Below are 144,179 nucleotides of genomic sequence, written 5' to 3' on the forward strand. Positions count from 1 at the left end.
CAAATGGTTCAAGAGGCAAAGGAATTGAAAGTGAGGAATCCTTCAATCTGTAATAAAGAGAAATATGAACAAGTCATAGAATTCCAACGAGAAGTTTTGCTTAAATGAGCAAAATTTAATATATATCAAAGACGATGGGTATAGGAGCCATTTTATGGCAAAATCCGTTGGAATAATTGGTACAATTACAGATCAAAATGGGTCGTGGTTTAAAAACCCTAGACAGGTTGCGTCAGTCATTGTTACATATTATAAAGAACGTCACAAATATCTATTTCTCATGGAAAATTGTTGCATTTTCGAAGAAGGTGAGTCTGGGAATACTAAATAGGAAAATGACTTCAGTGAGGGTAGCTGTGATCTCTGCCCTCTCCAAGTAGCCTAAATTGTTCAGTTTTTAATGAAACACATCATGATTAGAGATGAGCGAACACTATTCGAAACAGCCGTTTCGAATAGCACGCTCCCATAGAAATGAATGGACGTAGCCGGCACGCGTAGCCAGCAAAGTCTGCGTGCTACTTCCATTCATTTCTATGGGAGCGTGCTATTCGAAACGGCTGTTTCGAATAGTGTTCGCTCATCTCTAATCATGATGTCATGACACCTGGTGTGTTCATATCATCATTGACACCCAATCACCGCGAGGACGCAAACACAGATCACTGAAAGCTGCGAGACGGACCAAAAGAGGTAACAGAATGTAAATATAAATGTTATTTTTGTCACCTCCCCTGGGACTCCAGCTATTATACACTGGGCTCTGAAGAGACCTCAGAATATAATGATTGCCTTTCCAGTTCTATCCAAACAAATTCAGACTGAACCAAATCAGGGGATGCTTCGTCCGAACACAAACTTTGGGATAAGCCTGACTTTATATGAAGGATAAAATTAATTTATTGAGAGCATTTGACCATGGTTAGTGTATGGGGCTTGAACCCGCCTTCTTCAGCTTGAAAGTAGAATTGATTCAGGAGAGGAGCAGCAGAGCCAAACTTGTGAAAAGAGGAGAATCAGCGCCAGAGTTGGTGATATGGCAGTAGAATTGGTGTTTCAGTAGTAGAAAAGCCAAACTTGGCGGTGTCTGAGTATTAGAGCCAGATTTAACAAAGCAAGAGGAGCAGAACCATAGTTGCTGATGCAGTGGTAGCTGAGACGGATTTGGAGATACAGAACTTGCAGAGGTAGACTTGGCAACTCAGGAGTAGCAGAGCCAGATTTAGCAACAAAGGAGTAGTAAACCTGGATTTGGTGAATAATGAGTAGCAGTGATGTATGTGGTGATGCAGGAAAAGAAGAGCAATAACAGGGACAGGTGACACAGGATATGCTGAGACAAACTTGGTGACCCAGAAGTAGCAGACCTAGATTTGTTGATGCTGAAGTGCAAACCAGGAATAGCAGAGCTAGATTGCTTAGCGATGTAAGGGCTAGTTCACACGTGGGCAAAGGGGCGGATTTTGACAGCGGATTTCGCTTCAAAATCTGCCCCTTTACAATGGTGGTCTATGTAGACCGCCGGGCTCTTTTTTTCCGCTAGCGGCGGGCTGCCGCTAGCGGAGAAAAGAAACGACCTGCCCTATCTTCAGGCGGAAGCCGCGCGGGCTCAGCTGCGCGGCTTCCGCCCCCGGCAGCTCCCTCCTATGTCGGCTCATTCATTTAAGCCGACAGCGGAGGGGAAAGCCGCGACCGCGATGGTCGCGGCAGGCGGGTTTTGACAAGAGAGAGACGCGGCTCGCCGCGTCTCTCTCGGTGTCAAAACCCGCGCGGGCATTTCACGTGTGAACTGACCCTAAGAGTAGGTGAGTCGGATTTGCAGACACAGGACTAGCAGAGGCAAAAGTAGTAGAGCTGTACTTACCGATGCAGAGATAGATGAGCCTGATTTGGAGTTGCAGGCGTGGCAGAGCTGGCGAAACAACTATAGTAGAGCTAAACTTGGTGAAACGTGAGTAGAAGAGCTAAACCTTCTGAGGCTAAGGCCCCACGGGCCGTAATCGCAGCGCTAAAGCGCTGTGGAAAGAACCGTGGTGTGAACGCTTTCCACTGACTTTCTGTTACAATTATATCTATGGGAAAGCCGCCGGTGTTTCTGTAGATATAATTGACATGCTGCGATTTGCAAAGCTGCAATGACTTTGTAAATCGCAGCGTGTCCGCACTGCGTTTTTTTCCGCAAAGTTGGCATGGGATTTGCATGAATCCCATCCCCTTTGCTTACACTGTAAAATGTCACGATTTTTCCCGCAGCATCTCCGCTGCGTGCAAATCGCGGCGTTTACGTCCCGTGGGGCCCCGGCCTAAGAAGGACAAACTGTGATATTCTTAACAGTAACAGCCAGATTTACCAATGCAGATACAGCGTAGCAGAACCAGATCTACCAATACAAGAGAAGCAGAGTTGATTTGGTAATATTGGGGTAACAAAATCAAAATTGATGTCACAGAAATAGGTGAGATAGAAGAGGTAGTGCAAAATCTATTGATGTACAATGGACGTGCAACAAGTGGTGTTTTTTTGGTACCAATTGACAAATGTCTTTGTGTACTGCAATTTGACGCCTTGTCCTCTTTTCTATAAAAGGATGGTTTTCCAGTGTCTTCTGGTCTACCATCCACTCCTCAATTGCTACCATTTTACGTTCCATTCAGGCAGTGCAAATCTGGAGCCAAGTTTTTGCATATGAAAGCTAATATGGTGACTCTGTTAAGAGCCTGAGAACCAGTTACGATGAATATCGGTGCAAATCCCTATGACAACTGGACAATTTCTGTGTGTGTGCCACGTGACCTCTGTTCTGATGCTGAATAAGACGACCTATGTTATGCTAACCTCATCTAATGCAGGTGACAATGCACTTGTGTGAGTCTACTATATTTCTTGGCTGCGACACTAGTACACTCAATAGGCTTACACAATCCTTGGGTAGGTCAGAGTAGGGAGTGGTGTGCATGGCTTGGTGCAACACGTAGTTGGCATAGTTGGATCCGAGCCGTGGACGCCTACAAGTTCAGTTCTCTATTAGTGAGTTTACCTTTCAATCATCTTGTGTAACACTAGGTTCACAGAAGTGCCAGGCTGTCCATCATTTGGGTCCATTGGGGACCCGAGCGACCAAGAGGTGAACCACTAAAATGGCAGTTAGGGGTTTACTAGGACTTTTCTCTCCATCAAATTTTGGTTTCCGCGATGGAGTACCCAATGGAGACTACAGCACAGATGTGAACCAAACCTTCAACAGTTGTTGCATCAAGAGAAACCGTTCTCATATACTCTATGAACAGGGAACTTTAGAGACAAAGATCCCCTCTCTATGAATGGAAAGTCACTGCAGGCCATAAGCATGGCTGACTGGCTGCCCAGATCAATTCCGAAATGTGCCATTTATGGATTACTGGCCTTGTTATTCCCTCTGCTATGGCTTCCCTAATGCAGCTTATATTTCTCATCTCAGAGGAGGCATAGTCTTATCACACTGTACTTGCAAGGGACAGATCAGTGACATAGAACTATTTACTTGGTCCCTATATGTTGTAGCTTCAGCTTGTCTCCGCTGCCTCTTGATTGTAATAGGTTTTTGCCTGTGAATTATTAAAAATAGGAAGAAGCTACAATTTATAGGATATCATTTCTATGGAGATTCTGCACAACAGGATTTTATAACTCTGCAGCAATTTATTTTAGGGTCTTTCCAATTACATCACTACATCCCTAGTCCCTTAGGGCAGAATTGATATATTGAGCAGCATTTTATGCATGGGACGAGGGATTTGATAGATGATGGAATACTGTAGTTCACTACACATCAACTACAGAGGAGCAACTGAGCTCTTGTCTATACATGTCCCAGCTGCCCATAATAAAAGGGATGTCTAGGGCCCATAGTGGTATTAATTCTAGGGGCCCACCCTATTTCCACTCTCGTGCAAGCCATAAAAGTCGATACACTTTCCTGGCCCCTTCAGATCAACATTTACGCCAGGTCCCTCCTTACAAAATGTGCACTGCTGCAGTACCTAAACCCACCACTACACATTGTATGGCGAACAAGCACTTGGCTCTTCGAAATGTTACCATTACTGATATGCTGTGCTGTCCATGAAAAGCTGATCTGCAGGGGTCACAGCTGTTGGACCCCACCAGATATAATATTGATGGCCTATCCTAGGGTCCTGCTTATGCAACCAGATTGCAAAAGTGGTGAGAACAGGCTGCATTCACTTACCAATCTTTTTTCCTGTCCAGAGTCTTTTCAGCTTCCTCTTCACCCTTCATGGGGCCCTGTGTGTTGAACATGATGCTCTGATGCAATGATGTAATATGGGGCACAAGGGGGCTCTCTGGAGGCTGAAGAGGATGTGGAGGAGGCCGTGGGTCACATTAGGGAATTCAACAATACCCTAATAAGCCAGTCCAAGCCTGATAAAAGGGGGATGCAACTAAACTGCAAAGAAATGGCACCACTAGAATATTACTGGTGCTACTAAGTGTTTTAGACACTTTCTAACAGGTGGAGCTTATAAGGAAAGTTGTGGACTTGTCAAAGGGGCGGGGCATGCCATGTATCACATAATCTACTTTTCTGTCCACATGTTCCGTGCGGACACCACGCGGAGAGCACATGGACCCCATTACAGTCTATGGGGTCTGTGTGCTTTTACTGCACACCACTTGCCAATGCGTTTGGTATTCCGTTCAGGAGGGTCCCCATTCGGACTTCCCGAATGGATTACCAAACACAGATGCGAACTAACCCTTAGTGATGCAGGAGCTACAGAGTCAGACTTACTGGCACAGGATTTGCAGATCCAGACTTTTCAACATAGGAGATACAGAGCCAGACTTGATGATAGGCGAAGGTCTATGTGTCCTGTTCACATTGTACAATATCAGATAAAATCCGGTCAGATCCTGCTGTTCTCCTATGCAAACTCTTTCTCTGAAAAATGACGCCCTGTGACTGTAGTTTTGATTCTTGTAGATGGTATTACTGGGTCTGGGTGGAGCTCCAAAAGATTCCTTTATAAACTGACTAGCATATGCCCGCGACTTCGTCTGCAAGTTGGTGTTGGCGCTGAGCCACTTATATTTAGCCAATTGCTGTTGTGGATGATCCACCTGCTCCCGCATCTCGGCTCTGCTACATCACAGCATATGTGCAGTATACTCAGTTGTATGTACATCTCTGCATATGGAGAGTGTACTGAGTTGTGCTACAGCGCTGCTTAAGCTCTGCTACATCTGGCCATTTGGATTATAGGGGTGTTTTAATGTCAGTGTGTGAGCAGCTTCTGTGTTACAAAGGGATGAATGGATGTTGCTGAAATGTGCCAAGGTTCGATCAGCCTGCTCTCGCGTCTTGGCTCTGCTACATCGCTGCATATGCGTAGGATACCCAGCTGTATGTACATATTTGCACATTCCCCGTCTTACTCACTGAAACTCTACACCTGATATACTCCTCTTGCCCACACACAGACTGCATATTCTGTACTCTCCTGATCTTCCATGAGATTCCATTTTCATCAGCTCTCACACTGTCCAGCTTTGTAAAAGAAAAAATATCCTTGTACCGTGTTAGCCAGTGGATATGAAATGAAAAAATTTTTTGAGAGAAGTCCTCAGTAGTTGATACCTTTTTTAATGGCTAACTTAAAAAATTTTTGGTGACATATTTCGAGCTTTTGGGACTACTAGTTCCCTTCATCAGGATGGTATAACACAATTTCTGAAGGTAGGCATATATATACAGGAATGGAGTGTTAGATGCAAAATAGATGGAAAACAGAGCAGTGGAAAAAAAACCCATAACTCTGGGCCATTCATCACACCTCCCCCTTTTTGAGCATGCTGGGAGGAAGGAGGACCCTACATTCCTCCTCCTCCTCACACACCTCCGCAGCCTCACCGAGACGGGACAGACCGTCGGCATTGTCATGGGCTCGGCCGGGCTTGTGGCGGATGTCATAGTTATATTGCTGGAGCTCTGCTAGCAGGGGGTTCATCTGGGCCTCCCCGAGGGACTCCCCTCCCCTAAAATGAGCAAGTAAGTCAACACGGCCATCCTCCTCCCCCTCCTCTAGCAGACTGTACACCGGAAAGGCACTGGCTTCCCGGTCATGATGATCCGTCATCATGTTGACAGATAAGACCTTGCACCTGTTCTGGTCTGGATCAATCGTGACCAGATATCTGACGTGGTTGACTTGTTGGTGCACGACGTATGGACCAGCTCACTTTGCCTGAAGCTTGTCAGGGGACTCTGGGGCTAGGGCCCATACTTTCTGCCCCAGCTGGTAAGTTTTCTCGCGGACATTCTGATCATACCAGCACTTCTGGTTAGCCTGGGCCTGGACCAGGTGGTCATGCACCAGTTGCGCCATAGTCTGCATTTGGTCGCGGAATCGCAGACCATACTCCATGACTGGCACACCTGGGATGGCTGAGTCTCCTTCCTACAACTCTAGCAGACTGCACACCGGAAAGGCACTGGCTTCCCGGTACAACCTGCCTTGCTCCCAGAACACGCGTTCCTTGTCCGTTTCCAAAGGAGGTCGTGCAGCACCCTCCTTCAATGCATCCAGACTGGGGTCAGCCTGGACCGCATCCCTGAACTCCTGACTGGAACTAGACAGAAGGGACAAGCATGTTTCATACCTGCCAGACTCATCCGGCCCTAGGGTGCTAGGGTTAGCCACAGCGGTCTCAGTACCATCTCCGGGCGGTGGAAGGAGCGGGCCCCGGAGCTGGGGTATCTTCGACCTTTTTAGCCTGCTGGCTGCGGGTGACCACCACAACGTCTGCAGTTGGTCCCAGACCCGGAGTGTCCCTGAGACCTCCATGACTCGCTCGGCCACCTGGTACATCAACAACAGTTGCAGGAAACACATCAAAATTGACATTGGCATTGATAGCATTATACTTAGCGTCATCAACATTAGCAGGCAGCGTATCACAACCATTTTGAGCAACTTCCACCCCATAATAGGATACCAAGTCGGTCCCCAACAGTACATTAACAGGCAGGTCAGGCATCACCCCCACCTCCCGCATTCCTTTTCCCGCACCACAGTCCAGATGGACCCAAGCCATGGACACGGTGAGACGTTCTTGTCCAATACTCCTCAGGGTCAGAGTTTTCCCAGGGATGATACTGTCCAGAGGGGCCACATCAGGTTGCACCAGGGTAACATCCACCCCAGTGTCCCGAAATCCCATGACCACTTTATCCCCCACAGTAACTGATTGATGATTAGCATTGGATGGAGCTCCCAAACCCCCAACCAAATACACAGAAGGGCCAGCTGCGGTAAACCGGGGAACAGGGGGGTCCTTAGGATGGTTGGGGCACTCCTGCCTGATATGTCCTGGCTGGTTACAGGCATAACACCACCGGACCTCTCCTTGGGGCTTAGAGGAAGTCGCCAGGGTCCCCATAGTTTTTGGGGCAGGGGAAGTAGGGGGACCCCTCTGGGCCGAGTTTGTCTTACCCCCCTCCAGCCATTGCTGGCAGGCTTCCGAGACATCTGGTTGGCGACACAATGATCTGCCAATGCTGCAGCAGCACGAACATCCTTGGGTTCCCGGTCCAAGATGTACTATTGCACCTATTCGGGACACATATTCAACAACTGTTCCTGGAGCATAATGTCGGCGAGTTCCGCCTTGGTGGTGACGGTTTTGCCATCCGTGCATTGCTGCAACCACACGCACATCTGGGCCGTTGCATCCGCAAAACTCTCCGTAGATTTCTTCTGTATACCCCGGAACTTTAGGCGATACGCCTCTAGTGTGAGCTGGTATCTCTCGATCAGCGCCGCTTTGACAGACTTATAGTCTTGGTCCCTCTCGGCTGGTACACTCACGTATGCATCCAGAGCTTTACCCCTCAGCCGAGGAGTCAAGTAACGGACCCATTCTGCTTCTGGGAGTTGATGCTGTTTGCACACCTTTTGAAATCCCTGCAAGAACCTGTCCAAGTCTCCATTTGGCTCCAAGACTGGAAAGTCCTCTTGGCGAGGCCTCTGTTCACGGCCATCTTGGCCTTGAGAAGGGTTGTTAGACCTCTGCAGCTGGGCCATTTCTAACTGATGTGCCCTCACAGCTGCCGCCTCTTCTCTTTCCGCCTGATGCTCTGCTGCGGCTCTCGCAACCCTTTGATATTCAAAGATCAACTATAGGCGAGCATTAGCGTCACTGGGGCCCAACTGTTGTAGGGCCAGTTGCAAAGAAAAGTCCATCCCTTCCATAGACCTGGGACTACTGGGTCCATTAGGAGAATTAGTCCTAGGCACGAGGAGTTCTGCTGTGCTCTCCTCCATATCTTGCACAGTGGCTTCTGTCTGCTCCCCAGCCATCTGCTCAGTGCCATTGGACTCAAGTTGTTGCCACTCCCTGGTTCTGCTCCTCAGACTGCTAGCCATCCGCAGGACGGTCTTACAGAACAGAAGATAGGATAGACAAAGAGAAAGGAGGAAACAGCACTGAATCACACTTTCACCATATATACAGCTTGTTCTAGCACCGAGCTCGAATCATAGGATTGCCGCAACAATCCCCAATGCTTGAGTTATACAGAACCCACAACACTGTTATTCTATATCCCACCACGCTGCCACCAATGTGAAGGATCACGCCTAGCCACAGCCACTTTTACCCAGCCTCTGGCCTACCTGGCCTTGCCACGGGCAAAACTGCGATCAACTTCTTACCTTTACCGTCCACTCTCGCCCTGAGAGAAGGACCGGGTCTTATAGGATAATATGAGACGAGCTTTCTAAAGTTTTATATTTATTAACCCAACAGGGTCGATACTAGACAACCAACATACATAGAGATATATGCTAGCGGATACAAGCTTATATGGTTACAGAAAGGTATGTTACAGTGCAGTAAGATAAAAAGAATAAAACATTAGAAATAGAATTATAATACCCAGTTGGGTCTCCGGAGTTCACCTCATGAAATCCAGGGCACAGTCCTTTAGAGTCCATAAGTAGTTAGCGTTATAAGTAACCCTTAGGTGGTAAGCGTTTGACTCCCCATTAGCAGAGTAGTCCAGGGTGCATGGTGTCTCCATAGGCAATAGAGACCTTAGTCCAAGGGATTAGCTTCCACAGCATCACAGCACTTTGTGACACATCCCAGCAGTCCAGGAAGAACAAGAACCCAGGGTCTTGTTATGTGTGACAATATATCTCCACTCAGCGCCCTCCCACGATGAGGTCAGCAAGGTGGGCAGCTCTCCCCCTCATCTTGTACCAGTCTGACTGAATATATACGGTCATAACTCTTTGAAAGTCTCCTATGGAGTCAGCTTGTCTGCTAAAAGGTGATAGAAAGGCTCTCAATCCACTGATCCCAGACACCCCCTGCTAAGAATAATGAAGTTAGCACAATCATGACAATGCTGTGCCCAGGTTGCGACAAAGGGATGAGCCAAGCTACCTCCAGGGAGGAATCAGGCGACAATTGGACACTATCTCTGACATCTTGCTAATCAGGTCGAGTAAATTAACAGGGCAAAAGGGAAATATATCTGAGAAGGCAGTGAAAAAACCCCATAACTCTGGGCCATTCATCACACTCAGCATCGGAGGTTATCACTGAACGGTGCAGCAGGGCCTCGGAGGCTATCACACTATCACAGAGCAGTGCAGCAGGGACCGCATATCTAGGACATTGTTGTGTGCAGCCAAAGAGGTGCTGGAGGCAGATGTAGAAACACTTGGCTTCCAACATCAAAGTGGTGCTATGACGTTTCATTTGCAGGCCTCACTGTTCAAAGGGAACTTGCAAACGAAACGTCACAAATGGTCAAGTGACTTGAATGTAAATGATATAAACAGAGCTGAATTTTAACATGATGCATATTAGAAAGTTGTTCATATTGAAGAATCCTATTATATGATCATTCATTTAATAATCTGGATAAGTATGTGGTGTTTGCAGCTATTTTTTATAGTACATTAGAAAAAGGATAAGAGAAAAAAAATGTCATAAATAAGAACCATAGCCATTTTATTACAGAACATATGACACGTATCCAGGATGATTTTTGCCCAGATTGCTGGCAATGTACACATTGTTGTAATGGGTGTCCTATCGCTGCTTCACAAGACTAGTTCTGTGCCGAGACGCACTGTGGAAAAATAATTCTGAGGACAGAGTCTACTTCTTTTCGGTTTGTAGAGTGAATAATATGCGGATGGATTGATGGTTTTCGCTCCGTGCGAGGAGCTGACATGAAGATCCTCCGGTATAATTCAATAATCACAAGTCATTTATTTCATTGTAAGTGTCTTCTATGCAGCTTCTACTTTCTTTTACTAATGACTCCAGAAACTGATCTATGTATTGTGACAAAGCGGATGACATTGATTTAATATCGGAGATGATCTGTGTTCTCGCTGATGATTTGAGGGATTTATGTTTCTATAGTCAGGAAGCTTCTTGGCATTCTTAAGAAAAATTGATACCGAGGTGCTTTCACTTTTTTTGTAGCCTCTTTTCTATTTCTCCTACCCAACCCCAGCAATCTCTAAGGAGCGAGTGATATGTAGGGCATTCCTTGAGAATTTCCCACAAATCTGTGTTTCTTTTTTCAGACCATCCCTAACATTTGCGGGACAGAACCATAATGACAAGATATCACACAGTTACTAGATATTTAATATTACGTTGGCGGGAAGGGTTAATGACTTTTTGGCCTGGTAATGAATGGACTTGCCATCTCCGAAACACGATTAACCAAGTAGAAGTAACAAAAAAAAAGCCCATCTGCTAGCAAAATAATAAAGAATAGAGAAGCGCTTATATAAAGCATACAGTACTAATGGATACTGTACTGGTGTATTTGTCATACTGAGGGTCCTTATGGAGAGCTTTGGTGTCCTGGGCTGGACCTTGCTACCATCCACCTGCCTCTCGCTGCCAGTTACAGCGCATGTTCCTTCGATCACACTTCTACCCAATGAACAGCTATAGGCTGCATTCACACGGAGTAAACGCTGGCGTTTTTTGTGTGTTTTTTGCACATAGCGCCGCGTTTACGCCGCGTAGCGTCGCGTTAACGCCGCGTATACGCCGCGCTATTTAGCGGTGGCGTTGCCCGGCGTTAACGCGGCGTATACGCGGCGTTAACGCGACGCTACGCGGCGTAAACGCGGCGCTATGTGCAAAAAACACACAAAAAACGCCAGCGTTTACTCCGTGTGAATGCAGCCATATTGTGACATCAATGTGTGAAAGGTCCTGGAAGGGCTGTAGAGAAGCTTCTCCTAGGCAGATGGCTGCTCTATATGTCTCTACAATGTACCTACTGGCCATTAAATCTTGTGCTATATCAGAAACTGTATAGGATATTGTATAAAATACTGTAGTATGGGGTATATAAACATACAATATATACTAGTGGCATGTAGAATACCACCCAATAATGCTTTGTGGCAATGAATTTTACAAACTCTATTCAAGTACAAATCTATATTAAAATGTTTAGCCTATGAAATGGGGGGGGGGGATATTTTACAAAATTAAATTTTTTGTAAAGTGATTATATTTATGGTTTGGTCATATCATATATATAATATATCTATCTCAATAAATATATATATATATATATATATATATATATATATATATATATATAAAATTCTTATTATTAATAACCTTTTTTATCGTAATGTCCAGCCTATATCCTATCTCTAGTATTCCGGAAAGCAGATTGACAGTCATGTATAGTCATTTGCTGACCTATATACGCTATTATTTATAAAGCAATACAGACAACGGGCTGTAGAGGGCATCAGTAAGACGCTGTTTGCATGTGTATTATCAGACTACATCTGACACTAAAGGGAATGATACCACAAATAATACATTGTGCGATTGTAGAATTTGTGTATAGGTGGCAGATTTATAATGTTTTCCAGGTAAATGTAAACCAAAGCATTGCTGGTAGATCTTTAGCACCTCTCGGAATAGTAACTTTGTTATACAGTACCTTCTAGACAAAATCCATATATTTTAACAGATAAATATCTCAATGCCATCTTTTAACAAACACAATGACATTTCCAAATTATATATATTTCATTTTTTTTAAAGAATTTCTGTTCCTATGCATTGACTTCTTGGATAACAAGCAGGACAAGGACCAACCATGTCATAAAGTCAACAATGCAGGGGAATTGCTTACAATAAGTTAACATTAGCTTATTACAAATACTGTTGTCTTCCAGGTAGTTTCCATTGACAGGGAATACGATTATATTTAGCTTCTAAGACAATCAGCTTGGTCGTATACACATAACACAAACTATTAAAGCCAGAGCTACAACTCCCCCATGTTTTATTAACATGCAGAGCTAAGTATCAGAGAGGCGAGTGCTCAGGGTCACGTGTCTGAGCCTCTAACATTTAGAACTACATGTATGATGAACCCCAGCAGAGTCCCAACGTATAGAAAGTCCATTGGTTCAAGACATTCTGTGCAGCTGAAGATTTTAGGTCCATCCACAAGGCCTGTCACACACAAATGTTGAGTATCACGTCCCTAGTTGTTTAATAGTCTTATATATTAGATGGTCTGTAACACGTCAATAGTCATAATACTTATCAATTCTTTAGATAGCCTGGTCGTCTTAAAAGATGTCCTTGGTGTCATCCTACTGGAACCTTGCTGTGCAAAGAATAAGCAACATAAGATTAAGGGACCAAAACTACAAAGAATGATACTAGATAAATTAGAAATTCATGGTGTCTGCCGTGTCCAAAAGCAGCTGGTCCCCTTAAAAAAACATGACGATATCATTTGATGCCACCTATGGTCTGGCAGTGTCTAACCACCTACAAGGAGTCTTTGTGTTTAATGTTGAGAACCGTGTGGTCCACAAAATGTTCCAGTGTCCTTACTTCATGGATCAAGTCCATGCAATGTTATGGTAATAGGAATTCAAGTTGCTTGGAGAAGCTCCCACTGCTGGCTTGTAAGGTCTGACTGGCAAGGGTTAATCAGGACCCTGGAGGAATGGGTATCCAAACACATGGCGCTGCTCAGGTGCTGCAAGAAGTGTCCTTTCAACTTCCATTTCTGCAAAATATATGATATTAAAGTCAAGTCTATATACCAATAGCGATACCAAATCACATAAGACATAAAGAAGTTTAAGAGTATATAATGTCCGATATTTTACAACACTTCACACAATATGAAGCGAGTAAGAAAGGACAAAAGACATCGTATACATTGTATAAGGCTACTGACAACATTTCGGATGCACTCTTGAAAAACACAATTTAGTCCCAACTACCCTCTTTTTAGGGTCATGGGAATTAAAGAAATGGAATCTGACTAGGTACATGAAGTGCCATATTGCTGACCTACTAGCTTATGTTTAGTGGCAATGGTGTTGTCCAGGACTAAATATCCATGACATATCCTTATTGTAGAATATCAATATGAGATCAGTGGGGGTCTGAGACTCAGCACCCCTACGATCAGCTAATATCCGCGCAGTATATGAAGATGGATATATATAGCCCCAAACAGTGTGTGTCGTGCCAATGTAGTGCTACTAAGCTACAATTTAAGTGAATGGGAGCCAAGCTGCAATATCATAAGGGGTCGTTCACACGTAGGAATTTGACGCTGATTTTGAAAAAAATGGGGGGCAGAGATTGGCGCAGGACGCTGCATTGTATCAGCATTCTGCCGTGAGTAGCCAGCAGCCGGAAAATTAAGAGGAATACCTACCTCCTCATTTTCCAAGTGTGAACGTCCCCGTACACAGCAACTACACAGTGTACAGAGCCAGAAGTAGACGGTTCCATACACTGTGCAAATGGATGATCATCAGCTGATGATAGTGGGTGTAGGACCTCCACCAAGTCTATACTTATAAGGACAGGCCATCAATATGTAGTCCCGGAGTCTCTGACACCAAATGTTACTAATGGTGTCTGAGAGGTTAGCCATAATATCCGGCCATTGTAGGGTGGCTTAGAGGTTAATACATTTTAACCTTCTAACTTTTTGACCTCAAGCACATATTATGGTCTGTGGCATCTGTTAACCCCTCATCACCCTAGGCCACAGGGGATACATATTACTACATGGCCACTATTCAGATGAATGACCATTCATGTAATACAAGTCACCCAGAATAGGAGCTGCTTGTACAGAGTGGTTCTCTGTTTTGGCTTACAGAGGGGGGTCCAGAGCGCAATCCTTATATGAGAGACATATGTCCTATTGTCTTCTTGAGACAATTACTTTTATTGGTTAAAGGGTTAATGGTAATAGAGCTGGAGACAGAGCTCTTGGTCCCTTGAAGAGTTAAAATGGTTATATGACTGTATTCACTGTAGTAACAGAGTTTTCTGAAGCAATAGCCTGACCTTTACAGCAGCCGCCTGGCACTAATATAGGAGTTTCACAAACACAATTAGGAGTTGTTATTCAGAATCATTGGCAGATGAAGAGATGTCAGCGTGTCCTACACACCGAGCGATGGACACATCAGAGCGCCAAGCGTCTGTCATCTAAGTCTGCCTCACCATCTTCAGTTATCCAGGCGGATAGAGGAGTCACGTATGTGGCACAGAGACCATAAGGCAGATGGAGAATTCCTTAGACGTGCCATGGGATGTACGTTTGCAATGTCATATGAACTCTCTGAATAGAGATAAGCCTCCAATGAGCCAAGTGTCAACGTTTCACAGACATTTCCCTGGGCAGACAACACATCACATGTGCTATGTGGAGAAATCGAGACTTATCAAGTAGTGCAGTACATCTGCTCATCCTGACTGACCACAGGAGGCGCCAAATGCTCATTTACAGTATATTAAAAGAAAATAATTGTATGTACACAGATATTACTATGTTGTACAACCATAGAAAATAGATGGTAAGTCCTATGTATAAGCCTGAGTACTGTGATATGTCTATTTACAACTAGTTACCTGTCTGCTGTCTTTCTGGTTGCACGGTTCAAGCATGACCAAGGCTCCCGTAGAAAAGGATGTGATGGACAGGCATTTATCTTGTTGCCGGATTAAAGTGTCACTAAGTACCCATTCCTGAAATATAAGCAGACCAGAAATGAATAAAAATACTACACTGCTAACACATCTTATGTACATAGAGGTGCCACTCTCACCAGCACCAACATTTAGGGTGAACAAAAAGTGACTGTATGGACTATGCCTCCATGTTTCTATGCATTGCACTGATGTAAGCTGATAGGACGATTGTATTTTTCCATAAGCGTTGTGGAATATGTTGGCGCTATACAAGTAAACAAATAAAATAATAAGTAGCAGGAGTATAGCTGTACCTAGGATAGTGGCCATGGAGAATACTATGACCATTATATATCCACTACAGCCTAGTTATGAGAGCAGAAGATAACCATACTCATCTACTGACCTGATGGGAATATGGAGGTACCATCTTGAGGAGTGTAATACATTCAGTGTCAATTACCTGTGTGGCCGGCGCGGTATTTGCTGTGCCCTTGCAAGTTCCAACCCCGGCCAGAGTGTTTCCTGCTGTGTCTGGTCCCTGAGATTCCAAACAGTTTCCTCCCTGCTTAATGATCCCTGTGATCACTTCCTTCTCGGGGATCCTGTAATGCATAATACAGAATTTATATATAACAATACATTAATGAAACAAGGTAATATCTATATTTTAATAAACTGCTGAACATGTTTGTCTACGTATTGTACTGCTCAGCAATCTAAGGCCTCGTTCACACGGTGAAACGTGCCGCGTGATGTGGCACGTGTACACCGTGGGACCCTTTGTGTGCCGTACACGCTCCCATTGATTTCAATGGGAGCGGGGATCGTATGCGCCGTGCTAGTTTGCACGACCGCAAACTAGCGCGGCGCATACGATCCCCGCTCCCATTGAAATAAATGGGAGCGCGTACGGCACGCAAAGGGTCCCGCAGCGTACACGTGCAACATCACGTGGCACGTTACACCGTGTGAACGAGGCCTAAGACTATGGTTTGGTCTAGTACTTACATTGTACCAAAGTAATGTCTGTATAATAAATACATAGAATAGGAATTGGAGAGAATGTGTTATCTTTTGCCATGCTCCATGTACTGAGATATTCTCCGTTAGAAGCAATGTTTCCTTGTACCTTCTTACATGTACAGTCTGATGGAGCATGTCACAATTTTTTAGACACATACACCTCAAGGGAGTCATCCTATGTGAATAAACCTCAAGGCCAGTGCCCGACTTTGTGAAAACAGCGTATTGCCCATGAGGGAAATGCTGCGGCAAAAAACACTGTGTCTTACATTACCTGCAAGGACGCAAGCATTTTTGCAAATCGCAGCATGTCAATTATATCTACGGAAACGCTGCCGTTTTCCGTATAGGTATAATAGGAGCAGAAAGTCCGCAGACAAAAAATATGCAGGCTTTCTGTGAAAAATGCTACTTAAAACTTGTGATGCGTTTCTGCCACGGTCTTTTCCGCAGTGTTTTTTTGCAGCGATTTGCCTTAGCTTAACACAGATCTTCTGGGCCTTGTACCGCTAACTTACTTCAGTTCAGGGTAGACGTTCTGCAGGTACCACTGGAATGTCTTACAGCTCAACTTCTTTCTTAGTTCAATTCTGTCAGACACACTACATGGAAAGAGACAAATACTGATGGTTAGATTACAGGTTATAATCCCAATACACAATAATAATCTCAATACACTATTATCTCAATATACAGATGTAGTTGTGAAATCTACAGTAAGTGAATTTAAGCATGCCTGGGATAAAAACATCCATCCTTAGAATAAAAAATATTTCTTCAGCTCCAGTGCCAACAGACAAGCTGTAGGAAAGCATTAAGCAGGCCTAGACTAATCTAAAGTGGCCATACACATTATATGATTATTTCAGCTTTGCATTTCAGCTGCCGGATCCTTTTTGTTCTCTGAGAGATAAGCTGCTCCCACAGGTGTCTGTCAGCAGCTTTCTCTTCTACCCAGTCACAATACATGGCCGCTCGGCTGACCTTGCATGTGTTTGGCAGGGATCGCATGAGATAGCTGTCTTCCAAATGAGTTTTTAGCTAAAAGATTCCTTCTGAGTATGGCCACCAACAACATGTTGTCGAACGAGGTCTGCATTGTAACCAGGAATATCTGGTCTTAGAAGTTACGGCACATACAGGGCTCAGCATAAATGCGTACACCCCCTGGGAAAAGTAAGATTTTAATCTATTTCTCACTAAACACAAGAATGAGTTGTTGACACATTGTAACATCTATTTTATTCCGGTCTTCAAGAACTCTCTCTTTTAGAGCCTTGATTCCCATTCCAGATGATAGAGTCAAAGTAGTCTTCAGTAGAGATGAGCGAACACTAAAATGTTCGAGGTTCGAAATTCGATTCGAACAGCCGCTCACTGTTCGAGTGTTCGAATGGGTTTCGAACCCCATTATAGTCTATGGGGAACATAAACTCGTTAAGGGGGAAACCCAAATTCGTGTCTGGAGGGTCACCAAGTCCACTATGACACCCCAGGAAATGATACCAACACCCTGGAATGACACTGGGACAGCAGGGGAAGCATGTCTGGGGGCATAAAAGTCACTTTATTTCATGGAAATCCCTGTCAGTTTGCGATTTTCGCAAGCTAACTTTTCCCCATAGAAATGCATTGGCCAGTGCTGATTGGCCAGAGTACGGAACTCGACCAATCAGCGCTGGCTCTGCTGGAGGAGGCGGAGTCTAAGATCGCTCCACACCAGTCTCCATTCAGGTCCGACCTTAGACTCCGCCTCCTCCGGCAGAGCCAGCGCTGATTGGCCGAAGGCTGGCCAATGCATTCCTATGCGAATGCAGACTTAGCAGTGCTGAGTCAGTTTTGCTCAACTACACATCTGATGCACACTCGGCACTGCTACATCAGATGTAGCAATCTGATGTAGCAGAGCCGAGGGTGCACTAGAACCCCTGTGCAAACTCAGTTCACGCTAATAGAATGCATTGGCCAGCGCTGATTGGCCAATGCATTCTATTAGCCCGATGAAGTAGAGCTGAATGTGTGTGCTAAGCACACACATTCAGCACTGCTTCATCACGCCAATACAATGCATTAGCCAGTGCTGATTGGCCAGAGTACGGAATTCGGCCAATCAGCGCTGGCTCTGCTGGAGGAGGCGGAGTCTAAGGTCGGACCTGAATGGAGACTGGTGTGGAGCGATCTTAGACTCCGCCTCCTCCAGCAGAGCCAGCGCTGATTGGCCGAATTCCGTACTCTGGCCAATCAGCACTGGCTAATGCATTGTATTGGCGTGATGAAGCAGTGCTGAATGTGTGTGCTTAGCACACACATTCAGCTCTACTTCATCGGGCTAATAGAATGCATTGGCCAGCGCTGATTGGCCGAATTCCGTACTCTGGCCAATCAGTGCTGGCCAATGCATTCTATTAGCTTGATGAAGCAGAGTGTGCACAAGGGTTCAAGCGCACCCTCGGCTCTGATGTAGCAGAGCCGAGGCTGCACAAGGGTTCAAGCGCACCCTCGGCTCTCCTACATCAGAGCCGAGGGTGCGCTTGAACCCTTGTGCAGCCTCGGCTCTGCTACATCAGAGCCGAGGGTGCGCTTGAACCCTTGTGCACACTCTGCTTCATCAAGCTAATAGAATGCATTGGCCAGCGCTGATTGGCCAATGTATTCTATTAGCCTGATGAAGTAGAGCTGAATGTGTGTGCTAAGCACACACATTCAGCTCTACTTCATCGGGCTAATAGAATGCATTGGCCAATCAGCGCTGGCCAATGCATTCTATTAGCGTGAACTGAGTTTGCACAGGGGTTCTAGTGCACCCTCGGCTCTGCTACATCAGATTGCTACATCTGATGTAGCAGTGCCGAGTGTGCATCAGATGTGTAGTTGAGCAAAACTGACTCAGCACTGCTAAGTCTCTGCATTCGCATAGGAATGCATTGGCCAGCCTTCGGCCAATCAGCGCTGGCTCTGCCGGAGGAGGCGGAGTCTAAGGTCGGACCTGAATGGAGACTGGTGTGGAGCGATCTTAGACTCCGCCTCCTCCAGCAGAGCCAGCGCTGATTGGTCGAGTTCCGTACTCTGGCCAATCAGCGCTGGCCAATGCATTCTATTAGCCCGATGAAGTAGAGCTGAATGTGTGTGCTTAGCACACACATTCAGCTCTACTTCATCAGGCTAATAGAATACATTGGCCAATCAGCGCTGGCCAATGCATTCTATTAGCTTGATGAAGCAGAGTGTGCACAAGGGTTCAAGTGCACCCTCGGCTCTCCTACATCAGAGCCGAGGGTGCGCTTGAACCCTTGTGCAGCCTCGGCTCTGCTACATCAGAGCCGAGGGTGCGCTTGAACCCTTGTGCACACTCTGCTTCATCAAGCTAATAGAATGCATTGGCCAGCACTGATTGGCCAGAGTACGGAATTCGGCCAATCAGCGCTGGCCAATGCATCCCTATGGGAAAAAGTTTATCTCACAAAAATCACAATTACACACCCGATAGAGTCCCAAAAAGTTATTTTTAATAACATTCCCCCCTAAATAAAGGTTATCCCTAGCTATCCCTGCCTGTACAGCTATCCCTGTCTCATAGTCACAAAGTTCACATTCTCATATGACCCGGATTTGAAATCCACTATTCGTCTAAAATGGAGGTCACCTGATTTCGGCAGCCAATGACTTTTTCCAATTTTTTTCAATGCCCCCGGTGTCGTAGTTCCTGTCCCACCTCCCCTGCGCTGTTATTGGTGCAAAAAAGGCGCCAGGGAAGGTGGGAGGGGAATCGAATTTTGGCGCACTTTACCACGTGGTGTTCGATTCGATTCGAACATGGCGAACACCCTGATATCCGATCGAACATGAGTTCGATAGAACACTGTTCGCTCATCTCTAGTCTTCAGCAAAGAGTCCTAGTGTGGGTCTTGGCAAAGTGTGGGCAGGCTTTTTTGTGGATGGCCTTTAGGAGAGGCTTCCTTTGTGGACAACATCTATGCATGTCATTCATCTGAAGTGTACACTGCATTGGGTCACAAGCAGAGGTGTAACTAAAGTCTTGAGGACCCCAGTGCAATCTTTTGTCCAGGCCCCCTACCTCATCCCTACAGTGAATTCTTTATAGTGATAGTTACGGGTGCTAAAGAGTTTAATCCACCTTAGTATGGTTAGGATAATCTGTGGGTCTTCTTGGTTTATGGGCCAGATGGAAGCTGCAATCTCAATACTGATGTCAGTGCTTATGGGTCCCCTAAGGCTCCTGGGCCTCGATGTGACTGCACTCTCTCAAGTTACACCCTTGGTCACAAGAAACAATGGACCCCAGTTTTGCATTCTACTTCTTTATCTCACTGCAGCAATTTTTTTCAATCCTACTCATCAGAAGATGCTTTAGGTGTTAACTTCCGTGGATGGCCAGGACGTTTCTGTGACATGGTTGCAATTTTCATACCAGTTTTGCTCCAGTATTCTGATATTCTGGTAGCCTTTACCTTTCTTGTGTGAAGAAATTATTTTCTTACTCAGGTCTTAAGGTTTAAGCCTGAGGCCCCACGTTGCAGGAACGCAGCTTTTTTTGTTGCAGATTTTGCTACGTTTTATTTTTAGCCAAAGCAAAGAATGGTTGCAAAAGGAATGAGAAATATATAGGACGTTCTTATACTTCTACCTTCTGCTCAGTCCACGCCGAATGAAGAATTCTTGTTATTTGGAATTGTGTAGTCTACACTTTAGCTCTCCTCCTAGGACTTCCAGTGGGGTGTGCTCATTTTTGCACCATGGTCCTGAATTAATTTGTTAGAAAAATTACTTTTTTCGTGTGAGCAAATTAACAAATCTTGTTTGCATTTACTGGCCCACCTTTGTGGGACTATTTTATGGTTTCCCTTAGGAAACTAAGGGTAATCTGACAAATCTGTTGGGTGCACTCATTTATGCTGCGGAGCACTGTACATCTGGGTTTGTGGTAAAACACAACATGAAAAATGCATGTAAGTGCATGTAGCCTTTCCAGGGTGCCATATTGGTGAATATGTCACTATCATTGTGCCCTGAGCTCTCCCCTCTTGTCATCTGAGCAGGCCCCCACTTCCTCAGAAGCACATGTACCCCCCCCCCCAAAATAAGTTTCTTAAAAAAAGAATCCAGTAAGCAGAAAACTTCAGCTGTAGGATCACCTGTAGTGAGTGAAATTGTATATTAAGATACTACATGTAATGAACCTATGTTTTGAGAATATAATTAAACTCCTTGAAATAGTCCTCAAGAACCTGAACATGTGTACTGAAAACAGTGGGACAACTCAGATAAGAGATTAGTGGGTAAAGAAATTTCTATGCACTGAGGCCAACTATGGTTTAGCAGTTGTGAGCTCTATTACTTATACCAGCGGTGTATAACCGCCTATATTGGGCCCTAGATGTGGTTCTTGAATCCATGCATTAGATTCAATGTATCAAGTACAAGTCATCCCGAAATGGCCGAGCTCCATGCCCCCCAAAAAACATGACAGCCATATGCTCCCCAATAAATAGTGCAGTCTTATGCCCCTAAAGATTCCTCAATGTACAGAGGAATCTTTACTGTATGATGACGCCCCTTGCTGGCCATAGTAAATTTGTTCTTAAATATAGGATGGATAACAATGAAGGCTAGGCTCACGTCTGCATCACAGTCTGCAGGAGATTCCACCAAAAATCAGCAGAGAGAAAAGTCCTGCACGGAGGGCTTTGCTGCTCTCCACCAGTTTCTGTACCAAAATGGCAGAAACCTAGTGGTCACCCAGCGGACCTCATTATAGGGAGTATATGGGGACCAAAGGTATCCGCTGTTTTAATCGGCAGACCCAAACGAAGGAGAGCCCAGCACAAATGTGAACCTAGCGAAGCTTGCCACATTAAGTATCTGGGACCACCAAAGAGGGGCCATCTGCAATCTGCAAGCTAGCTGTTTAATATGGGGAGGCTTTACTTTTGTTTGATAGTGACCAGATAGTAGGGAACAGGCCAAACAGCAACCTCTAAGTGTAAGCAAGCAAATATGGCAGCACTCCCATCCTCCATAGCAAGTACATTAGTGGTTGCCACTGAAATCTCACCCAAGATCTGCTCATTTTCAGGATGTGCTGACAAATGGCAATTTTATCTACGAGTCAATATGAACTGCTTACCTTCCAAAGGATTTCCCTATGGCAGAGGGTCTAGCCTGGTAATAATACTGCTTGTATTCATCCATCCAAACCTCTGCTGTGCGCTTAGTGTTCCTGAAGAGGTGAGAAAATGCATTTTTATAACGGTCAAAATGTATCATAACATGTTATCCTGTACAGAATGCTAGGCCTGGCAATACCATGACACCATCAGTTAAAGGGAGACTCCAGAAAAAATACTACTTTGTGCTCTGCTTATTGTACAGTAGGGCCTGAGGGGAAGGGGTTATGTACCGCTACTTCAGGCCCTGCACTAAGCACAGTACAGTACCAGTGTTACCTGGAATATCTCTTTAAGCCTTATTTACAAAAACGAGTTTCTTATTCTGAGTTCTATACATTTATTAACAAAGTTTTCAGGTCTAGAGATTCTAGAGATTCCACACCCAGCACCCCCACTGATCAGTTGTTCTCAGAAGCTGATACACTTAAGAATGGAGCAGGAAGCAGACAGCGCCGTCCCTGAGCAGTGGCTGAACTAAGTCACTGCAGCTTAGGTCCAATTTAAATGAATGGGAGCTGATCTGCAGTACCTGGTCTGGCCACTACACAGAGAACGGAGCCTGATCTATGTACAGTATCAGCTGCTGATATCGGCTGATCAATAGGGGTGTCAGGCACCCACTAATCTGATATTGATGACCCAATATTAGGATAGATCAAAAATACATTGCACACTTTCACAAAGAGCACACATACAAGTCTTTGCTTTCACGTATCCATTTTTTTTAACAGATCCATGTGTCTGTTTTCTGTATCAGACGAGACCATTCAAGTTTATGGGAGCGTGGAAAAGGCATAAGCATGACATCTAAAGCCTTAAGCCGACCATACACATGAGATATTGTTTCACACGTATTTTAATACACACAATCATTTGCTATCGGGGAGATAAGCAGCTGCCAGATGCCTCTTTTCCCCTTCTCCCCCTTGAAATAACCATGCGCACTTGGCTAATACAATAGATCTTTTATAAAAGGTAAATGGAATGGGGAAAACAAGTGAAATGGTTAAAAGACCGACACAGTAACCGGATACGGCTTCCAGCTTGTAAGCGATTGTTGCCATTTCTTGGAACAGACTCTCATTGCAATGCAGATTTTCCAGGCTACATTAAAATATTTATTGCTAAGACATAAGTCAGATTCAATTGATCAGCAAATGGTCTGCAGATTTTGGCATCTGGATCTGCTAATGTTCTTGTTGCCATCAGCATAACCATTAATAATATTGGATTACATGGTTTATGGATTTTTCCATCTAGTTTTCGTAAAACAGACATTTGTTTAACCGACAATTCTTTTATATTTGTGCCATCACTTGTAACAATTGTGTTAATCTGATCAATAGTCTACTAAGGTCAGAATATTCTCCTGTATACAGAGCACTCGTCATATAACATCATCCTCATTGTATACCATGCACAGGTTACTAGCAAGATGTAGGCGCAATTTTTGGCAACTTCATGGCTGGACGATTTTGAAAGTAATATCTTATCGTCATCTACAGACTTTCTGCTTCCATTATACTGATAGGGAAACCGCCAGCGTTTCCATAGGTACAATTGACATGCTGCGATTTCCAAAAATGCAACAGTTTTGCATATTTTTCTTCAATGTGTGGATGGGATTCACTTGTTCACTTTGCAGGGACTGTAAGACACCCGTTTTTTTTTACTCCATGGCGCCCAAACCACAGCGTTTACGTCACTTGGGGCCCTGGCCTAGATGGTCGCTAACTTTTCAACAAACTTTGCAGAAATTAATAGTACAGGCAATGTAATATAACTAATTAGAATAAAATTACTCTCTCCCCTTCCCCAGATAAACTGAGTTTGGCGCTACAAATACCTGCTCTATCCATCTCAAAACTGACTGCAGATATGACTACGGAGAGGGTAGAGGGAATAGGTGAGCACAAGGAAAGAGAAAAACACAGGCTCAGGGCCCATTCACATGGAGTAACGTGCCGCGTGACCTGGCACGTATATGCCGTGTGAGATTTTTCGGGCCATATAAATGGGAGCGTATACGGCCCGAAAAATCTCACACGGCGTACACGTGCCAGGTCACGCGGCACGTTACTCCGTGTGAATGGGCCCTTAGTCTGATGCTGGAGATAAATAGGAACTTTCTATCACAACTGAATCACAGTATATGTCAGTATTTCACTGTATATGTCCTGCCAACTCTACCAACTAGTTCAGAGAGAACTGCAAACTACAGATGGGGAAAAATGATAAAAATTGCTAAATGTTCAGAAATAATGTTACTATATATACTACAGAGTTATGCAAAAAGTTGCTTGAAAGGATAAGTCAAGACACTTATAGTAAAATGCTATATACTCTGCTATTAATAATTGTCACAGTTACGGTATATCACCATAGTCACTACTCTGCACATTTATACAATGTCCTCACAATTCCACATATATCATTTTTTCTCGCCCTTTTGTCTTGCATGAACATGTTTAATACACCCTCAAAAACCATTTGTTCCCACGTACTTGATATAGGTCAGGGCATTGCCATCAGGAAATTCATAGGGGTGGCGCTTTCTAAACACATGACCAACGCGGCTGCAGGGAACGATTTCTAAGCTACCTCCGCACATCCAAACCCGGAAGGAGAGCTCTGTAAGACAACAGGTCAATAAAACGCAAAGGTTGGACATGATTCCTTTAGACAGCAAAACATGACATTTGACATTTCTGTTCATTATTTTCCATCCAATGTATTAGCAGAGGACAATGCAAACAATATAGACAGTGCCAATATGGGATGGATGCGCACAGACTTCCTATCAAATTGGAGTTGGGAGTTTTCCAGATTTTAGATATTGACAGGATAGGTCATGAATATCTGTAGGGGTCGGACACCGGGAACCCCATCGATCGGCTCTACACACTAGACCATGTGTGTCCATGCCTGGTTATTACAAGGCAGCTCCTTTGAATGTAGCCTAAGGATAGATCTTCAATATCCAAATCCCAGAAAACCACTTTAAAGCAAGAGCATCATTTCACAAACTGACACAGTAACATTAGGCTGTCTGTAGTTCTGGTCTGTTGAAGAACAATGGACAGACAGACTGCTAATACAGTAGACACATACGAAGTCCAATGGAGCTATTTGACTATAATGGGGTTCATTGGGTGTCCATTGTTTTTCAACTTAAAGTGCCGGACAAAAATTCATCAATGCAGAATTTTCTTTTAGGCCACTGATTTTTGTGACGGAGACCCTGATGCAGATGTGCATGTATCCCTGTTATTAATACTGACAAAGTGACAACTGATGCATAATTTTTAAAAGACATGGGTTCATTTCCTCTATAAGTGATATTAATCCTGTCACTTTTTAAAGACACACTCCAACAGAATCCTTCTTTTCTTTCATGTATATTGCACTCCGATCCCTGCAGACCAGCTTCTCTTCAGCTCCTGATCAGACAACATCTTGGCTTTTATATTTTTAATTCTCTGGGCTCTGCTATCAATCCCAGTACAGTATTACATGGACAGCTAGAGACAGTGCTATATCTACCTGATGGTGCTCAGTGAAATTAACCTTTGCTCTATTTTCTCCTAATCTAAAAGACTATATGTATATAGTTATGGAGGCTGAGCTGTAAGAGCCTTCACTATAACTATGTGATAGCAACTGCCTGCCATCAGTAGTTATGGGAAGAATATACAAATATGTTTCCCAGGATGTAAATAGAGAAACACTGCCTCTGTATGCTGCCCTCTATTGGAAGCAGCTCCCTTGAACATCATGCCCGACTTTCCAACAAGCCTTTAATTGCAATGATGCGGGATTTTGCCAAGTCCACAGTTGGGATGATACTGACTTGACAAAATCCCGCATCATTGCGATTAAAGGCTTGTTGGAAAGTCGGGCATGATGTTCAAGGGAGCTGCTTCCAATAGAGGCAGCATACTAGGCAGTGTTTCCCTATTTACATCCTGGGAAACAAATTTGCATATTCTTCCCATAATCCCCCACAGTGGAGCGAAAATGGCTTTATAAGACTCCACACACCTACATGGTGATCTCTCCCTAAGGAGTGATAATATCCCCATCATCAGTAGATAGTGAGAGAAGTTTCGATCTCCCCAGTGGAGAGATTAGGTGGTACAGTCCAGAATGCAGGAAGTCAGGGAACTGTGCATTAACTTCTATACATTTTATCAGGTCAGACTGAGAGTGACAGGACCTAGGAAAGTAATAACTAAAGTCATAAAGTAACACTGGCTGAATTATACTGAGAGAATAGGTACATAATGAAATAATATAAAATAACTGGAGGGCTTCTTTAAAAGTAGGCACCATAGAAAATTGCCAGGGCAACTGAATAAAAAAATTACAGATTATTCAATATTCATCTTTAGGGATATGAAAGATGAGACTCCCAACAATTGCTAGAGCAAGTGCCTGCAGAGCTTATGTAAATGCAATACTCCTTAACATTTTAGCCGGGGTGTAACTACTGGGGTAGCAGCGCTCGCGGCTGCCACAGGGCCCAAGACAGTAGGGGTCCCAGTGACAGCCACTACCGCTGCAGATTTTTTTTTCTTTTTTTAATAGGCTGTTACCTGCTGGAGTAACTCTATTTACTTACTAATCCTGGCTCCAGCTCACAGCCACCGGTGCTTCGCCTTCTGCGGAGGTGGCTGTGAGCAGGAGCCGGGATCGGTAAGTAAGGCCGCGGGCCTGCAAACCACGCAGACACTATCATTATACCCAGGGGGTCTTCTCAGATCCCCGGGGTATAATGATCGGAGGCCCAGGGGATGGGAGGGTAACATAAAAAATACTGTTACTTACCTCTCTTGGCTCTGGAAGGCTTCAGGCCTACTTGTGTGATGTCCCAGACAGGTCTGAAAAGACCCCAGAGTACAATAATTGTTCATGAGTGATCCACAATGGGGCATAATGCTGTGTGCAAGGGCTACTATGGGGCATAATACTGTGTGCAGATGCCACTATGGAGAATTATATAGCATGCAGGAATGCGGGGGGGGGGGGGGGATTTGGTCAGTTGAGCTCTTTGGGAGGGGGGTCGGTCTGGGAGGTTGGGCTCGATTTCAAAAGGTCGGAGCCCTGGCATTCCTAGTTACACCACTGCATTTTGGTTTAGAAATTTCAATGCCCCAGGCGATCTCTGCGCTACATGTTAATCGTGTTCTCATTGTGCCCACTGAAATCAACGTATTTTCCTTGGGTGGAGACATACCATTCTCCAGAAAGAGAACAAAGGGCCCCAACCAACTGGGAATCTCCTTCCTACCCAAAGAGAACCTATCCACAAAGATCAGGGTTCCATAGTTTTAACCACCTTAAAAATCCAAGGCGCAAACTACCATTTAGTGGGGTAGTTACGGTAAGAATGATAGAAATCTCTTTCCACCCCATAACAAGCTTTGCAGAAGTAGGACTGGAAAGAGGGGTTCTTCAGGAATGACAAATGGTTCCCCGAGGTAATAAGACTAGAAATAACCGGCATAGACACTTGAAGCATGGCCAAGATGCTTCGAACAGTCAGAGCTCATTTCACCTACAGACTCCATATTTCTGCTGCAGGAAATGAATAGACGAGGCCTTGGTGGCCATGGCAACCAGAGTTTATATTTCAAAGGCATTTTTGATAGACGAGGAGCACGACGGGTTAACTGGCAGTCTGCTTTTATAGCCTATCATCTATGTAAACTGTGCACATTTACTATTCCGCAGTATATGGAGCTTCAAATCTATCTTTTTGCCAAGTTAATAAAGTCTCATAAAAATCACAGACATACGCAGGAGGCAGCGGCTTCACCCACACACTTGCTGCAAATCATAAGATTTATGGGGAGAGTCACGCAGATAAATAGCTGGAAGAATGATTCATCCTTATTTTATGGTGCAAGAGATAAATGGGTCCAAACTGGCAAATTTAAACAGAGTTTACTTTTACACCATTGCGGCTTTACACATTACTCACCAGTGCCTAGTACAGCAGATTGGGACAAATATATGCTAATGATAATTTACTCTTCATCTCTTATAGTCACGAGAACAACCAACGCTTAATGCACAGAGAAAACAGCAGGCAAGAAAAACAGCAGATGTATTCATTGCATATTAAGACTTAAGGGGGTTTTCTAAGGTCATGATGATGATGGTCTAGATGGTCTACTCATCCCCCCGCCAGGGCGAGTGCTGCATAATTTTACAGCAGATTGTCATACATTAAGTGGCGACTATGCAGGATACTGCTGCTAAGTCTCAAGTGAATGGGGCAAAGATGTAATACCCAGAACAGCCACTAGTAAGTGTATGGAGTATTACTATAAAAGACCAGTTGCTGTCTGTCTGCTGTCTCTAACATCCTGTTCTCTATCCAAAACTTAATCTTTCCAAAACTGACATACTGCTGTTTCCACCATCTACAACCAACCTAAGGGTAGATGGTTTCCGCCGTGCAAACTTTCGCGCGACTATTTGCGACGGTATGCCGATGCAGTGCAGCAGCATTCCGTCACGGCATCCCACTCCTGATTAGGCCGGAATGAATGGGCCTAAACAGGAGCGTGTCTCAAGCTGCAGATTCCACGGCAAGTTAGGGCATCTTGCTTCTTTTTTCCACTACTAGCTAGTAGAAAAAAAAAAGCGAGCGGCTCCCATTGAAGTCAATGGGAGCCATTCTTGCAGGCGGATTTTGAGGCGGATTCCGTGTCAAAATCTGCAGGCAAAAAACTCCAAGTGAACAGACCCTAACCCTGAAACACTTCAAAATCTAGCCTTTCCTTACAATGCAAACTTCAAAAACCTTTATTGTCGCCCTGATTCACTCTTGACCTGACTACTGTAACGCTCTACTAGTCAGACTATCCTTAATAAACTCCCATTTCTACAATCTATCATGAATGTGGTTATCCAGGCTCATCTATATAAATGTTATTGATGCTCTGAGCTGTGCCAGTCTCTGCACTGTTTGCCTGTCCTCTATACAATATAATTTAAGCTTATCACCCTCATCAAACAAAACTCTCCAAAGCCCTGTACCTCCCTACATTTCCTCCCTCATTTTTGTCTACTACCCTACATGTGCTCTTCATTCTACCAGTGATCTAAGACTAACATTCTCCATAATCCAAAACTCCCACTCCCATATCCAAGACTTCTCCTGAATTGCACCTATTCTCTGGAATGCGCTACCTGCCATCAATTAGAGTTTACAAACATTACCTAAAATACATCTTTGAACTGACTTATCACATTCCCTAATCTCACTCTTATACGCTTGCTAAAATAACTCTTCCCTTCTACATTATTCCTTAGATCCAGTTGTCCTCATTTAAAGGGGTTGTCCAGTTTTTGCAAATAAATGTTATGATTAACCAATTTTCCAGTATACTTTCTGCATCATTTTAGCAGGTCTTATGTCTGCTGCCCTGGTACTGATGTCCAGGGCATAAATGCCATCAGTGCAGAGCAATAAAAAAGGTAGTCACCTAGAACAAAGCCAAGGCCTTGGCATCTGCCATTTTTTTCCACCAAACCTGAAGACATATTCGGCATAATTTAGGCAGTGGGGTAAAAAGGAATCCAAGTGCATTGCATGATTGATGGGGTAAAGACCAAATTCTTACCAATTTCGAGAAGCCTAAAGTGAACCTGTCAGGGTGATTTGCCGTAGTCCTGCTAGCTATGGCATCCACTTCTTAGCTGAATACTGGACTAGCTATGTATGTGACCACTATTGTAGTGGTCCACGTAGTCCAACAATGGACCAAAATAATGGGAAGGCTGGCGCTATTGTGAACCTAGTATCAGAATCAGAAACAATGCATATAATGCAAACAAATCATAGACAGTGGTAGGGAAAGTGAGTCAAAAAATATCCCCACTCTCATCTTTTACTTCCCCTTTTCAGTTTCTCTATTTATTTCTCTGCGTCTGCTCCAGTTTGGTATAATGTGACTGGAATATCATTTAGTTATCTTTTCACTATTTCTAGAATTTCATGGATTGTGGCCTAGAGTTCCTGTAAGCTGATCTAGGTATGGAAAGTGCAAACCCCCCGTCTGTGCGACAAAGCCATCTAATATATATTCAGACTTTATTTTGAGAAAAACAAACGCCAGCTTGTAACTTTATTCATGCACATTATTTTAGTAGCACGAGTATATAGCGATTATTATTTTAAACAGGTTGTCCAGTTTCAGATCAATATTGAGAGATAAATATTATTTTTTGTATAACGAAAAGTTGTACAATTTTCCAATATACTTTGTGTATCTAATACTCACAGTTTTCTAGATCTCTGTTTTGCTGTCATACATTCTGTTTACTTCCAGTGGATAAAAATCAGTCCATGGTCGTATGATATACAGTGCATGGTCATGTGATATACGGTCCATGGTCATGTCATATATATGGTCCATGGTCATGTGATATATGGTCCATGGTAATGTGATATACGGTCCATGGTCATGTGACATACGGTCCATGGTCATGTGATATACAGTCCATGGTCATGTGATATACGGTCCATGGTCATGTGATATACGGTCCATGGTCATGTGATATACGGTCCATGGTCATGTGATATACGGTCCATGGTCATGTGATATACGGTCCATGGTCATGTGATATACGGTCCATGGTCATGTGGTATACGGTCCATGGTAACGTGATGATCAGTCTGTGGTGATGTGATATACAGTCAATGGTAATGTGATATACAGTCCATGGTCATGTGATCATCAGTCCATGGTCATGTGATATACAGTCCATGGTCATGTGATATACAGTCCATGATCATGTGATATACAGTCCATGGTCATGTGATATACAGTCCATGGTCATGTGATGGACACACAGGTGCACAGCTCATTACCAGGCAGATCTCTGATTATTGTGCTGTGACTGTAATGAGTAGGGCACCTGTGTGGCCATCACATGACCATGGACTGATTTTTATCCACTCAAAGTAAACAGAATGAACAACAGCAAGCAGAGATCTAGAAAACCGTGAGGAATTGATACAGAATGTATATTGGAAAACTGTACAATTATTCATTATACATACAATAATATTTGTCTCTCAATATTAGTATGAAACTGGACAACCCCTTTAAGCCTTGTCAGGGGCAAAATTAAGATTTTGCGTCATTTTGGAACATCTTGTAGAACATAACATCACTATTTCAACAAAGCACAATGACTCCTGTTGTATGTCAAGTTTATTTCAATTATCAGTTGAGTATGGAAAGACATTAGTATACATTCCTAGGCAGTCAGGTTTGTCACATACTGATAAAATAGTCTCTTTCTACTCGCAGGGGAATACAAAGTGATCTATCCTTTTTTTTTTTTGCTTTCATTTGATGTAATGCCCAGTTAAGAATCTCATTAGTGTCTGCGGAAGATGAATCCTGATGTAGAGCTCGGAAAATGTCGCTTGTTCGGTCTCTTAATGTAACAAAACATCTCAAGATAAAAATAAATCACTTATGACACTTTATTACAAGGCTTAGTTCAGCAATGATACTTCTACGCCTACACTACTGTGGTTGCACAAATACCCAGCTGCACAAATTCGCTTACGCTGCCAAGCAACTTCACACCTACTGCTGCAGTCCCTTCTGTAGAATTTGTTCCCTCCGGTAGACACAAAGCAAAATACAGAATAAATGAAAATAAAAGTAAAAAACTTACCGAAGTTCTCTCCTCCCCAGATGTCCATCTGAGTATCGTACTTTCCCAGCTGGTTGAACCAAGACTTGTCAATCACAAATATACCACCAGCTATTACAGGAGTCCTAAAACAATAAGAAAAGAAACCAAGTACAAAGACAAGGTTATGGTCATAGGAAAAGGCAGTAGAGAATTTTCCTACACATTTAGTGCCATATAAATCCCACTTTATTGTTCATTTTCACTGAGAGATTGTCGTGAGGATCGCTGAGAAGGTAGGAGCTGTAACATTGGCTGATAGGAATGAGAGAGATACTGAGTCTCTGGATATATAGTTTTCTATCATTTCAGTAATTTTTTGTGTACCATATAGAATATGTCTATATATCGATTGTGGGGAAGGTGTACGGTAGAGGCAATGGTGCGGACCCAAACAGTCACGACAGGGACACAAAATATACAGCAGACAGGTTTATGTAGAAAAGCAGGAAAATAAATAAACCTTGACTTCAGGCACAAATGAGCAAAACTAAAAATACATCCTTAACTGCAGGCAAAAATAAAACAAATTCCTGCTCGTCCGAGCGACTAAGTAAACAGAAGTCATAACCTAACTATACGTGTGGCTTACTACCAGTCACACGAAGAAACAAGCACAATTTGGTCTCACCACACTCAGGGTTACAAGACAGACCCAGACTCCTCCTCTCACTCCCTGGATCTGCCCTGAAGTGCAGGCTCTGAAACCTTTCATGGGCCAGTAATGAGTCTCAGGACCCAGACCACACTGGACTACACATATCTGGGGCTCATATAGCAGGACTCCAGCACTCTGCCTGTCACCTTCTCACACGATATATAAAAACTTATTTTGTACATATATATATATATATATATATATATATATATATATATATATAGCCATGCTTTCCCAATAGCTGTGTACACAGCGCTCAATGAGCACTGTATGCACCGCTATGGGCATGTTCATGATGCGGATGGGAGTCACATGATCCATCGGGATCTGAGCCTGTTAGAGCTGCTGGATCCTAAATATGGAAAAAGCCACTGAGCATTAATGAACAAATGACCCTGCATCATTAAAGGGTTAATCTGAACTTTTGATATTGATTAAACTGCTGAAGTGTAATATTGTATCACAGAAAATAGCAAAAAACAATGAAAAGTTATTGAAAAATGTATATTCTGTGTTATTTTTCTGTATATTCTGTGTGGTGGGACAGAACTTTCTCTGTGAGTCCCCATTATAACAACTTTTAATATGAAAATACTGAATGAAATCAAAGAAAAATAATATATCTCTATCATACGCTTCCCACAGCATAGCAGACCTGATAGGGACACTTAAGTTTAAAGAGGAACCTTCATCACCTGGGGCACATGCAGTTTTATATACCGCTAGAAAGCAGGCAGCATACTATTGGCTTTCCCGTTCTGTGCCCCCGGTGAAGAGCGTGCCGGTACCTTAGCTCTTCACTGTCAGAATGCCCTGCCTCACAATAGCGTCTATTGCGCTGTACTGAGAGGGGGCTTTCTAGCGATGTATTACACCTCATGTGCTCTAGGAGGTGAAAGGTCCTCTTTAAGCTCAATTTAACACATATCCAAAGAATTACAAAAAGTAAGAAATTTATGAAAAACAAATTAAAAAAAAAAAAACATTACTCACCTCACTGATACCCAGCTGCCACCATTCTGATACTTGTCGGGTGCTCAGAAAATACTGATCAGGCGCAGGCACACACCCAAAAGAAGTCAGAATGACAGCAGCAAGGAATTGGTAATATTAGAAAAGCTTCTTTTTGGAACCAATTCTGACTCTTTTCTTAAAATATGTTATTAGCTGGGCAACCCATTTAATATTTTAATGACATTAAACATGTATCCTGCCAGAAAGGAGGCCAAGCTCACCGTATTGAAGTGGTTGGATCTGTGCGAGACATCTTCTGTTCTATGGGAATCTGCTCCCACTTGAAGTGAAGACTCCAGTCAAAACCTAAGAAAATAAGACAGAACTATATTAATCCGGTATTTGTAAACAGACTACGTAGCACTTAGCACTTTTATAATACAGCCTGCAACATATATACCATTGTTTTCCTTTTATAGTCTTAGATGTTGCGGGAAAGCAGTTTTTTTTTTGTTGTAGATTTTGCTGCAATTTTTTCAGCCAAAGCTAGAAGTGGATTCAGCAGAAGGCAGAAATATAAGAACTTCCTATATATTCTCCATTTCTATTGTAGCCACCCTTGGCTTTGGCTTAATAAACTACAGCAAAATCTGCAACAAAAAAAGCAGTTTTTCCGTAACACGGGGCCTTAAAGGGACACATTTCACATGTTATCTATCAAAAAATTCCATATGTATCTCATCTATTGTTTTACTTGTTGCTTTAAATTAGTTTATTTAATAGAATATGGAAATAAGTATGTTTACACTGGTCCTCCAGCAGGCAGAGATGGTACTAGCTATAGCTGCCTATGTGATGCTGAGCAAAGCACAAAGGAAGAGAATGTAAGGGACAACAAACAAAGCACAGAGGAGGCCGCACTGCAAGGAGTAAGCACAGTATACATAAAAGAAGTGCAGAGTGTAATAGGGGGTGCAGTGATGGAAAGTTGTGCTTCCACTTGAGGTCTTCTTTAAATATCTGAGCAATGCCATATAAGATTTAACATTCTTTCCTTCTAAATATCACTTGTGGTCTGAGATCAGAGCATTCACCAATGTGACCGACTAACATGAATGAAAGACGTCCCTACACTTTGACTATATTTTCTCTTTAAGAAGCTTACCCTTTCTAAGGAACATATAGCGAGACATTCTTGAGGATTCAGATTTTCTAGGTTACAAAGTAGTATGGCTGTTTTCAATTCTAAACATTAATCTGAATATAGTGTCTGCCCCTCCTGTAGTATTGAAGAGATTACAAGGTCTTTAAGCTCATATTCTTAAATGTTCCAAGAAAGTAAAACCTATCAAAAAACCATGTGAAGCCTAAATACCATAAATACCATTAGAATGGACTCGTTCCTTTGAACCCTTATCAGACCTCAACCAATACAGCATGAAATGACACTTCACAGTAAGGCTCTGTGTACATGGTTATAATAGGGCTCAGTGCAGGAGCCTTGACTGTAGTGTGAAGGATGGATTTCACAAAGTTTGGCATCTGTGAGCTGATGGAAGGCACAAAGCCGCATCAAACATACACTACCAATATGCAGCAAGTAATAATACTACATCGAGCAATACAGCTGTAATATGAATAACTGCAAAGGAATACAACAACTATACTAAATGCAATGTTTAGAGCAGAAAATAAAACATTAAAAAAAAAAAAAAATCACCAAGTTATTAAAACTCAGACACTGTGGCATGAAATATTACAGAAATAGAAATCTTACTCACCACCCCTGAGATCTGCTGAGGCCGCCAGATAAGCAAAGTTATCCAAACTAATGACATCAATGATTGGACTAACAACTCGGGTGTGATCCTATGAAATATAACAGCAAATATAGTCCAGAACCGTCTGCTACAGGAACACTGCAAGATAAATCTACTAGAGCCAAGATGGTGTAGGGACTTACCTCCTTGACTCTTTGGAGCAGAGGCTGAAGCCACTCATTGTTGACCTCGCAATGGCTATCCAAAAAAGTGAGAACTCCAGCAACAGCAGCTTCAGCTCCTCGAACCCGAGAGCGGATCAGTCCTGAAAGTCAAAAAGTGAAGATTTTCACCTTCCTCGTCCTTATCTTGCACTGATAAAGGCTTGCCATATGAAAATTGTAATAAATGGTTCTGCACATAACTGTATCTTGCGGGGAACCATAACAGATCCTATTGTAGTGTCGCTGCTATTCTAATGAACAGTGCCTTGACTGTACTTCCATAAGTCTCCAATTTCACATTGATGGATACTGAAGTTTTTTGGCATGCTTCATAGGGTCCCATATGTATGAATAAATGCCAGTATAGCTGAATGGCGTTATCCTAGAGAGTCATGTACATGGGCATTGAGGTTGTATCTTTGCTATATTCCACTGGTTCTGGATATATGGCAGTCATTTTAGAGGTAATCTGGTAGGTTTATGCTAACCTATCTGAGGACAGCATAAAGTAGTGACAAAGCCAATGATTATAGCACAGTATCTTGTAGTAGTTTTTATAAAATAATAAGATAAAATAAGATAATCCTTTAATATTCCCACCATGGGTAAATCCGGTACTTTATCAACTACAACAGGAGCCGACTGCTGAATGTTCTCGCCCATCTGTGTGCACTATTAAGTGCTTGATATTCATGAGCTGCTGGCTTCACCTACCAGCTGCTGATTGACAGCATTTTCCCTATGCACAGTATAGGGAGAATTCTGCTAAGCGTTGCAAGCCTATTGCTCAGAAATACTTAGCACCTGACAAACTGTGATTCTATAAAAACTACTGTACTGTACTGGAAAGTACTGTAAGATATAACGCTTGAATCAAGGTCTCTGACACTATTTTGGTGACAGAAAGTATAGATTATAATACATAATAGACTTTGTAGAGCCTGTAACCTTTAACCTCTCATAGTAAAACCACTAAGAGTGGGTTCACACCTGCGCCCGGTCTCCACTTTTAGGTTTCCGTCTTCTGCCTGAAAAACTGGACAGGAGACGGAAACTGGCAGCAAAGTGTCTGCCAGTGAGCGTCTTCTGTTCTCCGTAGCTAAACCATTTTTTTTTTAACCGGACACAAAGTTGGACCTGCAGAACTTTTATATCCGGTTAAAAAAAAAACGGTTTCGCTGCGGAGACCACAAAACGCTCACAGGTGCTCACGGGCGGACACTGACTACTGGGTTTCCGTCTTCTGCCGAAAGGAGACCAGACGCAGGTGTGAACGCGCCCTTAGAAATAATAATCCTATGATATTGTTGCCTATAGTTAGTGGTTGAACAAAGACTTATATCCATCAGGTTCAACCAAGGGATGGGAAACAAGACATCTAAGCCATTTGTATAGCTGTCAACTGTTGTTGTTGCGGCCAGCTCCTGGGGTAGGCTATTCCGCAGATTTAGGCTGCATTCACACGGAGTAACGCCAGGCGTTTTTTGTGTGTTTTTTGCACATAGCGCCGCGTTTACGCCGCGTAGCGCCGCGTTAACGCCGCGTATATGCCGCGTTAACGCCACGCTATTTAGCGGTGGCGTTGCCCGGCGTTAACGCAGCGTATACGCGGCGTTAACGCGGCGCTACGCGGCGTAAACGCGGCGCTATGTGCAAAAAACACACAAAAAACGCCTGGCGTTACTCTGTGTGAATACAGCCTTACAGTCCTCACATAAATTCTCACCATCCAGGAAATATTGAGAAATGTTCTACTCAGAAATATCGACCCGACAACAGATCAAATCATGAAAACTAACAAACTACAGTGAGAACACATTGTCTACGTCGGGAGCGTCGCCCTATTAGCACTTTGCTGGGATGTATATATTTTCCATGCACAGAAGATGGTATTCAAGCTTCATATATAGAAGATGCAAGTGGTTCTTATACTTTATGCTTCATCACACAAAATATATTAGACGGTATTTTCACAGAACACTGAGTCAATGCAAATGCAAGAAAGATTCTATTAAAATGCAATCATCTCGGGAGACTGGAGCAATTACTATAAAGTAAAAGATTCAGCTTTGCTCCCAGTAAGTCCTATTCAGCAACAAGCCTAGACGATGTCTGCGTGCGCTACATGTATATTGTTATACCCAGGTTGTGGGTAATTGACATTTCTAGATCTTAAATGCCCAGAGGAACATTTTTATGTATATTTGAAGGCAAACATCCCTTTTCTACATGTCCTTGGCATAACCCTCTGATGAGCTAAATACAGAAAACCCCATCAATATGTAGCTCGTGGCGCTAGAGGATTAGTCCATCAAGATATAACATCACAGGTCCACAGTCCTCCATTGCTTTACCTCTGTATTACCTTCCTCGTCTTTTTCAAAGGAAACAACCATCATGGTAATGTGACTGCAGCGACTGCTTCCCAGAAGGACTATAGAAGGGACATTAACCCTAAACTTTCACTTTCAAAAGCTCGAATGACTTGTTGGATCCCTAGATACAATACATACAGATCTGTTGGGTGAATGCTTGTTCGGCCAACAGCTATTGCCCCCGACCCTATAAACATGCACACTTGTGAGCATGCATTTTCAAAGGAGAGAAGGGAGTATGGTACTGTCAAAAAACTCCTGAGGTAAGAAAGAATTGGATATGATAAAACGTAACATTCCCGATCCTTCCTTCTCCATCATTATCTGTCAGGAGACAGTTGGGAGGTCCTTATACTGATAAGATAGTTGGCGGGTTCGGGTCACTTTTCTATTTTGTTGATGATCATTACTTTTATGTCACATCTACAGTTCCCCTTATATACCGTACATTAGTAAGAATGATAATATAACATCTCTTCTTCGACCCACAATGGGTCTCTTTTCCTGTTAGAGGAGATATTCTGGTTTATAATCCCAGATTATATGACTAGGTTTTTAGAAAACCAAGCATTGACCTACAGGAAGCTACCATCCAAAAGGTGGTGCTAGAGCAAGTTTTCCTTTTCCACCAAGGACTATTCATTTGCATATTCTTTTCCCAGAATTCTTAGCAGAATATATATGGTCTGTAAGACTCTGCATGCTGAAAGATGGCCTTCAAAAGCAGTCACGTTCAGGTGACCTAGTACCCCTCTCGACAACCCCTGCACCAATGCCATATGCCTAGCACCCTTTCTAGCAATCTAGGGAGGGCCAATGCCAAGACTAATCCTTCACGATCATCTGATCTCCATTTAGAGAAGGTGGAGTAACTTCATAAGATAGGACTCTTTGACAAAACTGGTCCATGTTTGTTCATGATATGACACAAAAATGGAAAAGAATTTTGACCCTTGAAACCAAACTTCTCGATAAGTCTCTAAATACCGAGCCTCACATTGCTTTTTATACCGCACCTTCTCTCCGGCTGTTTCTCAAGCATTTAACTTTGGGTATTTTTGTGAGTTGCTGGCAGTCATCGGCTGTGGAAAGAAGACAAGAAACAAATAATTGGCACATAGTTTTTTTGAGGTGAATCATAATGACAAAGTCCCAGGAGTGTTTCCATAGGAAGAATCTGCTTTCACTTATTATCGTATTAATCAGACTGACAGCGCTAATCCTCTCAGCTAAAGTGCACTCATGCTCATCTGCTCAGATAGAAACCACTTCACAGAGCGGGCGCCTTCATCTCTCCTCATCAGGCCCATTCACGCAGAAACCACACTCAATTACAGCTCCATCTAATGCACAACGTGTCTGCAAACAGATCTGGGCACCAAGCGGCTACAAATAGATGCCATCCTCTGAACATTACACGTCGCAGGATGGTGTATTATTAATATTAATCGCAAAGAACGGAATTTGATGTATTTATTTTGTCATTTTTGAAGTCGAAACTAAAAATACACAATTTTACAATGACACCATGCTGGTTTCAAGACATAATAGAGCCTTGTTTTCTAGGCAGAGTAGATAGATGGAAGATTGACAGAAGAAAAAGACCACATGGTCCATCTAGTCTGCCTTTATATCATTATTATTAATCTTAGGATAGATGGATTTAGCCCAGGCATGCTTATACTCACTATTACCCAACTATATCTGCTTGAAGTTTGTTCCAAGGCTCAGCTACTCAAAGTGAAATAGTATTTCCTTATATTGCTTCGGATCTTCCCCCCAACTAATCTCAGAATATACCCCCTTGTTCTTGTGTCTACTTTATTAAAACACTTCCTTCTTCTAAGTTTAATGGTCCTTTCACATGGAGGAAAATGGTGAGGAATTTGGTGTAGAATTTCAGCGCTGAAAAAAAGCCAAATTCCTCACTATTTTTCTCCATGTCAATGGACCCTCATATATACAAAGGTTTCAATCATGTCCCCCCCCCTTTCCCTTCTTTCCCTGACACTATACAGATTAAGTTCTTTAAGCCTGTCCTGATATATTTATATTTCAGACCTTCCACCATTTTTGTAGCCTGTCCTTGCTATTGTTCTATTTTATCTATGTCTTTATAGTCTAGATGTGGTCTCGCCAGCGCCTATACAGCGGGATCACAGTCTCTCTTTTCCTACAGGCTATTTCTATAGCTATACAGCTGAGCATCCTACTTGCCTTCCCTGCTGCCTGGATGCATTGTGCATTCATTTTCCGGTTGTCTGCTATACATTGATCTTGTATATAGACTCATCACTACTTTTCGTTACAACTGCTGTAAGGAAATGACTGTGCATCTATGAACACGCCACTACATACGTGAACTCAACTTAGTGTTCTTGCAAGTGCAAGTTTTCTATAGAGCACCGGCATCTGAACAGAGCCATTAGGACAACTCCTGTCCATTAGCCCTAAAAGGTATTCCCCTCTAGACGTCAAAGCGCAGACAGCTATTCTTTAGAATGGCTACAATATAATCCACCATTTATAGGCACACAAGGGAAATTTATGGCTACATTCACATCCGCGTTGGAGACTCCATTCAGAGTCTGTCTAAAATCATGAAGAAAAGTCCTTAAAGTCTGACTTTTGCCTCCCGCAATGTCAGAGAGAAAACAATGGATGTCTGACAGGCCCTATTATAGCCAAGTCGATGTCTTTAATGGGGTTTGTGCAGCAGGTAAATTTGTAACATAACGCTCAAAATCTCAGTTTCTCGTCTCCCCTCATTTTTGTCCCAGCAAACCTAAGGGTGCATTCAGCCCCAACTGCGCCAAAACTGTATCAAGAGAATTGGCATGCAGTGTTTGGTGTGGTTTCTTAATTTTATAAGTTGAAAGACCGTCACCTGCGAGATAAGAAACTGCACCAAAAAGTTGTACAAAACTGCACAGTTTTTTCCAATGCAGTATGTGTGCACGCAACCCGAGCTGGCCATAAGTATTATGTTTAGCTGATAGATATCTTTCTAAACCCCAGCATAGACTAGCAAGCCTGAATCAGTCAAGCATACATATTTATATCAATGGGTGGAAGAGAATACGTCACTCAAACTGACCCATATATATGCGTGCTTTATGCTCTGAATGAGGAGAGTGGAGTAAGGCCTCGTTCACATCTGCGTTTGTATTCCGTCAGGGGGAGTCCGCATGAGGACTCTCCCCCTGAATGGAATACGGAACAAAATTGCAAGCAGTGTGGCAGTGAAAGCACATGGACCCTATAGATTATAATGGGGTTTGTGTGCTTGCCGCCAGATCTCCGCAGGGATTATGTGGACAGGAAAGTAGTTCACATACTACTTTCCTCCCCACGATTCATGCGGGCAGCACGCGGCAAGCACACGGACCACATTATAGTCTATGGGGTCCGTGTGCTTTTACTGCACGGCGCTTGCAATTGCATTTTGTATTCCATTTGGGGGCGTCCCATATGGACTCCCCCAGACGGAATATCAAAGCAGATGTGAACCAAGCATAAGCTGCTGTCTGTGGCCCCAGCAGCGGCTTATCTACCCAAGAAGAAAAGGATTAGCCATGTTCATATCTAAGTGCCCATTCCTTCCCTCCCTGAACATCTGAAGCCTTGGAAGAGTTGGGAGGCCCCAATGTGCAGTTTGGCCAATATTAATCTCCGCAGCTAAAAAATGCTACAGAAAAAAACACAAGCGATTTTTCTGCAGTGTTTTTGTTGAGTTTTTCTGTGTAGATTTTTTTTTTTTATGTAGATTGTGAGCCCCATATAGGGATCACAATGTACATTTTTTTTCCTATCTTTGTAGAATGGGAGGAAATCCATGTAAACACGGGGAGAACATACAAACTCCTTGCAGATGTTGTTCCTGGTGGGATTTGAACCCAGGACTCCAGTGCTGCAAGGCTGCAGTGCTAACCAGTGAGCCACCGTGTTGCCCCTCTCAGTGGATTTTCTTCCTTTATTAAACCTATACGGAAAATATGAGCATTTGCACCAGGAGAATTGACATGCTATGGTTTTCAAAAACATGGCATTTTTGAAAACGCAGGTGGATTTTTTTCTGCAATGTGAGGAAGTGATTTGCCATATCTCATTCACTTTGCAGGTACATAAAACACAGCATTTTTGTCGTTGTGGACATGGGGCATCAACCTAGAGTGGTTTTCCGAGTCCCTGAGCAATTTTCATACTGATGGGGGTCGGAAACCCGGAACTTGCACTGATCAGCTGTTAACATCAATAGAAGAAGGGTAGCAGTAATGAGGCAAGACCACTATACAGTGCCTTCTGCTTCCAGCGCCATCTCCAGTATAGCTTTCAATACATGGATGGAGCTGGAAAAGCTGATCAGGGCAGGGTCCGGGGTGTCAGACATCCACTAATCAGATACTAATGACCTTTCTTGAAGAAAGGTCAATGGTATGGTAATTTCCTCTTGAGTGAATTCTGCATATTGAAATCCAAAATGTACATCCTCCTTTAGTCTAATATCTACTATTGGCTGGTGGTATACACACATTAGATCGCAGCTGGTCCTGCTGGAATAAACAGGTTTACCCAACTTTAGGCCAGGGCCCCACAGGCTGGAAACGGTGTGATTTGCCCTTCGTGGAAGCGCTGCGAGAAAAATCGCTGCGTTTTAAAGTACCGTAACTGCAAAGTGGATGGGATTCATGCAAATTAAAACTGCAACATGGACACGCTGCGATTTCCAAAACCGCTGCAGTTTTGGAATTCGCAGCATGTCAATTTTATTTACGGAAACGCCAGCGGCTTTCCCGTAGATACAATGTTAACAGAAAGTCCGCAGAGGAATACTTTGCCATACTTTGGGGCCTTAGCCTCAAAGTGTATTGCATACGGCCAACCACAGACAAACTGTGAGCCCAAAAGTCATTATATCAGGATTGATCGCCATCTAGTCCTGGCATGTCTGCTTTAGAAATACGGATTCGGGTGGGCCACCTCCATAAACAAAAACCTGTAGGTGATTTTCCATTTTTATGACAGAATTCAGATGACGGTGTATATAGACAGAAAACATCTCATTTCCTAGGAAAGCCATTCTTCAGACAATAAATAGCAAGTAGGATATTAGATTTTAGCCTGTGCTGCGCAGATCTTCGGTATTTGTCATTCGCCTTTTCTCTCCAGTTAGCTTTATAACGTAGCCTGATATATGACTTTATATGAAAGTACTTTTTTGGCAGAAAATTTGTGGCTTTACTAACTGAAATAATAATTCTATGTCATCTGATGGAGCAATTCTTCCCATCTAGTGGACGCGATAACCAAGGAATTTCAATAAAGTGACATCAATTAATTTTACTGCCTTTAAATGCATCTATCATAAGACATCGAAATGCACGTTGCGTCTAGATATTACATAAAGGGATCAAACAATGCGGCAGAACACAAAAATGAGATGTCCGCTTTTTTTGAAGGAATATTTAATCTATAATACATCTGGCACAAACTCATCTCAAGATGAAATCGTGGATCTATTGGTGTGAGATATTTTGCCCATGTAGGTGCCGGTTATAAATGCACCATATAATGTTATTCCAGATAAACCGTACCCACTTTCCCATCCAAAGTGACAAGCCTTGTATAAATGTCATGAAAATGTCACGAGAAAGAAATCCTGTATACACAGCATAACGGATTAAAAGGAGGACAAGATAAGAAGAAAAAGATGCTAGGGTCTTGATAAATTCAAGTACGGAATGACCAATATTACTGTCAATGCTTCCCTATAGGGACCATAAGGCTGTGTGTTTGATATTGATATTGAAACACCTGTATACAATATATACTGTAGGCGGGGTGTCCCCATACTGTATATCATATCGTAAGATATTCTGGCAGAAATACCAAGGCTACAGTACGCCGTACCACTAACCCAATGCTGCGATCCTAATAAAGCATACGCAATAGCAGCCCAGTGTGTAACAAAAGTTGGCATTTAGCTTGGATCTGAAATAATATAGGATTACTGGAGAACAAAGTAAAGAGAAAGGACCCATGGAAAGTATTCCTAGGCTTCACGTCATCTCACAACATGATCAGAGGAATATTACAATAGGCCTAAGATTAGTAATAGGGCATCACCGGTTTGCCAAATGCCCAAACAGTAACAGACTGTGTTCATCATCTGATGTGGCCCCCCTACAGAACAGACAAAGGCTACTGTCCTGGATATAGACACAGTTGGAGTCTGCATAGGATTGAAACTCTAAAGTCTACAAAAGCCATAAATAGATGCCATCTGCCTTACAGAATAACACCTTCTGTACCCACACGGCAGAATTAGATCATCTCACTCACACTGTACTATACATCATTATAGGAGGAAGCTTCAGAATAGAAAACATCCCAAATACACTTTATAGAAGTACTCACGGTCAGTGCTGTAGTCATCCACTAATATAATCTCTTGTATTAAATTCGGAGGGCTTCGGATTAAAACACTGCCAGAGAAAGGTAATAAAAGCCTCATGAAATATGTATTGCATCAAAGAGGGTGCACAGACAGTCTATCATGTACGCCGTACCAAAGCGACCCTCCAGGCAGCCACTTACCCAGGATCAGTCCCATGTTTTCCTGAATTTTAGAATCATTCTGTCCTTGCTGTAACGTAAATCATATTTGGGGATTCTATTCTGGAATTCTCTGTTTATACACAGCAGCCAATTAGAAGAGGCAGAGTGAAAGGGGAGGGGACAGATCAGAAGTCTGAACCAATGAGAAGACAGGGGGTGTGTCTCAGACTACTCTCAACTCTGCCCTTGTGGAGCTAATAGTAGTCAGTGAACACGCATTGAAGAAAACAAGTTTATCTTTCACATTATACTGCTACGCTGAGGATGTGCCAACACATTGGAAGTGATCACTATTTTATTGGGGGGGGGGGGGGTATTATTATTTTACGCAAAAAATGAACCAAATTGTTTATATGAATGACCAATGGTGATTTTTCTTTTTGTGAATTATTGCCATTATATTAGAAATGAAGTGACTTGAAACAATGCTAAAAGGTAGGCAATGTCTTGCAACTGTTTTTTCTACATTTGTGTCCAAACTAAATATAAATGAAGATGCAGTTGCAAATAATCCTGATAAAGAAAAATCCTTACAGGTCGTGGATAGTGTCATACAAATGTAATAAGGTAATAGCAAAACCTCTGAAATGAATAGTACAGATGAACGTAAGAAACTTTGCAATATACCATATCTGTGCCCTTCTCCACTTATAAGCTGCTATCCTCTTCTTTATCTTCACTCTGACTTTTTTCTTAGAAATGATCTGCATGAATTTCCATCTCACACATAGAAGTCTATGGAGCTGGGAGGGGTGGAGTAGGAGGCTGCTGACAACTAGTTCATTGATTTTTTTTCCCCCTCATTCTGTACAGTGCTAGGATGTTACCTTGAAAGATACAGTAGTGTTAAAAGAGCTCCCTGACTCTCAGTGTAGTAGAGTGTAGTAGCAGCAGTTATTTGTGTGTCTTTTTCAGCAGACTCCTCCTCCCCCTCCCCGCTCGATAGGCTTCTATGTAAAAAGTAACTAAAAAAAAAATAAAAAATACATATTTCTGTGGTGCAAATACAATTACCTAATATTCACCTGTACTATTAATTTACAAAAAGTTATTTTTATAATTGGGGGTACATATGACCTTGCTACTGACCGAGTCAAGTTAAATTTTGCTACATCTACATGTCTCAATTAGAGCAGTGGCATAACTAGGAATGGTGGGGCCCCATGGCGACCTTTTGACATGGGCCTCCCCCCAGACCCCCGGGTATAATGATATCAGTGATTGTGGGGTCCGCGGCCTCACTTACAGATCCCGGCTCCTGCTCACGCCGCCTGCGCTTCCCCTTCTGCGGAGGCAACTGGAGCCAGGATAAGTAAGTAAATAGGGCCCGTTACCTGCTGGAGTTACTCTAGCAGGTAACAGTCTATTAAAAAAAAAATCTGCAGTGGTAGTGGCTGCCGCTGGGGCCCCTCAATGTCCCGGGCCCTGTGGCAGTTGCTACCGCTGCTACCCCGATAGTTACGCGCCTGAAATAGAGGTATAGTTATGGGGGATGCTGAGTTAGCAATCACTATCAGGCCCTGGAGCCTGAGGCAGCCCAAAAACCTCTTTACTAGAGATGAGCGAGTACTGTTGGGATCAGCCGATCCGAACAGCACGCTCGCATAGAAATGAATGGACGTGGTCGGCACACGGGGGGTTAAGCGGCCGGCCACCGTCAAAGCGGAAGTACCAGGTGCATCCATTCATTTCTATGGAGCGTGCTGTTCGGATTGGCTGATCCCAACAGTACTCGCTCATCTCTACTCTTTACAACATAAGAAGATACCAGTAATATAGATAGCCAATGGTAAGTGGAGGAGCCATCTCAGATTCTACATTGGGGCCCAGAAGCCTCAAGGTACGTCTCTGCTCTGAACGCAAAGAAAAATTTGATCCTGTAGTCAATTGCTACTCCTTTTCACCTGAACCCCTGCATTTTGCTAACCTGAAGACTACATACAAGGGTTGTTTACAGACTGTAGCCTGGAAGACGCATAGATCTGTGCAGGAGCTGTGAACACAATACGGTAGGATATTTAGAATTTTGCTTCGAAAGGGGCGTTTACACTACCATTGTGAACCATCAGCAGTGTCCGTAACTATTGTCCGTTACATGATTTTAGTAACGGACACTAGCTGAACCATCAATAATCCGTGAAAATTTACATTCATTTAATTGGGATTTTATCTTTTCGTTAGTGTCCATTTGTGTCCATTTACTCTCAATCCATCCGAAGTCCGTTTTTTCCCTGCGGACAGAAAATCCTACATGCAGGACTTTTGTGTCCATTTGAAAAAAACCTGATTCTTGAAAGATGGCAAGTGTCCATTATTTTATTAACATTGAAGTCTATGGGTAACGGGCTTATTTTATGTCCGTTATTTTGTGTCCGTTGTTTTCTGCGCATGCTCAGAAAAAAAAAACAGACAGTATTAAAAAAAAAAAAAACGGGCACTAACTAACACTAACTAACGGATCAGTTAAAAAACCAGTTAATGTCTGTTATGATAGGTGTCCGTTTTTTGTTTTTTTTAACGGACACCTTCACAACGGTATCCAACGGTATTGTGAACACTGCCTTACATTAAATGCAGAGGACAATGGTTGCAGAAGAGTGTGTAGCTTTTGAAGAACTGTAAATTTTGCAGTAAATGAGAAACAAAACCCTGGCCTAAGCACTGCAGGGCAGTTATTATTAAAGTGCAGAATGTTCTTAACACAATGTCATTTCTGTCCAGGAATCCAAATAATCACCCTGAAGTCATTCTCTGCACGGACATGGTACAATAGCTAGCACTTGGCTACACACTCCGGTGCAGAGATTTGTAAATATTAGAGTGCCCCATACCACTAATGATTTTTTTGTACAGGAAAGCAAGACTACTGAGGTTAAAGGGCTTTACACTAAATGTGCCAGAGGTGGGGAACAAGGGCCACAGTGTTATTCTGAAATGTCTGGCACATAAGCTTTCCTTATCTTAAAGCCAATAAGTTGAAGATAGAAGTGGTATTTTTGCCATGCAGACATGAGCTAATCCACAGGAAAGGAATGTGAACGGAAACCAAGCCAAACATTTCAGAGATTTCAGCTCATTTATACTTTACTTGTCACATTTCCAACATTGCAGAGCCCGTGCTAAAATTAAAGGGCATCATTGGAAGGAGATTAAAGGGGTGTGGAAACACATATCCAAATATCTTTTTATCAACTTAAAAGGAGAAAGGGGGCTCTTGCTTAGGACCCTCGTCTATCAAAGTGGAAAGAGGCGGGAACAAACTGGATGGCCATTGATTCCTATGAGAACTATCAATGCTTTATTTCCCTTGTGGTGATGCCACAGGGGAACTGAATGCTTAGTGACAGATATCCCAAGCCATCGGATGTAATCTGAGGCTATGTGTCTATATGGGATGGAAAATTCATCGCATATTCCAGTAACAGCAAAGGGGATGCGAAACAAATTTCATCTACATACAGCGGAAAATAAAATCATGGCATGTTAATTTATGCTGCAATTTTTCACAGCAGATTTCACTCTTTGCAATGCATTGTGTGAACTGCACTGGAATCCATAGTCTAATATGTAACAAATGTGCTTGTAGCAATAAATTCAGTGATATGGAATCCCAGCAAAATCCAATTGGCCATCTAAAAGTGGTGTCCTTATTAATAGATATGATTGTTTAGTACAAATACACCAGATAAAAATCTGGTATGTAAATTCAAAGAAATTTGAGGCAAAATTGCAAAGCTGACCCTTAAATTTCTGCTGTGGTTTAGCAGATTGAACTGTTGTGGCCCCTCACCCAGATGTAGCCCATACAATGGGACTAAGCTTCATATGGCCACCCACCACTATCTCTGCACTGAAACTATTACAAGAATTGATATGATGTTTTATTTCCCACAATGAGGAATTCAATTCCATTCTTGGGAAAATCTTTGCTGTATGAAGAAGAGTGTGATTTCCCACCAGACTCTATGGAAGAAGGTAGACTGAAGCAGCTGGCAAGGATTTTTTTCACACTGATTCCAACATGGAAATCATTCTGAAATAAGAATCAAAAAACTCCATGTGAACATCCCCTAACCTGCATTCACACAACCAAGTTTAAGCTCTAAAACTCAGTCCGTGCATTGGCCAGATTTACCAGCCTGAACAGTAAACCTGGAGAAGGACTCCTAGCAGTATAGTTATCTAAAGTGCTAAGAGTCCCTGCCTTCCAGAGACATACTGCCCTGTACTATATTCACTATGGGACAGTATGTCTCTGAGATGCAGGGACTCCTTACATAATATACTGCTAGGAGTCCGTCTCTCAGCATACTATTCAGGCTGGTAAATACGGCCAACACATGGACCAAGCTTCACGGATGAAACTCAGTCGTGTGAATGTGAGGTTAGGCTCCTAACTATAAGACGCACTTGTCAGTTCATGATCCAAAAAAATAAACTTTTTAATCATTTTATTTAGAAAAGTTACAATTTTGCTTTTATTGGGCCGGTCGGAAACAGAGTACTGTACTTGGCTGCCCTGGTAAATAGAGTGGTAATGTGTCTACACCACCAGTTGGTTCATGAGCAGTGGTGGTACAAGCAAACAGACGTCCACCGATCCTGTATAAACTTGCTCTATCCCCTTTAATAATTTTATGGACACGTATTCTATACATTTTGTGTGTTTCCCTACTATCATTTCCAGACCTACTTCTGCTGTATAATAAAGAAGTTGTCATCTATAGAGAATACTTCTCAATTTGGCCTAATAGGAGCTACTGAGCCAAGTGAAGCCTCTCTGCTCTAGATAACCATCCGTGTCCAATAAAATTGATGGTTGCCCATGACTTTAGTCAATGCATATCTGCAACAGCCACCATCCCCCAATTCTCCATCTCTGGAAGATCTGGTTATAGTATAACACATCGAAATTCAATGTTCAGGCATTGTCACATGGGGTTCCAAAGCTCAACCCTTCCTGATCACCAGTGAAAAGCAAATGATTAATTGCCACTTTTTCATCACTTTAATTCATTGCATAATAAAATAGTCATCAGTCAAACACAAGCTGTAGAGCGGAGAATATATCATTCATCACACAGTATATTAGAGAGAAGTATATTATCTAGAATAGGTACCAACCTCTTAATGGTTCGGAGCAGAGTAGAACGGGCTTCATTATGAAAGGTAATAATAACACTAGTCGATGGGAGGTCGTTGTCGTAATGTACAGACGCACATCTGGTAAGAACAATTAGAAGATAATATTAATGATCTTTAATGTGTTTCACCTAGTTATGGGATTAGATGCAAATATAAATTACAGGAACCAGAATGTTGATGGCTTGTTATTTGACAGATCTTCAATATCAGATTAGTGGAGGTATGATACTGGGAACAGCAACTTACCAGCCCTCAGCCAAGCACTGCCGCCTCTTCAGGTATGGCATCTATTTATTAGCTATGGTACAAGTTACTGCAGCTTCTTTCTATTCACTTGCATGAGACAAAGCTGCGATATACTGTGCCATTGGTACAAAGCATGTAGGAATATGGACTAACTAGCTATACCCGCGACTTCGTCCGCGAACCCCCCTTCCTTGCGCAAACCATGTGCAGCGCGGCCCGTTGGCCCCCCCACGGCCCTTTTCTTGTGGCCACCACGGTCCCCTCCCACACCCTGGTGTGGCGGGACCCCACAGCCCTGCTGCTCTGGCCCCGGCTCCCCACCTAGCACCCACTCGCGCCCCCTGCTCTCCCCTTATCTCCCACCCGTGCCCCCTCCCCCCTTTAGAGCCTACAGTCACCTTCCACATCTCCCCCCCTGCCCCCACCACCACCAACCACCCGTGACCCCAGTCACCCGCCCACCTCCCCCTTTAACCTGTGCAATCAGCCTCCCTCCTACTCACCCTCGACCCTCTGGTCCCAACCCCCCCACCAAAAAACCCCTCCAGGCCCCCTCCCTAACTCCCAGCACCTCCCCTAAACAGCCAACCCCACCCCCCCTCTTTCTCCTACCCAGCGCCTCTTTCCCCCCCACGCCCCCTACACACCAACTCTTGTAAAACCCCCACCACCACCACTAAGGAAACTGGCGATCACGGAACCTCCAGCACTCACCTTGCATATGCTGGGGATGTCTGTGTGTAGTGACCGTGACATGAGAGTGAGTGCAGTCTGTGCTATCTGTTCCCGGCCACACAGTACGCGGGTACGGGCGGCTGTGGGATTGAGGCCTGGTCGTGCTGATGTATGTAATGCCAGCATTAAGCGATATGTGGCTGGCCGGCATGTGATCAGCGTTGGGAACATGCAGGGAGCCACCATGTTCAGGCAAGTGTCCTCGCGCGCTGGCCACGCCCACATTTCGGCGCTAACCTATGGGGCCGCTGTGCTGTCTCCCTATCCCGCCCCCGCACCGCCATGCACCAATCGGAGCTGCGTGTCACTACCTGCGCTGAGCTCAGGGCCGACAGTGGAGCCGGAGCCAAATTTTGAGGATCTTGGTGGCGATTTGGGGTGAGTGAGACACGTTTAAAGTAGCCTATGTATCCTTCGTGGCCGATATGTAGATGTGTGTGAAATTTCAAAGCAATCCATTCAGCCGTTTGGGTGTGATTGAGGAACAAACATCCAAACATCCAAAATTAGTAGGATGTTCACGATGAAAAGGGGACAGTACTCAGCCAAGTGCTGCCACCACCTAAAACAGCCAACTGCAGGAATCGGGCCACCACTAATCTGATACTAATGGACTATCCTAAAGATAAACCATTAAAAGCCCCTTGAAAGTTACACATAGTTGTTCTTGCGGTGGTCAAACAAACACAGCATTTCTATGCAGATGAAAAGGTAGCTCCCATATGAGATCTTTATGTCATATAAATGCTTAACTTCATAAACTGGCTTAGAAGATTGTTTAGGAGAACGGAGAGGGGCCGAGGACAGCCAGTCTGATGAATGGTCTAGTGAATGGCATTTTGGAGTTGGCTACACACTGGGAACCATACAAGCTGCAGAAGCAATTTTAGCCCTAAACATATGCAATTAAATAAAAAAAATATCTAAAGGTGTCCACAGTATTTAAAGGGACCCTGTCATATACTGATATGATCCTAAACCATCCTCAGGTCCTTATGGACTGTTGGTTTATTGTCCCATATAGCTGTAGTTCTAACACTGCCTGTGGTTGAAATTTTATAAAACTCCTTTATACTCATCTCTGGTGCTCCCGAGAACACCTCGCCATTACTGTGCATGTTATGGACCTTGGATGTACTGGAGTATCTGGATTTGGGAAGATTAGACTTTTTTTTTTTGAGTTGTGCCCATGGACAGCATTAGGATAGGACTACTCAAGACACTAAGCGACCGATCCATAGGAACCTGTACAGTGGGGGGAAAAAGTATTTAGTCAGTCACCAATTGTACAAGTTCTCCCGCTTAAAAAGATGAGGTCGGCTTGTAATTGACATCATAGGTAGACCTCAACTATGTTTCTCTGCAAAGGGACCAGGACGACTGATCCGTGCATATGAAAGAATGAATGGGGCCATGTATCGTGAGATTTTGAGTGCAAACCTCCTTCCATCAGGAAGGGCATGGAAGATAAAACGTGACTGGGTCTTTCGGTATGACAATGATCCCAAGCACACCGCCAGGGCAACCAAGGAGTGGCCTAGCCAGTCTCTAGATCTCAACGCTATAGAAAACCTTTGGAGGGAGTTGAAAGTCCGTGTTGCCCAATGACAGCCCCAAAACATCACTACTCTAGAGGAGATCCGCCTGAAGCAACGGGCCATCATGCCAGCAACAGTGTGTGCCAACCTTGTGAAGACTTACAGAAAACGTTTGACCTCTGTCATTGCCAACAAAGGATATATAACAAAGTATTGAGATGAACTTTTGTTATTGACCAAATACTTATTTTCCACCATAATTTGCAAATAAATTCTTTCCAAATCAGACAATGTGATTTGATGGATTTCTTTTCTCATTTTGTCTCTCATAGTTGAGTTCTGCCTATGATGTCAATTACAGGCCGACCTCATCTTTTTAAAGGGATTCTACCATTAAAAACTTTTTTTTTTGTAGATAAGACATCGGAATAGCCTTTAGAAAGGCTATTCGTCTCTTACCTTTAGATGTGATCTCCACCGTGCTGTTCCTTAGAAATACCGGTTTTTACCGGTATGCAAATTGGTTCTCTCGCAGCGATGGGGGCGGGCCCCAGCGCCGAAAATGCAATGGGGGCATCCCCACTGCTGCTTGAAAACAGACTCCAGCGATGCCTCTATCTACTGCTGGATCCTCCCCTTCTTATTTCGTCTTTCTTCGGCGTCACCTCCGATGCCTGCGCAGTTGGCTCTGCCAGTGAGACACTAGTAGAGCTGACTGCGCATGCACACAATTGCGGCATCGGAACTATGTCCGCAGTCGGCTCTACTAGTGTCTCACTGGCAGAGCCAAGTGCGCAGGCGCTGGAGGTGACGCCGAAGAAAGACGAAGAAAGAAGGGGAGGATCCAGCAGAAGATAGAGGCGTCGCTGGAGCCTGTTTTCAAGCAGCAGTGGGGACGCCCCCATCGCATTTCCAGCACTAGGGCCCACCCCCATTGCTGCGAGAGAACCAATTTGCATACCAGTAAAAAAATGGTATTTCTAAGGAACGGTGCAGTGGAGATCACATCTAAAGGTAAGAGACGAATAGCCTTTCTAAAGGCTATTCCGACGTCTTATCTACAAAAGAAAAGTTTTTAATGATAGAATCCCTTTAAGTGGGAGAACTTGCACAATTGGTCGCTGTCTAAAAACTATTTTCCCCACTGTCAGTGTTTTAGTGTCCCAAGAATAGGTTCCCTTTAATACAAAGATTAAAGCTTACGTGGCTTGTACTAAAACCAGTACAAAAGAAAACGTATGACATAATTTTCCTTACAGCTGGATAAAAACCCCTTGATTTTTAGATGAATATCAAGATGAATCAGCTCCACAAAACCTGGCAAGACATGTGTGGTCTTCATACAGTATATGAATCATGACCCACGGTCCGGCTATTCATGGCGAGCTCCTCACTACAACAGCTCAGACATTGTTCATGACTCACATATGAAGGTGAAGACCACTCATGTCTTGTTATACCAATAACCCTACATTACTAGTGAAGAATCCAGTACTGTTATCTCTATCCACTCAAGGATATGTGTTATGTGTATTGAACATTCCCTAACATTTAACCGGCTCCAAAAAAAAAAACCCCAAAAAAACACACAATGGTTTTTGCAACTATATCCAGGGTTTGTAAGGCCACGAATATAATCCGCACAGCTGTTTGACACGCAGCCAGACACAGAGTCCAGCCATACCCCGATCTTTCCTTTCTTCCTTTAAAACATCTTATTTGACTAACTTTCCAGACATCTATACTACCTGTAATGTCTTGTGTCCCGAATGGGCCGGTCACTGCTCAGCTTGTCGCTTTCCAGCTGGTTGAAGGCATGCTGTCGGTAAGGATCTTCTCCAGCCTTTAGAAACTTTGAGGATAGATACAGCTTCTCATCAAAGCCATTCAGCTTCCCCTTCTCTGTCTGCAAGGCTGACGTCACCTGGAACAAAACCCATTTCATGAAACGTGCTCTGACTACATTGTGATCTGCAAATCCCTATACGATTCTCCAAACGCTTGAATATTTTTGGCAGATAGAAAAGGTGGAAGCAACAAGAGTGAGAAAGTTTGTTCAGCACTGACTGTGACATAATCTTAAAGAGACTTGTGTAACACATCGCATTCAGAGACACTATCTGCGGATTTATTACTTTATATCCAATCGTACATTTGCACCTATATCTGTCACCAAACAATATCTGTTATCGCTGTAGTCTGCAGGAATCAATGCTCAACATTTCCTACACAAGAAAACAGCACAACCATATATTGGTGTAAAGACAATTCATCTTTATTGGAATATTCATGTCAGATAATACACATATAAATATACCTATCACATAAAAATGATGGGGTCATGACAATCAACTTGTTGGAAAATGGCTTCATATACAAATACACCTTGCAATTCATACATATACACCCTATACAAATACATAGCAAACCCACTGCCAAAATGTAATACTGTATTCTGCTTACACCAAGTGAAAAAATCGAGCATAGGCAGTAGTGTGCAGAGGAAGATTATAGACATATAAAGTGCTAGTGCAACAAATATATATTAAATGGATTGTCCCATCTCAAGGATCCTATTTATACTGGTAGCTTATGCAAATTGAAGACTTTTCTTAAATATATTACTTTAGAAATGCTTTGTTTGCCTGCTATGTGAACTTATTCCTCCCATTGCTTACACAGAGTTGTTATAACCATAGACCTGTAGGACAAGTGATGTCGCTTACTGCTCTGCCGACAGGACAATCGTTCAGCTAATTGCAGTTTTCTGATAAAGCTGAGTCTGTTATTTCTCTATGTAAAGACACAGATAACACTGAGTCCTTTCTGTACAAGCATCTGTGTATTATCTGATCTGCTATAAGGATTGTGATACTCCAGTGTTTTGTTCAGCAAACTGGGGAGGGGGGATACAGTAAGTTAGAAGAAGAGACAACAGGAAAACTGCTGAAATGCTGAGATGGAAGAAACCCTTTAAGATCTCATGAACATGACTGCACTTTGTATCCACAATTGCAGATAATAGTACAGATCCATACATTTCATGGGCCCGATACACACACCAGTAGTTTTTGCAGCTGCATGTTCAGGCTGAATTGAAGAGCTGCTAAATATAGAGCAGGGCCTATACTTGTCCATATTTGGAGCTCTGCTCATTGGTTTCAATGTATGAGTCAGTGATAACCATGGATGACACATGGATACCAATTCATCCGCTCCATTTTTACTGACCCGCAGATTACACAGTCATACGCATGTAGCCTTAAAACAAATTCATACATGACTGGTATAAAAAACCACAAAGAGCCAGAGTCATCAGGTATGAGCTACTGGACACACATTTTGGAAACTAAACCCTTTATCAGGGCACGTGTATGCCTGGAGGTTCAGGTTCCTTGCATTGTATATCCCATTGGTGATGCTTTTGACCATCTAGTAATAAGAAGAATCATCCTCTCCACACATATAATTTGTATTAAAGACAACACATTATTCTCCCAAACAAGACAGGATCACAATCTGATGTCTGGTAAATACTGGTTGTATTCGAGATCCTCAATATAAGAAGAGGTAAATTATATAGTACAACATCCAATGACTGAGTGCCCTTGTACAGCCGGTCAGACATTTGTACCCATCATGACAATTACAGACCGGCCACAGTTTTGCATTTAATAGCACTTCATGTACATTTGCAAAGCAAAAAAAAAAAAATCACTAGTGACCTTATTCTACTGCGATATTGCTAGAATTTTACTCGTTAGCTCACAGATTTTTTTTTTTTTAGCAAAACCATACAACCAAAAGCAGTTATTAGAGTGACACTACAAAATATCTATACTGTCAAATGGATAAGGGCAGGTTCACACTGTTGTTATTTCATGTCCGTTGCAGTCATCTGTCACAGGATGAGAACAACAGAGTTTAATTGACAGATACGGACAAAGCCCCCTCTGTCGGGTGTTCCTCTGCATTCACCTCAATGTTAGAAATATGACAGAAGCTGCATGGGTATGGTCATTAATAACAGTGGTGTGAAGGTGGCCTAAGACTTTTGGTGATTTCTTAGACTTTTAAATTGTGTAAGCTGAAGTTTACAACTAGCACTCCAATCATGGACAAATATAATTGCACTAAAAAGAAAAAAAAAAGTCTACCGATGTGGACACAGATCAATGCAAAGCAAATACCTAGGGAGCTTGTACAGAGAAAAGTCACCAAAAAAGCCAACAGCCAACAGGGCACAAAAACAGGAACTGTTCATCTTGTCTTAGGGTCAGTGCACACAGAGTATGTTTGGCGCTGATTTTGACACTGAATCCGTCTCAAAATCAGCCTCCCAATAGGAGTTTTTTTAAATTTATTTGCATACCTTTCAACCGTCCCAGATATAGGAGGACAGTCCTGGATTCCAGGTGCTGTCCCATTCGGCAAGTTCCAACTTCAATTCATCTGTGTCCTCTGGGAACCTGGGAGTATTAGTTTTTTTTTTTTTTTTTGTTTTTTTTTTATTTTATTTGATCCATTATACTATGGGGGCAGCTAGAGGGGAAGTTTATACTGTGGAGGCAGCTGAAGGGGAACTTATATTGGGGTGGCCACTGGAAGAGGGAATTAAACAGTGGGGGCAGCTGAAGAGGGAATTTATACTGTGGGGGTAACTAGAGGGGAGCATTATACTGTGGGACCAGTAGGAACGTGATTTTATTCTGTGGGGGCATGTGGTGGGAGATTTTATACTGTGGAGCAGCTAGAGAGGGACATTATAATGTGGGAGCATACACTGTCAGGGCCACTATAGGGAAATTATACAGTGTGGGGGCGTAAAGAGAAACGAATGGAAATTGCGAGCGTTAAAGAGGACCTTTCACGTCCTTGGGCACATGCAGTGTAATACAACGCTAGAAAGCCGACAGTGCGCTGAATTCAGTGCACTATCAGCTTTCCCGTTCTGTGCTCCCGCTGAAGAGCTATCGGTGCCATTACGAGTACTATCAGGAGTAGGGGAGGCGATCCTCAACGCTTAGCGTCATGGCTGGGCAGTAAGGAACACCCCCTCTCACAATAGACATTACCTTAAGGAGGGGCATTCCTGACTGTGCAGAGATAGGTGTCAGTCACTAATAGGATCCCCTCCTGGACATCTTAACATAGATAGAGAGATTTCAATGGTTATACCGAATCTTTTGCACAAAGCTATATATCAGTCTGCTCAGCTTCCTCTTCTCTATTACACATGCTACCTGCAGATCGGACGGCATTTTTCATGTGGCAGGCTCTAGTGACTCCACTCCACCACGTTTCAGTAGATCCTAAATGGCTTGTGCTGTTATGGACACGTCCCCTATCCAAAGGACAAGTGATGTGTCCAATTGCAGAGGGCCCAAATGCTGGGTGCTCCAGTGATCAGGAGGATGGGGGAGCAAATACTCTTCAGGGTGCTGCTAGAGATTACTGTCATGTAAATAGGGAATAAAGGTCCTAACGCCAAAACCCCTTATTTCTGAATGTGACAGTGCCTAAAGAATTCACGAAACCAAGGCTGTGTGGTAATGACTTCTGGCCTTGTTACCTGACATAATGGAGGCCTGGCCAGTAGGTAACCCAAAGTCACTTCAATACAGGTGAAGTGCGAGAATAAGTGAACATTTCAGCAAGACTATAGTATGCATTATAATACCATGTAGTCATGGAGATGTCATATGGAGCTTGCTGACTAGTAGGGATTGCTCAGCTTTGCAATTCAGACTACCGAACAGTCACAACACTCGCTAAAAATAGGAGACGTTTCCTTCTAATATTATTAATTGTGTTTAGACAATGTTTTTTTAGTCTTACAATAAAAAATTTTAACATGGCAAACAATTATGGCACAATACCATTTTATCTCAGTGCTATTTTTTTGACATTATCTGTCCAATAAGTCTCTGTGACCATATACATTACTGTAGATCGCTGTAGGTTAATGGTAGCGATGGGTCAAACTCACAAGATTTGGTTCGGGTTCGGGGTGCTTGGGTTCCTGATTCTTTTCGAGTTGAACAAGTTCAGTGTGAACTGGAAATGACATTATTATGTTCTGGGGTCTCTTCAGATCCCAGAGTATAAAATGGGGAGGTGTGAAAAATAAAAAAGATTCATACTCGCCTTCCCTAATATCTTTCAAACCTCTTCATATGTCCAACACTTTTATCTTGGTCTCCTCGGGGCGTCATGTGCTCAGGGTCACCACTGAGGTTTGTGATTAGGCCTCAGAGGTGACATGACCACATGGAGCACCATGATGTCCGACATGCTCATGTGACCCTGGGCACATGACGTTACCAGGACAGTGCCGGGCACCAAAAGGAGGGATAAAGAAGTGAGGGAAGGTAAGTATAAATGTTTATCAATTTTTTTTCACCTTCCCCGGGACTCCGATTTTAATAATTTACTGTAATGCATGTTGCTGTGCCATTTTAGTAAAAAAATTAACAATTAGGGATATTCAGGTTAAACTTGGCTGGTGCCAAAGCAGTTCGCCCATCTCTAGTTGATGGTAGAAGAACTGCTGAATGAACAATCTGGTGATCGATACCACATTGTGGTCCATAATGGCTCTTACAGTCATTCAGACTGGTTGTACATGTTCAATGACAGTGGGAGAATGGCGAACAATCTCTTTGTGAACATACTATCAAGGAAAGATCTTTGTGAACAAAAGGTCTTTTTTAAGATCAAAAGATCTTTTATCCAACATCAGATGAAAATTTCAAACACAGCCGATCTATCCTGGATGATGATGTGTCATCGCTGGCTACAGCTATGCATTATTAAATTTAGGCTGCTTTCACACTACTGGGTCTTGGACTGTAGCTTATGCCAGGAGAGGGACTCATAGTTATGTATAGTCACATACTGACCTATCGTGGGTAAAGTATTGGACAGTATATCTCCCGGTGATGTGAAAGCCAGACACATGAAAAACAGCCAACTATTATAGAGTATATTCACACATTCAGGTTGCATCAGATGTTTGCAGTCAAAATTAGGTGTTGATGAGAAGAGAAGATAAGCTATAGAGCAGTGGCATAATTAGGAATGGCGGGGCCCTAAGGTGAACATTTGACAGCCCCCTGACGCCCCCAAACCCCTTGCCCACACAAACCACATTCCTGCACACATTATTATGCCCCATAGTGCCCCTACCCACAAGCTATTATGCGCAACAGTGGCCCCTGCACACACTATTATGCCCCATAGTGGTCACTGCACACAGTTTTATGCCTCATAGCGGCCCCTGCACACAGTATTATTCCCCATTGTGGACCACCCATGAACAATTACTATATTTTCAGACCCCAGAGTATAATGAACGGAGACTCAGGGGAAGATACAAACATAAAAACTTTACCTCTCCTGGGCTCCGCTGCTCTGTCCGCAGATCTTTTAAATGTTGGACCAAATGTCACCTGACACAAGCCAGTGCTGCGACGCATAATGACGCTGGCCTGGACCACGTGACGTTTATGACATCACCAAACAGGCCCACACAGCGCAGGAGAAGTAAATAACACTTTTTTCTATGCTCCCTCACCTCCCCTGGCCCAATGATCTTTATATTCCAGGGTCTGAAAAGAGTGAAATGATAGCAGTGTTTGTGGGGTTTGCGGGCCCGCGGCCTCACTTACCAATTGCTGGTCCTGTTCACAACCGAATCCACAGAAGGGGAACCACAGGCGGCCATGAGCCGGAGTGGGGAACGGTAGGTAAATAGGGCCTGTTACCCGCTGGGGTTACTCCAGCAGGTAATGGCCTATTAAAAAAAAAAAAAAAATCAGGGGCTCACCGGACCCCCTAATGTCCTGGGCCATGTGGCAGCCGCTACTACTGCTACCCCAGTAGTTATGCCCCTGCTATAGAGGACACACGCTGCTTCTCTCTATTTCAAATCCACTCCAAAATTGCATTTAAACCTGAATGTGTGAATATACCTTTATTGAAGCACCTGCCCATTCATGATTGGAGTTTCCCTGTATGGAAATTGACAGAAAGCAGTGTAAAGTCAAGTGAGCAATTTTCAGTGGATCAATTTTAAATCTGAATCCACATTTGGGCTTAGATCCCACAAAGCGCACGCAGCAAACAAGCCACACAAAAATTTTCAGATGTGAATGTAGCCTTGGAGTGTACAAAGCTGGAAACAATTTTTCAACAAAAGAGATCAATGGAAGATGTTGAGAACTGTCCTATAGTGTTTGGTAGAATGTTTTCTTGGCACATCTTGTGTAGGATACCTGTATATGCCATGATATATTTCTGTGGGAGCCCAAAAGACGTCCAATGCGCTACTAAAGGAGTGTTTCAAAGGAAGTGCCCATTTAGTGTATGTTGTGAGGAAGGTCAGTCAGAGACAGGGACACAAATGTCTGGTGCAAACAGCTTTATTTGGAAAAACAGCAAAATAAATAAACCTTCACTTATGGTACAGAATAAGCAAAATAAAATAAGACCTTAACATCAGATAAAAACGTCAAACAAAACCCTGCTCGTCCGAGCACTAATTAAACAGTATAACGCTAACTATACATGTAGCTTACTACCAAGCACATGAACAAATAAAATAACACAGTACAGTCTCACCAGACTCTCAGTATGTCAGGACAAACCAAGGTGGCTCCTTTCACTCCCAGGATCTGCCCTGTAGTGCAGGCTCTGCAGCCTTTTATGGCCCAGTAAGAGCCCAGTACCCACACCTGGGCTGAGGCCTACTCAAGACCTGCCTTGGACCACTCATAAGTCAAACCTGTGGGAGGTATACCATGACTCCAGCACTCTGCCTGTCACCAACTCACATTGTATACATATTATTTTAATCTTGCTCGTGGATATCGGGCAATGGGTACTCTAATGTATCAACCCTGTTCCTGGTCATAAACTCTCTTTATATGCATCATTCCACCTGACTGTAGTTGTATGTCATTGTAACTTATTGAATAATGTTGCAGAAGATGCTGGTTCTTAAGCTATTTATCATCGGAATGTCAAATCCATTTTGGAGCACAATGTGCACACACAGCACAGTTCCCTCGGTCCTGGCACGTTCAGTACATTATGAAGAGTCTTTTTAGATCTTTCTTGGTCATGACACTTGGATATAATTGCACAACATGAAAAGTTATGGTTGTACCGTCACAAGATAATTAAAACACATCTCTCATTTCTCTTCTGGCCAAATAGTTTCTTGGTTATATCACAGTGGGCCGGGCCATTATTCTTACAAGCAGATGTTCATGTGTGGGGTGGCTGGGCTTGCAGCTGTGTTACAACCCGTCCACTCCAAAAATTACTAAGAAAAGCCTGCAGAAACATAGCACGGATTTCAGCGGTAGGCAACACCCATATAACTGGCCAAAGAGATGGCCAAACAGATAACGGCTGCCTATTAAGAAGAATTGGCACGTAAAGAAATGTGTGACCTACTGACAAAAGGAAAGCCAAGGTTGGACGTAACAAATATTTATTGCGCAATTTATTTCTTAGCAGCTACAGCCACGTTTACAAGTAGAAAATAAGCCTTGCGTAATGCATCCGAAAGCTGTCTCCGAATTGTAGCGAGCTTTAATTTAATGGAAAGCAACTTGTGATGTGATAATAATGGGAAACTTGAGAAATTACATACTGTGACTTACCCAAACTTACATTGAAATGTGGTCTTCTAAGGGAATGGTCATCACACAAGAAGAGACCAGTATTCACTATATACAGTGGATCTCAAAATCTATCATAAGAAATCAAGTCTGAATAAGGGGACAGTCTTTTCAAAAGAAATGGCCATTTAGGCCGGGGCCCCACGGGACATAAATGTCAGGGAAAATCACGGCGTTTGATAGTCAGGGCAAAGTGGATGGGATTCTAGGGAATCCCATGTCCACTTCACTGTAAAAATCGCGGTGCGGACACGCCACAATTTCCAAAACCAGCGCGGTTTTGGTAATCGCAGCATGTCAATTATACCTATAGAAACGCCAGCAGTTTCCCCATAGCTATAATTGAAACAGAAAGTCTGCAGAGAAAACATGTGCAAACCTTCTGTCTAAAGGGCTACAGGAAGAACCACAATTGCCGCTGTGGTTTTTCCCGCATCGCTTTTTTGTTTCGGTACGTCCCATGGGGCCTTAGCCTGAGAGAGGTTTCACTGTAGATATATAACCAACATATACATTACTATATCTAGATAGTAGCGATAGTAATATATAATATAGTCCTAATAAATCTAATGTCCATCTATGAACAATTTACAATAAGCTTATTTGAGTCTGTCATCACAAACCAGCTGATCAACCAGCTGATAGACAGACAAGGGTCACCTAAATATAACAGTGTTTTCTCTTTGTGAATTGGTGCCCTCACCGCCAAGATATCACTGTTCTTGAGGCAAATGAGCTCTTTGGAGCAATAATCATTGCTTACTTCTTTGGAGCAACAGCAATGCCCTCAATACTCCAAAGATCTGATTTGCATATTGACAAAAGCAGCAATATCTTGACCCAAGAGGCCCGGATTCACAAGGGTAAAGCACTGTTTGATTGAGGTGACTATAACATTCCTGTCTGTGGAACAGGGGCATAACTACCATAGAGGCAGCAGAGGCAGCTGCCACAGGGCCCGGGACATTAGGGGGCCCGGTGACAGCCGCTACTGCTGTGGGGTTTTTTTTGGTCCTTTACCGTTACCGTTACCCGTTAGCCGTTACCAGCTGAAGTTACTAAGGGACATACTACTGTGTGCAGGGGCCACTAAGGGAAACAATACTGTGTGCAGGGGCCACTAAGGGACACAATAGAGCGCGCAGGAATGCGGAGGAGGGGTCGGTCGAAGTCTTCAGCGTCGGGGAGGGGGGGGGGCATGTCAAAAGCTTGCCACGGGGCCCCGCCATTCCTAGTTACGCTACTGCTGTGGAGCTGGGTATATTTAAAGACCCTTTTTTTTTTCATTCATTCTTGGCAAATCTGCAGTAATTTTTTTTTACATTTTTTAATTTTAACTTTTTTTTACAAAGCTCAAATATTAAATGTCACTTTGTGATTTGTGGGGGACTGACTTCTGAGAAAGATGGAAGAAATGGGTCACAGCATTCATTCTCTTCACCCATACAAAGGTGCTCCCAATCAGAGTAGTGGTGCTCCCATTCACTTCCGCGGGTCTTTGCTTCACATTTGGGTGCATCGATATTTTCAATTATACAAAATCTAAAATCTATATTTTGTTCTTTGCTATGTAGCTGAATGCAGTATTCTGCAAATACATCAGACCTTTCAGAGGCTAACTATAGTGGTCTCCTATGGGAGCAAGGGGAAAGGTCAAGAATAATGGCTGCCCTTATAATCACTACTCACATATCTTCTGATATCCTCCAGACATTTTTCCGTACACGTATGTGAATAATATTAGCAGCGGTTTTAATAAGCCTTACTTGTACAAGCCTTGTCATTTAGGTGCAGCGCCCCATAATATTCTTATAAACAGTAAAGATTTTCTTGAGGTTTCCTTATTAGAGGTGTGTAGGAATGCCTATTCAGTGGTGTAAGGGAACCATAAAACGTTCAGACTCCCATCCATGAGCTACACAGGATCGGCATATATTTTTCATGGCCGCTCTTATACTCCTTCTGAATACAGAGTTCATATTGCCCTGAATAGATCATTGTTCGGTAAGAGCGCACGTCTTATGGAAACTAAGACACACCTGTAATTTTTCTCACATTACAAATTGAGGTTCCATAGGTCCCTTTCCTGTTACATGGGAGAGATTGAGAATCCAAAGCCGTAATGGAGATGCCACTGTGCTGGCTTTTAGAGTGAATGAATTATACATGTTATACAAGATATGTTCAGACTTACTAAGCAGTTTGCCCAGATAAAGTTTACGTTAAATGGCTTCTCTGGGACTAGTTATATAGAATTTGACAAGCACTGAATCTGCACAAATTTTGCAAAATAGTTTGCATTTTGATTTACTCTCCTTTCTGTCTCGAGACCCATGGTTACCTGACTGTCAGCATGTCAAGAGAGGGTGACTGCATACATTGGAATATATGTGCACTTCCCCCATCCACATGCCAAAAATATATCACTTAAGCTATGGCCTCTATGTTTGGTGCCTGACAGACTAATAGTATTTTATACAACAGTCCATAAAGTGCCTTAATGAATCCCCCACCATGTGATGATCTAGAGATGGCTGTACAATCGATCAATAAGCTGTTTCTCCTTATTGCCCAATACACATACAAAATGAAAACTAACTACCCCAATATTATATGGTCAGCTAGTCGGAACGCTGTGCGGAGGCGGATGGACCTCTCTCCTCTGCGCTCCCGAGTCCCTGTTTCCAGGTCTCGGGAAGCAGGCCGGAACCTCCACAGCGATGTACGGGGGTTGCCAGTCTCCTACCGAGCCATATGGGGGACTTCCGGTTTCAGCCTAGCGGCGGGCTGGAGCCTATTTAAGGAGGGCTCTGGCTCCAGACCGCCGCTGGATATTCAGTTGCACTTCATTGTCCTGGTAGTAAGCATTCCTCCAATTCTGATTACTTGCGTTTCTGACCCTTTTGCCTTGACCTCTGACCTTGCCTCTGCCTCCTGATTTTGTACTATGCCTGTTCTTGTTAATGACCCCAGCTTTCCTATAGACCTCGGCTCCCTGAACTCTGCTTTGTACTTTACTGCCGCTCCTGTTACCGACTCGGCCTGCCTGATGTTCCATTTGGATTTCCCACTGTACTGCGCTGCCCTCTTGCTGACGATCCAGACTGTACAACTACGATTTACTCTCTGCCACCACCTATTGACCACCTGCTTCAGCCTTCTGGACACCTGGACCTGCACCGCAACCACAAAACATCTTCTGGTAAGAGATCTCAGTGTCTGGTTTACCGTGATTTGTGGTGTGCTGTGTGTTTGGCGTTTCCCAACCTGTGCCACTCCTCCCAGCAGTGCAGCCAAGTTCATCCCCACCATCTGGGGCTCTGGTGAACACAACTGTGGGGTTGGAGTTGGTTCGGCCTGGGGGAGTATTGGACACACAGCGCCATATTTACCATTCTGATCAGAGTGTCTAGTTCTGGTTCTCACTTTCACTCTGAACTGTATCTGCTGTCCTAACAGTATGACCAGCTATAGGCTACGTTCACTTATAAATAGAAGCCACAGCAGTGCCAGTTACGTCACACAACTGACCCAACTGACTTAAAACAAGGTTTGTTGGGCTCCATCAAGATCTCTGACATTTTGTAGAGAGCTTTGCATACAGAGCTGTAATATTCCTCCCATGGGACATAATATACATAGCTCCTAGGAAATATATTGATAATATGGAGACACATGGAATGCATTCACACGTCTCTGCCATGTATAGAAGTCCTATAAGGGACAGATTTTTGTTTTGTTTTTACCTAGTTCAGATTGAAAAAAGACAGTGTAATAAGTACACAAAGCCCCCAACAATTCAGCGTTACAGAATACATGGTATTAGGCCAAGTTAAGGAAAGATGTATACCAAGAGGGTCCAAAGATATCTATGGATACAAATTTGCAGATACATCAGAAATTTTTCCCGGCAGTTATGCCTAGCAGTGTGAACATAATCTAACACTGCAGAATTGCTATACCGTTATATAATTTATGTGATCAGCCCTTTTTCATTTCCACTGAATAATGGATACTGGTTTAGTCCGAACCCAAAGTAAGAACTAAAAGCTGTACACAGCATTGTATGTGGTTTTACATGTTTTTATATATTTTTATGTATGCAAATTAAAGAATTTTTCATATATTATTTCTATACATACTGGATTGGGTGCCTCTTTAGACTGGGCCCCACCTGGTGAATCCCATACATATATTGCAGAAAAATATACACAGCGGACGTGCTGCAAATTTCAAAGCTGTTGGAGATTTGGAAATCGTAGAATGTCAATTATACCTATGGAAACGTTGGCGGTTTCCCTATAGATACAAACTCTGCAGACTTTCTGTGAAAAGTGCTGCAGGAAAAAATGTGATGCATTGCTGCCACAGTTTTTCCCGAAACGTTTTTTTGCTGCAGCCTACGTGGGACCATAGCCTTAGGCCAGTTGCAGATAACTGTGGCCGCGGTCAGTGTGTATCTGCGTATTTCACGGATAGCACACCGATCCATTCTTTTCTATAGGCCCATACACAGGACCGTGACCGACAGTCTGGGCCGCATCAGATAGGACAGGTCCTATTCTTGCCCTATTTTGCAGCCCTGCTTCGGTGGCTCCTATTCTTTAATGAAAGGAGCCACGGAAGAACAGCCCGTGCACGGGTGGCACATGGAGAATATCCCCGTGTCCCCCTTGTGCCACTCGTGATTTTATTTCATGGCCAGCATGGTTTTCTGCAACCGGTCTTAATGCACAACTTTTTACTTCGTTCTCGAACTCAAAGTGAGAGACACATATTGCATGCTATAACAGTAGAGGGGAACGTAACCCTCAGCAGACTATCCCTGGGGGCATTGTTACGTCTCGCAGAAGGTCAGAATCCCACAATCCTGCACTAATGTCAGTTTCAGATGGTCTTTCCCTAGTTCATGGGGAACTCATATGAAGATGATCACATAGCGTGGGTGGAAAATATAAAGATTTTTTTTTTCCCCAATGTTTAAATGCAGGAGGAGGGGGAGGGAGGAAAACGCTGGTGGAGAACTCAAGCTGCTTTTATAACTTCACATCTGATTTGAGGGTGTAAAACATAATTGGTTAAATGACTCCAGATCTGTGACTGGCAGCTCCAGCACAATAAACCTCTGGGATACTAGCACTACACATTGCAGATGGCGGCCGTGCCTGTACCGCATGGATGAAATAATTTCTATCTTACGTGATCTTTTTACTGTAGCGCTGCCGATAAGAAATAAATTCGGCTATCACATGTGTCCTTTATTATTTATTGGCGGATTATCAGGGAAATAAAATGTGGAAGAAAGTACACATTTCATAGTGTGGACAGTCACATATGTTACCCTACTATTCCAAGTATCTTGCACATCACCTTGTGTACTGTATACAATGTTATAGTCTAAGGTAATGACTCCCAAATTTCTATCTATGGAGATTTATTTCCCATCATACTACCTGAAAGAAATGCAGTGTGAAGCGGACAAAGTCTTCTGTAACTCCCAGCTAAAGTTATATTCAGGCCAAGATCCGTCTGTCTAATGCCAAGTGTCTTTTAGCAAGCCAAGGTCAACTTGCCTTTTCGTATTGGGAAAGTGACATGATTTGCCACAGTTGTTTTCCATTAAAGGGATTTTCCAGCTAATTAAAAGTATATTTATCAGGTAGATCGATCCCCGAGCAAGTCTGGTTTTAATGCTGCCCAAGTCTGAGCTGGTCTGGTCCTCCTGGAGTCTCTCAACCCACAGGAAATACGTACAACTGCTCATTCATTTAGCTGTGGCAGTGACCTCCTCACCCAGCCGTTTCCAGGTATTGCCCGTGTGTATGGCTACACTAGAAAGTACAAACCAGCATGGATAAGGATAGGGTAAAAAAGAGCCTGGTGCCCGCATCTAATAAGTGTATCATATTTTTATGTTAGGACCCACATTTTGAGAACATTTCACCACCTTTGCATCATGTAATTTTGGAATTTTCTCTCCACCCTCCACCATTCCTGAACAATAATAAGTGCTGTTAGTTTTGGTGCTTCATATGCTATTTAGGCTCTGTACTATCAGGAGGTCAGGAGCAGGAAAGGGTGTGTGATTCTAAGCTCTGATACTGGCTGCCTATGATTGGAGCTTCAAATAATGCCCTTGTCTGTTCCTGCCTGACACCGCTCACTTGACAGTACAGAACCTAAGAACTATATCAGGCACCAAAACTAACAATACCAATTGCTCGGGAATAGCGGGGGCTAGAGAAAAAAAATCCAACTGTGCTGAAATCAGTGGAGCAGCAACTATTAAAAGATGCTAAGAAATGGAGTTGGTGGAAAAGATTAAAAATCCTCTTCATATATATTTTTAATTAGCCGTGTGCCCCTGACCATTGAGCATTGGGTTAGAAACACTGGTCTATTACACCACCGAACCACTGCACTTACATATATATTATTAAATTAAATTATTTACTGAATTAGTGATCAAAGTTGACATCATTTCTAAACTTTCAATAGTGGAGGGGGGAAGTGAAAAAGAAATGAATCTCATTATTTATCATAGGCGGCCTGAAAAATATAACCTGGAACCGAGCAGATTACTGTGAGTACTGGAGTATCTACTAATATCCATTGGAGCCATATAGGACCCAAAGGTTATGGGGACCCCCTCTCAGCTGCAAGAACATTGTATCTTTATTTGGAGAAAATAAGAAGTTGGTGGAATTTTGCTATTTTTAACACTACTATGTGAGTTCTTTGATATACGGAGGTGCTAGCCATAACTCTAGAGGGTACCTATCCTATTAACAACTTTTTGACATGTCACAGTAATATGACAGAAGTTTTGATCGGTGGGGGTCCTGGTGATAAGATCCCACCGACTATTAAAATGAGGTGGCATAGTTGTTCATCCTAGCATTGTACTTCTTCATTCGGCTCTGCTGGGCTCTATGAGCTGTGTACAAGTTCATAGAAAGTCCATAGGTTGTCTATAAATCCATACATTACTCGTTCCACTCTCCGAGCAGAGCAGGGCTGGACAGAAATGAAGGGGCACATCACTACGGTAAGAGCTTCTGCCCTTCCTTTCAGAACCTCAGAACTGGACCCCAATGACTAAAACATTTGACATCATCGTGATATTGCATCTAATCTAAATTATCCACATACGGTCCCTAAAACTAACCCTTCTCTGTTCACGTGCCCCTTTGATCCCACAGGACATGATGCCTTATTGCACTGCAACCTATGGCCATGCACTCTGGATTGGCGCAGGGCACCAGTTGATGGCTCATACAGCTTTATATGTGCAATTAAATTAACCTTTACCATAAAGATGTCCGCCCCACTATATAAGCACTTCTACCGCTTGTGTCATCCCCTTTCTATAGATTGTGAGTTCTTGTGAACAAGGTCCTCACCCTTATTGTGGGAACTGACTTATTACACTGTAATGTCTCATTTTGTCTGTACTTTAACCCTCCAATATGTAAGGTGCTGTGGAAGATGCTGGCGCTATATCAATAAAATGTATTATTATTATTTATTATTACTAATAATAGTATGAATAGGTATTGATGTTTATTCTGCCATTCCCGTTTCATGTCATTAAAGGGGTTTCCAGGTGAAAATATTAATCACCTATCCCAGAGGTGTAACTTGAAGATCTTGGGCCCCTGATGCAAAATCTGTAATAGGGCCCCGCCTTCCTTTTGTTATTTAGACTATTGTTAGATTTTATGTGGCAGAAGGAACTTTGGAGCCCCTTCACAATCCAGAATCCTGGTAGCGCCTCCTACCATTGCACCCCTTATAGCTATGTCCCTGACCTAGCCTAAGAATAGGTCATCAACATCAGGCCAGTGCTGCTCCAACCCACGGTACCCCTGTTATTCTCACCGGCTGATGCACTGAGATACATCACCTAGCACCTCTACTGATTAGTGGTTCTCAGCAGCTGATATACAGAAGGTAGAGCAGGAAGCAGACAGAGAACAAAGCTTCCTGCCCTATCTTCTGTGTATCAGCTGCTGAAAACAACTGATCAGTAGGGGTGCCAGGTGATGGACCCATACCAATTTGACATTGAAGATCTATCCTTTGGGTTTATTTTAGCTTGTATAACCCCTTTAACAAGTTGTGGTCCATTTCATTTTGCTATAGGGCCCTATGAATACTATTTACACCCCAGGCTTTGTGCATCTTCTCTATTTTTCGCTTCCATTAACTCTGGTAAATGACTTAATGTTCCCAAACTGATTATTTTCTTAATCACCACTTGGATTAGAAGATAGAAATAAGGATTCTCTCTTTCATGCTACAAAACCCAAACTGTCAAAACAGTTATTATCCTTTGCATACACCTAGCAAAGTAAAAGCAAGTGAAGATCCGAGGATCCTCCAGACTCACTACCTGCTGCCACGAGAGGTAAGGAGTTGATTCATCAAAGTGCAAGCCCATACATTGGGCTTCAAACACCTCAGCAACTGCTTTAATGATCGAGGTGTTCCAGGGTTATATCCAGTTTTAAAATAGAATAAAAAAAACTTTCGGCGAGAAGAATTAACTCCTTATATGCCATAGTCAATAGTGGCTGCAGCATTTAAAGGGAATGTGCCATCAGAAAGTGACTCGATATGTTAAACATGTGTTTGAGTGTTTTTTTTTTTATTCTTTATGTTAATAGCTCTAGTTACAAAAAAACCCTGCAGTTTTTATAAAGGTCACTAAGTCTAGTAATAGTCTCCCGCTTCTGTGTTTTGGAGATCTCTTTGCAGCAGTCAACTCATTTTCGTCACAGGAAGGATTACAATAAAAGATAACACCTCTAAACACTGTAGATAAAACAGGAACTTAATGATAATTATTAGAGATGAGCGAGTAGTATTCAATCGAGTAGGTATTCGATCGAATACTACGGTATTTGAAATACTCGTACTCGATCGAGTACCACTCGCTATTCGAATGGAAAAGTTCGATGCAGAACCAGCATTGATTGGCCGAATGCTATACAGTCGGCCAATCAACGCTGGTTCTTCTCCTACCTTTAGAAGTCTTCTCCGTGCAGCTTCCCCCGGCGTCTTCCGGCTCTGAATTCACTCTGCCAGGGACCGGGCCTGGGCAGAGCCGACTGCGCATGCCCACTTGTAGTGCGGGCATGCGCAGTTGGCTCTACCCAGGCCCGATGTCTGGCAGAGTGAATTCAGAGCCGGAAGATGCCGCGGGGACGCTGCACGGAGAAGACTTCTCGGAGGATCCAGCCTGACCCTCACTCGTTGACTTGGTAAGTATAATTTCATCGAATGTTGCCTACCCCTGAAATGAGCATTTTCCCCCCCATAGACTATAATAGGGTTCGATATTCAATTCGAGTAGTCGAATATTGAGGGGCTACTCGAAACGAATATCGAACCTCTGACATTTTACTGTTCGCTCATCTCTAATAATTTATAACATATATATATATATATATATATTATAATATTATTATAATACTATTATATTATAATAGGCGATGGTCACAACTTCACAGCTTGCCATCTCTCCCTCCATGCATAGTGACATAGTGGCACAGTGACGCTCAGGTCACAGAGCGTGCCTAGAAACTATCCCAAATTGGCCAATGGTCCCAGTGGCTGCTCAATAACATATCACTCAATGATGTTATCATACCATGTCGGCCCAGTTGGCTGCCCCAAAATCATGTATGGAAACCTGAATTTAAAAAAAAATCTACAAAAATCTAAATATTTTAAGAGTATGATTCAAGGTATGTATCAAGGGCCTTCGGCCATATCACAGATCAGATGACTCGGATCAGCCAATAGAAGCTCACGGGTCTGTCATTCCTAGTCTTAGACCAAGTGTGCAAGCTGAGGGGGGGGGCGCAATTTTTTTTTAGCATAATGCACTTGGATGACATCCAAGTGTCTTCCATCCCATATTGATTTCAATGGGGAGTTTCCTGTCCATTCTTTCTTCGGAGTTCCCCCTTGAAAGAGCCTCGGGCTGCATAATCGGTTGTGTACATGAGGCCTTACTGACACAATTGTAGACCAGGTTTCCATAACAACCCAGACATATATAATATGTTATATCAGTAACAAAATGACTACACACACAAACACACTAAATAGACATGTGCGTAGCAGGGTAATACTGCTAGTATATACCTAGTATATACCATATATCTGTGTGTGGGTAATCGAAACAACCCATATCATAAAATCTTGTTGGATCCTCCCCTTCTTTCTTCGTCTTTTTTCGGTGGCTTCACCTCTGTCGGCTCTGACACTAGTAGAGCTGAATGCGCATGCGCAGCCATAGTTCCGAGGCCGCAATTGCGCGCATTCGCATTCGGCTCTACTAGTGTCAGCCGACAGAGGTGAAGCCACCGAAGAAAGAAGGGGAGGATCCAGCAGAAGATAGAGGCTGCGCAGGATCCTGTTCTCGGGCAGCGGTGGGGACGCCCTCATTGCATTTTCAGCGCTGGGTCCCGCCCCCATCGCTGCCAGAGAACTAATTTACATACCGGTAAAAAAACGGTATTACTAAGGAACGGCGCGGCGGAGATCCCATCTAAAGGTAAGAGACGAATAGCCTTTCTAAAGGCTATTCCGACGTGTTAGCCACAGAAAAAAGATTTTTAATGGTAGAATCCCTTTTAAAATGGTCACTCTAGTTAAAGGCCATATGCAGGAAAAGTTTCCCTCAATCTGCAAAATTTGTTTCTATACTGGTCTTTAAGATGAGTCTATAAGATCCTTTCTAACTATTAAACTACACATGGCCATGTAGCGGACTGAAACAGATGTACAAACATCCCATTGTGACCATCAGGAGAGGTCTAAATTGGAAACACAGAACATGTTTTTATTATATGTGTAAATATGGACACAGGTTCTTCATGGGTGGTCCTAAGTCTGGCAAGTGCTGGGGCTCTCCTCAGTAAGTCCTGCCCTACACCTCGCCCATGGACGTGAGCATTGTCCTACATTACTGTCGGAGGTACTGAAATCTCCTGCCTCATGCCATGAAAGTCTTGCCTCCACTGTACTAGGTCTTCCAGGGTAATACATACACAATATATCACTGAGACCACGGCCTATACAAGGGGGTAGTATAGTGCATATGCTGTCCTTGGACGTGCAAAGCTGGAGACATCAATCAACACCAAGGAGGAGGTGCGGAGTAGGGATTGCTGCGGAGAACCTGAGAACTTCCCAGACTCAGGACCACCCACTTGGACACTAGCAGCCTCATTTGCATATACAATCGCCAGTTGTTTCCACATGTCTCAGCCCACTACCTGATGCTATAATTCATGTAAGGTGCATAAGGAACCTGACAGACCCCATGTAAAGAGGCAGACATACAAAATATCTACAATCATATGCAATATTCTATAGAGTTCATAGCATAAACTATGCTCTGAATGCGTTGCGGCAATGCTCAGCAACGCTAAGGAGCGGCTCTATAACTCCGACCGCTAATTTACCACATTAGCTGCATTTACTGAGCATTGTAAATTGACGGTAGTTACGATCATAATAGCAGGGTCAAGTCCGCTCAGTCTGAATATTACTTAACTGGGATATTTCTATCAATAGTGTATAAAAGAAGAACAAAATGTCCACAAAAGCGCTTTATGGTCAAGTTCCATCTAGCATTATTAATCTGTAGGAGGTCAGTAGAGTCAAGACCACTTTAACTATAATAATGTAGCTGAAGTTACCATAGAAACAGAAGGCCGAAACCGTTCGTCAAGCAAATAAAAGTCAACATAATGAATGTAAGATTTCTCTCAAGGATTTACAATATAAATATTGAGGCAGCTTTACTAATCCTGACTAATATTTAGACAGTGCAATCTTTAGACCAAACCGGCTATAGATGGGCCAGATTTGATCAAGGTAGTTCATGCGGAATGAGAAATTTGGCCGATCCTTAGACACTTTTGTCTAGTATTACGTCACCCAGCGCTTGGTTTACTTTGCACCAAAGTTTTGGTACAGATTAGCAAATCTTAAAGGGGTTGTCCAGGATTGGCCGGTTTTCAGTGGCCCACACACAGATCAGCAGTTTGGGGCTGCTTCTGACACCTGTATTATAGACAACATGGAGCCAGAATCAATAGGCTCCGTTCCCTGTATAAGTGGCTGGGCATCAGTATGGCAGCTCATCTCCTATTGACTTTAATGGAAACTGAGCTGCAGAACCAGTGCCCAGTCACTAAAAAGTGACCAAAGTCAATTGCCTTTGCCTCCATGCTGTGTTCACTATGGGCATCAAAAGTGGCCTTGTTTAATCCAAACACTGATCAGATATTTATGACCTTGTTTAATCCAAACACTGATCAGATATTTATGGCCTTGCATAATCCAAACACCGATCAGAGATTTATGGTCTATTCTAAGGATAGGCCATAAAAAAAATACTGAACAACCCCTTTAATTCAAGCCCAAGGGTTGTCCAGGACATCACTATTTATGTACAGAGTAAAAAGCTACTGGGTTTTCTGAGTCTTATAATTTCATGACATACCCTTAAGACAGAACATCACTTGAAGCTAAGTTGGGGTCCACCAAATGGGCCGCTAACAGATCAATAGTTTGAAGGATTGCAGCTCAGTCCCATTTACGTGCCAAGCAGAGACATTTCACACTGCATGGCACCGTGCTTGGTTTTCTGTGAGAGGCAAAGCGCTTGCCCAGTCTCTTCAAACAGCCTATGGTGAGAAATATGGGTGTCGGATCCCCCACCGATCTTTAATGGGCGACCTATCCTAAGGCTATGTCATCATTTAAGAAACCTGGAAAACTCCTTTAAGGGTAAGGCCCCACGGGACGTCCCGCAGTAATAAAGCGCTGTGGGAAAAACCACAGTGGCAACACATCGCAGTTCTTCCACAGCATTTTAAACAGAAAGTTCATGGAGTTTTCCCCGCAGACTTTCTATTACTATTTTATCTACGGGAAAGCCGCCGGCGTTTCCGTAGGTATAACTGACGCGCTGCGACTTCCAAATCCGCGCAGGTTTTGGAAATCACAACATGTCCGCACTGCGGTTTTTACTGCAAAGTGGGCATGGGATTTGCTAGACATGGGGGTGACCTTTCCGTCCCATGGCGCCCCGACCTAACAGATAAGAACTAAAGCAGACAGAACCACAATTTGGATATTCATAAGCTGCAATGGGATTTTCTACACATTTAGATTTTAGAAGAAAAAAAAGGTCATAAGAACACAAAAAATGGCTAAAGAGGTTTTTACAGGACATAAAAGTAAAACATATATACATGTTATTAGTCATCCTTGGTACCCCATTATTAGTCAATCTCCCTGTTTGTACATCTGGTCGCCATCTGGTAAAATATATGCCTTTTCGGACAATTAAAAACCTCCAGATGTGGGCTTCTTTATATTTCTGCAGATTCCTGTGCCATGTGCACTTTTCCTTTACAAACCAAACTCAAAAGCCGGCTCCAATGTAATAAAGACTGTCTAAGGGCGTGCATCATGTTATAGACAGTAGATATGATGAAACCCAGCCTAAAATCCTCCCTGACTTTGTATATAAGGAGCACATTCCTGCCTTGGACATGTCACCCTCACTTACAATACATAGCTATAGGAGGCTTTAATGAGGAGGAATTCTTCATGCTCTGTAGAGCGATATTTCTGCAAATCAGAGTGCAAATAGTTTACGTGAAACAATGTCTGCAAAAGCTTTCTAATACAATCTAGTTACCGGAGAATGAGAATAAGGATGATTAAGAAGAAGAAAGAACCCCCCTCCCCACAAACAAGAACAACAACAGAAAGCTGTTCCTATTACTGAGTCATGAGTTTAGGTCTTAATGTCTTCTGAATGTGCATTTACAATTATATCTCTGCAGGAAATGGTTGTGAATACAGATGATGTATATGGGCTTTTCTATTCGATTCCTACTACAACCCGCACAGTTTGAGTCCACCCAAGGTTTAAAATAGAGAGACGGGTCATTCGCATGCCTTACGGAGACATACTGTATTATACTAGAGGAATAAAGGCGTTCTATGTTCCACTGTAGGTAAATTGGAGACATACTGATATACAAGGGGCCCTGGTGGTACACTGAATCCCTATGGCCCCACACTACAGAACTGTAGGCACTACACATGATATACATAGTGATATACAATGTGGTCTTGGTGATATACATAGTGATATAAATTGGGGCCCTGGTAATATTCATAGTGATATACAATGTGGTCCTGGTGGTACACTGCATCCCTACAGCTTCATAACACAGAACTGTAGGCACTCTGTCAGGATCTTGTTTTATTGAACTCTTTTTTGCCAGCAGTCAAAATGGAGTCTTTTGTGTTTCCTGTCTGTGACTTACCCTGATTTCCTGATTTCTCGATTATTTAGCATGTGTGTTCTGATTACCCAGTTGCCTGAGTATTGTTTTCAGAAGCCTGTCTTCTGCAAGGTCCTCAAGCTTAAACTGACTGTTCCAAGTTGGTTAGTTACCTGCAAGTTGGTTGCTACCTGGAACTACTGATCCCAGCAAGCCCTCCTGCTACAAGGACTTTGCCACCCACCCGGTCCCAAGGAGCCGTGGAACTACAGCCTCCAGCAAGCCCTCCTGCTAAGTATAGGACTACTGCTTCTGGCCAAGCCTCCCTGCCTTCCACAGAACAGACTGAGCCGTGGAACTACTGATCCCAGCAAGCCCTCCTGCTACAAGGACTTTGCCACCCACCCGGTCCCAAGGAGCCGTGGAACTACAGCCTCCAGCAAGCCCTCCTGCTGAGTATAGGACCACTGCTTCCGGCCAAGCCTCCCTGCCTTCCACAGAACAGACTGTAAGTCAATTTGTATATTACTATTGCTAGACTCACTGTTCCCAGCCATTGGTCTCTAGAAAATAGAAAGGGTATTGTGACTGAATACTCAGGCCATGATGACGGAGACCGCTGGTTCAGAGAGTTTGGAGGTACGTTTCAAGAAACTATACAATCTGACTACCTCTATGCATGTTGAGATGCAGGCTCTAAAAGCAAAGATTGATGCAATGGAGGGACAATCTAACCATAATACCCAGGTGTTTGGGCAAGCAATTCAGGAACTACGTAACCGCACTGCACAATTGGAGGCGCAGGCACCAGTTCCCATTCCTAGTCCCATTCCTAAGTTACCACCTTTTAGATTTGGCGGTGAACGTGACAAGTACCGTGGCTTCATAAACCAATGCCGTTTATATTTTGATGCCAATGCTAGCCAGTTTCCAACTGATCGTTCCAAAGTGCTGTGTATTATCATGCTCCTGACTCATAAAGCCATATCTTGGGCCAACCCTTTCATTGAGACTGAAGATCCCATCTTGGACAAATTGGACGATTTCCTTACCGCTATGAATCTAATGTTTGATGACCCCAATCGATGTGCTACAGCTGAAGCTGCCATTCTAACTTTACGTCAGGGCAGGCGCTCTGTTACTGACTACGCTATGGAATTCCGAAGATGGGCTGTGGATACCACCTGGAACAGTCAGGCACAGCTTCCTCTTTTTCGTAAGGGCCTATCCAGTATTATTAAGGATGAATTATCCCGAGCAGAGGCTCCTTCCAGCTTGGACGATTTCATTAATCATTGTATCCGTATTGACACGCGTATTTCTGAACGGAGGCAGGAGAAAGAGAGATGGCTCGCCCTGAATCGGAGTAGTAATTTTTTCCCCTCTTCATCCGTGAAGGATCCACTGAGTAAACCTCCCCGGGATGCAGGGGTTGAACCTATGCAAATAGATTCTCTACAGAGACGTCAAAGTCAGGACCGTAAAGAACATAGGCTTCGGGAGGGCTTATGCCTGTACTGTGGTGGTTCGGGTCACTTCCTTATGAATTGTCCTAATCGTCCCCTTAGAACGGCTGCAGCAATTGCTGAATGTGACTTTTCTGATTCTGAGTCGGTCGTTTCGGAGTCAGCTTTGCTTCTGAATGCTGTCATAGCTCCTGTGACTCTGCACCCTAAAGAAAAGGAAAGAGGATCACACTGCCTCCTTCCAATTCAGATATTGATCAACTCTCAGTGGGTTACTAGTACGGCCATGATTGACTCAGGAGCTAGTGGAAATTTCATAGATCTATTGTTTGCCAAGGAGCATGGAATCAAGTTCCGGAAGAGGGCTTCACCGGTGGTACTGGAGACAGTGGATGGATCTCCACTAGTCTCAGGGCCCGTAGATCATGAGACAGTACCCTTGAGGATCCAGCTGAAACCTGATCACCAAGAGACACTTACCTTCATGCTGATTTCCTCGCCACACTTTCCTGTTATTTTGGGTTTTCCATGGTTGCAGACCCAGAACCCTGATATCAACTGGGAGACTAGTGAGATACGTTTTCCGGGAAAGGATCTCCCTGCTAGCATGCATATACGGGATCCGGCTCCAGCTCCAAATGTACCACTTACCAGCATAAAGATTCAAGATCCAGCTCAAGTGCTAAGTTTACCACCTTGTTATGAGATATTCTCTGATGTTTGCAACAAAAAGAAAGCCGATCTACTTCCTCCACATCGTCCATATGATTGCCCGATAGATCTCCGACCCGGTGCATCGATACCTTTTGGGAGCATTTATCCACTAGCAGGGCCAGAACTGAAAGCTCTCAAGTTGTACATTGATGAAAATTTGGCTAAAGGCTTTATTCGTCCCTCTTCATCTCCAGCTGGAGCTCCCATATTCTTTGTCAAGAAGAAAGATGGCTCTCTCCGACCTTGCATAGACTATCGGGAATTAAATAAAGTTACAGTTAGGAATCGCTATCCTTTGCCTTTAATCCCAGAATTATTGGAGAGAGTACGACAGGCCAAGATATTTACAAAATTAGACCTTCGTGGTGCATATAATCTAGTCCGCATCAGGACCGGGGATGAATGGAAGACCGCTTTCAGATCTCGGTATGGGCACTTTGAATATCTTGTGATGCCGTTCGGACTTTGTAATGCTCCAGCCACCTTCCAACACCTTGTCAATGACATTTTCAGGGACCTTCTAGATCTCTTCGTGGTCATATATCTGGATGACATCTTGATTTTTTCAAATTCTCTCGAGGAACATCAACAGCATGTAAAGACCGTCTTGGGACGCCTGAGGGAAAATCATCTCTACATCAAACTTGAGAAATGTGAGTTCCATAGAACTGAAGTGCAGTTTTTGGGGTATATAATCACCCCTCAAGGATTGAGCATGGATTCAAGTAAGATACAAGCAATCCTTGATTGGCCTGTTCCCAAGAACGTTAAGCAAGTTCAACGTTTCATTGGTTTTGCAAATTTCTACCGACGCTTCATTAAGAACTTTTCAGGGATCGTCTCCCCTATTACCCAACTAACAAGAAAGTCAACAGCGTTTATTTGGACCACTCAAGCACAGGAAGCCTTTGACCGTTTAAAGGAAAAATTTACCACAGCCCCAGTCTTAATTCATCCTGATCCTGAACGGGCCTTCATTGTTGAGGTAGACGCATCGGACAGTGCTATGGGAGCTATTCTCTCTCAGAGAACAGGAGAGAAGAATTTATTACATCCATGTGCTTTCTTTTCTCAACGTTTGTCACCCGCAGAAAGAAATTATGATGTAGGGAATAAAGAATTATTGGCCATCATCGCTGCCTTTAAGGAATGGAGGCATCATCTCCAGGGAGCATCACAACAGATTGTTGTCCTCACTGATCATCGTAACTTGGAGTTTATCAGATCTGCTAAATGTTTGTCTCCCCGACAGGCTCGCTGGAGTTTATTCCTCAATCAATTTAATTTTGTAATTTCTTTTAGGCCAGGTTCTCGTAACGGTAAAGCTGATGCCTTATCCAGAATGTACGCTGCTGACCCTACTCCGGGTTCTTTACCCAAGACAATACTGTCAAATTCCAATTTTGTAGGGGTAATTCACAATCAAGATTTGTTGAGAGACATTAAGGAGGCTTATAATTCAGATCCATTTCTTTCACAACCCACAAGGGATGTACGTTTAACTCTAAGGAACGGAGTGTGGGTTCAAGGGCAAAGCCTTTATGTTCCTGAAGCGGTGAGAGTAAAAATTTTGAAGCTGATGCACGATTCCAAGATGGCAGGTCACAGGGGAATACAGAAGACCCAAGATTCCCTTTCTCGTTTTTTCTGGTGGCCAAGTTTTCGAGAAGATGTCAGGAATTATGTTCGCTCATGTGATGTCTGTGCCAGATGTAAGACACCACGTTCTGCACCAACAGGTCTACTGCAGCCTCTTCCTATCCCAACTCGCCCCTGGGGGTCAATCTCCATGGACTTCATTGTAGAACTGCCAACCTCCAAGGGAAAAAATACAATTTTAGTGGTGGTTGATCGTCTGACGAAAGCTGCTCACTTCATACCCTGTGCAGGTCTACCTTCAGCTAAAGACACTGTTGACTTAATTATTCAAAATATCTTTCGCCTACATGGAGTTCCAGATGAGGTTGTGTCTGACCGAGGTGTTCAATTTACTGCAAGATTCTGGCGAGGGTTCTGTGCGGCATTGGACATAGATGTCTGTTTGTCCTCCGCTTTCCATCCACAATCAAATGGACAGACAGAACGTACTAACCAGACTCTGGAACAATATCTACGATGCTACGTCTGCCATTTACAGGATGATTGGGTTGATTTGCTTCCCATGGCAGAATTCTCCTACAACAATTCGCAAAGTGCTTCTACAAAAGTAACACCATTCTATGCTAACCAAGGCTATCACCCAAAGATCTTTCCCAGATTTCCGGTGGATGCCCCTGTGCCAGCAGTTACAGAAAGAATCGCCTCTTTACAACAAGATCTGAATTTGTTAAAACAGACATTGCGCACAGCTCAAGAGAGATTTAAGAACACAGCTGATAGGTGTCGTAAACCAGCACCAACATTCAAGGTAGGAGACGCAGTTTGGTTATCTACCAAGAACCTGAAATTAAGGGTGCCGTCACGAAAATTGGGACAAAAGTACATTGGTCCCTTTAAGATTAGTGGTCTGGTAAACTCAGTAACCTGTCGATTGAATCTTCCAAAGACCATGAAGATTCATCCTGTTTTCCATGTCTCTTTGCTGAAACCTACAATTTCAAATCCTTTTCCGGGACGGTCATCTCCTCCTCCTGGTCCTGTCTTGGTAGATGATCAAGAACATTTTGTTGTGGAGAAGATTCTGGATTCCAGGATTCTCAGGGGCAAGTTACAATATCTTATCAAATGGCAAGGCTATCCTCCAGAAGAGAATTCCTGGGAACCTCTGGACAACATCAATGCCTCTCGATTGATTAAACAATTTCATGATAAATATCCTGAGAAGCCTGGTCTGGGATCGTCCGGAGGCCGCTCCTGAGGTGGGAGTAATGTCAGGATCTTGTTTTATTGAACTCTTTTTTGCCAGCAGTCAAAATGGAGTCTTTTGTGTTTCCTGTCTGTGACTTACTCTGATTTCCTGATTTCTCGATTATTTAGCATGTGTGTTCTGATTACCCAGTTGCCTGAGTATTGTTTTCAGAAGCCTGTCTTCTGCAAGGTCCTCAAGCTTAAACTGACTGTTCCAAGTTGGTTAGTTACCTGCAAGTTGGTTGCTACCTGGAACTACTGATCCCAGCAAGCCCTCCTGCTACAAGGACTTTGCCACCCACCCGGTCCCAAGGAGCCGTGGAACTACAGCCTCCAGCAAGCCCTCCTGCTGAGTATAGGACTACTGCTTCTGGCCAAGCCTCCCTGCCTTCCACAGAACAGACTGAGCCGTGGAACTACTGATCCCAGCAAGCCCTCCTGCTACAAGGACTTTGCCACCCACCCGGTCCCAAGGAGCCGTGGAACTACAGCCTCCAGCAAGCCCTCCTGCTGAGTATAGGACCACTGCTTCCGGCCAAGCCTCCCTGCCTTCCACAGAACAGACTGTAAGTCAATTTGTATATTACTATTGCTAGACTCACTGTTCCCAGCCATTGGTCTCTAGAAAATAGAAAGGGTATTGTGACACACTCTGTATACAAGACTTCTCCCGAGCTGCACCACTTCTCTGGAATGCTCTATCCCGGACAATCAGATTAACTCCCAATTTCTACAGTTTCAAACGCAAACTAAAGACGCATCTTTTCAGACAAGCCTATCACAATTCCTAATGTAAACCCTTCCAATTAGAATCCCCAAAATTTACCCCTCCCTCTGTCCCCGCTCCCACATTACCCCACATGATATGATGCCGTTTCAGGCTAACTTTATATGTCCAAGCTCCATCCACATGTTAAAGGACACGACTGTTGACGGCTTATAAAGTTTTATGTTTGTGTAATGACAACATTGTCTGACCTCTGCATAAGCAATATCGCCCCTGCTACCTCTTGTGTCACCCCCTCTACCTCATAGATTGTCAGCTCTTGCGAGCAGGGCCCTCAGTCCCAGTGTGTGAAGTGACGTTCTTTGTTATGTATCTTTCTGTCTGCATTCGAACTCTACAAATTGTACAGTGCTGCGGAATATGTTGGCGCTATATAAATAAAATGTATTATTATTATTACCAATGCATAGTGATATACAATCTGGCACTGGTGATATACATAGTGATATACATAGGGGCCCTGGTGATAGACATATTAATATACAATGTGGTCCTTGTTGGATACATAGTGATATACAATGTGGCCTTGGTGGTATACATAGTGATATACAATGTTGCCTTGGTGATATACATAGTGATATACAATGTGGCCTTGGTGATATACATAGTGATACACAATGTGGCCTTGGTGATATACATAGTGATATACAATGTGGTCCTGGTGGTATACATAGTGATATACAATGTGGCCTTGGTGATATACATAGTGATATACAATGTTGCCTTGGTGATATACATAGTGATATACAATGTTGCCTTGGTGATATACATAGTGATATACAATGTTGCCTTGGTGATATACATAGTGATATACAATGTGGCCTTGGTGATATACATAGTGATATACAATGTGGCCTTGGTGATATACATAGTGATATACAATGTTGCCTTGGTGATATACATAGTGATATACAATGTGGCCTTGGTGATATACATAGTTATATACAATGTGGTCCTGGTGGTATACATAGTGATACACAATGTGGCCTTGGTGATATACATAGTGATATACAATGTGGCCTTGGTGATATACACAGTGATATACAATGTTGCCTTGGTGATATACATAGTGATATACAATGTGGCCTTGGTGATATACATAGTGATATACAATGTGGTCCTGGTGGTATACATAGTGATATACAATGTGGCCTTGGTGATATACATAGTGATATACAATGTTGCCTTGGTGATATACATAGTGATATACAATGTGGCCTTGGTGATATACATAGTGATATACAATGTGGCCTTGGTGATATACATAGTGATATACAATGTAGCCTTGGTGATATACATAGTGATACACAATGTGGCCTTGGTGATATACATAGTGATATACAATGTGGCCTTGGTGATATACATAGTGATATACAATGTGGTCCTGGTGGTATACATAGTGATACACAATGTGGCCTTGGTGATATACATAGTGATATACAATGTGGCTTCATCTGGTGCCATACAGATAGAAATAATATCAGTGATCTGCACTTTTCTTAGAAAACCACCATACATTTCATATACAATGTCACATTTTCTGTTTGCTTCCCAAAGGGAGTATACCACCACCCCTGACCATATTCAACAGCCTCCATCATATTACAGAGTACTTTGCACTGATATATAGAATACCTGAGTTATATACTGTATGTCAATTTTGTAGATTTGCAGAAAAACAACTTTGAAGTCTTATGTATATGAGGCAGTTGGTGCATTGGGGAAGGGTCTTCTTCTCCATGGAGCACTGCCTTTGTCTCTAACATCTCCTGCCTACACCACCCCGTGCAGTGAAAGTTGGCGTTCCCACTGCTATGACATCACCTGTCCTAATTGAGCGGAGCTGTGCACCGTGTACCAATGCAGCACGGTGGATCAGTGTTATCATGCAGTGCCAGAATCCTGGGTTCAAATCCTGACAAGGACAACATTTGCAAGGGGTTTGTATGTTCTCCCCGTGTTTGCGTGGGTTTCCTCCCATATTACAAAGACATAGTGATGGGGAATTTAAATGGTGAGCGCTATATGGAACAGTGACTGACAATGTCTGTAAAGCGCTGCAGAATATAATGGTGCATCATACATCTATAACATAATACATATATAAGAAAGGTATATTATCTATCACTTGTCATGTGCTCTGTAATGCTGTTGAATATTCTTGGGGGATGTGGTAGACTCCCTTCAAGGAAAAAAAATAAAACTGAAAACTAAACATTATATGCCTTAAGATCTAAGACAGAATCGGGTAGAGTGAGAGCCCATACATGTGCTAAAGTACAGCCCCCTAAAAATCGGATGATACTGAGTCCTGGCGCGACTGTATGCGCATATTTATGCTGTTTATCAGGTTACTACGTTGTTTTGTGGTCTGATTTTTGTCAACACAGTTGTATATCTTTTCATCTTTAGTTCTGCCAAATACCGGGCCAAAACTGCAGTAATAAAGTATCCTGATGGAAATCTGTCTGACATGTGCCTAAAGGACATTCTGTCCCATAGAAACCTATGGGAACGCTAAAGCTTACATTTCTAAATATGTTTGAATAAAGAAAGCCCATGGCATACACAGTCTATGTCTTTTATAGAAAATTGTACGGTCTGTTAATAACCTTATTACCTTCCCAGAAGCCGTCTCATGAAACCTCAACCTATTCCAGCAGATACAGCAACATTCTCTAACAAGATATATCTTGGGATCTCTCGGTGCCACTTAGTGTCATTCGCCTTCTGTTATGTAATTCTCAGGTAGGTAGAGAGTGGCAACAGTAATAATGCTAAAGTAATAAAAAGAAGTATTGTTCTTCTAAAGCCAAGTAATAACGCTCTGCCCAGAATCCGTAGATTTGTTGTGGATTTCCCATGACAAATCACAGTATAATATACTGTATATGAAGGGGTTTCCAAAAAAACCATGTACTTACATCTACAGCAAGCCCTGAAATTTGCTATAACAATCCATAGCGTGCCCATTATCTTATAGAATTGCTACCGATTATTATCCTTCAATGCAATGCAGATTCAGAGCAGACTTAGCTGTGGCTGAATTATTACTGGTATTTTTTTCTAGTGCGTTCTTTTTCCATTGTCGCTCATCTTGACAAATACCTGAATATTGATAAGAATGTCACGAGCTTCGAGATGCTTATAAATTAATTTTGAAAAGGTTTTATGAGTGACAACCATTCTAATAGAAGTGACTGCTCAGTGTCTACTACCAGCATATGAATAACCTTTTAATGGCTTATCGCCTCCTATGTCAACCAATGCTCAAGTGTCACATCACACTCAAAGTTCATTTGGTGTGTCTGCCATGGTGTGTTTGTTCCTGTTCCATACAGTTACCAGCCAACTTGTGTTCTTGACCTCATCCACTTTTCTGCCCACCCTGACCTCTGCCTGTTCTCCGATTGCCATCAAACTGGACCTGCCTTTACCCATCTAAGATTCCTCTACCAAAAAGACACCAGGAGGGTACAGAGAACAAGGAAGAGACGGGAGGAGGGGGGGGGGGGAAAGCCACCAGGGTAGCTTCCTGAGACACCACCCATGTCTGCCAGAGGTCGTCAAACTTAGAGGAGGCATAAGAATCCTCCGCAACAAGAACCTCCATCCTCCTGATGAGAAGGAACTCCTGGAGCCATTCCATCAATGAGGGGGTTGTAGTGCTTCGCCAGTGACATGGGATAACCATCCTGGCGCCCGTGAGGAAGTGATATAGAAGATTGCCCTTCACCCGGGATATCTTACCCAGGATGAGGGAGAGGAGAGCCAATTGGGGAGAGGGAACCACATGGCGACTGCTGACTTTTGTGTATAGAGCTGACAAATAAGTTAAAGGACGGAGCATCCATATCCCAGGTTGGCCAACCATTACACATATGCTTTGTATAAATCAAATAACAATAGGATCTTTATATCAATACCCCAAAATACAGGCCTCTGCAGCCCTTCTTGGGACAGTGAGTTGTGACAATGTCTGCACGAACACAGAATACGTTGGCTTGATATAAGCATGAGAAATAAGTAATAAATTATGAGCACCATCATGTAAAAGTTGAATGTTTTTCATATGCAGATGTGAAAGCTATCCATTGTATTGCTCAATGAAACAACTATTTTTGTCCATGTCCATGTACCATGCATAGCTGTGTTTTTGGTGGACCAATTGATTTCTATATATCTATTCAGACATCCATTTTTTTATGTCCTAGGTTTTGTCCATTGTTTTTGGATCAAACATGCCATGCAAGTCAATGGGTCAGTGAAAAACACAGCCATTGCACGGATGCCGTTTTGGTGTTGTCCATTTTTCATGGACGATTGTTTAGAAACACTCTCAAAATTGCAAGAGTTAGATGGCTTAAATGGATGTGAAAACGGATGACGTACGGATAATAATTCACTGATGCAAAGATAAGGAATTTTTTTTTTCCCATGGACAAATCTATGAAAAGGGCTTAAACAGAACGTGAGGCCGAGGTCTAACAAGCCATTCCATCAGGATCTGTTTTGTACCGGACGCTACCTCTTTATGCCCTTAATCATACAGCGGCACACAAAGTTTTTATTTTTCCTGGCAGAATGTATATAAATTGGAGTTTTTCTCCCCACCATATGCCTCTGTGCAACACTCAGTAAAGACTCCTGCTTCGAGAATTTCCACTTCATTCTTCTTAATGGACTCTAGCGTGTCTAGAATATTACATCTACATTAAAGTGGGGAAAAATTGTGTAGTCGCCTTGTTATGAACTAATTTACTGGTGTCGTTCTACCTTCTGTCTTTATGGAGTATTTTATACAGATAATAGACATGCCGAGTGCCTACATGTAAGGACTTCCCAGTATACAGTCTCTCTGTTTAAGTACCTGCACTAGTTTTATACTTTTATGCTAAATTTAATATAAAGTATGTATTATAATATTCTGCTGATTGGCAATGAAATACTAAAATGACATAATAAATGATATAGAAGAGCAGTAATGGTTTCGATTGAGAAAGTAACGTACATTGATTGTATATTACCTAGGAAGTGAACTCCGCTTAGTATTACTCCATTGTGATTCCAAATACATGGTGAAAGGCTTTATGACTAATTTATGGACATTGCATTCACATAAAAGGTTTCTCGCCGCATGGCTATTATTCCTGCTGTATTACATTGTCATATAATAATCAGATATATATGATATGATATGAAGATTGATATAAAAGGCACTGCTGTGCTCGAGAATATTACTTAAACCATTTCGTATGACACTTACAAAAGACACTTGACATGTAAATGTATCAGTCGCATCTTATTAATATCCTGGTTTGATGACATCACTGCTACAAAGCTGACTTTCCCTCTCCTGCTGACAGTCCAATCACGCCATCCTACAATATTCATAATATAGCTGTTCAACAGTAGGTACCTAGCAAAAGGCTCAATTGTCTCTGGACACAAGGTAGGTAGCAATTACGAGGGGTTGTGAAGGAACATAAAAGGACACTGGGTCCATGTCGTGCTGATTATTACATGCACCACTGTCAACCACTTCTAGGGGTGTTGTGTAAGTGGCCTCCGTGGTCTTTATCCTTTAGACCAGGGATAGGGAACCTTCGGCACTCCAGCTGCTGTGAAACTATAACTCCCAACATTCTCCATTCACTTCCATGGGAGTTCCAAGAACAGCAGAGCAAGCATGCATGCTGGGAGTTGTAGTTTTGCAACAGCTGGAGAGCCGTATATTCCCTACCCCTGCTTTAGACCCTACACAGGGTTCTGGAGGGAGGCAACTGGCCTAAGACCAAGAGACATGGGTCAGGCAGGAAAGTGGTCAGATACGGGCTGAAGGTCAGGACTGGCAGCATGGGTTCAGAGGTCAAGAACATGCCAAGGTCAGACACAGGTTATCAGCTGAACAGTCAGCAGGGAGAAGATCAGATAGCAAGCTGGTATATACAGTACTAAGCGTGTTGCTTAGTAAATTTCGCCTATTATTTTAAGTTTGTTGCAGAATATGTAGAGAAGTGAAAATACTGTAGAAGAACATTCTCATCATACAAGGTAAAAGCCCTGTTCTGCATTTCTAAGACATATGCTGTGGGACTCTGTGCAAGGTTGATGAGCCTTTGGTTGTGTCACGCTATGTAGCCCATTTCATATGTTTCCTTTACATATAATGACTGATGTCATGATGTATATACATGATGGTGCTTTTTCCATGGGCTGCTTTATTACTGCTTGTTCCATCCCTTGGTCTAATACTAATTATTATGCTTACATCAGCAAGATCTCACTATAAATATATATATATACTTTGTGCGTATACCGCAGCGTAAAGAACAAAGTGCTCTTTTGTCACTATGTAAAAACACTACGTATGACGGCTGAGTACATCCCTAGAATTTTTTTGTACAAATGTATTGAAAATGCAAATTTTCCATTTTGTGTCTACAGCTTCAAAGTGAACCTATGCATCTCCATGGCTACAGACTACAAACAAGCTCTCCGTTCATTGGAGTTTTTCAAATTGCCCTAGGTCCATGTGGAAGCCATTTTTATTTGCTTGACTAAGCTTTATAGCGGTCATCCTCTGCAGCATATTATAATGCAACTAAAAGTCAAGATAAACTTTACTGCATCTGCATGCCTTTCTAATACCGGACAACCCTTTTATATGTGCCATTGATGCTGACAATATGCTATACTGTCTGGTGTGTCAAACAGACTTATAGCAGGAATATACATCGATATACATTTGCTGGACATTCTCCAAAGAACACTTAAGTCACCATCAATCACTTCTGATTCCTCTTCATTCTATTCATTTGCACAAAAACAATTCTGCCATCTTCTTGTAATGGAGCCATATATGTTAAGAGTGATGCTACATGCCATTAAATGTATGGAAGTTCTATATACTGGAATACATTTTCTATATGGAACTAGAGATGAGCGAACAGTGTTCTATCGAACTCATGTTCGATCGGATATTAGGCTGTTCGGCATGTTCGAATCGAATCGAACACCGCGTGGTAAAGTGCGCCATTACTCGATTCCCCTCCCACCTTCCCTGGCGCCTTTTTTGCTCCAATAACAGCGCAGGGTAGGTGGGACAGGAACTACGACACCGGTGACGTTGAGAAAAGTAGGCAAAACCCATTGGCTGCCGAAAACATGTGACCTCTAATTTAAAAGAACAGCGCCGCCCAGGTTCGCGTCATTCTGAGCTTGCAATTCACCGAGGACGGAGGTTTCCGTCCAGCTAGCTAGGGCTTAGATTCTGGGTAGGCAGGGACAGGCTAGGATAGGAAGGAGAAGACAACCACAACAGCTCTTGTAAGAGCTAAATTCCAGGGAGAAGCTTGTCAGTGTAACGTGGCACTGACGGGCTCAATCGCCGCAACCCAGCTTTCCCAGGATCCTGAATGGAATACACTGTCAGTGTATTCCCGTATACCCGATATATACCCCGATACCCGTTCCAACGGTGTGCCCCCCCACCTTCACCCCAGAAATACCCTGCAAGTCCCCTAGCAATAGAATTGGGGCTATATACACCCACAATTTTTACTACTGGTATACAGTGCCATTGTCTGACTGGGAATTCAAAGAGTATATTGGGAATACAAATACCCTCATTTCTTGCTACTGCCATATAGTGCCAGTGTCTGACTGGGAATTCAAAGAATATATTGGGGTTACGTGCACCCACAATTTTTACTACTGGTATACAGTGCCATTGTCTGACTGGGAATTCAAAGAATATATTGGGGTTACAAATACCCTCATTTCTTGCTACTGCCATATAGTGCCAGTGTCTGACTGGGAATTCAAAGAATATATTGGGGTTACGTGCACCCACAATTTTTACTACTGGTATACAGTGCCATTGTCTGACTGGGAATTCAAAGAATATATTGGGGTTATAAATACCCTCATTTCTTGCTACTGCCATATAGTGCCAGTTTCTGACTGGTAATTCAAAGAATATATTGGGGTTACGTGCACCCACAATTTTTACTACTGGTATACAGTGCCATTGTCTGACTGGGAATTCAAAGAATATATTGGGGTTATAAATACCCTCATTTCTTGCTACTGCCATATATTGCCAGTTTCTGACTGGTAATTCAAAGAATATATTGGGGTTACGTGCACCCACAATTTTTACTACTGGTATACAGTGCCATTGTCTGACTGGGAATTCAAAGAATATATTGGGAATACAAATACCCTCATTTCTTGCTACTGCCATATAGTGCCAGTGTCTGACTGGGAATTCAAAGAATATATTGGGGTTACGTGCACCCACAATTTTTACTACTGGTATACAGTGCCATTGTCTGACTGGGAATTCAAAGAATATATTGGGAATACAAATACCCTCATTTCTTGCTACTGCCATATAGTGCCAGTGTCTGACTGGGAAATCAAAGAATATATTGGGGTTACGTGCACCCACAATTTTTACTACTGGTATACAGTGCCATTGTCTGACTGGGAATTCAAAGAATATATTGGGAATACAAATACCCTCATTTCTTGCTACTGCCATATAGTGCCAGTGTCTGACTGGTAATTCAAAGAATATATTGGGGTTACGTGCACCCACAATTTTTACTACTGGTATACAGTGCCATTGTCTGACTGGGAATTCAAAGAATATATTGGGAATACAAATACCCTCATTTCTTGCTACTGCCATATAGTGCCAGTGTCTGACTGGGAATTCAAAGAATATATTGGGGTTACGTGCACCCACAATTTTTACTACTGGTATACAGTGCCATTGTCTGACTGGGAATTCAAAGAATATATTGGGGTTATAAATACCCTCATTTCTTGCTACTGCCATATAGTGCCAGTTTCTGACTGGTAATTCAAAGAATATATTGGGGTTACGTGCACCCACAATTTTTACTACTGGTATACAGTGCCATTGTCTGACTGGGAATTCAAAGAATATATTGGGAATACAAATACCCTCATTTCTTGCTACTGCCATATAGTGCCAGTGTCTGACTGGGAATTCAAAGAATATATTGGGGTTACGTGCACCCACAATTTTTACTACTGGTATACAGTGCCATTGTCTGACTGGGAATTCAAAGAATATATTGGGAATACAAATACCCTCATTTCTTGCTACTGCCATATAGTGCCAGTGTCTGACTGGGAATTCAAAGAATATATTGGGGTTACGTGCACCCACAATTTTTACTACTGGTATACAGTGCCATTGTCTGACTGGGAATTCAAAGAATATATTGGGGTTATAAATACCCTCATTTCTTGCTACTGCCATATAGTGCCAGTTTCTGACTGGTAATTCAAAGAATATATTGGGGTTACGTGCACCCACAATTTTTACTACTGGTATACAGTGCCATTGTCTGACTGGGAATTCAAAGAATATATTGGGAATACAAATACCCTCATTTCTTGCTACTGCCATATAGTGCCAGTGTCTGACTGGGAATTCAAAGAATATATTGGGGTTACGTGCACCCACAATTTTTACTACTGGTATACAGTGCCATTGTCTGACTGGGAATTCAAAGAATATATTGGGAATACAAATACCCTCATTTCTTGCTACTGCCATATAGTGCCAGTGTCTGACTGGGAAATCAAAGAATATATTGGGGTTACGTGCACCCACAATTTTTACTACTGGTATACAGTGCCATTGTCTGACTGGGAATTCAAAGAATATATTGGGAATACAAATACCCTCATTTCTTGCTACTGCCATATAGTGCCAGTGTCTGACTGGTAATTCAAAGAATATATTGGGGTTACGTGCACCCACAATTTTTACTACTGGTATACAGTGCCATTGTCTGACTGGGAATTCAAAGAATATATTGGGAATACAAATACCCTCATTTCTTGCTACTGCCATATAGTGCCATTGTCTGACTGGGAATTCAAAGAATATATTGGGGTTACGTGCACCCACAATTTTTACTACTGGTATACAGTGCCATTGTCTGACTGGGAATTCAAAGAATATATTGGGGTTATAAATACCCTCATTTCTTGCTACTGCCATATAGTGCCAGTTTCTGACTGGTAATTCAAAGAATATATTGGGGTTACGTGCACCCACAATTTTTACTACTGGTATACAGTGCCATTGTCTGACTGGGAATTCAAAGAATATATTGGGAATACAAATACCCTCATTTCTTGCTACTGCCATATAGTGCCAGTGTCTGACTGGGAATTCAAAGAATATATTGGGGTTACGTGCACCCACAATTTTTACTACTGGTATACAGTGCCATTGTCTGACTGGGAATTCAAAGAATATATTGGGAATACAAATACCCTCATTTCTTGCTACTGCCATATAGTGCCAGTGTCTGACTGGGAATTCAAAGAATATATTGGGGTTACGTGCACCCACAATTTTTACTACTGGTATACAGTGCCATTGTCTGACTGGGAATTCAAAGAATATATTGGGGTTATAAATACCCTCATTTCTTGCTACTGCCATATAGTGCCAGTTTCTGACTGGTAATTCAAAGAATATATTGGGGTTACGTGCACCCACAATTTTTACTACTGGTATACAGTGCCATTGTCTGACTGGGAATTCAAAGAATATATTGGGAATACAAATACCCTCATTTCTTGCTACTGCCATATAGTGCCAGTGTCTGACTGGGAATTCAAAGAATATATTGGGGTTACGTGCACCCACAATTTTTACTACTGGTATACAGTGCCATTGTCTGACTGGGAATTCAAAGAATATATTGGGAATACAAATACCCTCATTTCTTGCTACTGCCATATAGTGCCAGTGTCTGACTGGGAATTCAAAGAATATATTGGGGTTACGTGCACCCACAATTTTTACTACTGGTATACAGTGCCATTGTCTGACTGGGAATTCAAAGAATATATTGGGAATACAAATACCCTCATTTCTTGCTACTGCCATATAGTGCCAGTGTCTGACTGGGAAATCAAAGAATATATTGGGGTTACGTGCACCCACAATTTTTACTACTGGTATACAGTGCCATTGTCTGACTGGGAATTCAAAGAATATATTGGGAATACAAATACCCTCATTTCTTGCTACTGCCATATAGTGCCAGTGTCTGACTGGGAATTCAAAGAATATATTGGGGTTACGTGCACCCACAATTTTTACTACTGGTATACAGTGCCATTGTCTGACTGGGAATTCAAAGAATATATTGGGGTTATAAATACCCTCATTTCTTGCTACTGCCATATAGTGCCAGTTTCTGACTGGTAATTCAAAGAATATATTGGGGTTACGTGCACCCACAATTTTTACTACTGGTATACAGTGCCATTGTCTGACTGGGAATTCAAAGAATATATTGGGAATACAAATACCCTCATTTCTTGCTACTGCCATATAGTGCCAGTGTCTGACTGGGAATTCAAAGAATATATTGGGGTTACGTGCACCCACAATTTTTACTACTGGTATACAGTGCCATTGTCTGACTGGGAATTCAAAGAATATATTGGGAATACAAATACCCTCATTTCTTGCTACTGCCATATAGTGCCAGTGTCTGACTGGGAATTCAAAGAATATATTGGGGTTACGTGCACCCACAATTTTTACTACTGGTATACAGTGCCATTGTCTGACTGGGAATTCAAAGAATATATTGGGGTTATAAATACCCTCATTTCTTGCTACTGCCATATAGTGCCAGTTTCTGACTGGTAATTCAAAGAATATATTGGGGTTACGTGCACCCACAATTTTTACTACTGGTATACAGTGCCAATTTCTAACTAGGAATTCAAAATGCGCAAGGCTCCCGGAAAGGGACGTGGACGAGGCCGTGGGCGAGGTCGGGGGAATGGTTCTGGGGAGCAAGGTAGCAGTGAAGCCACAGGGCGTCCCATGCCTACTCCTGTGGGGCAGCAAGCATTGCGCCACTCCACAGTGCCAGGGTTGCTTGCCACATTAACTAAACTGCAGGGTACAAACCTTAGTAGGCCCGAGAACCAGGAACAGGTCTTGCAATGGCTGTCAGAGAACGCTTACAGCACATTGTCCAGCAGCCAGTCAGACTCTGCCTCCTCTCCTCCTATTACCCAACAGTCTTGTCTTCCTTCCTCCCAAAATTCCGAAGCTTTACAGAACAATAACCCAAACTGTCCCTGCTCCCCAGAGCTGTTCTCCGCTCCTTTCATTGTCCCTCAACCTGCCTCTCCACGTCACGATTCCACGAACCTAACAGAGGAGCATCTGTGTCCAGATGCTCAAACACTAGAGTCTCCTCCATCTCCGTTCGATTTGGTGGTGGATGACCAGCAACCCACCCTCATCGACGATGATGTGACGCAGTTGCCGTCAGGGCATCCAGTTGACCGGCGCATTGTGCGGGAGGAGGAGATGAGACAGGAGTTGGAAGAGGAAGTGGTGGATGATGAGGACACTGACCCGACCTGGACAGGGGGGATGTCAAGCGGGGAAAGTAGTGTGGATGTTGAGGCAGGTGCAGCACCAAAAAGGGTAGCTAGAGGCAGAGGCAGAGGTCAGCAGCTTAGGCGAAGCCAGGCCACACCCGGAATCTCCCAAGATGTTCCAGTTCGTACCCAGCCCCGAAAAACTCCCACCTCGAGGGCACGTTTCTCGAAGGTGTGGAGTTTTTTCAAGGAATGCGCCGAGGACAGATATAGTGTTGTCTGCACAATTTGCCTCTCGAAATTGATTAGGGGCTCTGAGAAGAGCAACCTGTCCACCACTTCAATGCGCCGTCATTTGGAATCCAAGCACTGGAATCAGTGGCAGGCAGCAACGGCAGGACAAAGGCCGCCTGCCGTTCACGCCACTGTCACTGCCTCTGCCACTGCCTCTGCCTCTGCCACTGCCACTGCTGACTGTGCTGGCGATGCACTCCAGAGGACGAGCCAGGACACCACTTCATCTGCCTCCGCCACTTTGTTGACTTCTACCTCATCCTCCCCTGGTCCTGTCTTATCTCCTTCTCCTGCACCATCAAAGGCACCATCAGGCGTTTCTTTACAACAACCCACCATCTCTCAGACATTGGAGCGGCGGCAGAAATACACTGCTAACCACCCACACGCGCAAGCCTTGAACGCCAACATCGCTAAACTGCTGGCCCAGGAGATGTTGGCGTTCCGGCTTGTTGAAACTCCCGCCTTCCTGGACCTGATGGCAACTGCGGCACCTCGCTATGCCGTCCCTAGCCGTCACTACTTCTCCCGGTGTGCCGTCCCCGCCTTGCACCAGCACGTGTCACTCAACATCAGGCGGGCCCTTAGTTCCGCGCTTTGCACAAAGGTCCACTTGACCACCGACGCGTGGACAAGTGCATGCGGACAGGGACGCTACATTTCACTGACGGCACACTGGGTGAATGTAGTTGAGGCTGGGACTGCTTCCCAAACTGGCCCGGTGTACCTCGTCTCCCCGCCTAACATTCCTGGCAGGGACACGAGAAGAACACCCCCCTCCTCCTCCTCCTCTACCGCCTCCTCCTCCGCCACCGCCTCCTCCTCTGCCACCGCCTCCTCCTCCGCTGTTAGATTGACCCCAGCTACGAGTTGGAAACGTTGCAGCACTGGCGTTGGTAGACGTCAGCAGGCTGTGCTGAAGCTGATCAGCTTGGGGGACAGACAGCACACTGCCTCCGAGGTGAGGGATGCCCTCCTCGATGAGACGGCAATATGGTTTGAGCCGCTGCACCTGGGCCCAGGCATGGTCGTTTGTGATAACGGCCGGAGCCTGGTAGCAGCTCTGGAGCTTGCCGGACTCCAACATGTTCCATGCCTGGCCCACGTCTTCAACCTAGTGGTGCAACGTTTCCTAAAGAGCTACCCCAATGTTCCAGAGCTACTGGTGAAAGTGCGGCGCATGTGCGCCCACTTTCGCAAGTCGACAGTAGCCGCTGCTAGCTTAAAATCTCTCCAGCAACGCCTGCATGTGCCACAACACCGGCTTTTGTGCGACGTCCCCACACGCTGGAACTCAACGTTTCAGATGTTGAATAGAGTGGTTGAGCAGCAGAGACCTTTGATGGAATACCAGCTACAAAACCCTAGGGTGCCACAAAGTCAGCTGCCTCAGTTTCACATCCATGAGTGGCCATGGATGAGAGACCTTTGTGACATCCTACGGGTCTTTGAGGAGTCCACAAGGAGGGTGAGCTCTGAGGATGCGATGGTGAGCCTTACAATCCCGCTCTTGTGTGTTCTGAGAGAATCCCTGATTGACATCAGGGATAACTCAGATCACACAGAGGAGTTAGGGATAGCATCCGATCCGTCACAGCTGGAGAGTAGGTCCACACATCTGTCCGCTTCACTGCGTTTAATGGAGGAGGAGGAGGAGGAGGAGGAGGAAGAAGAGTTGTCCGATGATGTGATGGTGATACAGGAGGCTTCCGGGCAACTTCGAATCGTCCCATTGTTGCAGCGCGGATGGGTAGACATGGAGGATGAGGAGGAAATGGAGATTGAACTTTCCGGTGGGGCCAGAGGAGTCATGCCAACTAACACTGTGGCAGACATGGCTGAGTTCATGTTGGGGTGCTTTACAACCGACAAGCGTATTGTCAAAATCATGGAGGACAACCAGTACTGGATCTTTGCTATCCTTGACCCCCGGTATAAAAACAACATCTCGTCTTTTATTCCGGTAGAGGGGAGGGCCAATCGCATCAATGCTTGCCACAGGCAATTGGTGCAGAATATGATGGAGATGTTTCCAGCATGTGACGTTGGCGGCAGGGAGGGCAGTTCCTCCAGTAGGCAACCAAGTTCTCACCGGTCCACACAAACGAGGGGCACACTGTCTAAGGTCTGGGACACCTTGATGGCACCCCCTCGCCAAAGTGCCGCCACGGAGGGTCCTAGTGTCACCAGGCGTGAGAAGTATAGGCGCATGTTGCGGGAATACCTTTCCGACCACAGCCCTGTCCTCTCCGACCCCTCTGCGCCCTACACGTATTGGGTGTCGAAGTTGGACCTGTGGCTTGAACTTGCCCTATATGCCTTGGAGGTGCTGTCCTGTCCTGCCGCCAGCGTCCTATCTGAGAGGGTGTTCAGTGCAGCCGGTGGCATCATCACTGACAAGCGCACCCGTCTGTCAGCTGAGAGTGCCGACCGGCTCACTTTGATAAAAATGAACCACCACTGGATAGAGCCTTCATTTTTGTGCCCACCTGTGTAAAGCACCCCAACATGAAACTCCATGTCTGTACTCAACCTCTCCAATTCCTCCGCATCCTCATACTCATCCACCATAAGCGTTGCACAATTCTGCTAATACTAGGCTCCCTCCAACATGATTTCCCCCAACTCTGCTGGTTAGAGGCTCCCTCCACCCTGATTTCCACCAACTCTGCTGGTTAGAGGCTCCCTCCACCCTGCTTTCCCACAACTCTGCTGGTTAGAGGCTCCCTCCACCATGAATTTGCCCAAACTGGGCTGGTTAGAGGCTCCCTCCACCATGAATTGGTCCAAACTGGGTTTTTTAGAGGCTCCCTCCACCATGAATTGGTCCAAACTGGGGTTTTTAGAGGCTCCCTCCACCATGAATTGGTCCAAACTGGGCTGTTTAGCGGCTCCCTCCACCATGAATTTGCCCAAACTGGGCTGTTTAGAGGCTCCCTCCACCATGAATTTGCCCAAACTGGGCTGGTTAGAGGCTCCCTCCACCATGAATTGGTCCAAACTGGGCTGTTTAGAGGCTCCCTCCACCATTAATTGGTCCAAACTGGGCTGGTTAGAGGCTCCCTCCACCATGAATTTCCCAAAACTTGGCTGTTTAGAGGCTCCCTCCACCATTAATTGGTCCAAACTGGGCTGGTTAGAGGCTCCCTCCACCATGAATTGGTCCAAACTGGGTTTTTTAGAGGCTCCCTCCACCATGAATTGGTCCAAACTGGGCTGTTTAGAGGCTCCCTCCACCATGAATTTGCCCAAACTGGGCTGTTTAGCGGCTCCCTCCACCATTAATTGGTCCAAACTGGGCTGGTTAGAGGCTCCCTCCACCATGAATTTGCCCAAACTGGGCTGTTTAGAGGCTCCCTCCACCATGAATTTGCCCAAACTGGGCTGGTTAGAGGCTCCCTCCATCATGAATTGGTCCAAACTGGGGTTTTTAGAGGCTCCCTCCACCATGAATTTGCCCAAACTGGGCTGTTTAGAGGCTCCCTCCACCATGAATTTGCCCAAACTGGGCTGGTTAGAGGCTCCCTCCACCATGAATTGGTCCAAACTGGGGTTTTTAGAGGCTCCCTCCACCATGAATTGGTCCAAACTTGGCTGTTTAGAGGCTCCCTCCACCATGAATTGGTCCAAACTGGGGTGGTTAGAGGCTCCCTCCACCATTAATTTGCCCAAACTGGGCTGTTTAGAGGCTCCCTCCACCATGAATTTGCCCAAACTGGGCTGGTTAGAGGCTCCCTCCACCATGAATTGGTCCAAACTGGGGTTTTTAGAGGCTCCCTCCACCATGAATTGGTCCAAACTTGGCTGTTTAGAGGCTCCTTCCACCATGAATTGGTCCAAACTGGGGTGGTTAGAGGCTCCCTCCACCATTAATTGGTCCAAACTGGGCTGGTTAGAGGCTCCCTCCACCATTAATTGGTCCAAACTGGGCTGGTTAGAGGCTCCCTCCACCATTAATTGGTCCAAACTGGGCTGGTTAGAGGCTCCCTCCACCATGAATTTGCCCAAACTGGGCTGTTTAGAGGCTCCCTCCACCATGAATTGGTCCAAACTGGGTTTTTTAGAGGCTCCCTCCACCATGAATTGGTCCAAACTGGGCTGTTTAGAGGCTCCCTCCACCATGAATTTGCCCAAACTGGGCTGTTTAGCGGCTCCCTCCACCATTAATTGGTCCAAACTGGGCTGGTTAGAGGCTCCCTCCACCATGAATTTGCCCAAACTGGGCTGTTTAGAGGCTCCCTCCACCATGAATTTGCCCAAACTGGGCTGGTTAGAGGCTCCCTCCACCATGAATTGGTCCAAACTGGGGTTTTTAGAGGCTCCCTCCACCATGAATTGGTCCAAACTTGGCTGTTTAGAGGCTCCCTCCACCATGAATTGGTCCAAACTGGGGTGGTTAGAGGCTCCCTCCACCATTAATTGGTCCAAACTGGGCTGGTTAGAGGCTCCCTCCACCATTAATTGGTCCAAACTGGGCTGGTTAGAGGCTCCCTCCACCATTAATTGGTCCAAACTGGGCTGGTTAGAGGCTCCCTCCACCATGAATTTGCCCAAACTGGGCTGTTTAGAGGCTCCCTCCACCATGAATTGGTCCAAACTGGGTTTTTTAGAGGCTCCCTCCACCATGAATTGGTCCAAACTGGGCTGTTTAGAGGCTCCCTCCACCATGAATTTGCCCAAACTGGGCTGTTTAGCGGCTCCCTCCACCATTAATTGGTCCAAACTGGGCTGGTTAGAGGCTCCCTCCACCATGAATTTGCCCAAACTGGGCTGTTTAGAGGCTCCCTCCACTATGAATTTGCCCAAACTGGGCTGGTTAGAGGCTCCCTCCACCATGAATTGGTCCAAACTGGGGTTTTTAGAGGCTCCCTCCACCATGAATTGGTCCAAACTTGGCTGTTTAGAGGCTCCCTCCACCATGAATTGGTCCAAACTGGGGTGGTTAGAGGCTCCCTCCACCATTAATTGGTCCAAACTGGGCTGGTTAGAGGCTCCCTCCACCATTAATTGGTCCAAACTGGGCTGGTTAGAGGCTCCCTCCACCATTAATTGGTCCAAACTGGGCTGGTTAGAGGCTCCCTCCACCATTAATTGGTCCAAACTGGGCTGGTTAGAGGCTCCCTCCACCATTAATTGGTCCAAACTGGGCTGGTTAGAGGCTCCCTCCACCATGAATTTGCCCAAACTGGGCTGGTTAGAGGCTCCCTCCACCATGAATTGGTCCAAACTGGGTTTTTTAGAGGCTCCCTCCACCATGAATTTGCCCAAACTGGGCTGTTTAGAGGCTCCCTCCACCATGAATTTGCCCAAACTGGGCTGGTTAGAGGCTCCCTCCACCATGAATTGGTCCAAACTGGGTTTTTTAGAGGCTCCCTCCACCATGAATTTGCCCACACTGGGCTGGTTAGAGGCTCCCTCCACCATGAATTGGTCCAAACTGGGGTTTTTAGAGGCTCCCTCCACCATGAATTTGCCCAAACTGGGGTGTTTAGAGGCTCCCTCCACCATGAATTTGCCCAAACTGGGCTGTTTAGCGGCTCCCTCCACCATTAATTGGTCCAAACTGGGCTGGTTAGAGGCTCCCTCCACCATTAATTGGTCCAAACTGGGCTGTTTAGAGGCTCCCTCCACCATGAATTTGCCCAAACTGGGCTGGTTAGAGGCTCCCTCCATCATGAATTGGTCCAAACTGGGGTTTTTAGAGGCTCCCTCCACCATGAATTTGCCCAAACTGGGCTGTTTAGAGGCTCCCTCCACCATGAATTTGCCCAAACTGGGCTGGTTAGAGGCTCCCTCCACCATGAATTGGTCCAAACTGGGGTTTTTAGAGGCTCCCTCCACCATGAATTGGTCCAAACTTGGCTGTTTAGAGGCTCCCTCCACCATGAATTGGTCCAAACTGGGGTGGTTAGAGGCTCCCTCCACCATTAATTTGCCCAAACTGGGCTGTTTAGAGGCTCCCTCCACCATGAATTTGCCCAAACTGGGCTGGTTAGAGGCTCCCTCCACCATGAATTGGTCCAAACTGGGGTTTTTAGAGGCTCCCTCCACCATGAATTGGTCCAAACTTGGCTGTTTAGAGGCTCCTTCCACCATGAATTGGTCCAAACTGGGGTGGTTAGAGGCTCCCTCCACCATTAATTGGTCCAAACTGGGCTGGTTAGAGGCTCCCTCCACCATTAATTGGTCCAAACTGGGCTGGTTAGAGGCTCCCTCCACCATTAATTGGTCCAAACTGGGCTGGTTAGAGGCTCCTTCCACCATGAATTTGCCCAAACTGGGCTGTTTAGAGGCTCCCTCCACCATGAATTGGTCCAAACTGGGTTTTTTAGAGGCTCCCTCCACCATGAATTGGTCCAAACTGGGCTGTTTAGAGGCTCCCTCCACCATGAATTTGCCCAAACTGGGCTGTTTAGCGGCTCCCTCCACCATTAATTGGTCCAAACTGGGCTGGTTAGAGGCTCCCTCCACCATGAATTTGCCCAAACTGGGCTGTTTAGAGGCTCCCTCCACCATGAATTTGCCCAAACTGGGCTGGTTAGAGGCTCCCTCCACCATGAATTGGTCCAAACTGGGGTTTTTAGAGGCTCCCTCCACCATGAATTGGTCCAAACTTGGCTGTTTAGAGGCTCCCTCCACCATGAATTGGTCCAAACTGGGGTGGTTAGAGGCTCCCTCCACCATTAATTGGTCCAAACTGGGCTGGTTAGAGGCTCCCTCCACCATTAATTGGTCCAAACTGGGCTGGTTAGAGGCTCCCTCCACCATTAATTGGTCCAAACTGGGCTGGTTAGAGGCTCCCTCCACCATGAATTTGCCCAAACTGGGCTGTTTAGAGGCTCCCTCCACCATGAATTGGTCCAAACTGGGTTTTTTAGAGGCTCCCTCCACCATGAATTGGTCCAAACTGGGCTGTTTAGAGGCTCCCTCCACCATGAATTTGCCCAAACTGGGCTGTTTAGCGGCTCCCTCCACCATTAATTGGTCCAAACTGGGCTGGTTAGAGGCTCCCTCCACCATTAATTGGTCCAAACTGGGCTGGTTAGAGGCTCCCTCCACCATGAATTTGCCCAAACTGGGCTGGTTAGAGGCTCCCTCCACCATGAATTGGTCCAAACTGGGTTTTTTAGAGGCTCCCTCCACCATGAATTTGCCCAAACTGGGCTGGTTAGAGGCTCCCTCCACCATGAATTTGCCCAAACTGGGCTGGTTAGAGGCTCCCTCCACCATGAATTGGTCCAAACTGGGTTTTTTAGAGGCTCCCTCCACCATGAATTTGCCCACACTGGGCTGGTTAGAGGCTCCCTCCACCATGAATTGGTCCAAACTGGGGTTTTTAGAGGCTCCCTCCACCATGAATTGGTCCAAACTGGGGTTTTTAGAGGCTCCCTCCACCATGAATTGGTCCAAACTGGGGTGTTTAGAGGCTCCCTCCACCATGAATTTGCCCAAACTCTGCTGGTTAGAGGCTCAATCCACCCTGATTTTCAAAACAAATGTTGGTGCCAACCTCAACTTACTACAAGGGCCAAATTCACTGCTGGTGACAAGCTCTCCTCACTGCAAGTGCCAAATACACATGTTTCAAGGTGTTTTCCTACTGTCAGAGATGTGGTATTGAGTGTGTAAAGTGTGTAGTTGTTAGGCTGTGATGTTGGGGTAATAGAGGGTCTTTGGTGTGTTAGATGCCCCCAGACATGCTTCCCCTGCTGTCCCAGTGTCATTCCAGAGGTGTTGGCATCATTTCCTGGGGTGTCATAGTGGACTTGGTGACCCTCCAGACACGGATTTGGGTTTCCCCCTTAACGAGTATCTGTTCCCCATAGACTATAATGGGGTTCGAAACCCATTCGAACACACGAACATTGAGCGGCTGTTCGAATCGAATTTCGAACCTCGAACATTTTAGTGTTCGCTCATCTCTATATGGAACCAATCTTTGAAAAGTAAAAGTAAAGACTTCTACTAAAATTCTGTAAAATATATATTCAGCTGTTCCATAAATAGGGCTCTCAGGTTGTCATTGAAGAAGTCTTTCCATCATTCCAATGGAGGGTGATCCACACAACTACGTGTCCTGTGGTAGACCCCCGACTTATGACATGTCTAAACTAAATGCCATAATGTATGTAAGCAAAGATTTAATCCCTTAAAAGGAGATCTTAGGGATAACAATAAAACAGCCATACCAGTAACTGGAAGGTGCATACGCCATACATAAGATAACTGTTGGACGAAACAATCTACCAAGCTTTCCCTATTAACATGTCCAATTTGCTCAGTCAACAATTAAGTTGTAACTAAGGGAACAGATAAGAGGCGCCAGGCACTTTTGACACCACTTATTCAGTATGAAAACAATAGTATCTAACACGGTAGAAACCAAACCTGCCCCATGTAAGAGATGTCAATAGACAGTCAAGATTATATAGAGTATTGTGCCTGTATATAGGGGAATATAAAGGATTGTGACCTAACGTGATCTGCAATACAATACAACAAACCAAAGCCATCCACAACCTGTCCCCTCCATATATCTCCAAACTAATCTCCCGCTACCTGCCCACACGTAACCTCAGATCCTCCAAAGACCTCCTACTCCGCTCTACTGTCATCCGCTCCTCATACAAACGTCTCCAAGATTTCTCCCGTGCATCCCCCATACTCTGGAACTCCTTACTAAGACACATAAGACTGATCCCCACAACCACAGGCTTCAAGAAGGCCCTGAAGACTCACCTATTCAGGAAGGCCTACAACCTCCAATAACACTATCATCACACCACCATCTGTACAGTCTCCCCCTCTCCTTCCGACTCTACCCCCCTTCCCTCATAGATTGTAAGCCCTCGCAGGCAGGGCCCTCTACCCCACTGTGCCAGTCAGTCACTGTTAGTATTATATCTACCTGTATATTCTATGTATTGTATGTAACCCCCAAATGTAAAGCACCATGGAATTAATATAATAATGTAAAGCACCATGGAATTAAAGGGGCTCTATCAGCAAAATCATGCTGATAGAGCCCCACATATGCGTGCATAGCCTTTAAAAAGGCTATTCAGGCACTGTAAAAGTTAAATTAAACTACCCCGCCGTTTTAAAATAATAACTTAAAAAAGAATGTGATCTACTTACTGAAGGTGCACGCTGGGCGGGCATTCAGGGTGCGCCGTCTTCTTCTTCCCCGCCTCTTCTTCCTCTGACGTCTTCAGGTCCCGTCCTCCTCCGGCGCTTGCTCGCGGACACTGACAAAAAAAAATAGCCCGGACGCATGCGCAGTAGCACGCGGCTTCTACTACGGCTACTGCGCATGCGCCCGGGCTATTTTTTTTTGTCAGTGTCCGCGAGCAAGCGCCGGAGGAGGACGGGACCCGAAGACGTCAGAGGAAGAAGAGGCGGGGAAGAAGAAGACGGCGCACCCTGAATGCCCGCCCAGCGTGCACCTTCAGTAAGTAGATCACATTCTTTTTTAAGTTATTATTTTAAAACGGCGGGGTAGTTTAATTTAACTTTTACAGTGCCTGAATAGCCTTTTTAAAGGCTATGCACGCATATGTGGGGCTCTATCAGCATGATTTTGCTGATAGAGCCCCTTTAATATAATAATGTACAGCACCATGGAATTAATATAATAATGTACAGCACTATGGAATTAACGGTGCGATATTAATAATAATAATAATAATAATAATAATAATAATAATAAAACAATGTGGATCATCGGGCTTATGGGCAAAGTTAGTTTTAATTTAAAGCATCCAAATTCTTATGGATGTATAAGTGTAATTTTTTTTACTGTAATTTTTAGAAACGAATATGGATACATACATGCTACAGTGCAAATCTTTTAGTCAGGTGTGGGATATATGCTAACTTTCAGAAATAGAAGTCTTATTAGTTTATTTTTGTCAGTTGGCAAAACTTAAAGTAAATGAACAAAAGAGAAATCTGAATCCCGTCAATATTGGTGTGACCGCCCTTTGGAGAAGGAGCCCTGATCTCAACATCTTCCAGTCTGTCTGGGAATACATGGAGAGACAGAAGGATTGGAGCAGGACTACATCCACAGAAGATCTGTGCTTAGTTCTCCAAGATGGCGGGAACAACCTCCCTGCTGAGTTTCTTCAAAAACTGTCTGCAAGTACTGAGAAGAACTGATGGAAGGTAAATGGAGGTCATTCCAAATATGGATGGGATTTAGATTTCTCCTTCCTTCATTCACTTAAATTTGTTAATTGATAAAAATAAACTATAAGCACTACAGCATTTACACCTGCGTAACACTTTTGCTCAGTACTGTATATAAGCCCATAGCCACACATAACCAGGCATGACTAAAGAATTAACTAAATTAACCAATTAACCAAACAAACTTAAATAAGTCAATGAGGCAGGAGACCAGTAAGGTAATCTGACATATTAATGGACCGCAGCTAATTGTAAACCTTTTTATAGGAACAAGGGTAAGGTGGAGAGAAATCTGCGCAGAAACAGGCAAAAAGATTAAGAGAGGAAGAAGGAATAAAGGAGATGTAGGAAGGGAAATAAGAATAAGTCGTCAAGGGAGTTAAGACATCCTAAAATCTGTTAGCGGTGCCAGATGGAAAGACCATGGGAACCAAGTTTGTTGAAATTTGTCTTGGATATCAGATAGAATGGAAGATAAGTTTTCATTAAAGGGTTTCTCCAGGCAGTGCATGAGCACTTACTTCCTTGAGGTTTTCTGGTAACAAAGTAAGAGATTCCGGGTTGGTTCTTGCCCCAGGTCACATAATCGGAAACAAAAACTAAGTCCCCAAGTTACTGCTTCTTCCCTCTTCTCCTGTGTTCACAGGTAAATAATTGTGCTAGGGGGGCTGGCTTCACTATTTTAATTATCTAGTCTACCAGCTGCCATAGTACACATAATACTAGTGAACACGGTAGGGTAGGAAGGTAGGTGGAACACTTCAGGCTTTGCTGCTAGTCTGACCATAAGATCAGGGACAGAACCAGCCCTGAACCCCTATATCTGTCACTTAAAAAACGCAAAGGAAGTAAGAACTCCCAGACTTTATGGAGAAACCCATTAATCATACCAAGATACTTTGGTTTTGACCTCTAAAGATCTGAGAAGGTTCTGAGAAGGAGTTTTGTGCAGAGGAAGGCTAGTAAAGATCCACTGATCAACTGATAATATTACAGTCGATAATCCATAGATGCTGGACTCTAGGGCCTAAGTGTGCAAAAAACCAAGATGAAGCAAGAAAGGAAGAAAAAGGAAATAGAATGGGTTATGTAGGTGGGCACCAAATACCACCTTGTGAGGGCAATTTAAGATGCTCAAGGCTGAGGGTATTTTCGGAAGTCTCCAATAAGTATGTTGAGGACAGTCTAGTTGTAAAAGGAGACAGGAATACATTTAGGAGACTGTCTATGGCATGTGAGTGTAATGCTCAGAAGGTGTATTCCAAAAAACTGTTTGAATTCTAGATAGTCAACTTGCTCCCCACTCGAAAACCATGACGATGATGAGTGTTTTCTATAAAAGGGTACTATCACCCACACAAATTACTCAACATTTTGAAACATTTTCATATGGTGATGAATATTTTCTTTTCCTTGTCCAAAATATGGTACTGGGAAGATGTATATCCATCTACTGCCACCCAAAGACCAATACTACAGAAAAATATACAATAGAGACATTCATAAGGGGACTTATAGATAGGACTTTTCATTGCACAGTGTGAACATGCTAAATAATCTTCAGACACTGGTTTTTATGGACACCGGTACAGTTTCTTTCATTCTGTATCTTACTACATTACAATTAGTACAGACATGTGGATGTTGTTTAATAAAAATAACAGGATTTGGGTTGGGTTGCTGCTTTGTACATGGCATTTATTCACAGCTGTTTCCAATATACAGCAAATAGAATAATAGAACAGGGTACAAATTATTCTTCGAGTGATGTTATTCAGACCCAAAGAAACACTGCTGGTAAAAGTTACATAGTACAACGTTTCGGGTTCTTTGGACCCTTCATCAGGCTAAGGCCTGGTTCACATCTGCGTTCGGTATTCCGTTCGGGGAGTTCGGAATACCGAACGCATTAAAAAGCAGTTAGCTAAGAAAGCACACGGACCCCACAGACTATAATGGGGTCCGTGTGTTTTCCGTGCAGTGTCCGAGAGGCAGATCGTTAAACCAATAGCGTCCGTTGAGTGTCCGTATAAAACTGAAACAATCAGAGGAAAAAGTCCTCCGACAGGACTTTTTCCTCCATGGATTTTCAGGCGGACACTGCAATCAACTCCGATTAATGGTGAAAATAATGGATTTTCATCTCACAAAGTACTATATGCATAAAATATCTTCTTCCTCACATGTACCATTGTGCTATCTGTACCCCATCTTTTTATAGGGGTTATATTGTATATATGTATAGTAAAATGTAATAAAAAGGTTATGTTGAAATACTGTATAAAAATATTATGCTGAACATGTAAAAAGTTTCAAAATGATACAAAGTGAGAACAACCAAATGGCTTAATGGTTGTGAAAGTGTAGTCAGCAGCAGGGCTGTTCCTGCCCACCAGCCAGCTGTATACATCCACCCACACTGCCCAAAGACAGACAAGGCTTGGCAAAAACATAGGTGTACTGCTAATAGGGGGGTTTATTGAACAGCGCACAGAATGTGACTAATAAGTAATATATCTTATGCAATCATTTGGTTCTTGGACTACTACTCCAATACATCAGTAAAATCCCTCCACTTAATAATAATAATAATAATAATAATGATGATGATGATATCATATTCTATCTTGAGGCCCTAAAATTACATGTTCAATTTTCTAAATGCCATTCTATTGCAGCATTCTCCTACTCCATTGTATCCTGCCTTACAAACTAGAAACACAAGGTACCATAGAGGTGTCATATATAAGATACTAAGGATTTGTATTGTAGACCCATGTTGTAGAGCGGGAACGACCATCAGTAAGGTTCAGACACTAAGGAGAAGAGATAGCAAAATTATAATAATACATACGGTTTTGGGATGATCAGCAGCAAGTTTTAAAGAGGACCTTTCATGTCCTCGGGCACATGTGGTTTTATATACTACTAGAAAGCCGACAGTGCGCTGAATTCAGTGCACTGTCGGCTTTCCCGTTATATGCCCCTGGTGAAGAGCTATCAGTGCCATTACCGTAGCAAATCACTATAGGAAGGGCGTATCTGACAGTCTGTGAGGAACGTCTCTCCTGACAGTAGAGTCCATAGTGCTATACTGTCAGAGGGGGCATTCCTTACCGCCTAGCCATGACGCTGACAGTACAGTAGTATGGACTCTACTGTCAGGAGATGCGTTCCTCACAGACTGTCAGAAACGCCGTTCTGACACTGAGGAGCTATGGTAACAGAACCAATAGCTCTTCACCAGGGGCACAAAACAGAAAGCCGATTTCAGCGCACTGTTGACTCTCTAGCAGTATATAAAACCGCAGGTGCCCAAGGATATGAAAGGTCCTCTTTACCAAGAATGAAATTAAAGATCCTCAGTGAAGATTGTGTGTGTGAGAACTCCATCTTTACAAGTTCACATTTGCACTGGAGACTCCATTGTAGTAACTGTCACAGCATATATTTATATCACCGATTTCTTTCTCACATTTGTCAGTGGGATTTTTGTACATATTTTTCCACAAGGTGTGGATGGGATTTGCTAGAATCTCATCCACCTTGCAGTGACTGTAAAACACTGCATTTTTTCTGCAACGTTTCCATCATAGCCAATCCGCAGCGTTTACACCACATGACGCCCCCGATCAGGTCAATTCTTGCTGTGGACTGAAGGCCCCTTCACACGGCATAAGCGCGCCGCTCCTTTAGACCAGTACACGCGAGCGCTTCAAAACACATCCCATTCACTTTAATGGGAGTGCGCGTAAAGCCGGCTTTACACGCGCTCCCATTGAAGTGAATGGGATGTGTTTTGAAGCATTCGCGTGTACGGGTCTAAAGGAGCGGCGCGCTTACGCCGTGTGAAGGGGCTTGAGAGTGGATTTGCAGAATTGCCCATTAAGTCTGAAGGATAAACTCGAAAATTACAGTGTGAACATGTCTGTAGTTGCTGGACTAAATAGCACAGGATGCAGCACTATTTTATGTGATATAATGTCAGACACCAAGATGGAACCCAATGGGATCAGTTGGGTGGTCTTGGATTCTGTCACAGGATGGTGAAAGTAACAATTATGTGGACGCAGTCTTACAGACGTCTTTATACTGTACGTTACACTCACATGTCCATATAGAAGTCACACAAACACAACACACAGCACGTATACTACAAGCGGTATATGATGGAGTACTTAGTGTTATTTTACATCCTAATGAAATAAGTCATTGTAGTCTTCTATATTATAATATTATGCACATCTAATTGAGAATCAATGTCATTCCAGGAATTTTCTCTTGCATGTTCATGTCCTATGGGCACCATGACTACGCAGCGCATCAATAAATCAATCAAGTCTTATAGCCATTTCTTCCATCTATATAATGGCGGTATATTTTCCATGGCTCAGTGCACACACAGGTTACTGGATTGACTATACTATACAGGCAAAAAGTCATTTATCTCTGAACATTTTAGATGTCAAGGTCTAATAAAATTCTCAGGCTTCAAGGTAACATAGGTATAAGCTGTGGCTACGAATTAATGCAGGAATCTGAAGCTTTCCTATGGAAACTTCTAGGTCACATATCTTTTCCCGAAGGGCTAGACCCCCGAGTATACATTCATAACATTTCAGAGGTCATCCGTGAAATGGAGCCTTAGCGATTCTGGATAACTGTAATTCAGGTTCCCAAGTGTACGTCTACAAAGTCCGCACCAGATTTCATAAAAAGCCAGGAGACGTACAATCCCATTTCTCGAACACTGGCTGCCATGGATACCAGAACACATAGTATCAGCATGTACACACCGAGATTAAAAACTATCCACCCCCACATCTTCAGAATGACCCGAGTCTGCCACCTGTATGAATGGGGCAAGGATACAATTCCCAAGTATCAAGAGTTATTCTCTCCCAGCATGTAAAGTGGAGATCAACAACGTGAAAGGGTTAATAGAGCATTCTCTACACTCACAGGATCCAATGGAAGGGATATAACGCTGCACATACACACACAATACATTATAGGACCAGCAAATTGCCCGACTAAAGGATGAGATGTAAAACAACTAAGATGGCTGGTTGCAAATGATCGACCACTTTCAGTCAGTCACTGACATACACTTGCTTTTTCAGCTGACAATGGGCAAAAAATTCAGCCGAACACATCACATTTTTAGCAGACAATGCGACAGAATTCGGCCATCAAGTCTGTGTATAATTTCTAACTTATCATCCATCAAAATGGTCAAAGTTTTAGTTTGACATATCGGTGAATGGATTTCTCAAACAACCAGATTATTTCATAAATCTGATTTAGGAAACAATAAATCACACACACACATGTAAACAGTACGCCCTGTTTACTGAATACCAAGTGCAGCACCTCCCATATCATACAGGTTATGCTTGGTATTGTAGCTCAGCCCCATTCACTTGAAGGGGACTGAGCTACTGCTGTAGTACCCTGTGATCAATAAGCATGGCATCATTAGAACAAAGAAGAGGCTTCAGTTCTTCTGAGTGCCACTGTCTCTTCAAACAGCTGATCAGCGGCGGTCCCAGGGGCTGTCAGATTCCCTACGATCACATATAGATAACATCCTATAGGTGACAGAAAACCCCTTTAAATAATGCCGAAAAATCACAATAAAAGGGATGTGTGTGAGCTCAGACTGCCAGTGATATCCAGGGCACAAGTGATGTCGCCTTCTATACCCGGCAAATACTCCATTTAGTGCTGTTTAGAGATTTCCAGTCCTTGGACTTGATTGGAATTGATTGAACAGGAGGCGACTGAATTTCTAAAGCCGAATCAAACATTTTTAGGAATAGAGGCTCGCTGCCCACTCATATGGGTCAATATGAATCCCGACTATTGACATGTTACCGGACTACCCTCTCTAAAGTGACATTTCAGCATGGTTTTAGTACCGCCATAAGTTCCTTACATTTCCAATCGTGGATAATATATACGTTTCAGCCATGTAAATAATAGATAAATAGATAAATGACTATGTTAAATTTTGTGCCAATTTGTGCAACCTAACCAGCATCTCGCACCGTACACCATAACATGGTAGCAACAACATGGCTCTAAATGTCAGACTGAACATCTCAGAGGATTGTTACGAGTAGCGATCTGCTACGGTTCCTGGATTATTTTTATGTAAGTAAGAATAGAAGGTTTGTCTAGAGCACACATTAGCTATATATATATATATATATATATATATATATATATATATATATATATATATATATATATACGCTGTGCCTGTAGTAATAGCCAGGAAAATCTCCCCCGAATCTTTCCATAGGCCACCATTCACCATATATTTTTTTGACTAACTGTATAGTCATCTGTGTTTTCCTATGCAGGAGGCCACTAGAAAAAAAAAAAGTACACCATGTGTAATACGTTTTTACAATGGTGCTCTATGTTTGATGGATGTCACTGCACACGAGACAGATGCCATATACGTTATTTCATATAATGTACCCAGAGCCTAAGGAACGAAATCGTGTCAATGATGTCAACGTGAAAACAATAGTAGCAAGAAGGTGAATAAAACGAAATCATCCATTTAGAATCCCATATTGTCAATGCTTTTGAGCTTGTGGTTGTCCGCTTATTGTGGTACTACAACCACCAGTATGCAATGACAGTCCCAGTACGCTGTTAAAGGAGTCGTAGCTTTGCAACAGCTGAGCAGCCACAGGTTCGAGACCACTGTACGTATGGAGTGATTCTGGGGAGACTTATAAGTCATTACAATGAATGGATCCAGAATTAAAAAGACCGTGCTAGTACAAAGTAATCCGTCTTGGGAGCGAGGAGACAGATTACTTCGATAGATTTATCTTGGACTGAAGACACAATTCACCGTTACAAGCTCATTATTGGTCCTACCATATGGAGATTTATTAGGAGTCTACTCCCAGCATAATAGGCAGCTTGGCTATGAAAGGAGACTGAAGAATGACACTAAGTTTCGGGGATTGGGAGTCCTAACACAAGATACCTGGAATACAGCGAGAAGTTACTCCGGGGAGGAGACTTGTACCAGATATGAAAGATGAAGCTACAGAAGCAGAAGACATCTACAAGACGTACAACAATAAATGTCAGGAATTGGCAGATGACAGCGACTCAGTAAAGGAATCCTTGTTCAGGGACCCAGGGACCAGTCCTCAATCCCCCTCCCCCTTGATGGGTATACATAAGGTGCTGATACTTACAGCCCCAGGGCTGGTCCTGTCCTCTCTGTGCCCCTCCTGCCTCACCGCTGGCCGGATCTTGCCTGGAGATCTGCTGGATGTTGCAGGATGAGGTTTGTTGTCCTGCCATAGGTAGTAGAAGGTGCCCAGGATCCAGGCTACGGTCAGGATGGCGATGGCATTAGCCCTGATCCTTCTCATGCTTACTGCAGGCAGGGTGATAGAGAGAGATTTGTATGAATGGGGGAGGTGAGAGGCTGCCAGCAGCTCCTTTACATTCTGGCCCAGCCTGTGGTGTATGTACCCCCTGTGATGTCCTCCTCCTCTCCTGCTGCAGCTACCTCCTTCCAGCCTCCAGTCTCCCCTCTCCCCTATATCCCTCTGTCTGCCTCTCTGTATCTATCTCCCTCCCTTCCCTTCCCTCTCCTCTCACTCAGCTGTTTGTTTTAGCTCAGTCCTGCAGAGAGAGTACATCCTCCTCAGGGTCCTAATGTCCACCCTGCCTGTCACATGTAAATACAGTATACAGTATATACCTCTCCCCATCCCATTCGTCCATCCGCAGGTAATGCAATAAATCGCTAAGAAAATCAGGAATTATTTTACAGTCAGATGGGATCATTTTATGAAAATTTCTACTTCACTAGAAAAACTATTATAAGTTGTAGAGAACATAAGGAAAGCTTATTTTACGCATTTTACTGCTGGTGTAACTAATAACACGACTTTTGTACTCGCGCTGCAGGACTGAGCTAAAACAAACAGCTGTGAGAGGAGAAGGAAGGGAGGGGGCTACAGAGAGGGGGCGATCCATCAATGCCTCTATGCTACAACTGGCATAGACGGGTGATATTGGGGCTCACATTTGGCGCACCAAATTTGCACCATAACCCTCTTTCCACACCTTGTTCGCCACATTTTGGAAATACAGGAAGAGGTGGCAGGAACGTCTTAGCCCCAAATATTATTACGTTTTCTGATGTGAATAAAATGGAAATCCTAACTGGGGTAGATTTCCGACTGGCGCTAGAATCTTCATAAATTACTTTCTCCCTGCACCAATCAGGAACTTTTTAAGACTGGCGTACGATATGCCTGTCTTAATCAATCTGCCCCAGTGAGTGCACTAAGGGTGTTAATTTTTTAGCGTTCAATATCCCATACGAGGTGCCGGGAATCTAGTTCATTTACACCATTCGCTTACGGGTTTTGTTTTTACAGGGTTGACTGTGCAGCAAAACTGGCATGTTCCTTATATTTTTGTGGGTCAGCACAATCACAGCAATTCCAAATTGCCATCACTTTTTCCATGTATACACGTTAAAAAAAATCCCAAACTTTAAAAAATGCAAAAAATTATCTTCATCATCAGAATCTGACACCCGTAACTTTATGTTCCCATGTACTGAGATGTATAAGGCACCTTTTTTGTTGCGGCACAAGCTGAAGTTTCTATTTATACCATTTTGGGGTCCAACATTTTGGTACCGGAGGGGTAGGGGTGGACACCAGAGGTCACAGAATTAAATAATACAGAGAACTCTGGGTTTCTGCTGCGTAAAACTGAGCGTTCACCATATTTAAAGTGCCAACATCCGCCATAATAATATACCTTAGGGTTGTACAAGTGCATCATGGTGCCAGAAAACAATTTCAGCAAAAATCTGCCCTTCCAAACTCAATAACACTCTTCGCTTTAACAGCAGGTTACATCCACATGTGAGGTATTTTCTGTACTCTTAGGCCGGGTTCACATGGGAGTTTTTGGACCAGATTTTGAAGCGGTGGCCGCCTCAGAATCCGGTCCAAAAAACGGCTAGCCGCGACTGGATGCCAGTGCAGTGAATACAGTGCACCGGCTTCCAGTCGCGGCTTTCCTTTCCGGAATAAGGCCCAAATGAATGGGCCTAGTCGGGAGGGAGTGTCACGAGGCGGACGTCTGCAGCTGAATCAGCCGAGGAATCCGCCTGAAGAAAGGGCATGTCGCTTTTGTTAACCGGCTCCCATTGATTTGAAGTTAAAGTTAAGTTAAAGTATTCCAAAGTTAGTGCTACGGAAAATGGCACATGAAATTTGAAAAACTAGGGTTTCATTCTTAAAAAGTTAAACTTATTTTTTTTTAACTTTATGCTAGGGGACTTTACCCCTGTGATCCTTTGGTCACTTTTATAATACACTATAAGCTTAAGCTCATATCTGTGTCAGAGTCTCTGTAGGAGAGGCAAAAATGCTGGTCTGTATTAATCTCCCCCCATGATATTTTAGGTTATTATTTGTCCCACAATACTACTTACAAACACAATGGAAACGTTCATAGGAGCAGCAATAATAAGGTACTATCTATTTCACGTGAAAAAACATATATTATTATTTTTCCTAGATGTATAATGCAGCAATGCAGGAGGCAAGGATGCTTTATACTATACTAGCTTCTGCCCTCGTGAGCGTGTTGTTGGCATCAATGATCCACCTGCTCCGGCATTTCGGCAGCTCTCAAGCTGGCCTGCCGCTAAACTTGTTTCTCGCACCGTGCCTGTGATTGTTCCGGCATCTCAGCAGCTCACTGGGACACCATATAATGAGCGTGTTGTTGGTGTCGATGATCCACCTGCTCCGGCATTTTGGCTACTCTAAGAGCCGCTTGACGCCTCACTTGCTCAATCCTCCTCAGCTTCACTTGAGAAGAAGTCTGTTGACTTCTGGCTACCTTCATAGCTCTTGTTTTTGTGTGAATTTTGCGACAAATTAGATTTTTTTTTCCCAGCATGTTTGCCAATTTGGATTAAAGGGGTTTTACCATCTCAGTGTTTCAGCACGCTGCTTAGAGGATACAGAACACTTATGCAGATCAGATAATATGCACATGCGTGTACACAATGGACTCAGTGTTATCTGTGTATTTAGAGATAACAGACCTGGCTTTATCAGCAACCTGCAATTAGCTGATTTTCCTGCAGGCAAGAACAGTTTAATATAGTATATGAACATAAATTCATAACAGTCATGAAGTCATGTCATTTACCGGGATAAAAAGTAGCTGATGTGTTAATCCAGGTTACAAACTATCTATTTACCAAATCTCATCCAAATCCGTTCAGCTGTTTTTGCATGATCGAGTAACAAACATACAAACATACAAACTTAGGCATTTATAATATTAGTAGGATTTTGTTAGAGATGACAGAGCATTTGCACCTATTACACATTTTTAGATCTGAACAGAAGTGGTTGCTATGACTAAGTTCTCCACATTTCTTTAGAGCTACTTTTAATCTTTCATTGTGTGCATATGGAACTTACATTACCATAAGAATGGATTTTAGTTATGAGATCATCTCTGTAGGTGAAAGTCTTAAAGGGATATTCTAATCTCGGACATTTCTAGCATAGAGAGGGAATATAACATATATAAATAAATATATATATATATATATATATATATATATATATATATATATATGCGCATATCCAATCTAACTCTGGAATCTGGAAACTTCATCCTACTTGGTTATGTGGCTTTAGTGAATGGAGAGGTGGCCATACATGTGTGGGTTTCTCCATTCACTTCTATTGGTGTTGTTGACCACACTTTCTTGACACCTTTGGCATACTAGCAGAGGGCTTTCATTTCTGGGACATGCCAGTAGAGGAAATGCTCTATCCACATTCATCGACGATTGACTTTGAGGATTTTTCATTTTCTTTTGAGAAGGGGACTGTAGAAAGTAAGTGCTCAATAATATACAATCCTTCTTCGCAGAAATCAATCCATGCATTCCAACCAAGGTAAAAAAAAAAAATATAGTGAAGAGGCAGAAACTACCATTTCATTCCTCTCCAATCTTTGTGATAGATTCAGTAAATGTAGCCATTACATGTATTCCTATCATTATCTGGTATCTCTTTTCTGTTATCAGTGAGCAACTACTGGCAGTCAAAATTTTGGACATAGTTTATGAATGATTGAATTTCATAAGAATTATTGATCATAAATAGAGATGAGCGAACACTGTTCGGATCAGCCGATCCGAACAGCACGCACCCATAGAAATGAATGGAAGCACCTGTGACGCTGACTTTTCTGGCGGCCGGCGTTACAGGTGTTTCCATTCATTTCTATGGGTGCGTGCTGTTCGGATCGGCTGATCCGAACAGTGTTCGCTCATCTCTAATCCTAAACCAGAGCTGTAGAATGAAGATCTTGGGCTCAAATGCAAAAGACTGTCACACTTCATTTCTAGAAACATTTAAAACCCAAAGTACACATAAAGACACCTACACATACTTAAGTGTCTACCTTGTTTATAACCACAATATGGAGACAAGTACGTCCAAATCCAATGGATAAGTATAACCCTTTTGCCTGTGCAATAAGATCTAATGTGCGCTCGCTGAGTGTACATGAATACGAGCTCCATACTGGCAGGACTAAACCTGTACTAGCTCATTGGTCCATATCACCCATGATCAACCTGAAAATAAACAGATCAGAGAGGAGACACATTAGGATAAAGCCATGACTATTTGTGCATAGGTACAAAGGGGATACTGCAGCAAAACAGTATGAATTCCACCTTGGTTCAAGAACAGGCCCTTGAGCTGTTTCACCGAAGGTTGAACTAAGGCGAAAAAACTCAGGACAGGTCCTATGCCTATCTATTTTGTGACTGGGGCTCACTAAAAGAAATCAATGGGTCTATTGAAGCATGAATAGCACACAGATGTCATCCATGTGCCGTCCATGCAGCTCTTTCATGAACCCATTGCTGCACATGATCATGCATCCCTTTAGAACTGGCTGCATTGAATAGACTGTATAGTGTCATCCCTATCCTAGATTCTGGTAGGTACCACTTCATGCCCAAAAACTGGTCTCTTAAACTCACATACAATGTGATACACCGTAATTAGTTCCAATTTAAAGCAGTTTCCCATCTCCCCCTTTTACCATTTATCCTGCTGTTGTCTTCTTCTCACTTCCAGTATTTTTCAACAAGCTGGTGGGTGGGTTTTGACTGTGTGATTAACAGGACACGATGAAGTACCTCAGTAGATATAGACATTTCCTTTACCATGAGAGATTATTTATTATGATTACTAGGAATCTAATACAGTATAAATGCAGACTAGATAATATGCACAATAAATGTATATTACATTACACAGGTCTGAAATGAAAACTCAGAGAGAGAGAACGCAGCCTCCCCAGAGAGCAGAGCTATCCTTCTAACCTCATCTCAAGACAAGACTGGGACCAAGGAAACAATGTGTAATCAATGGGAGGAATAATCTAACATGGTAGACAAATGAAGCAGCATTTCTAAAGCAAAATATTTAGAAAAATTCTTGAATTTACATAAGGTAACAGTATAGAAAGGATCCTTGAGATGGAAATACCCCTTTAACCTTTTTTTGTTTTTGCGTTATTATTTTTAACTTCCTGCCTTACAAAAGACATAACTTTTTTACTTTTCTGTTCGGAGAGGCATGTGAGAGCTTATTTTTTGTGGGACTAATTGTACTTTATAATGGTAACATTTAAGATTAAGTGTAATGTAGTAGAAAGCTGGAAAAAAAATTAGAATGGGATAGAATTAGAAAAAACTGCATTTGCACTAGTTTCATAAGTTTTGTTATTATGGCATTTACTGTGCAGCAAAACGAGATGTTGCCTATACTCTGTGAATAGGAATGATCACGTGATACTAAATTGATATAGTTTTTATGTTTAATAACTTTAAAGTGCAAAACTTACTGTTCCACCCCTTTGTTTTTAGGGGTTGTAATGCATTAGGCACTACCCAGCATTTGTGGAGGATCTCCCCCCACGACCGACGTTATTGGCTCGCTATCCAAAGAATTGCATACCAGATGTTTGGACAGTCTTTCCCATTTCAGGCCTCTATCTTTATTCTTAATCTTAAAGTCTCTTCTCTGAAGAACGCCCAATTTATGCTACTACTACAATACAATTTATTAGCCGCCCAAATTCACACTGCCTCCAATCGGAGAAAGTCGCTTCTCGCAGTGACTGAGGTTATGCAACGGGTTAATACTATTATGTTATGCTTCATGAGAAAATTAATTCCATTATATCTGATACCCATCTGACTTTTAATAAAGTTTGGACTCCTTGGGTCAATAAGTCTCACATCCCAGGTCTTCCATACTGTCTTCAGCTGTAGCCCAGATACTGGATTGAGCCCCCTGTTATCCTCAGCCCTCCCTTTAGGAGCCATCTCTCGCTATTCATCATCTATTTCTATATTTTCCCCATCTCCCTAGGTTGAGCTCCATGTTTTTCACTTTATCTTTGTTTCCCTGATGTTTTCTCTATATTTGGTATTTTGTTATATTAGTAATAATATTGTAATAAATAATATGTAATAAATAAAATCTAATAAAGATTAATAATCCTGATGATCGCTACTTTTTTGTATCATTTTATGATTGTATTTGGTTTTGACCTATCATTGACTATGTTTTACCTGGTTATTGTAATCCAATAAATACCTGTAATTCATTACCTATTGTAATTTAATAAATGAAACTAAATTGCAAAACTATGTAAAACATTAAAAAAAGTTGTGAACTGACATTTTTTGGACTTATTTCTGTTTATTTGCTTGTACTGCTTTCCATCAATTATGCATCAAACACCGTATTCCTGTATAAATGTGCTTGCCTTCAGATATTGTGTTATACAAGCCTGATGAAGGCACCTTATAGCAGTCCCGGAAGCTCGCAATCTGTCATCATTTTTTGTCAGCCATTAAAAAAGGTATCAACCGTTCTGTGATAAACTTGTATTATGGAACGTAATTATCTATTTCAATCATACAATATCACATAGCATAAAACATTAGAATAGGTTGAATTAGTTTCTATCATATACATTGTCACTCCCTGAGGAAGGCAGCCATAACATGCCCCCGACTTCCATTAAGCTTGGTTCGGTATATTTCCTTGTATTGGATTTACTTGTTCTTTATAATGAACTGTATGAGCTGGGATTAGAATGGGATTTTATTGGTGACCTGTCCTTATAATTGGATGTTTTATATTGACGACCTATTGGTGGTTTTGATCATTTTCTATTATTACCATTTGTCCTGTTCTCTCCCTATAACTACTCTCTCCCTATAACCCCTCCCCCGTCCATGCTGTTCACATATTTTTAACATTGCCTTAGTGTGTGTGTCCTATATGTTTTTATTCATGTTGCATTTATCTATATCATGAATGCAGTTTGTTTATAACCTGTGTGTTTTCTTTACATTACTTGGCATGATATTTGCCATCCATGGCATTGTAGATGGTTTTATTAGGTTATACCATGGGGGCTTGGTATTTATATATGTATAGGTCTGGTCCACTTTCTGGTTGTAGTAAATTGTTTCTATCATCAGTTTAAAAAAAAAAGGATAGCTTTCGTCAAGATACTGGCACACCAAAATGGTCAATGTTCGTCTTATTGGCAGTGCATTGCAGTACAACGACCACAAATGCTAAGCAGAGACATAGGGTCCACCACTGCCAAGGTAAGGACCATCCGTTATGATGTTGTATATGGAATTGCAGCTTTTAATAAGCAATAAGTGTGTAATGGAAAATGGGATGACGTATAGTCGTGTAATATTTAATATACAAGGATTGCAAACCTTCTTCCATGTTTACAGCTCCATTTGCTCCTAATGTATATTAGTATGCATGAAGTTGGATAGAACTAGCATAGAGAGATAGGAAGAGGTAGGAATTATTATTTTTTATTATTATTATTATTATTATTATTGTTTATTTATATAGCACCATTAATTCCATGGTGCTTTACATTAGGAATCTTTATAGTCTCAAACAATGACAAATAATTGTCTAATAAGTTACTACATGTATATCTATTATCATTGCTTACATTTGCACATATTACATGACCTTTATTATGGCACCTGCATCTACTTTTCTGTCAATTAGACTAGGACAATAAGGGGCACAGCGGAGTTCACACTCCATTCCAATTATATACTGTAAGGGCGACACATCTATAGTGTTATCATTCTGTTCTATGGTTCCCACACATACGCTATAATATTACACCTCACAATCTAACTTCATGGGTCTGAAAAAGTCATAGTTGATGGTTTGTGACAGTAACAATCTGACATGCTGATCTGGAAAAGATCCTAATAATGATCGGCATAGGCAAACTCATAGATCTGGCAAGTCTAGAGAATCTGTACATCTCATCTACAGAGATTTCAACACCAAAGAGCAAACGTCAGAAGAGCAGAGTCATCATCCTTAAAATCCCTTCCTAAAATGGAGAAGATCCTTTAAAGGGAATCTATCATCCGAAAACTCAGTTTCAGACCATCCTCAGTGCACTGTGGAGAACATTATATTATATGATTATATTTTGGAAATATACAAATATTTAAAGGCTTAACCTCTTGTGTCACCCCCTCCACCTCATAGATTGTAAAGCTCTTGCGAGCAGGACGCTCAGTCCAATTGTGTGACGTGATTATTTCTCTGTAATGTATCTTTTTGTCTGTACTTGAACCCTACAAATTGTACAGCGCTGCGGAATATGTTGGCGCTATATAAATAAAATATATTATATTATTATTATTTATTATTATTAAAGACTTAAGTGCTATAAGGACATGCTCTTTACTTGGGCTTGAATATATCACAGGCTCTGATTCCCACCCCCACCCCTCTATTACACTTGAGCCCTATTTGCATATTTGTAAAACAATTTTATACAAATAATAATAACAATTTGACTACAAGGAAATGGTGTTTGTATTAGACTATCTAAAGAAATGATGGTGTGCATCATAATGTCCCCTACAATGCACTGTGGCTGGTGATGATTTAAGTTAGTTGGAAAGGGCTTAGCAGTGGGCGGGCTAGCTACAGAGACAGGGAGGGGGTGTGAGGGAGCGAGACAGGGAGGGGGAGAGAGTGAGAGACAGAGGTGGTGTTCGTCAGCTCTAAGTGAAGCGCAAGGCATCATGGTAGTTATAGGAAAACAGAAAAGGAAGCTACAAATGTAAACAAATGCAGATGATGCCAGGAGCTCACAGATAAACCCAGGAATCACTCAAAACACTGCCAAAGGTATTTGGTTACATTTATTAACCCATTAATAGCACTAACAGACCTTTTCTGAGAAATTGTTTTTTGCCTGGAAAACCCATTTAAAGAGGACCTTTCATGGGTTTGGGCACAGGCATTTCTATATACTGCTGGAAAGCCGACAGTGCACTGAATTCAGCGTACTGTTGGCTTTCCCTATCTGTGCCCCGGGAAAGAGCTATCGGTACCAGTACCGAAGGGCGTTCCTGACAGTCTGTCAGGTACGTCCTTCTTCAAAGCAGCGCCTATAACGCTGTCCTGTGTGAGTGAGGAGTAACGCCCCTTCCCCTCCTGATAATACTCGTCTATGGACCAGTATTTATCCCATATGATGAATGCCTGAATTGGTATTTTTTTGCTGTTTCACCCATCAAAAAAATTGGAAACTGCAAAAATGAAAAACACTGGTGCAACAAACTACAAAATGCAGCATTTGCCTATGGCACGGCCTCATGTAGGCAGTTCTAAGTTGTGTTCAGTACTGACCACTGTAGTCCCTACTTCATGGAGCAGAGTGGTGAGTTGTGAACCCAGCTTACCAATCGCTCCCCGTGGCACCTGAAGTGCTCATTGAAATTATAATGTAATATAGGATGGCACCCATGCGCATATATCTTTGGTGGGGGGCTGTGGCTCTCATCGTATTGCAGGTTGAGGACCTCTGCTTTATGGTCTAGTTCTGAGGCTCACATACCCATTGTAGGAGCGTTTCAGCATGGCCACATTGACTAATATGCAGCTACACAGCAAGCTGCGGTGTACTATGTCAGGGGTAGATAAAGACACCTTAGGGCCCCTGTGCAAGAACAGTTATGGGCCTCTTGTTTTCCAGTATCCCACCATAGAGCACCCATGTACAATCCACCAGTTCATTAGCTTAGGCAGTCACCTGCAATCTAATAGACAGGATTCCATAACTAACTGGGCCTCTTTCCATTTGCACAGATTGCACCAATGATTTATCTGCCCCTCTTTGTGCACTGACAGTTTTCCATCATAACTAGCATTAACTTTATCAGCAATTTTGTGCACCAGCCCACTTCTGTAGGATCAGACTAGACAGTCTAGCCATTTCTACCCACGCACATCAAAGATCCTTTTGTGCCCATGACCCTATTGCCAGTTCACCAGTTGTTCTATTTGTGTTGTTCTGCTCTTACAATGAAGCAGGACGACAGAAGATGGAGCGTCAATGTGAACATACATTAACATAGTTTAGGCTGATTTACAGTGTAGCATGTATGTGAAATCTGTGAAGAGTATAAGCAGATCATACCAATTGTAAGCCGATGGCTGGTCAGGTAATGGAGGGGGTGTACATCTCACCCAGACTACTCAGGTGGGTGAGATGAGAAAACTCCAGGAATGTTTGTTCTCAGCAGACAACTTTCATCTGCTGAGCATTTTGATAAATACTCAGTACTGGGCTGGATTTTTAGGAATGGCAGGTAGGTTGGTAGTGGGACCTGTCATTCCAACCCCCTCCAGTCCACATTTTGGTGATGTTCAGCTGCAGAGAGTCTCCTCGTCAAGGAGGCTTAAGAAGTTACTCCAGCAGCAACACTTTGGAAGAGCTTGGCTGGAGAGTAAAACAGAGAGGTCATATTTTTGGAGTTGTGTCCTCAACTGGCTTTTGATTTCTGTTATTCTAGATGAGGTAACCTATTCTATGTTTAGTTAGAGCCTAGCCAGGCAGGTATTTATTTTTGTATTGTTTCCTTTTGTTGCTGCGCTATATTTTTGAGTGAAAATAAACTCTACCTTTGTTTTGGACTAAAAGAAACTGGACTTTTGTGTCTATGCCACCCCACCGAGCAACCCCAGACCCTGACTCAATGAATAGTCCCAGGTTGTACTTCTCTCTGTCTCTGATTTTTCTATGTCTTCACTATTTCTCTTCTTAAGTCTACAACTGTCTGCTGATTTTTATTATTTATTGGGGATATCTATCAACCTATCTACAGAAGTTTACTGGCGTAAAGGGTGGTAATGTGTTACATCTGGGGCACAGGGACCTTTCTTGTACCAAAAATGTGCCACATCCTCCATTCTGCACCTCACTAGACACTTTTGGTGGGCAAAGCGGGGAAGGCTGGACTGATGTACATTCCTTTATGTTGCACGGCCATGTATCTGACCTGCTAAGAGGACAGAATCAGTAATATTGTTTAAGAATCCTCAGTTGACTGCATAAGGAAAATGTTTGTTTTTGTACCATGTTAGCCAGTGGGTAGGATGAATGCATTCAGTTGAATGCATGGAACATTGGTAGAAATTTATGCAACAACTGTGTTACATGAGAACATAGTTTTATGGTTATAAAAATGTAGGTTGACCAATACATGAAGACAACTATTTTGTAATAAGGTCTAGCCTTAGAGAGTACCTGAGCATCTGATGCACCAAATGAGATTTATGGGTTTCCAAAGCCCTCTATGCAGGCTTCATACACTTTTTGGCACGGATGGAGATTCAATATTTTTAAATGTTGAGGGTATGAAAAAGTTTCCAAAGAGAGCATCACTATTGACGGTCCCAAAGAGAGCACCACTATGGACGCTCCCGGAAAAAAAGTACCACTATTGACGGTCCCAAAGTGAGCACCACTATTGACACTCCCGAAGAGAGAGCCACTATTGCCGTTTTAGCTTTGGGCTTGTCAATGGTCCTAAACGTGTATAAAGCATACTGCCATATGGTGATATTCTAAAGTATGTCACATTATCATTAGTTACAAATTGTAAAATGTATTAAAAGCTATGGAAATAGTTTGGGTTGGAACAGCTCTGTCTTTGATTTCAATGTGCGCAATAATCTGCGTGTAACATGATCTCCTCTCACGGTCCTGCCTAATATGCCTATATATTATAATCACATTTGCAATAACCTGTGCACAAATCCATATTAGCTCAAATCAAATTACAATGCAAAATGTCATTATAACTTCTGCAAGTGAAACTGACTTCAAAGACAAGAAAATGTCATCAAATCATCTTATCGTCAAGACTTTCACCTGCTGTGATACGCCAGAGAAACCAGTGAATTGTGGGAATGCAGATCTCTGACAGGGATGTACAGTGGGGGCCTTAGTGAAGGAACTTCCATATAAAATATTATAGTCATCGGAGAGAGATCAACATGATAAACCGCTAAAATAACGTCAGTAGACACAATGGCAGCATCGGAAAGATTGTCCATAATATATGAGAATGCAGATGTGTGAACCATCAGCAATTGTTACTGGCCAAAGGGGCTTTAGGTGGGGAATATTTCAGGGTTGCTCAGACTCATTGGCCCAGTTGCTATGAAATGGCAGAACGACACATATCTGGATCATACCTCTAAAGAAGTCAATCTCTGTTCCGTCCTATTAAAATGACGGACACCAGATCTGGCAGAGAGCCATGGAGTAGCAGTAGCCGTGAGTCACACCTTGCTGGAGGTGATACAGATCCTCTAGGTTGCCATCAGGGGTGAACCTGGGCTTTCTGCCACCTGAAGCGGCGTCAGAAAGCCGCCCCCCCCTAGGAGGGGCGGAGCTGAGGGGGTGGGGTCGCAAGAAAGGGGTGTGGCTGAGAGGAAGGGGTGGAGTCGAGTGGAAAGGGGGCATGGCCGAGCGGAGCGAGCGGCGTTCGCAGGCAGAGAGCAGGCAGGGAGAGGACCTGCTCTCTGCCTGAGTATGAGGGGCGGCTGCTGGAGCAGCGCTGCGTCCAGCAGGGCCGCCCCAATACACCGCTCGCTTCCCGTGTCGGGCTGCAGACACGGTGACGTTAAGCCAGTTCAGGACAGCTTGTCCTGGACTGGCTTAGGTCAGTAAAAATGCCGCCCTCCCGAGGCCCTGGCATAGCGCCGCCTGAAGCGGTCGCTTCAGGTCACCTCATGGGAGGTGCGGCGCTGGTTGCCATGAATTTGGCTTTCGGCCAAGGAGTGACATGTAAAGGATTTCTCTTTATTCATCCTTTAACCTTGATCCTTTATACAAGGCTCTGGATTAGTAACAGCTAACAAGAGCTCAGCAGATGATACCAGGACGTGGTATAAAATTGGCAAGCAGGAGACACAGTCAGATGAAAAGGTATTAGTGTAGATGGCATACATGCACAGTATACAGGACAGGTTCAGGGCAAGCAGCATAGACAGATAGAGGAAGTCAAGGTGGGTCAAACACCAATACTACAATGCAGGAGAACACCTTGGCAAATAGATTAAAAACAGTGGCCACGTACAGGACACTGCTCAGTCAGTATGTCAGTCCAGGGGAGTGGTAGAAGGAAAGGTAGGGAGGTAGACCATGAAAATACAGATGTTAAAGTCCTATTGTATATGACCTGCTCTATAGTAGTAGTTGCTTGCATGGTCAGTTAATGTAGCATAGCACATATTAAATAAAGAACTTGTCCAAGATCCCATGTGTACCTTGTATGGCCCTGAAACTGCAGCTCTGCTCACGTGACCAGAAGCAATGCTACTCCCCATGCTGTACCCAGTACACAGCATCTGGCAGCCATATCAGCTGATCAGTACAGGTTCTGGGTGTTGGACATAGACCAATCAGATACTCATGTCCTATTCTGTTTCCAATCCACATGGGATCTTGGACAGCCCCTTTAATACATACGATGCACTGATCAAACTTTATCTTTTGGATAAATAGGATGGCCAGACTACTTACAATAGCTGACAAGTCTGGACAGACTGGGATACATTTTATGCAAGCAGTCAACTCATCTTCCCACAGCCATTGATTTCTTGTCACTGACTGTATCCTTGTCACTGCTGTGTGCCAGTACATAATGGTACCTGCAAGACAATCTGGCCACTACTTGAATGTAATAAGGAAAGAAAAGATATTTTCCAAAAGTTAAAGCAACGTTTCTATTGTATACAGAATATACAGTTTAATATACCGTACATGTTTAGGGCTAAGAATCTTTGGATTTGTTTTAAGAAACATTGGGATTGTGTATCTAAAGTGGTGATGGTATGATACATACTATTTTCCCCTTGGAGCATTGCCTTAAAATAGGTCTCCAGACACCAGCAAGTCTCTTCAATGAGAACCACAAGCTATGCTACAACCTGCTATGTTGTGATGTATAAGGCATATACATGCACATTACAAACTGCAACAGTAATCGCATCCCCAGAGAACCAATGGTGCAGTCAGTATCTGGAGGGTAGAAAGAAATAAAATCAGTGATAAACATAATACGTGATGTCAATGCTTTATCTCCTATCAAGGGAATACAGAACACAACGGCAGCCAAGACAGTTGTAATGAGGTCTAGTTCCTGTTTCTTTCCTTCTTCACATAGTAGTTAGTAACTGCACAAGGGACAAGTGGCGTAATAAAGTCTTGTGGGTCCCGGTGCAATCTTTTGTCCAGGGCTCCTACCTTATCCCTACAGTGAATTCTTGATAGTGATGGTTACAGGTGCTGAAGAGTTTAATTAGCCTGACCCTTGGTTCACATCTGCATTTGGTAATCCGTTTGGGAAGTCCGCATGGGGACCCCCCGATCTGCCGACCGAACGCAATTGCAAGTGTTGTGCAGTGAAAGCACACGGACCCCATAGACTATAATGGGGTTCGTGTGCTTACCATGACATCTCCGCACAAGTCATGAGGACAGGAAAGTAGATTGTGAAGTACTTTCCTGTCCGCATGTTCCCTGCAGAGATCTGGCGGCAAGCACATGAACCCCATTCTAATCTATGGGGATCTATGTGTAAATGCGTTCAGTAGTCCAGTCAGGGGGGCCCCATGCAGACTCCCGTGAACGGATTACTGATGCAGATGTGAATGAGGCCATAGTGTGGTTAGGGATTGTGGTTTGGGTCTCCTTGGTTTAGGGATCAGATAGAAGCTGCAATCTCAATACTGATGCCAGTGCTTATGGGATCCCTAAGGTTCCTGGGCCCCGATGCAAATGCACCCTCTGCACCCCTCAAGTTACGGCCCTGCACAGGGATCTTCTACTTTATAGTCCTCATATCATTTAAAAAAAAGATTGGATGGTGGCAAGTTCATAGGTCAAGTTGTCTTGTTCCCTTCATTAGAATTAGGATGATGATGAACAAGCAGAGTCTCTGGGATGTGTGTGACCACACACTAGCAGAGTTACCCATTTTGAACATCTTTTTCAATACACTTGTATCCTTTTTCTGTATTATCTGAATGTATACACACATAATAAGGCATGCAGCAGACCCTACACTCGGTTTGTGTTCACACAACAAGGGTGCAGCATGGATGTTGCATGTTCGTTCTGTGAGCAGATTCTCCAGATAGGAATCCTAAGAAATGAACAGCTTGATTGTACAAAGCTTTTGATATAATATCACATGGGAATATTCAGTATAAATTAGAGAATATTGGCCGGGGGAAATGAGCTCGTACTGAAGGACAGAGTGAAGAGGACATTCTGCAGTTTACATCTGAAATGAATTACTACAGGGCTCTGCCTAGTTCTGTGCACTAATTTGGTTATTAATTGTCTTCGATGTAACATCTGAGAGCTCAGTGATGTATCCTGATATGTGAAGCACAGAATATTTAATATTTGTACTGGGGCAAATTAGAATTATATGAAGGCAACAGAATTCTGATTATATAGATATAGCCAAAAATATAAAACAACAGTGACTTCTCATTGGATATGCGCCATAAAGAGGACCTTTTACCATTTTTTCTAGCTCCAACTCATTGCATCATACAATAGGTGCATCTACAAGGATTATGGTGGTTGGAAAAAATTTTTTCCTAGTCCCAACAATCAATGCAATCAGTTTCAACACAATGATGCACTACTGTCAAGTGGGCAGTCCTAAACTGGAGCAGAAACACTAGGCCCACCCAGTGGCGTAACTAGGAATGGCGGGGCCCCGTGACAAACTTTTGACATGCCCCCCCCCCCAGCAACACCGAAGGCCTCGACCGACCCCCTCCTATGCATTCCTGCGCGCTCTATTATGCCGCATAGTGGCCCCTTCACACAGTATTATCCCCCATAGTGGCCCCTGCACACAGTATTATGTCCCTTAGTGGCCCCTGCACACAGTATTATCCCCAATAGTGGCCCCTGCACACTGTATTATCCCCCATAGTGACCCCTGCACACAGTATTATCCCCCATAGTGACCCCTGCACACAGTATTATGTACCTTAGTGGCCCCTGCACACAGTATTATCCCCCATAGTGGCCCCTTCACACAGTATTATCCCCCATAGTGGCCCCTGCACACAGTATTATGTCCCTTAGTGGCCCTGCACACAGTATTATCCCCAATAGTGGCCCCTGCACACAGTATTATCCCCCATAGTGGCCCCTGCACACAGTATTATCCCCAATAGTGGCCCCTGCACACAGTATTATCCCCCATAGTGTCCCCTGCACACAGTATTATCCCCCATAGTGGCCCCTGCACATGTTATGTCCCACTGTGGACACCCATAAACAGTTATTATACTCTGGGGTCTTTTCAGAAAAGACCCCCGAGTATAATGATAGCAGTGGTAGCGGCTGTCACCAGGCCCCTAATGTCCCAGGCCCTGTGGCAACTGCCTCTGCTGCTATGGCGGTAGTTACACCACTGGGCCCACCCATTAGAGAAGAGGCAACAGAATTGTGCTAAAACTGGAAGCAAAGATTGCTCAGGAACATTGGGAGCTCGAGAAAATTTTCCATCTGCAAAAGAACGTGTAAAGTGATACCTAATGAAATTATTCGTTAACTTTTTTATTTTTCTGTTCACAGAGTCATATGAGGCCTTAATTTTTGTAGGACAAATTGTACTTGATAATGGTATCATTTAATGCTCCGTATAGTGTTTCATATATATATATATATATATATATATATATATATATATATATATATGTATATATATATATATATATATATATATATATATATATATATATATTATATATATGTATATATATATATATTTCAAAAGCGAAGCATTCCAATAATAAGATGAATCAAGTGTACTTACCAGTATTTAGCTAGCGTCATACATCATACACTGCCTAGTGAGCTTATAAGCCCCTTAAGCATTAGGGTCTGGTTACTACGGCTATGTCACATAGTATTAGGAAAGCTTACCTCCTTAAAAATACACCAGCGTTTATGATATGGAAGGAAGTAAGCCATGGGTCTAACATGCCTTAAAACATCAACCTTTGGGTCATCGGAGAAAAAAAATGTGGATAGAGCAGAACATCTGCGTTGCCCAGGGCAAGTAGTCCAGATGCTTAATTCAATGCTTTAATAATTTTGATGGATTGACTATGATTTCCTGTAAAGATAAAAAATTGTGTCAAGATTTGTAGCACGTATAATGTAACATTTATATAATACATTCATTCATGTTAGACCACTCTAGATATTGGTTGGCCACCATACAGGATTGGATCCAGTGGGTCATCCTTTTGGATCTGGCTGAAAAAAAAGATAGAGATTGCGAAGATAACATAAGCAAAATTGGGGATAGATTGGTGAGCTGTAGAGGAACAACTGTATCCCCCACTCCAGCTTTGGATGTATTAACTCCTCATTAAGTACCCTTACTCCCTTTATACTGACATTCTCCACCGCCCAGAAGATAGTCTGTAGAGTAACAAGATGGTGTACCCTTTTTTGTTCTTTTATTTGATAATCAGGTATGACGATAGGAGTCTATCTTCCTTAGGCTTGGTTCACATCTGCATTCAGTATTCTGTTTGGAGAATCCATTTGGGGACCCTCTGAACGCATTAAAAAGCGGTGAGCAATGAAAGCACATGGACCCCATAAACTATAATGGGATCCGTGTGTTTCCGCATGGTGTCCGGACGAATCATGCGGAGAGAAAAATAATGCTTGAAGTTGTTTTCTCTCCACATAACTCGTGCAGACACCGCGTGGAAAACACATGGACCCCATGTGTTATAGTCTATGGGGTCCGTGTGCTTTCATTGCTCACCGCTTTTTAATGCGTTCGATATTCCATTTGGGGGGAGGTTTCTGAGCAGACGCCCCGAACAGAATACTGAATGCAGATGTGAATGAGCCTAAACGCACCAGAAAAAGTGATACTTTGTTACAATGTAACTTACTTGTGATAGAACTTCTTAAGCTAAGCTGTTTATTTCAATATATTACCAAGCATATTTTGCAGAACAGAACATATGTGATATTGGGTGGATGAGTGAGATAACTGCGTCTGAGGTTTCAGCAAGCGGTTATGTCATGTGTACAGTCAGCTAACAAATTTATACATGGAGGCTTAAAATAACACTTGTTTGTGTGAACTGTGTGTTCCTTGGATGTGTAATAAAGTCTGGTACTAAGTAATATTTAATATAGGGTGGAGTACAGAGGTCGATCATTTCTGAAAATGTTTGATCAGGACGGAATAGCCGGGGTATAATGTTTCTGCAAACCTAATGAGCATCTTCGTCTTCCTGAATATTTTACGTGCACTATGTTTATGGCGTTCTGTGCAGTAGATCTGCTATATAACACTACTGTCTATACTTCGGTTGCTGCTCAAGTAAAACTGACTAAGCTGTTAACCATTGCTGACTTTCAGATGTGGAGCTTTGAAGTTCGGCTACTCCCTTGTGGAACTTATTGCTGATATGTAGATGCAAAATTAATGAAAATATACAAAGAACAGAAGAGGGATCCAATAGTCAAACCTTTTCTTAGGCCTGGTTCACATCTGCGTTCAGTATTCCGTTTGGGGAGTCCACTTGGGGACCCCCGAATGGAATACCAAACACATTAACAAGCGGTGAGCAATGAAAGCACGTGGACCCCATAGACTATAATGGGGTCCGTGTATTTTCCGTGCGGTGTCTACACGGAATATGCGGAGAGAAAAATACTTCAAGAACTACTTTCTTCTCTGCATAACTCGTGCGGAAAATACACGGACCCCATTATAGTCTATGGGGTCCATGTGCTTCCATTGCTCGCTACTTGTCAATGCATTCGGTATTTCGTTCAGGGGGTCCCCAAGTGGAATCCCGGAACGGAATACCGAACACAGATGTAAACCGGGCCTTAGTCTACAATGATATAAAAGTTCTGCAACATTCTGGTACACAAGTTGTGTCTAATCCTGCAGCTCAGCCTTTTAAGGCTGGCGATACACATTAGATAACTCTCTAATGTTCTCTGTATGGGTACAGTGTTAAAAAAAACCCTCTGTGGTGGGCTCATCTCACCTCCCCAACAATAGGATCCAGTAGGTTGATCTCCAATAGCCTGTTCCTTCTATTCCCTGACATCTGCTGTATTGGAGAGTCAGAAGGTCCTCACAAACAATAGATGGTCAGTCGGATGCTGTATACTGACAGGTATATACCTCTAATATGTATGTTCAGCTACAAGAAAGGATTCCCCACTGACAAAGAAAAAATATGGACTGTGTAATAAAAAGGAATCTACAGCATAAATAATCCTGATAGAGTAATTGTACTGTAGAGTTTATGGCACCCAGCCATGGCAGCCCTGCTTAACAACACTGTTATTTCTCACTTGTCCTCAGTCACAGAAACAAAGGATCTCCACTTAGGCCAATTTCACATGATTGTAATATTGGCACATTTCGCCACCCTTATTATATCTGCAATCTTGGCCCAACAGAGGGTCTGACACCCAAACTAACATCATCATAAAGACCTACCATGTGTTGCTATTAGCCTGGATGATCAGATTCACAGTTGGGCAAGTTTTAAGCTATAATATGGGCACAGAAATGTGCTCATATAGGGCAACACAGCATACCTCCCAGCCGTCCCGATTTCCAGAGGACGCAGATCTGACTTGAACACATACGCGGCTGAAGCAAGGAGCTGTTACAGTTCAGCTCCTTGCTTCGCCGCTGCACGCGCCTACTGGCTGTGTAGATGACATCACATAGCGTCTACAACTGTGTCAGCGAGAGAGAGAGAGGCGCGCAGAGAGCGGCGAGGGAGCAAAGGAGAAGGTAAGTTTAATGTGTACACTAAGATGGAACGTGAAACTGGGGGCAGATGAAGGAGGGGATGTCATGACACTGAGGGCAGAGATGGAGGGACATGAATCTGGGGGCAGAGATGTGGGGACATGAATCTGGGGGCAGAGATGGAGGGACATGAATCTGGGGGCAGAGATGGGGGAACATGAATCTGGGGGCAGAGATGTGGGGACATGAATCTGGGGGCAGAGATAGAGGGACATGAATCTGGGAGCAGAGATGGGGGGACATGAATCTGGGGGCAGAGATGGAGGGGACATGAAACTGGGGGCAGATGAAGGGTGTATATGAAACTGGGGGAGAGATAGAGGGGGGACATATAATATACGGGTGACTGTAGGAGGATTATACTGTGTGCGGGCACATGAAAAATTAATGAGTGGGCGGAGTCAACACAAAAGTGGGCGGGGCACCACACATTTTGTCCCTCTTTCGGTTCTTCAAAAGTTGGGAGGTATGAACACAGTGGCTCAGTGGTTAGCCTTTCAGTGCTGGAGTCCTGGGTTCGAAAACTGCACTTAGGTTTCCGTTATACGGGTCTTCTTGGGGCACCCGAAAAGGAAACCCAATCTACTTAAAAAGTGGTTACCTACAGAAATCCGCAGACGTCCAATATATGTGTATTTTTCAAGAGGATTCGGGGACGGAATCCCTGAAAGGAATCCAAGCGCTGCCTTGCACTTTGTGGATTTGGCTTATCGCTGTATTGTATGTTTGAACATTTTTATATTCTTATAATAGCAGGATGCCTTTTACAATGCAGGCATTGAGCAGTCATTCATCTCTACACCGTACACAACATGCACCTACATAGCTGCAATGATCATGTATTTTATTGTGGGGATTTTGGCATAAGGTTGCCTATGAAAGCCTACAGTCCGCTTCAAACATCTCACCTGATTCCATTGGTATTCACTTCCTTCACATCCAGGACTGAATAACTTCTGACTTGGGATTCTCTATTCTTTATCTTCACAACCGCAGACGTTTGCATTAGATTCCTCTGCATGGAACAAAGCAAATATGTTCTGTGCCAGCCTCTTGGTGTTTTACAGAAGACAGCAAGATGTAATATTTTCCCTGGCAATTGTGCGACAACTGTGAAATCACAAGTACAGTTGACCTCCAAAAGTTTCAAGGATGTGTGGTAGAAATGTGTAATAACAATATGGTGTCAGATGCGACCCTCACATCGCCTGACGTTGTTAGAAAACCAACAGGTTACATAGTTTATTCAGATCACAGAGAACGGTTCGGTGTCTGTTCACGTCATGCTTAAATCGCGCCTGTCACATTAGTTATAATGGCTTTACACACTGCAATCTCCCCTTCATTACAAAGATCTGACAGTTCAAGCGGCGCTCCAGGATACGGCAAAGCTGGATGAAACAGGAATTGGGTGTACTAATATCTGGTATTGTAATTGTAATTGTCATTTGCATGGTGCCATAATTTGTTCCATGTGAGCAGACCTCTGGAACCATGTCACCATGTATCAGGTCACAACCAGAGTTAGCATGGATGTGGAATATATGCATAGAAGTGGATGGATTGTTACTAAACCAATAGTATGGTCTGTATATAGCCGCAGTGCCTGGAAGTGCTGTGTGAGCAGTGACTACAAGGCTCAAGGGTCATTTGTTATATATATACATTGGGTGCACAAGGCCCTAACATTACTTCGGGATCTTCTTCTTCTCCAGGGAAGTTGGCACCTGAGGAATCGAGCGAACAGCGTGCAGTGCCACTTGACTCCGACGGGGATGGCTCCTTGCAGGATAATTCCTCGTCATCTATCACTAAGGGGTATTTAAAAAAGACTTTGTCTCAATCTCTCTCAAATGCTATGGCCCCTGTGCTGAAAGAGCTCACTGCTCTTCGCGAGGACTTTGCTAATGTGACCCACCGGGTGGATAGGCTGGAGACCTGTCAGGGAGAATTGCAGCATGTGGCTTCCTCCGTGTCTGAACGCTTAGATACCCATGCCGCTCACTTTAACTACACTTATTTGGCGCTGGAGGACTTGGATAATCGCTCCCGCCGCAGAAATCTGCGTATACGGGGTCTCCCAGAAACCTACATGCAAGAACAGCTTCCCTCTATTGCAGCCAGTGTCTTCTCCTCATTGGTGGGTGTGGATGTCGCTTCAAAAATGAAGTTGGAGAGGATCCAGAGAGCTGCTCGCCCCAAACCTAGTGCAGAGGCCCCGCCACGGGACGTGGTGTGTGCCCTTTTTTCCCATATGCATACTGTGGATCTTCTTCGTGCAGCCAGGGATGCAGCTGATTTATCCTATGAGGGACACTTGCTGAAGCTCTATCAGGACTTGGCACCTTCTACCCTTCAGAAGCGCCGGGTGCTGAAGCCACTTTTGGATTACCTGCGAGCTAAGGGGTTTAACTATGCCTGGTTATTTCCCTTCGGCTTTTCGGTTCCTCACAATGGCAAGAGATTGGTGGTCCGTATGCCTCAGGACTTGGAGCGCCTATGGGGAGCTCTGAACATCCCTCCTATCACTGTTCCCTCTTGGATGCCGGTGCAGGAAGAGGCGCTACAGTTACCAGCGACTTGGCAACTTCCACCGAGTTGCTCTGAATCCCTGGATGCTGCATCGGCCTCTGCTGAGAGTTGATAGCTCCGTTTGCCATGTTCTTTCCAGATGGTTGCGCGGACTTTACTTGTTTTCATATTGGAGTTTTTTCTGGTTTGCGACTCATTTCATTTTGCTCTTTTCACTCATCTCCCCCCCCCCCTCACTCTTTTTTTTTTTTTTTTTTTTTTAACCTTTTCCTTCCTACCCTCCCGTCTGCCTCACCCCCCTTCTTTACCTTTCTCTATTTTCAAATTTTATATTGATATTGTTATTTCTGGCCTCTTTATGCTGAAGCGCATCTTTGCGCTTGGGCCTGGTCCTGACTGTTTTTCGTATACCATGGACAGCTGTTATTCTATGGATGGTCATGGTCTTATGCTCATTTTCTCTGCTGTTCTCTTATTTTGCCTATGGTACTGTTGTTGTTCTCTGTACTTTGAAAAAATTAATAAAGTTTGAATTAAAAAAAAAAAAACATTACTTTTAGAGTATGTATTAAGGAACAGTTTAGTTAATATGCCCAATCTGTTCACAAATAGTATAAATGGAACCTAGGAACATATAGGGACTAGACTTGTCACGTAAAAAAATATGTAATTGTTGTGAGTAGGGTTGAGCGATTGGGATCGGAAAAGATCGGATTCCGATCCCGATCTGTTTTGGCGGGATCGAGTCCTCACGTTAGTTCCCACAATGCTTGGCTACTGGCCAATCATTGTGGGAAAAGCTAACAACATTGTTTGCTTTTCCCACAATGATTGGCCAGTAGCCAAGCATTGTGGGAACTAACGTGAGACCTCGATCCCACAAAACAGATCGGGATCGGAATCTGATCTTTTCCGATCCCGATCGCTCAACCCTAGTTGTGAGATTATTCTAAGCCCTGCATTAAGGCTAAGGCCCCACTATACACTGATAACCTATCCTTGGTTATTAGTATGAAAACTGCATTTGGTGGCCAGAAAACCCCTTGAGGCTGAGGCCCCACGTTGTGGAAATGCAGCTTTTTTTGTTGCAGATTTTGTTACGGTTTTTTGAGCCAAAGCCAGAAGTGGATTGAGCAGAAGGGAAAAGTATAAGAGCTTTATATACTGTATATCTCCCATTCATCTTGTAGCCATTCTTGGCTTTGGCTCAAAAAAATGCAATAAAATCTGCAACAAAAAAGCTGCGTTTCTGCAACGTGGGGCCTCAGCCTCGGGGGCTTTTCTGGCCACCAAGTGCATTTTTCATACTAATAACCAAGGATAAGTTATCACTATATAGTCTCTAAGGATCTGCTGTTTCAGTAATATAAGCAGAGTTTCTGCCCTATCCACTGTATAGCAGTGGTGTCGGGAAACTACAGCTCTGCTATACTTGAATCGGAGCAGAGCCCTTCTGCTACCCCGTCCATTACTTCAGTTTCCAGAACAGCTGATCTGTGCAGTGTCAGTTGTTGGATCCCCAAAAATTATATACTGATGGTCTTTCAGTAGTATGAAAAAAAAGCATTTAGGGCCAGAAAACCCATTTAACCCCTGTACATGTATAGCAAAAGTAGGATAGGAAAATACACAGCTGACACTTGCAGGCAGAATACATGACTGGTGACAACTCCAAATTCACAAGTTTAACATATCAAATGCCATGAACCTGGCTTAATGGATCAAAAATCTTATAAAGCAACAATTCCCAATAGGGGTGTTTTGGAAACACACTTGGTTGGAAAGTTGGCTACTTGCCTCCATACAATACAAAGTTGGCCACTTGCCTCCATACAATATAAAGTTGGCCACTTGCCTCCATACAATACAAAGTTGGCCACTTGCCTCCATACAATATTATAAGCGTCATTATTTATTTGTCCTGTTGCCTAAAAATTATATGTTAGTTGTTCTCCAAGGAAATATTTTTTCCTTGAGTCTGAAAATGTTGGGAAACACTCAGATATAGGGTTGAGCGATCGGGAAAGATCAGATGCCGATCAGCGATCGAGCAAATTTCATAATCGGGATTGGCTGGAAAATGATCAGAAATCGCATTTTGAAATCTCAAGGTCAGCTCAACCCCACTGTATATATAATATACAATTAGGGTTGAGCGATCGGGATCAGGAAAGATCAGATCCAGATCGGTGATCGAGCAAATTTCACGATCGTGATTGGAATCAGCTGGAAAATGATCGGAAATCGGATTTCAAAATCAATCCTGAAATCTCAAGATCGGCTTAACCCCACTCAGATAGATGCAGCTGGAGGGATATATTATATAGGGATCCATATATTGGATGTTCTATGTTCTATAAACTTTAAAAAAGTAAAAAATTTAACAAAGCTTTATATATTGTATTAGAAAAGCAAAACTATTAAAAATTCATACACCACATTTTACATATAAAACAATTATTGGCATCAGCGTACAAGGAATGTCCAAATTATCATAATGTAATGTTATTTATCACATATGGGGAACGTAGTAATGAAAAAAAATTAAAAAAATTCCCCATAAAAATGGAATACAAAGCGATCAAAATGTTGAATGTACACCAAAATGTTACCAATAAAAACAACAGCTTGCCCTGTAAAATAACAACTTCTTGCTCAGCTTTATCCACAGAAAAATAAAAAAAAGTTATTGGTCTCAATATGGCATCACAAAGCAAATTTTTTTGAAAATTTTTTAGAAGCAGTAAAACATGACAGAGCATAGAAATTTAGTATTGCTGTAATCCCCTTCACCTGCAGTATACAGGTAACATGGCATCTTACCAGAGGGCACCCTGTAAACATGAGATAGCTAATCTATTTCTTTCTTATTCCACCCCACAAATATATATATATTTTACACTATACTAGTTTGTTTCCCAATACACTATGCAAATGTAGCTATTAAAAAGTTATGGCTTTTAGAAGTTAGGAAGTAAAAAAAGCAAATGAAAAAAACAAGCAATGGTCATGTCAGGAGGGGAATATGATACAAAACCACTTGGTTTTAAAAGGAACAAGAAAAAAATATTCCAATCATAATAAAATAACAATGACTTTAAAAAAAATTTCAATTCTCATTTAGCTGGACTTGTACCAGAATAAATATAACGCTCGTGAGGGTTCGGTGAAATGCAGAAAACCTCTTTTTAAGGATTTGTGCAAACTAAGTTGTCCTTTCTCAGTACACTAGCCACTGAAGCATTATTTTCTTATGGCCCCATATTTTCACCCGTATATGGGGCAGTGTATGTTGGGGCCATGAGTCTGGGGGCAAAACTAAGGCTTCGTTCACATCTGCCATGGTAATTCGTTCAGGGGAGTCCGCATGGGAAGGAGTCCTGTTGCCCCCCCCCCGAATGAAATACCAAACGTACTGGTAAGTGGAGTGCAGTGAAAGCACACAGACATAGTAGACTATAATGGGGTCTATGTGCTTTCCGCGTGCTGCCCACGCGAATCATGCGGACATGAAAGTACTTCGTGATCTACTTTCCTGTCCGCATGATTTGTGTGGGCAGCGCGTGGAAAGCACACGGACCCCATTATAGTCTATGGGGTCTGTGTGCTTTCACTGCACACCGCTTGCCAGTGTGTTCAGTGGTCCGTTCGGGGGTCCCAAATGGATTACCAACACAGATGTGAACCAAGGGTAAGGACAGATCCCATTCCTATATGCTTGAGGCATAGGTTCATAAACTAAATTAATATGTGCATGGAGGGCGTGTGCTGCCTCTGCTGTATGTGCACGCATTCGTATGCATGAAGCCTTACACTGTGGACAATTCTTTAGAGCAGTAACCCAACCAGGAAATCTCTTCAGCCAAATGGACATAAGTTGTTCTAATGGGACAACATTCTTTAAGCTGGACTTCATAAAACTTAATTATTCCTAACAGGAAAAGTAAACGGGCATGGAAGGATATATCCAGCTACAATATTATCCACCAGGGGTAATGCTCTAACTAAGGTTCTATTCACATGTTGTTTTCTTCTTCCATCAGAGTATTCCATGACATATGTCACTGTATAGACCTACATGTACCCCCAAGTCCGAGCATAATAGCAGACAAATCATCACTAGTTCAGTTCCGAGACTGTTTAGGGATATTTACAGTACATGGGTTTGGATATGTGGGGATAACATGAGACGCTCTTTTTGTAAACTGACTTTTATTAGCTTTAGGTTTAATGCATTTACCTGGGCTTGGCAAATACCAATCCAATTACACTTTGTTTGGGCTGCTACATAATAACCTGCTGAAGGCCAACCTGTCACTCTAATGTTAAATCTACAATCAGATGACAGTAAATACATGATCTTAGAAGCCACCAAGGTGAAGACAGTAAGGCCTGGTTCACATCTGTGTTCGGTATTCCGTTTGGGGATTGCAGTACTTTTCTGTCCAAATGATTCATACAGAAAACACACGGACCATTATAGTCTATGGGGTCCGTGTGGTTTCTTTGCTAACCGCTTTTTAATGTGTTCGGTGTTCCGTTCAGGGAGTCCCCAAGCGGAGTCCCCAAAAGGAATACCAAACGCAGATGTGAACCAGGCCTAAGATTACCGTATAGCGTATTCCTTTGCATTTCATACTGTACATCATTCTTTGTCTTAGCAAATGTATTTGATTTCAAAGAATGCAGACTTAGGTGTTATAAGAGGGGTCTGGGGCATATTTAGGAGAGGGTCTGACCCAGAGCCCCCACCAATCAGTTGTTTCCAGAACTAACTCACAGAATGGAAGCACAGCTCTGTTGTCTATGTACTTTCGGGGCCAGGTGACTGCAGCTTAGCTCTAGCAGCTGGTAGGTGAGGGTGCTAGGCGTCAAATCCCCAACTCTTTCATACTGGCTTTATCCTTTAATACAGAATTGAAATCTAAAATAACCATGCAGATAGCTCATCTGTGGCTATCCTTCCCTCAGTGAATATGTGACTTGTGGGGTCTGAATGCTGAACCACCCAAAAACTCAGACATAAATTATAGTAAATTTTCCAGACTGTGTCCTTCCAGCAAGTGATGAATAGTAATATATAAACAACGTGCACAATGGTAAGGCTGAGTTCATACAGAGTTATTTGGTTAGGAATCCGTCTCAAAATCAGCCTCCAAAAAAAGCCTCCCAATAAAGCTCTCAGTGTGAACTCAGCCTAAGTAAATAAGTGAATGTATGAACAAAAAATAAGAAAATTAAATAAAAAAATTTATATAATAAAGAAAAAAAGTCAATAAGAAGGTCCCAGATGTCTAAAAAAAAAATAAAATAAAATAAAAATTGTTCAGCTGAATATTCAATGAAGATGAAATGTATCAAAATGTTTTAAAACACACCATATAGGATATTAACGGATAAGTATTTTAAAAAATGATAAAATAAATGCCACATATTGCAAATAAAACAAAATAATTAAAAAGTAACCCTCCCATCACCAGTACAGAACCTAACAATTAGGGTTACTAAAACCGAGCAAAACAGGATCACAGAAAAACTCCAGAATTCAGGAACTCCTTACGTCCTGCAGGGGACAACGTACCCAGAGCCCAGATCCATCTGGCATCACACTGCGCCAGACGTCTTTTCATGTTACCCCATTGTGTAGTTACTGGAACACATTCAATTCCAAGAACTTATAACAAAGAGAGGTCACTGGCATGATATTGTACAAAATGTCTGGCCACAGGTTTGAGTCTATCCAGATGCGTTTCATTTGTAGCTGCTAAGATATCCCTCACATGTTCCTATACCCGTGTTTTAAACTCTCTGGATGTCAATCCAACATAAACTCGGGGACAGGGACAAGTTTCATAATAAATCACAAATTTTGTACTGCATGTGATGTGGTGCTTAATTTTTTTAAGTTTTATTACCTGCAACATTTGAAAAATGGATGGCTCTGTGAATATTGGGACACGCGATACATCGCCCACAAAGTGTCCAACCCCATTTCCGACCACTAGCACCAAAAATGCCCATAGTTCTCACCTCATAATGACTTTTGACTCTATGGGCAACAATGCATTGCTCCAGATTTGGGTCTCCCTTTGTTCAGGGCCTTATGCATTTCATGCCACTGAGAATGGTATTGCGTAATAATGCGTTCTTCTATTCATTGCAGGTTTCTTACACGTTGTAGAATGTACCAAATAGGAACGAGGTGCATTTTTTGGCCCTCCAATATGCTCATTTGATTTGTCTTTGGCTGTAGCCCCCGTCTGCAAATCGTTGTTTCAGATCATGGGCCTCTTCAGATGAACAAATTCGTCAAAGGTGTAAAATGTCTCCAAACCCAACAGCATTGATGGTCTGTATTAGATGGGATGAAGAGGTAAGACTGAGTTAACCGTTGTCTCTTTCCTGAATACGTCTGTATTATATTATAATCATCTCTGAAAGGCACACATCAAGAACATCAATTTGAGTCTGTCATATTTTAAAGTCAGATGAATATTTATGTCACTCTGATTGATGTCCTCAATGAAGACTAAGAGCTGTTGTTTCACACCAATCCAGAAGAACACAATGTCATTGAGTACCACATCCAGGTATGAATGCGGCCCATCTCAGCATCCTGATCACCCTGAGAGAGGTCCTTCTCCCACAGCCCCAGAAACAGATTTGCATATGATATAGGGCGCTCATGCAGCTCCCATTGCTGTACCCTGAAGCTGTAAGTAGGAGGACACCTTAAAAACAATAAAAATTATGAGTGAGGACATACTCAAGGAGAGTCAACAGCAGCTGCCTCAACTCATGCGACATATTGCTTGTACCAAGGGGAAAAAAAGAAGCTCTTAGACCATCCTTGTGACATGTTGGTATATAACGATTTGACATCACATGTCACGAGGAATATGTCATTATCCAACGGTAACCCGTTTACTCTTTTTAAGTAAGTCACTCATATCTCAAAGGTACGATAGAAGTGATTTCACCAATGTCTTAAGATGGTGATCTATATTCTACTAATATTATAGATGTGAAAGTTTGTGCGTTTGGATATTTGTTAGTCAATCATTCAAAGACGGCTGAATGGATTTGAATGAAATTCGGCACATAGTTTGTAACCTTGATTAAAGCATAGGCTACTTTTTATCCCGGTAAATGACATGACTTCACGACTGTTATGAATTTATGTTTACATACCATATTACACTGCTCTTGTATCAGCCTTATCTCAGGTCCCATGTCGGTTATCTGTCTATGTAAACACACACTAACCCTCAGTGCATTGTATACTCGCATTTGCATATTATCTGATCTGTTCCAGGCAGTCCAGACAAACTGACATTGCCAAACACCGTTAATTCAAATTGGCAGTTTGCCAATTTTAAACATGCCTGGAAAAAGAAAATCAAATTTGTCACAAACGAGAGCTATGAAGGTAGACAGAAGTCACAGGGTTCTCCTCAAGCGGAGTTGAGGGGGATCATCGACGCCAACAACACATTCATTATATTGCGTCCCAGCGAACTGCTGAGATGCCGTAACAATCACAGGCACGGTGCAAGGAACAACTTCAGTGCCAAGTCATCTTGAGAGTTTCCGAAACGCTGGATCATGTGGATCATCAATGCCAACATTGCGCTCATTATATGTCATCCCAGCGAGTTGCTGAGATGCCGAACAATCATGGGCACAGCACAAGCAATGAGTTTAGCGACAGGCCAGCTTGAGAGCTGCCGAAACGCCAGAGCATGCAGATCATCAACGCCAACAACATTCTCATTATATGGCTTCCTAGCAAGCTGATGAGATACTGGAACAATCACGTGCAAAGCACGAGGAACGAGTTTAGCAACAGGCCAGCTTGACAGCTGTTGAAATGCCGGAGCAGGCAGATCGTCAATACCAACAGCACGCTCATATGACATCCAAGCAAGCTGCTGAGATACCGGAACAATCACAGGCACGTTGCGAAGAACAAGTCCAGCAGCAGGACAGCTTAAGAGCTGCCGAAACGCCGGCGCAGGCAAACAATCAACGGCAGCAATTTGATGAATATAGGTGGATCATCGACAACAACAACCTGCAGTCGAAGTCACTAGCAGAGGCTAGTACTTACTTACATTTTCAAATGGTCCATTCTTACCTGAAATAATAGGTCTGCCAGGTAAGGGGAATTCACACTACTGCTGCTGACCACACCAGGGTTTCTGTCCTAAACCCGGGAAAACTGGACAGGGGACGGCTTACTGGTGGTCAGCTTCAAAACCCATTCATGCTATGGGTTTTAAAGCTAACTGCCAGTGTCTGTATGCAGCCTCTCCGCCTGGAAACCGTTTTTTTTTTTTTTTTTTTGCACAAACACAAAGTCGTACATGCAGGACTGTGTCCGTGCTTAAAATAAAATAAAAAACAGTGACCAGGCCAAGGGTGTAGATGAAGAACAGGACGGAGCCTTGGGGAACACCTACAGAAAGAGGAGATGGAGCACGAGTGGGAGACGCTGAATGTGTGACTGGTGAAGTATGAGGACATCCAGGAAAGGGCCAGGTCTGAGATGCCAAGAGATGAGTGTTTCTAACAAGTGAGAGTGGTCAACTGTGTCAATGGCAGATGAGAGGTCAAGGAGGAGGAGGACAGAGTAATGGCGCTTGGCTTTGGTGGATAGAAGGTCATTAGTAACTTTGGTTAGTTTCAGTGGAGTGCCAGGGTCTGAAGCCTAACTGAAGTCTGTCAAAGAGCAGGTTGGATGAGAGACAGGAGGAGAGTTCGGAGTGGACATGACGTACAAAAGAACCCCTTTGACTATTATGGGGTCCATTGGGTGTCCATTGTTTTAAAACTGAAACTGGTGGAAGAAAGTCTTTTTCCTTTGTGGACATTAAGATGAAGACTATGGCACAGATGTGAACATAGCCTAAGATACATATTAATACATCTGTATTCCATCTAGACAATGCTCTGTAAGCAAAACAGGCCAATTCAGGCCAATTCATTGGAGCAAAATATTGAAATATTTGTGCAGCTCCTGGTGATGTCTCTAGCTCATAAAGCATTGCCTAGAATACAAAAAAAATGGTACAAGAAGAGCAGGACTAGGAATGTGCGGGCTTACTGCCTGTGAATGTAAAAAAGTATTCTCATTATGACCGCAAACAAACAAGTAGAGAAGAAGAAAAAGTATTTTAGAAAACTGCTTCCCTTTTCATTCCAGTGACTGGCACCGCTTAGAGATTTCTGCTACTGAAAACAATCTTGCGTCGCGTTCGGATGTCCGTAATACATCTGTATAATGGTCACAAATCCTATCCAGACGGTGGGTCTAATGACCTCCTTACAGGACCATAGATCTTTATCATGCTG

At 43.2% G+C, this 144,179-nt stretch overlaps 1 protein-coding gene across 1 annotated transcript; it reads right to left on the minus strand.

Annotated features, from left to right (window-relative positions):
• Positions 1-11,720: 11,720 nt before the first annotated feature.
• On the minus strand, positions 11,721-112,665 carry GALNT16 (polypeptide N-acetylgalactosaminyltransferase 16). The gene is made up of 15 exons (XM_075282994.1): positions 112,177-112,665; positions 53,970-54,145; positions 49,682-49,780; positions 44,357-44,424; positions 38,956-39,021; positions 35,544-35,665; positions 35,362-35,449; positions 33,862-33,946; positions 31,951-32,054; positions 24,750-24,876; positions 22,203-22,295; positions 16,576-16,659; positions 15,495-15,636; positions 14,972-15,088; positions 11,721-13,097 (listed from the first exon to the last, which is right to left on the minus strand). The coding sequence occupies exons 1-15, from the start codon at positions 112,354-112,356 to the stop codon at positions 12,960-12,962; spliced, it is 1,689 nt and encodes a 562-aa protein (XP_075139095.1). The 5' UTR covers positions 112,357-112,665; the 3' UTR covers positions 11,721-12,959.
• Positions 112,666-144,179: the final 31,514 nt, after the last annotated feature.

This window comes from Leptodactylus fuscus, chromosome 7, assembly GCF_031893055.1.
Source record: "Leptodactylus fuscus isolate aLepFus1 chromosome 7, aLepFus1.hap2, whole genome shotgun sequence".
NCBI classification, from domain to species: Eukaryota; Metazoa; Chordata; class Amphibia; order Anura; family Leptodactylidae; genus Leptodactylus; species Leptodactylus fuscus.

What these genes read in the sequence shown, in the direction of transcription:
- GALNT16 (XM_075282994.1), bottom strand. Translation starts at nt 112,356, where the DNA reads ATGAGAAGGATCAGGGCTAATGCCATCGCCATCCTGACCGTAGCCTGG. An exon ending in GATCCAACCACTTCAATACG is followed by an intron (nt 32,055 to 33,861) that starts GTGAGCTTGGCC and finishes TTATTGTTTTAG; the next exon opens with GACTCCTGTAATAGCTGGTG. An exon ending in ATAGGGAAATCCTTTGGAAG is followed by an intron (nt 16,660 to 22,202) that starts GTAAGCAGTTCA and finishes CTTTCCATGTAG; the next exon opens with TGTGTCTGACAGAATTGAAC.